The 144179-nt window shown below is 40.0% G+C and overlaps 4 protein-coding genes across 5 annotated transcripts; 2 read left to right on the forward strand and 2 right to left on the reverse strand.

Annotated features, from left to right (window-relative positions):
* Positions 1-22963: 22963 nt before the first annotated feature.
* On the reverse strand, positions 22964-30574 carry LOC104084856 (ATP-dependent Clp protease proteolytic subunit 2, mitochondrial). Of its 2 annotated transcripts, XR_683700.4 has the most exons (4): positions 30190-30574; positions 29161-29587; positions 27726-27821; positions 22964-23258 (listed from the first exon to the last, which is right to left on the reverse strand). XR_683700.4 is itself a non-coding variant. In XM_009588811.4 (3 exons), exons 1-2 carry the CDS (start codon positions 30482-30484, stop codon positions 29169-29171), a joined length of 714 nt encoding a protein of 237 aa, XP_009587106.1. In that variant the 5' UTR covers positions 30485-30573; the 3' UTR covers positions 22964-23258; positions 29161-29168. The 2 variants fall into 2 exon arrangements, 1 of the variants encoding a protein (XP_009587106.1); XM_009588811.4 differs by lacking the exon at positions 27726-27821 and having other exon boundaries at positions 30190-30573.
* A 20400-nt stretch (positions 30575-50974) lies between these two features.
* Positions 50975-51397, forward strand: LOC138909797 (uncharacterized). The gene has a single exon (XM_070201012.1). The coding sequence runs from the start codon at positions 50975-50977 to the stop codon at positions 51395-51397; it is 423 nt and encodes a 140-aa protein (XP_070057113.1).
* A 6144-nt stretch (positions 51398-57541) lies between these two features.
* LOC138909798 (uncharacterized) lies at positions 57542-83953 on the reverse strand. Its single transcript, XM_070201013.1, has 3 exons — positions 83348-83953; positions 82871-82982; positions 57542-57900 (listed from the first exon to the last, which is right to left on the reverse strand). Exons 1-3 carry the CDS (start codon positions 83951-83953, stop codon positions 57542-57544), a joined length of 1077 nt encoding a protein of 358 aa, XP_070057114.1.
* A 16768-nt stretch (positions 83954-100721) lies between these two features.
* On the forward strand, positions 100722-101708 carry LOC138909799 (uncharacterized). The gene has a single exon (XM_070201014.1). It carries the CDS (start codon positions 100722-100724, stop codon positions 101706-101708), a length of 987 nt encoding a protein of 328 aa, XP_070057115.1.
* The last annotated feature ends 42471 nt before the right edge of the window (positions 101709-144179 follow it).

Genomic DNA, 144179 nt, shown 5'->3' on the forward strand with positions numbered 1-144179 from the left:
AAAATATAGGGTGTAACAATTTCATTCTACCCAAACTCATTCATGAAATAAAAGTAGATGTACTCCATTAATCAAACACTTAGAAGATTTCATTAACAACTTCCATTTTATTCCTATTAGCAGCTTCATTCATAATTTCTAAAATATTACGAGTTTATAGAATTAATGAAAAACATGATTTTCAAATACTAACATTTCTAATTCAATTCCACACATCAAATACTACCCACAACCTGTCTACGGAGCCTCTAAGTACAACTGAAGAGTAATATGGAAATACCGGCAACAAGGCCCCAGCTATACCTAAAAACACAGTACATGAGAAACAAAAAGATACATGACCCCGAAATAAAGGGGGCTCACCAAGTCAGCTGAAGAGAGTGTAACGCTATCACAGATTAATGTCGCCTGCTGTGGAACAACCTGCATCAATTAAAGATGCAGCGCCCCCGGCAAAAGGGACGTTAGTACTGTCGAATAGTACTAGTATGTAAATCTAAAAGTCCTCTTTCAAAATAGAATGACCATATAAGAAAAGAAAAACCATAGAAACAGCAAGTCACAATCAACTATATCCAAATGCCCAATTGAAACATAACAATTTTCAAAATACAAAAATAATATATATTTTTGGTTTGGAGATGATTAGCACCGATGTACCACCGTCTTTGTTAGCACGGAGTCCGATCACCCCCGATCAGCTAGGCCATCTCCCCACGAACAATGTGGTTTGACATGTGATGCGAAAAAAGTTGTTACCAAGAGTAGTACCATTATGTGCGCAACATGGCGTCCGATCTCCACCCGATCAGCTAGGCTGCCTTCCCACATATTCCATATGGGTTGACTTTTCCAATTCACAACTATTACCAGTTTCGTCCCAATTAAGGGGAATAATCACAATTTCACCAATATTTCAATTTCATCCCAAATAAGGAGAATAAGCACAATTCACCCCTACACCAGCACGTGTAGTTTCAGGTGTGGGCCTTATGACCCACCCTTCCACGATTTTTCTAATGATACTCCCAAAAATACTTTTATTATTTGATTTGCACACAAAGGTAACATAAATACAATTGTACTCACATCAACCTCTTTCACATTGTATAAATCCTCATTAGTATTTTGAGTCACTCATAATAACAATATTTCCTTGGCTCATTTTGCCATTCACGAGATTCTTTATTCCTGGCACGGTGGCCGTATTTCATGTTCCACACTTTCACCTCTTTTATTTTCAAGGACCACCATCAAATATCAACATACAGAATATTTCAGAAATTATATACTTCAAATCCATTTGTAATGGGAACTTTAAACACAAAAGGTTTCTTCCCAAATAATGGGGCATAACAACCAACAATAGAAACACATATCAAAATCATAAACAATCAATACACCATTTATTCTTGCAATACTCTTCCCTAGAAATGACAATGTACAATTTCAACACCTGAGTATGTAAGAACTCGAAACACACTGGATATATATTTATAAAGCAAAGCATTAGTTAAAGCAGCTACTTATGGGCATGAATTGAGTACAAAAGCTTTTAGGCAATTCTATTTTCGAAATCATTTTTAAACAATTGAGTCGAGGCTTATTTCATATTCTTTATCGCATCCTCTCATTTTATTTGCACTACTAGCCACAATCATAACTTAAATTCTTGGCACGTTGGCCACACTCTATATCCCGAATTCACTTATTTCATTTTCAAGCATCTTTATAGATTATCAACGACAAGATATTTTCAATCAACACTTTAGGTACACATATGAGCAATTTAGGGTCTTAAGAAAATCGAGTTTTTCTCACCCAATTGGTATACTAGTTTTCATTTAAAACACGACTCAAAGTCATAATATTTTAATACGTAAACCATACTTTAAACATATATCTTTCGACATAAGGCTCATTCGGAATAGTCAAGTTTATAGGAGATAACCCGGAATATAGAAATTAAAAATCTTGAGCCAACCATACTTGAACTTACGGGAACATTATGGAATTCGATTCTAAGAGAGAAAGTTTAGCCAACATATCTTGTCCGAGCTTTCCTTAAGTTACTACAACTCCCCAACACTTTGAGCAATAACAATTTGTAGGAAGATAGTGAAAATCGGTTAATAATTAGTAGGATTTCCATGATGTAACTCTCTTAGGAATTTTGTCAAACACCTAACATGCGAAATAGACCACAAGGCTCTACAATGAAGATCCTTTCATCCCTCAACCAATTTCAACAAGAAACTACCCAAAATGGTTCATTAACCTCACATACTACAACTTTGTGCCACATGCATGGCCTATTTCCAACCCCACAATATATTTGAACTCATAACCTCTTGTATGAAAGCTTAGAAGTAGGACTTACACGGATGAAGGATAATCTAGTGATTGGCTTCCTTGATTCTTGAATATTGGTGCAAGATTGGATGATTAGAATATTAGGTTTCCTCCCTCTCTCTAAAATGCTCTTACCTCTCTCTAAAATCACCAGAAAATAGTCCCAAATTAAGCCCCAAAGGCTATTTAACAAAATGGGTTCGGGTTATAAAAAAACCCAGAAATTGCACAGTCGCGCCACGGGGCACGGTGAGGCAATGACAAATGTGCCCAGAAATGATTTTGCGAAGTGTTCTGGAAATCCCCATAGGCGCGCCGCATGGAGCGGCCCGGTAGTGGCACATTCTGCCAGCTTTTGGTAATTTGGTCATAACTTCTGGTAGGAGTGTCCAAATGATGAACGGTTTAAAGCGTTAGAAACTAGAAACAAAGATATTTAATTTGATAGGTTGTTCATCACATAAATCCTTATATTTATGTATATATGCTCGTCCAAATTTATTCTTGTGCGTACTCATTTGGAACTTTAGTATATCATGTAATTTTCCAACTTGGCTAAGACTTAGGCCTCTCCTTAGACCCCACATCACTTATAATATTCCTCGTACACTTATTATCATATCCAATTGACATCCATCATATTAATAGCCCTCGTCTGCATATAAAATAATATAATTAGCACCCATCAACTTCCTTAATAGCGCTACTTCGAAATTTCCTAGGGTGCTACATTCTCCCCCACTCAGGATCATTCGTCCTCGAATGAGGAGTAGAGTTGACCCCAACACTTAACATAACTTAACTCTTTTCTCACACACCTTAAGTTCCCAAAATTTTGACTAACTCCCAAATTTTCCAGAAATATCGGCAGAGTTTCCTTTGTAATTGGGCTTATCCACCTACCAGAGAATCACCAAAATAATCCTAGCAACATATCCGCAACTTGACAAAGCATCACAAAGTATATCAACAACACTAATCTCAACACTACAAGCATTATATTATCAAAATTGATATCTGGACATGAGTTGCACCTATTTAAATCATAACACATAGAAAATACCTTTCGACCCACAATTATTTGACTATACAACCAAGTGGGAATATTTTCTTTCCTTAACAATTTCGGCCTTCGAGGTGGGCCCCTCGACTCACAGACTTCGTCATAACGCATTCACGGAGGCAATCTCAACTCCCAGACTTATCTAACAAGGATGACAATTAAGTACCTTTCATAGGCCAATTATCCATTTACTTTACCTCCACTAGCTTTCACCAGAACGGTAGACCAAGAATTCTAACTACCTTCTTAGACACAGTCACATGAAACACCAGGTACATGGAGAACAATAATAGGGAAACATCATACTCATAGTTTGGCATATTTCCTTCAGGATTTCATAAGGCCTAATGTGACTACACATACTTTACCCTTATTAGAAGTTCACATAACATCCTCATGGAGAAAATATTGAGAATAACCCGTTCACTTTCTTCAACTCTAAATCTCTACGCCGAACACCCAAACTAAACCTTCGGCGACCTACAACAATTACTCTAAGATGTGCTAGCATGAATATGACGATAAAATTTCTTATCCCATATATTTGATCGCGGGATGATGCTTCTTCTTTGACATGTTTCAACCTTCAACCCCCATAGATTTAATACAAGGAGGAACAACGGGGTTCGAGGTTTGGCTGGAATTATTCAAGAATCCATCAATGTGCTGAGCAGAGTATTTCATGAGGTTATATATCCAAAGAAACATGACGCTTACTATTGATAATGCTGACAAGATTAATCATAGTGATGACATCATTGATTGTATAAATGAGGCATAGAGTTAACTAGTATATCGGCAATAGAAATCCTTAAGGAGGAATAGTCAAGTACGTGACACCAGTTACCTACTTGAGTGTAGGGAATAATTATTTAATTCGAAATGAGAATATTATGGCACCCTGAATGTGAAATGGGTTTCAAAATACATGAAGTTGCATTATGCTCTTAACAGTAACTAGCACAAAGAATCTATGACACAAGCCTACGAGGATGAAAAAGAAGTTGAACACTTGTGAGATTATTATCATTCTGACAGCTTAACCCCTTTCAGATAGTTAATCCTATATGAGAGAACTAGAGATGCGACAAACTTGTCTTTCAAATCAATATACTCATGATATGTGCCAAAATCTGGAAGCATCTAATTTCAACCTTTCACGAGTGAAACCACATAGCTGGGACATCTAAATATTTGGAATGAAATCATGTATTGGTTAGAGAAAATGAACACTTTTCTATGAGATGGACATGTTTCTGCCATAATAACTCTCAGGCTGCAATACCAGGCCACTTCATGGAAGACTACAATACTAGGTACAAAGTGAGCTACTTACTGTGAGACAATTTAAGTGGACACGAAAGTCATACTGAGATGGGCAAACAACAAGATCTTCCTGTGACGAATTTGTGATAAATCTCAAATTTCTCGTAAACTTTATGCAGACAAGTGGCCCCTTTTTCAATTGACATGTACACATATGATAGGTGCTGAGATATGCTCCCATGTTACTAGACAGTGAAAACACTTCATGATATTATTCACAAAGGAGTAAAGTGACTGTTCAAACCATATGAGTCACATACACCGAAGAGAGAAAGAGTGGCTTAAAAAGGATCTCAACACTAGGCTGTCTTACATTGGATTTGATACCACATAAGTAAACTTTACGATGGTGCATGCATAAGCACAAGTTAGCAGATGTTATCCATTTGATTGGAAAGGTTCTGTAAGAAATTCATCAGGTATAGTTCCTTGTTGATAATTTAGGAAAGCAAGTAGGAAGTATTACCTTAGGATTATAACTCAATTCAAAGAAGTCATTATAGAATCCAATGCCTCAAGAGTTTGTAAGTAAGATAATTATGATAAAGAGGTTTCACGAATGATACGTTCATTTTAAAGAGTAGATACAGAAAATGGTTCATAAGGTTGTTCCGGCTTTATCCCAAATTCCATAGCAACGTAAGGATTTGACATATGACAAAGTGGAACCGGGATCAACAAAAGCATATACATCATGAGATTGGACAGTCAATATACATGTAACCACATCTGAAGAAGCTTCCAACTTTTGACGCCTTCTCATAGCATAAAACCTGATGGGTCCTCCCGAGCTCTGAATACCACCCCTAGCTGCTCCAAGCCCTGCGGGCGTTATAGTGCCTCGAGCTGGGGGAGGCGTTGTGGATGTAGTAGCTATAGAACTGGCTGGCACACCCCTTCCCATGCTCTGGCGAGATGAATACAATCTCTTTGAAAGTGACATGTCATACCACACTTGTAGCATACATTGGTACCATAGTGACATACTCCCAAATGACATCTCCCACACTTCACACAACGGGGATGAGGTCTACTAAACTGACTTGCCTCACCGACCTCATATTTACCCTTTTTGCATACATCATAAGCATCCACCTTATCCTTCCTCCAAGCTTATAATGCGGGAGTAACAATTCCAGTACCGGTTTGTTGTGTGGGCCTTTGAAATTCCCTAAGTCTGCCACCCCTAACACTCTCCTGAGCATACTTACAACACGACACCAAATGATCCTTCATGCACCTCGCGCATACCGTGATGGGTGTACCCAACCTAGGTCCTTTGTTCATTTTGTTCCCCCTCTTTCCAAAACCATAACATATTTCAAGAATCATTCAACACGTCCCAAAATGGCGTTTCTTACAAATAAAACATCCCAACTTATTGGTACAAACAACCCTTTTTTCACTTTTTAGGTGCTCATACCAAATGATCTAGTGGCATGATAACATTAATAGGGACAAGGACACTTCCCTTAGCAACTGGTTCTTTCATTCCCTCCTCGCTGACTCGAACCCGTGGGTTACTCATATGGAAAATTAGATATGGCGAGAAAATTAGCTCTTTATCTTGAGTTCTATCGCACGATCTGGAGTATCAAAGAAATGTGAAATTCCAAAATGACCAACTAGCCTTCTCATTATAGATGTGGTCGACAACACAGCAATAAGAAGGACTCTACTAGACATGGCTCCGAGACATCCTAGGACACTTTAAAACCTTAGGCTCTGATACCAAGTTTGTCACGCCCCAAACTAGGGGAGCGCGATCGGCGCTCAACCGAGTAAACCCGGATGAGCAAGCCTGTTAGATTTCATTCTACCCAAACTCATTCATGAGAGGAGATGCACTTCATTAATCAAACACGGAGAAGATTTCATTAACAACTTCCATTTCATTCCCATTAGCAGCTTCATTCATAATTTCCAAAATATTATGAGTTTATATAATTAATGAAAAATATGATTTCTAAATACCAACATTTTTAATTCAATTCCCCACATCAAATACCACCCACAGCCTGTCTACGGAGCCTCTAAGTACAATTGAAGAGTAATACGGAAATACCAGCAACAAGGCCCCGGCTATACCTCAAAACACAATACATGAGAAATAAAAGATACATGACCCCGAAATGAATGGGGCTCACCAAGTCAGCTGAAGAAAGTGTACCACTATCACATATCAATGCTGCCTACTGTGGAACAACCTGCATCCATTAAAGATGCAGCGTCCCCGGCAAAAAAGACATTAGTACAGCTGAATAGTACTAGTATGTAAAGCTAAAAATCCTATTTCAAAATAGAATGACCATATAAGAAAAGGAAAACCATAGAAATAGCAAGTCACAATCAACTATATCCAAATGCCCAATTAAAGCATAACAATTTTCAAAATACGAAAATAATATATATTTTTGATTAGGAGATGATTAGCACTGATATACCACCGTCCTTGTTAGCACGGAGTCCGATCACGCCCGATCGGCTAGGCCATATCTCCACGAACAATGTGGTTTGACATGTGATGCGAAAAAAAATTGTTACCAAGAGTAGTACCACCATGTGCGCAACATAGCGTCTGATCTCCACCCGATCAACTAGGCCGCCTTCCCACATATGCCATATGGGTTGACTTTTCCAATTCACAGCTATTACCAGTTTCGTCCCAATTAAGGGGAATAATCACAATTTCACCAATATTTCAATTTCATCCCAAATAAGGGGAATAAGCACAATCCACCCCTAACCAGCACGTGTAGTTTCAGGTGTGAGCCTTATGACCCACCCTTCCTCGGTTTTACTAATGATACTCCCAAAAACATTTTTATTATTTGATTTGCACACAAAGGTAACATAAATTCAATTGTACTTACATCAACCTCTTTCACATTGTATAAATCCTCATTAGTATTTTGAGTCACTCACAACAACAATATTTCCTTGGCTCATGTTACACCCTATATTTTCGTACGTAAAAGTGCGTCGTAAGCAAACTAATGTAGGACCAAAAATGAGATCATCTTTGAAATTATATAAAGTAAGTTAATCATATTACCTCAGAGGTTACAAATATTGAAGATCATGAACAACAAGTACAAAGAGGGTTGGAAGGTTCAGAAGCTAAAGGAATTGAAGAAATAATATTTCGTCGAAAGTCGACAAGTTGGGAATGTTATAACATATACTTGGGGTGAGACTAGGGTGCTTAACATGATAATGAGGTTATGTTATGAGTTATATTAGTCATATGACAGTCGTGTGTTATGTTTTAAAGTCAAACGAGTTGTGGAACAAAAGTCGATGAAAGTCATCACAAGTTATGTTCAAAAGTTTTACTGAATTTTGGGAAAAATGTAACTACAATTTTCTCCCAATATACTTAGAGTTACGGGGTGTTCCACCCATAAAATTGAAGATATATGAGTCAGTTTTCTAACTCATTAAACCTTTTGTCAATACAACATAGGAGCAGATAGATATATACAATTTTGCGAGACTGCACAAGCTGTTAGGTGACAAGTAGGTGTGTCACCTACTTGCTTAAATGAGAGTCCGAAAATGGGTCAGTTTGGTTCGTACGAAGAGACATTTTAATGGCCTATTTCGTTCATAAAATACACTGATAAGAGGGCACAATAACCAGACCTAAACGCCTGCAAACATCCTCCCAAAAATTACACACAAACCCTAATTGAATTTCTTTCCTTTTCAAGTTCTAGTTGGAGGTAAATCCCAGAGTATGAAGAACCAAGATAGGAGCTGAGTTATTCAACAAATAAGGTAAGTTTACTGCTCTCTTTTATCCATTTTTTCTGCTGGAGATATATGGAAAATCTTTCTATAATTGTAAGAACTCACGGGACGGTGATAGGAAGCCGTGAGTTCGAGTTATTCACTTGTAGCGGACTATTTTGTGTTGCTGTTGGATTGCGTATTTTACTACTATTTTATGGATTTTTAGAGGAGGAAGGGTATGGAGAAACACCACATAAATTAAGGGTGGTGTGCTGGTCATTCGTCGTAATATTTTCGGTTTGTTTGACACTACTACGGTGGTCGTTTTTTGTATGAAGAGATTGGGGTGTGTTGGGCTGTTTTGTAGTATTTTGTGGTGTATATAAGGTTGGAAAATAATGTATATATGTTAATATTGTTGTGTTCTTGTGGTGTTGGTGTTATCTTGAATTTGGAGGAAGTAAGGATTATAGGGGAGATGCTGCTCGTTTTAATACAAAATAAGCTTGTAGTTCGTTGGGCGACAGTTGTACCATTCCTAACTTAATGATAGTATTATTCTCATTGTTGTAGATTAAGGTGCGAAGAGGCGAGTTCAACTTGGTGATTGTAAAGATTGTGATAAGGTATGTTAAGGCTAAACTTTTTCATCATTTTGGCATGATCCATAACTACATGAGTTTGATAACGAGACATAAAGAGAAGTTCGTTTTCCTGAATTTATGTATATTATCCTAATCTCATAAGTTACAATATTCTCCCTTATCAGGACTTTATATTTAGTTAAGTATTATTTTCTTCTAGTCAAGAGAGCAAAGGGTCTATATATATAGTATTACAGTACTTTCACCACCATCGAGCTATAATCGATGGGCAGGCCCCTATTGGGCAACCTCTGATTAGATGGTAAGTTATATATCGAGCCTACTGTGGTCGAGCACCTATGAGCGAGCCCAAAATGGCCGAGATACCTAGCCTAGTATGGCCGAGCACCTATGAGCGAGCCTACTATGGCCGAGTAGTTACACGTACCGAGCCTTATAGGGCCGGACATTTATTTTACTTACTATATTGAGAGAGTTGAGTCAGTATCAGCAGGTAAGTATATCTCCAGATCATCTTTGACTCCCAGTTACTTTCAGTTATTATATTATCAGTTCAGTTTCAGCTTTAAGTTATTTTATTGTCTTACATACTCGGTACATTATTTCGTACTGACGTCCCTTTGTTAGGGACGCTGCATTTCATGCGTATAGGTTCAGATAGACAGACGGATAGACCTCCTCAGTAGGTGTTGCCCGAGTTCAGCTTGATCGGTAAGCTCCACGTCCTTCAGAGTTGCCGGATCTAGGATTTTGTGCACATATTGTGTATATATGTATATATGTTATGGGTAGGTCGGGGCCCTATTCCGACCACAGTACATCTACCAGTAGAGACTTGTAGACTTATCCTGTCAGTTAGTGCAACATGTTGGGCTTGTAGGCTTTGTATGTATATTTTGGTTGTTTGTCAGCTATGATAGTTATGACGGCCTTGTCGGCCCAGATTTATATTGATGTTTAGTCAAAGCTAGTTTCCGTTATATTTTATATTTTTCTTCACAAATTGTCTTGCAATGTGGCCCCATGGCCAAAGTATGACAGTGTATGTTCGGAGTCCCTCAGTCGCAAGTTGGTACGCTATGTTAAGTGAGGCATCGGGTGCCGGTCTCGCCCCCAGGTTCGGGGTGTGACAAACTTGATATCAGAGCAGTTCTATCCTAGGGAGTCTACAAGTCGTGTCTAGTAGGGTCTTGTTTATAGATGTGGTGTGCACCACACTATATAAGTAGGGAACTATAGGGCATTTAGGAGTTGGTTACCCTTCTTTCAAATCTAAATTGCTGTGTAGAACCTAATTTAGGAAATTTGAGCTAAACTTACATGTTGGTGTTTGCACACACAGATGACGATGACTAGGAAGACTATGGCTAGTCAGAGGAGAGACACAGCAGTGGGTGATGGGACCAGCAGGGTACCCCCCAATAGATGGGGCCCAGTCTGAGGCCCAAGGCGAGACACCTACTCAGCCATTACCGGCTCCTCCACCACCTGAAAAGATTCCTAGGGATACCGCACATCCAGTTTCCCCTCCACTTCTATCAGATCCGGACTTGAGGAGTGCGGTGCATTTGCTGACACAGCTGATAGCTACCCAGTAACAGGCTAGGGCATTAGCTAGTGCAGGATCTTCTGAGGGGTCTGGGAGTTCAAGGGCCCGAGAGTTTATTGCTTTGAGTCCCCCAGAGTTCACGGGGATAGATCAGAGGGAGGACCCGCAAGATTTCATAGATCATCTTCACAGGATCTTTTGGGTTATGCATGCCACGGAGAAAGAGGCAGTTGAGCTAACAGCTTTTTGACTCCGAGATATAGCCATCCTTTGGTACGAGGGATGGGAGAGGTCCAGGGGACGTGATGTACCTCCAGCTGTTTGGGAGAATTTTTCAGATGCCTTCCTTGACCATTACTTACCGCGGGAGATCTGACAGGCTCAAGTCGATCAATTTGTAGTCCTCAAGCAGGGCAATATGGGTGTTCGATAGTATAGTCTCTGTTTTGACTCATTGGCCAGATATGCACCATCTATAGTTGCTACTATGTTGGACAGGATCCACAGGTTTATAGCAGGGTTGACCCCAGAGTTGACCGAGGCATGTGCCACCGCTGCATTGCAGGATAGTATGGATATCTCCCGGATTCAAGTATTCACCCAGAATATAGAAAGGGGTAGGCATCGGTAGCAGGGTACAGAGAGGATTGAGCAAGGGCAATATAAGAGGATGAGATTTGCCAGGTCTCAGGAGCAGTCTCAGGGTAATTATAGGCCCCAGTACTTCAGACCGCCACCTAGGCCTCCGCCACCTCAGTTACAGGGTTACAAGTATGACAGCTATACTCAGTCAAGACTAGGTGAGAGCTCACGGGCGTCGGGTTTGCAGTGACAGCGAGGTTCAGGGTAGACATGGTCATTTCTGCCACGGTGTGACATCTGTGGTAGAGGACACATGGGCCAATGCCGAGCAGGTTCCGATGCTTGTTATACATGTGTGCGTCCGGGGCATATGATGCGAGATTGCCCAAAGAGAGATTCTGGGGGTATGGCACAACTAGCGAGTTCAGCAACAGGATCATCTATGTCCATGCATCCTTTAGGGCACGAGTCTCAGTCTTCGGGTGGTAGAGGTCGAGATAGTGGTAGAGGTTCCAGTTCAGGTGGTAACCAGAATCGTATCTATGCTCTAGCAGGTCGACAGGACCAAGACTATTCACCAGACGTTGTGACAGGTATATTGACCATTTGCTCTCACGATGCTTATACCTTGATAGACCCAGGATCTACTTTATTGTATTTTACCCCATTTGTCGCGGGGAAGTTTGGTATAGTGCCTGAAATACTATGTGATCCTTTTGCGGTATCTACACCGGTCGAAGAACCGATTATTGCTAGACGGGTTTACCGAGGTTGTACGGTGACAGTTTGTAGTCGTCGGATCTCAGTCGACCTAGTTGAGCTAGAGATGATAGATTTTGATGCTATCATGGGCATGGACTAGTTAGCAACTTGCTATGCCACAGTTGATTGCCGAGCAAAGGCAGCAAGATTTCATTTTCCGGGTGAGCCAGTCCTTAAATGGGTAGGTAATACAGCGACACCCAGAGGTAGATTTTTTTTCCTATTTGAAGGTGAGGAAAATGATCGCAAAAGGGTGCATTTATCATATTATGTGATTTAGAGATGCAGATGATGAGATACCTACACTTCAGTCTATTCCAGTAGTCAAAGAGTACGCAGATGTATTTCCAGATGAGCTTCCAGGTATTCCTCCAAAGCGAGAGATTGATTTTAGCATCAATTTGCTTTTGGGAACTCAACCAATATCCATCCCTCCATATAGAATGGCACCTACCGAGTTGAAGGAGTTGAGGGAGCAGTTAAAAGATTTGCTGGAGAAAGGTTTCATCAGACCCAGTACCTCACCTTGGGGTGCACCAGTACTGTTTGTACGGAAGAAAGATGGCTCGCTTAGGATGTGTATCGATTATAGGCAGCTGAACAAGGTAACTATTAAGAATAAGTATCCACTTCCAAGGATCGATGACTTGTTTGATCAGTTGCAGGGGGCTAGATGTTTTTCAAAGATAAATTTGAGGTCGGGGTACCACCAGGTCAGAGTTCGGGAGAAAGATATTTTGAAGACAGCCTTCAGAACCCGATATGGCCACTTTAAGTTCCTTGTCATGTCCTTCGGGTTGAAGAATGCACCCGCCATATTTATGGACTTGATAAATAGCCTATTCCGGCCATTTTTAGATCTGTTCGTGATAGTATATATTGATGATATTATGGTTTATTCACGTTCAGAGGAGGAGCATGCGGACCACCTGCGAGCGATATTCCAAACCCTCCGTGATCATTAGTTGCATGCTAAGTTTTCTAAATATGAGTTCTGGTTGAAGTCTGTAGCATTCTTGGGGCATATTGTATCTGATTAAGGTATAAAGGTAGATACTCAGAAGATTGAGGCCGTGAAATCTTGGCCTCGACCTACCACTCCAATAGAGGTTCGTAGCTTTCTAGGCTTAGCAGGATACTACCGGAGGTTCGTAGAGGGTTTTTCTTCCCTTTCGGCACCATTGACGAAGCTGACTCAGAAAGCAGCTAAGTTTCTGTGGACAGAGGCTTGCGAGCGGAATTTCCAAGAGCTTAAGAATAGGTTGACCTCAGCGCCAGTTCTAACACTTCCAGAGGGTTATGCCGTGTATTGTGATGCCTCAGGTGTTGGGTTAGGATGTGTCCTGATGCAACATGGGAAGGTAATTGCATATGCTTCAAGGCAGTTGAGGAAGCACGAGAGGAACTATCCGACCCACGACCTCGAGTCAGCTGCGGTTGTCCATGCACTTAAGATATGGTGGCATTATTTATATGGTGTTCATGTTAATGTATTTACATATCATAAAAGCTTGCAATATATCTTCAAGCAAAAAGAGTTGAATTTGCGACAAAGGTGATGGCTAAAGTTATTGAAAGATTACGATGTTAACATTCTCTACCATCCAGGGAATGCTAATGTTGTAGCAGATGCGTTAAGTCGCCGATCTATGGGTAGCTTAGCACATGTAGAGGCTGAGAAAAGACAATTAGCTAGAGAGATTCATCAATTGGCTTGTTTGGGGGTTAGGTTAGTAGATTCTGACGATGTTGGAGTTATACTCCAAAATACTGCAAAATCATCTCTCACAGCTGAAGTCAAGGAAAGGCAGTACGAGGACCCAGAGTTGGTCGAGTTGAGAGAGCAAGTTCCGCAGCAGAAGAAGTTGTTGTTAGAGCTCAAGGAAGATGGGGTTCTCAGATATAGGGGTCGTCTGTGTGTTCCAGATGTAGCAGGGCTACGAGACAAGATTATGTCAGAGGCATATTATTCGTAGTACTCCATTCATCTAGGGTCGACGAAGATGTATCATGACATTAAGGATGTGTACTAGTGGAACGATATGAACAAGAACATTACTGAGTTTGTCGCCTAGTGTCCTAGTTGCCAGCAGGTGAAGGTAGAGCACCATAATCCTAGAGGGCTAATGTAGGCTATAGAGATCCCGACGTGGAAATGAAAGGCGATAAAATGGACTTTGTCACAGGTTTGCCTCGTTCTCATCGTAAGTTTGATTCTATATTGGCGATAGTCGATAGGCTCACGAAATCAGCCCATTTCCTACCGGTCAGATCTACATATATAGCCGAAGATTATGCGAAGTTATATATTAAGGAGATAGTGCGGCTACACGGAGTACCGGTGTCTATTATATCTGACCGTGGGGCCCAGTTTACAGCATATTTCTGGAGATTATTTCAGAGAGGTCTAGGGACTCGGGTGAATCTCAGCACAGCTTTTCATCCACAGACTGACGGACAAGCCGAGCGCACAATTCAGACCCTCGAGGATATGTTACGAGCATGTGTGTTGGATTTTAAAAGAAGTTAGGATGAACATCTACCTCTTATCGAGTTTGCATATAATAACAATTACCACTCCAGTATCCAGATGGCTCCATACGAGGCTTTGTAATGGGCGTAAGTGCAGATCTCCTATAGGGTGGTTTGATGTTGGAGAATTTGGGTTACATGGGCCAGACTTGATTAAGCAGGCCGTAGAGAAGGTAAAGCTTATCCAGGAGTGACTGTTGACATCCCAGAGTTGTCAGTAGTCATATTTTGACGTACGGCGATGAGACTTAGAGTTCAGGGTTGATGACTGGGTATTCTTAAAGGTGTCGCCTATGAAGGGCGTAATGAGGTTTGGCAAGAATGGCAAGCTTAGCCCACGGTATATTGGGCCTTATAGGATTATTCGGAGAGTGGGCCAAGTAACTTATGAGTTAGAAATGCCCTCGGAATTGGAGTCTGTCCATCCGATTTTTCACGTATCTATGCTATGGAAGTGCAATGGCGATCCTACCCGAGTGGTGCCCACTGATGATGTACAGATTACGGATGACTTGTCATACGAAGAAGTTCCAGTTGCCATCCTAGACCGACAAATCCACAAGCTATGAAATAAGGAGGTAGCCTCCGTGAAGGTTTTATGGAGAAGCAAGAGTGTGGAAGAGATGACGTGGGAAGCTGAGGAAGAAATGAAGTCTAAATACCCCCACCTATTTCAAACTGAAGATATGGCTCGAGATGGGATACATCAGCTCAGCTCTATTCAGGCCAGTAGGTCATTAGGTAAGCTCTTATTTTTGACTTTTAGTATTTATGATTGACGGTCGTGTGAGGCCAAGTGTTGCTATTTATAGACATTGGCCATATGTGGCATGTATAGTATATTTTCTGGTTCCGTGCAGGTTGGTTTTAGTCTAGTGTATGGAGGAGACTCTGGCAAAATTTTCCAAAGTCTCTAAGAGTAAACATTCGAGAACGAATATTCCCAAGGGGGGGAATGATGTTACACTCTATATTTTTGTACGTAAAAGTGCGTCGTAAGCAAATTAATGTAGGACCAAAAATGAGATCATCTTTGAAAGTATATAAAGTAAGTTAATCATGTTACCTCGGAGGTTACAAATATTTAAGATCATGAACAACAAGTACAAAGAGGGTTGGAAGGTTCAGAAACTAAAGGAATTGAAGAAATAATGTTTCGTTGAAAGTCGACAAGTTGGGAATGTTATAACATATACTTGGGGTGAGACTAGGGTGCTTAACATGATAATGAGGTTATGTTATGAGTTATATTAGTCATATGACAGTCGTGTGTTATTTTTTGAAGTCAAACGAGTTGTGGAACAAAAGTCGATGAAAGTCATCACAAGTTACGTTCAAAAGTTTTACTGAACTTTGGGTAAAATGTAACTGCAATTTTCTCCCAATATACTTAGAGTTACGGGGTGTTCCACCCATAAAATTGAATATATATGAGTCTATTTTCTAACTCATTAAACCTTTTGTCAATACAACATCGGAGCAGAGAGATATATACAATTTTGCAAGACTACGCAAACTGCTAGGTGACAAGTAGGTGTGTCACCTACTTGCTTAAATGAGAGTCCGAAAATGGGCTAGTTCGGGTCGTCCAAAGAGAAATTTTAAAGGCCTATTTCATTCATGTAATACACTGATAATAGGTCACAATAACCAGACCTAAACCCCTGCAAACATCCTCCTAAAATTTACACACAAACCCTAATTGAATTTCTCTCCTTTTCAAGTTCTAGTTGGAGGTAAATCCTAGAGTTTGAAGAACCAAGATAGGAGCTGAGTTATTCAACAAATAAGGTAAGTTTACTGCTCTCTTTTATCCATTATTTATGCTGGAGATGTATGGAAAATCATTCTATAATTGTAAGAACTCACGGGACGGTGATAGGAAGCCGTGAGTTCGAGTTATTCACTTGTAGCGGACTGTTTTGTGGACTATTTTTTGTTGCTGTTGGATTGCATGTTTTACTACTATTTTATGGAGTTTTGGAGGAGGAAGGGTGTGGATAAACACCACATAAATGAAGGGTGGTGGGTTGGTCATTCATCATAACATTTTCGGATTGTTTGACACTACTACGGTGGTCGTTTTGTGTATGAAGAGATTAGGTTGTGTTGGGCTGTTTTGTAGTATTTTGTGGTGTATATAAGGTTGGAAAATAATGTATATATGTTGATATTGTTGTGTTCTTGTGTTTTTTGTGTTATCTTAAATTTGGAGGAAGTGAGGATTATAGGGGAGATGCTGCATGTTTTAATACAAAATAAGCTTGTCGTTCGTTGTGCGATAGTTGTACCCTTCCTAACTTAATGATAGTATTATTATCGTTGTTGTAGATTAAGGTGCGAAGAGGCGAGTTCAACTTGGTGATCGTAAAGATTGTGATAAGGTATGTTAAGGCTAAACCTTTCCTTCATTTTAGCATGATCCCGTAACTACATGAGTTTGATAACGAGACATAAAGAGAAGTTTGTATTCCTGAACTTATGTACATTATCCTAGTCTCATAAGTTACAGTATTCTCCCTTATCGGGACTTTATATTCAGTTAAGTATTGTTTTCTTCCAGTCAAGAGAGCAGAGGGTCTATATATATACAGTATTACAGTACTTTCACCACCATCGAGCTATAATCGATGGGCAGGCCCCTATTGGGCAACCTCTGATCAGATGGTAAGTTATATACCGAGCCTACTGTGGCCGAGCGCCTATGAGCGATCCCAGAATGACCGAGATACCTAGCCTAGTATGGTCGAGTGCCTATGAGCGAGCCTACTATGGCCGAGCAGTTACACGTACCGAGCCTTATAGGGCCGGACATTTATTTTGCTTACTATATTGATAGAGTTGAGTCAGTATCAGCAGGTAAGTATATCTCCAGATCATCTTTGACTCCCAGTGACTTTTAGTTATTATATTATCAGTTCAGTTTCAACTTTAAGTTATTTTATTGTCTTACATACGCGGTACATTATTTCGTACTGACGTCCCTTTTCTGGGGACGTTGCATTTCATGCGTGCAGGTTCAGATAGACAGACGGGTAGACCTCCTCAGTAGGTGTTGCCCAAGTTCAGCTTGATCGGTAAGCTCCACGTCCTTCGGAGTTTTCGGATCTAGGATTTTGTGTACATATTGTGTGTATATATATATATTATGGGTATGTCGGGGCCCTGTTCTGATCACAGTACATCCACCAGTAGAGGCTTGTAGACATATCCTGTCAGTTAGTGCAGCATGTTGGGCTTGTAGGCTTTGTATGTATATTTTGTTGGTTTGTCAGTTGTGGTAATTATGACGCCTTTGTCGGCCCAGCTTTATATTGATGTTTAGTCAAAGCTAGTTTCCGTTGTGTTTTATATTTTTCTTCGCAAATTATCTTGCAATGTGGCCCCATGGCCAAAGTTATGACATTGTATGTTCATAGTCCCTCAGTCACAAGTTGGTACGCTATGTTAAGTGAGGCACCGGGTGCCGGTCTCGCCCCCAGGTTCGGGGCGTGACAGCTCATTTGGCCATTCACAAAATTCTTTATTCCTGGCACGGTGGCCGTATTTCATATTCCACACTTTCACCTCTTTTATTTTCAAGGACCACCATCAAATTTCAACATACAGAATATTTCAAAAATCATATACTTCAAATCCATTTGTAATGGGAACTTTAAACACAAAAGGTTTCTACCCAAAGAACGGGGCATACTAACCAGCAATAGAAACACACATCAAAATCATAAACAATCAATACACCATTTATTCTTGCAATACTCTTTCCCAGAAATGACAATGTACAATTTCAACACCTGAGTATATAAGAACTCGAATCACACTGGATATATTTATAAAGCAAAGCATTAGTTAAAGCAGCCACTTATGGGGTACAAAAGCTTTTAGGCAATTCTATTTTCAAAATTATTTTTAAACAATTGAGTCGCGGCTCATTTCATATTCTCTATCACATCCTCTCATTTCATTTGCACTACTAGCCACAATCATAACTTAAATTCTTGGCACGTTGGCCACACTCTATATCCCCAATTCACTTATTTCATTTTCAAGTATCTTTATAGATTATCAACAATAAGATATTTTCAATCAACACTTTAGGTACACTTATGAGATATTTAGAGTCTTAAGCATATCGAGTTTTTCTCACCCAGTTGGTATACTAGTTTTCATTTAAAACACGACTCCAAGTCATAACATTTTAATACGCAAACCATACTTTGAACATATATCTTTCGACATAAGGCTCATTCGGAATTGTCAAGTTTATAGGAGATAACCCGGAATATAGAAATTAGAAATCTTGATCCAACCATACTTGTCCGAGCTTTCCTTAAGTTACTACAACTCCCCAACACTTCTAGCAATAACAATCTATAGGAAGATAGTGAAAATCGGTTAATAATTAGAAGGATTTCCATGATGTAACTCTCTTAGAAATTTTGTCAAACACCTAACATGCGAAATAGACCACAAGGCTCTACAATGGAGATCCTTTCATCCCTCAACCAATTTTAACAAGAAACTACCCAAAATGGTTCATTAACCCCACATACTACAACTTTGTGTCACATGCATGGCCTATATCCAACCCCGCAATATATTAGAACTCATAACCTCTTGTATGAAATCTTAGAAGTAGGACTTACACGGATGAAGGATAATCTAGTGATTGACTTCCTTGATTCTTGAAGATTGGTGCAAGATTGGATGATTAGAATGTTAGGTTTCCTCCTTCTCTCTCTAAAATGCTCTTACCTCTCTCTAAAATCACCAGAAAATCGTCTCAAATTAAGCCCCAAAGGCTATTTTAACAAAATGGGGTCGGGTTATAAAAAAAACCCAAAAATTGCATAGCCGCGCCGCGAGGCACGGCGCGGAATTGACAAATATGCCCAGAAATGATTTTGCGAAGTGTTCTGGAAATCCCCACAGGCATGAGGCGGCGCGGTAGTGACACATTCTGCCAGCTTTTGATAATTTGGTCATAACTTCTTGTAAGAGTGTCCAAATGACGAACGGTTTGAAGCGTTAGAAACTTGACTCGAAGATATTTCATTTGATAGGTTGTTAATCAAATATCTCCTTATATATATATATATATATATATATAGGTATGCTCGTCTAAAGTTTGATCTTGTGCGTACTCATTTGAAACTTTAGTCTATCATGTAATTTTCCAACTTGGCTTATACTTAGGTCTCTCCTTAGATCCCACATCACTTATAATATGCCTCGTACACTTATTATCATATCCAATTGATATCCATCATATTAATAACCCTCGTCTGCACACAAAATAATATAATTAGTACCCATCAACTTCCTTAATAGCGCTTAAGTACTTCGAAATTTTCCGGGATGCTACACCCTTCCACAAAAGCGATCCAAGCTTCGCAATTGCGAAGCTGCCCTCAGACTCTCTGGTGCCGTAAATGCGACACATTTCTCGAAATTACGAAAAAAGCCCCCATCAAAGCTTCCAAATCTGAAGCTGCCCATCCCAATTCCAATTCGCAAATGCGAGGCTCGCATTTGCAAACAGAATCTCGCAAATGCGAGATCTGCAGCCCAGATACACCAGCAAATATTTGTTATGCCAAAATCATTCTGCAACCTATTCGGACACCAATTCGAACATTCACACAAGTATATTAACATCATACCAACTCGCTTGTAAGCTCAAATCATTAAAATAATATCAAAAATTAAGAATCTATCATCAAAACTCAAGAATTTTCAAAGTTCAACTCAATTTTTTCAACTTTCTACATAACGCAACCAAACGACCTCGGGTCATCCGGGACCCCAACCAAACATGTGTACAAGTCTAAAATCATCATACGAACCTACCGAAATCGTCAAAATACCGATCCGAGATCGTTTACTAAAAATGTTGATCGTGGTCAACTTTAGCTACTTTCAAAGTCAAATATCACATTTCCTTTAAATTTTTGCATTTAAACTTTTCGAAAATTGATACGGACCACGCACGCAAGTCATAAATTATCAAATTAAGCTATGAAAGATCTCGAAACAAAAAAGGAGAGTTAGTACTCAAAACATCCTATCGGATCTTCACACTACATCAAGGCCTTGGCTATCAATATATTACAGAGTTGAAGGCAAAGAAAGGTTCGAGCTTTTCTTAATTTCATAATCTTTCGAGATATCTTTCTAAAATTTATTACTACTTTTTTGTTGCAAATTTGTATTTTCAAATCAATCGTATTTGGGTCAGATATTTTCAAAGTATAAACTAAAATTACAAAACTTATTTTACAAATTATCATCCAGAGTATATATTAACCATCATTATACCAATTCACGTGGCAACTTGTGCTACACAGATGATGCATTATATAAAGTATCTAATACAAATATAAAAAGAGTACCAAGTAAAATAATGAAAGTAAATTGTGATGATCTATTTCAAAAAGGCATAAATAAGAGAAATTCTATAAATAAATAAAAAATACAGGGTAAAACTAGTTAAAGATTCTTAAAGATGAATGGAAATACTTTTAGGTTCAAAATGATAACATTACAATTTATAGATTAGTATTGAAAAATAATTTATTTGTGTTCTGGTTCCAAATTAAAAACAAAGATTGGGGTATCTTTGTTTTCTTACAAAAATAATTCGAGCTGGGCATATGCAAGGCATTGGACATAAAAATGCAATTGACTATTCTTCTCTCTTTCTACTCCCTTTTATTCTATTCATATTCATATGGCCAAAATATTAATGATTTTAATGTTTTTCAGTTATTCAAACTTGCTTCATCAGCAAATAAAGGCATTTAAATAGAATACGCTCAATTAAGATATTCGACTAACAAAATTAATGTTACATCAACATTCATAACATGATCTAAAATTTAAAAATATAAAAGAAACGCCAAATTTTTTTTTATTGGAAAACTACAAGAATTTTGGCATTAGAAAAGTTAGTGTGGATTGGAAGAATTATCTTTTCAAAATACTTTTTCCCATTATGTGTTACGCTTTGATTTTGAAAATAAAAAGTTCTCAAAGAATAAAGATAATATACCTTTAAAAACTAAATTACTCGTTCAAGCAGATAGATCTATGTCAAAAGAAGTAAAACATATAGGATTTTGTCCAAAAACTTGTTGGTTCCCCAAGTACACGCAAGTAAACGTAGCCGTCAAGTAATAAAGTGACTCGAAAGTCGGATGTCGAACCACAGAGACTTAGAGTAATTGTTAACTAAGCAAACTAAAATCAATTTACTGTCCAAGCTAATCAAGAGTGTTATTTTTCTACTAATCTACTATTGCGGAAATTAAACAAGTAACAACTAATTTATCAAGAATGCAAATGTGTATGATGAGATTTTACAAGTTTTTAGAAATAATAAATGTTAATTATGTATATTTAGGTTTGGATCCACTTTGATGATTCTTTCTCCGCAAGGACAAAAGTCTAACAATATCAAGCAAGTACATATTGAATAAATCACAATTCATTCAAATTTATATCAGACTCGTCTATCCAAAAAGTTTCTAGTGTGGACACAAGCCTTAGATATACATTCCACTCGAAATTGAGGTCTAAAACACTGATGTCATTCCACTGGAATGTATATCTAAGGCTTGTGTCCACACTAGAAACTTTTTGGATAGACGAGTCTGATATAAATTTGAATGAATTGTGATTTATTCAATATGTACTTGCTTGATATTGTTAGACTTTTGTCCTTGCGGAGAAAGAATCATCAAAGTGGATCCAAACCTAAGTATACATAATTAACATTTATTATTTCTAAAAACTTGTATTTGTTTTGTTAATTTTTAATTTATAACGCAAATATATCTTTTGAATATACTATTTATATTATTTTAAAAAGTTTGTTCTCATTGATATAGGGTATACGTACAATGTACCCTAAGACTAGTTTAAACAAATGGAGCAATTGTGGTCATAGCGTCTTTTTCTTGTACATTTATATCCCATGTCACTAGTTCAAATATATAAGTAGACAATGCACGCTGCGAACAGAATCTCATTCTAGGATTTCCATCATAATACCGTAATCCTAGGATTCGTTCAATATAATTGTCTGTCATATGGCTTTCAGATGCAACTGTTATAACCTTGCACACAAACTTGTAAGAATTAATCACTTGTCTCAGTTTATTTTAATCATTGTTCATCTGTAGGTGCTTCAATATCCTTCTTGTTGCCTTTAAAGACCTCCCCAAAAACTCATGCAATAGCTTCAATTCAAGTTTTCTAAGAATCCGAAGGGTTTAATCAATGTGCATCGACACACATTCATAGCACTTTTGTCCTGATTGATTGAAACCGGAGCTCCATATTGCTGCCTTCCTTTGATTAGCCCTTGCACTAGCAGGAATCACGACATCAGATATGCCATATAAACTTATCGACGCAGGAATCACGACATCAGATACTAGAAACGAGCCAAGCTAGTACACACCAAAGTTCTTTTTATGAAAAGAAGCGCTAAATAACATCTTGGCCGAGCATAAGAAAAATTTATCATGAGTAGCTGCAAATAATATCTATAGCATATAAGCTCAAAGTGAAAATCCTAAATCAGGAATTTTATGCAACAAGTCTTCCCCGCTTCTACACAAAAATGAACAATGATTTATGTTGCTGAAAATCATCCTTCTTATTACTACTTGAAGAAAACACTGATGTCATTCTCCATAAGCAAAATGTCCCATGAAAGTTCTCAAATACCAACCCAGGTTCTAGATCCCTACATCCAAATGAAAAAGATTGTGAGTTTCTCAGGCAACATATTCAGCTACAGAAGGCACTGGAACAGAACTACTTTCATGTTTCTAGTTGAATAATCGATAAAAGCAATGCAGCAAAAGGAGATCAAATACAAATTATCTTCTGCAGTCTATCTTTTTCTTTTCCGTGTCTGGGAGAGGGGGTGATACTTTGCAGCAGCTGAACTAAAAAGAAACGACTTTAAGTGAAGCAAGAATTTTCATGGACAGGTCAAGGAGAGATCCACTGCAAGGTTGAAATACTCAAAACATGACGCGCGAAATGAGATGTACTTTCAAATATAAGTTTGTTCCGTTAACATAAAACCTACTGAATACCAGTTTCCAGAATAATCATTTATCCTCACTTTAATCACACTAATACGACGGGATTGATTTTCCAAAATCAAGTGAAGAGAGGAAAGCAACCTCAGCCTTCACTAATACACACTGATCTGCTTACAATTCAAGCAGCTGAATCGAGGCCTGAGGAGGCTTTGAAGTGCCAGCAGCAGGCACTTATTTGTATAACTATTATCAGGCAAACAAATATATTAAAAAGAGAGTGAACTATCTTAAGTCTGCCTGCTAGTGCACAAATCTTATTATTATGAATCAAACATGAAGAAAATTTAGTTCAAGCTTTTCCAGCAAAAAGGATATAATGTAAAATTTGAAAAGATCAAGTCAAAATAATATGACACATAAGTGTTATTTAATTGATCAGAAAATCTCAGAGTGCATGACCAGTCTTCAATAATTAGAGAAGACTTTTGTGGCCCCAAAGACTTTCAAAGACAGAAAACTATCCAAGTCTATGAGATTATAAAGCCAAAACTTCGTACGCTAGACCCACTATTCAATATAAAGTGGACTTGTTATACACTCAAGTTTCATCACCCTAAAAGGTCAAACCGCAATTCACTGGAACTATCGACTACTCTACTCTGGCAGAAATATCAGTTTAACCTAAGATAGGTAATAGGTTTACAATATCACCAAGCAAATCCTGCACAGTTGCTTCCTTATCTTTTATACAATGGAATTTTCGGTTCCGCCTATTCAGCAACAACTATTTAGGTGGGGATTCAAAATTGGAGTTAAAAGATGCATCTAATTTACAACTCCCCAGGACAGCTCCCTTTCTGCTCCTTCCGATCGAGTGCACATTTTTCAAAAACTGAGTTGTACAGAAAATTTGAAAGAAATCAGAATTTTCACGAATATATCAATCAGTATACTTTCTTTAGGATTGGCAACAAGACACCTTATATATGACCTGGATTTGAACCAACCACATTGCGTAAAGCTCCTCATTCCACAAGAAACCTTAACACAAAATTGAGCATCAACATTTCGTATTCGTGCATCCACATATTCTATCTCCTCTCTTAAGACATTATTCTCAGAATTCAATTTCAAAACCTAGAGCTGGAATGCTTTCATACCTAAGATAAACTCCCGCGTCCATAAATGGAGCTTCGGCAGACTGAAAACCATTAACAATGAAGAAAATAATCTTTTCAGGGAAAGTCAACTCAAGGTATTAACCGATACCTGAAGTGTGCCTCTTAGTTTCCATATATCAATAAACAGTTACCAGTCTGCAAAAATGTGCTAAGAGAAATGGACCGCAAGTAAAATGGATATCACAGTGCTCAAGTTTCATCAATTTTCAAACACTGATGGAAAGAGTGATTTCTCGTCCCAATAGCCACTTATTAAAAGTGGAATCTGGGAGCTCAAATAATTAAAACCAAAATGTTCCCTGGGACGACTTCGATTTTCCCTTTCTCTTTTAGTTTGTGTATCCTTCTTTTTATAGGAGAGTTCCTTCTTTATTAAACAGCCGAGTAATCCCCGAGGGCAATTGACGCACGGTTCTAAAACTCGATGGTAATGGGTCTGCCCCTCTACCCTTCTCTCCACTTAAATTCCAGGATTTTTGTCTGTGACAGGTCCGCGCCTCTGACGTATGCCTAACTCACACATCACGTGTTGTGCTCTTACCACTAGACCAAAGCCCTTGGGCTGCTGCCACTGGATCCTTTCACAGGTCATCTTCACTTTTTTCTGTCAAAATAACTAGTACTTGCCTTTTACGTCCAATAAGACTATGAATGGCAGTAATTCCATGAAGAAACTAATTGATTTGCAATAACCAAGATAAACATCCTCAGTTGACAAATTAGAAATAAAACAAATAGAGCTCTAGAAACCAGAAGTGGACAGCAGTTCCTTTGGCATCTGTTGATGCTATCCCAGGAAACACCTTTCAGCTTTAAATAGTTGGAATAGTAAGACATGACAATGATTTTAATTACTTATCTCCAACCTTCCCCCCCCCCCCCCCCAACCGGAAAAAATAGCACAAAGGCTTTATCTTATTTGGAAGTTATCCTCATACATGTGCAGGACCAGCTTTCAACTAAAAGTATCATGTTAACGTCCCTAGCAATGTTTGTAAAAGCATTTATGAAAGTTGTGACTGTCTGGTGCATTTGAAACTGCCACAAGGGTGGAATGCTGAGGTATAAAACTCATGTTTTACTGGTAATAATTAAATTTTGGTGTCAAGATTGTCGGCAGCAAGGGGATACCTTCGCTGTTGTGAGAAAATAAGAAACAGAATAGATATTGATGTCTTCACATGATGAATACAGTGCATAACTATTTATAGGTGATAGATATTTTGTCAAATGTGAATAAATCTAAGACTTTAACTCTTCTAACTCCCTACTCTGACACTAACACGTCCATCAAAACGTGATTTTGTTTATTTCGAAAACAAAGTAAATATCGCCGGAAAACATGCTAGGAAGTCACCGGAAAAATTGATCCGGATACCAGAACCTTGTCAAAAGAATTGCTCCTAGACAGCGGCTGGGAATAAAGACAGCACCATCTGAACGATTATCAGAAAGAGGTTTACCGGCACCGAAACAGTCACCAAAAAAGAGACACGACCAAGAGATGTGACGCCATTAGAGTAGTCGCAGAAAAGAAGCATGATGCACAGGTCGCCATGAAGAAGTTAAGTGTTTCCGAAGCAGTCGCCTCAAAAAGGTACAGTGCTGCTAGAGCGATGACAAAAGAGGTGTGGTGCAACCATAAGATTGCAGCAAAGAGGCATGACAGTCTCGCCAAAGCAGTCATCGCAAACAAGGAAGAAAAAAATTGACCGAACAGGCAACATGAGGCCGATAGACGGAAGTTACTTGACTCACTACCAAAATCATAGAACTCTAATATGATGTGAGAAACTAATACGTAAGAAGAAATATACTGAGGATTTGATAATATGATGAATGCATGAGACACATATTATAGGTGTTAGACACGAGACATACATTGTCCAATGCGGGAAAGTATCACAATACATTCGATGTTTGTCCAAATATGAGAATATTAAACTCAAGAGCTCAATTCTTCCAACACTTCACTTCGACTCTAAAACTCAACATTCTAATGCATGTATAAATTGTTCAAATACAAAAAGGACTATGCAATGTAACATACCTATACAAACTGAGAAGCTATCTAACAATTTACAAGAAACCATACGATATTCCAGAAAAACGTCTAGTATCTATAAGTACAAAATTCAAAACCATTTTTTCCCATGAAGTCAACACTATTAAAAGTTTGATTATTGTTTCCACCCCCAGAGCACCAAACTGGACAAGAATGAATGATTTGGTAGGTCGATAAATGTTATGTTAAGATTGTGTATGACTTTGTATGATTTAGTAGATAGGAATTAAATGGGTTAGGTGCAACTGTAATTGTATTATAACACTATAAATTCTGATGATGCTCAAAGAACAAATCATAACCTCCAATTGATCTTCTTTCTCTCTTTTATATCTTTACACTCTTTTATTTCTTTACATGGTATCAGAGTCCTTGTGACTGTTCCGGCAGCTTTTCCAGCAAATATTCCGGGTCTTTTTTCCGGCAGCCACTATTCCAGTGACCGTTTAAGGAGGCGCACGTCTTTCACCTCTTTCTTTTCTATAACAATACTTTGAATCCTTGGCTTAGATAATTTTTAAGCAAACTAATGAGAGAGAAAGATGATCCCTCGATCACAGGTGACATCAAAACTCTTTTTCCATCTATCTCAAGTTCGCCAACTATTACCAATGTGAAACTGCAAGGTAGTAGTAATTATATGTCTTGGTCAGCCTCAGTCGAGTTATAGTTTATGGGCCAAGGCTACGATGATCACTTAGTTAAGCATGCAAGTGATATCGTTGCCACAAAGAGGGCTCATTGGAAGAAAATGGATGCACAGCTGTGCAGCATAACTTGTGGAATTCTTTTGACCCTAAATTGCTTAACTTATTTCAATATTGTAATACTTGTTGCAAGATTTGGACCATGCTAAAACTATACACATAAATGATTTGCAACATATGTATAAAGTAGTTTCAGATATTGCTCACCTGCAGCAGAACCATCAAGATATTGTAAGTTATTTAGCGCAAGAAATCCTAAAAGATGAGTTTGATGCTCTCATGCCATTATCCGGTAACACATCACTGCGCAAGAACAACAAGAAGATAAATTTTTAATGGTCTTGGCATTAATAGGGCTTCGATCTGATCTTGACTTTGTAAGGGATCAGATTCTAATAAGTTTGACCATTCATTCTCTGGAGGAAGCATCTGTCCTCTTATTGTGTGTTTCTTCAAAAACAACTAAACTAATGAAGTTGAAACATCTGCATTAGTGGTACAAATGGAAATGCACAGGGACAAAAAATTTCTTAAAAAGGGAGAGAGAAAGAACCTAGACCTCATTGCACCCACTGTAACAATAAAGAAAAGGAAAAGAAAAAAATAGAAAGAAAACAAAAATATATAAGAAGTGGATAAAAAGATAACAAGACACTTTAAAATATCAAAGAACAGGAATTTGGAAGATTTTTAACCCTTGCACGCACTTTTTTGGGTTGGTAACTTGTTTTTCCAATGAAAAATGATAGATGAGGTGTGTAAAAGGAGGCCTGCAGAGAAAATGTGTAATAGGGATTTTTCGTGTAAGTTGAAGTGGTAAAGTATTAATTAAGCCTTTTATTTTTTATAAGGAAATGCAGCTGTTAAAGCTACATACCTGTTCAACATTTACTGTTGCATAAGCACAAGAAGCGTTTTCTCATTTAACTTACAGAAAAAGAATGACAACTCAAACCTGATTCTTTCCATCAGACAAATCTGCGCAAGGAAAAGGATTCTAATGGAAGGAAAAAGAATTCACTTAAGCAAATTGCTAAGAATTTTCTATCGGGTGTCTTCAAAGGAACAATTTTTAACGTTTTCAGTATTATCTAAGACTTGTGCTCACAAGATTAGTCCAAAAGTAACTGAAGGACATAGGCAAAAATGCAGTAGCCCTCAGTACTGTTAGACTGAATACACAACAGTGATTTTAGGCTTAAAGAATGTACTTAAGAGAACCTTGTGTCTTATACCTATAATCATCATAGTATACATCTCATTTTTACTTGTCTATCTTATTTTGCATTTCATAAACTTACTAAAGTCAAAAAGTGAGAAAACAAAGAACTGAGACATTAACTCATAACACAAGTACTTACACCAGTAAGTAAACCTCAGAATTGCTAAGCGATTGTTACAAAGACAACATTATCTTTTCCTCATACATCAGTTATACACACAGCATAAACACAAAGATATACAAGCATAAAAGTACATAGCAGATGCATTGTTTTCCTTTTGGATAGGTGATTTTTATATGTTTTATCCAAATATTTCCTAGAAAACTGCAATCAACATTATAGGCTCTAGTCTTTTACTCTCTCTTGTTGCATGTGTGTTTGCGCGTTTACAAGTTTGGGAAGAAAAGCTTCAGTCTTACCACAAATTCTAACTTGAACCTTTATCTTTGGCCTCATTAGCGATAGCATCAGTTACCAGAGCCATTGGTCTTTGATCAATAACCTCATCAATTATCCCAAACTCCTTGGCTTCTTCAGCGGTCATGAAATAATCCCTATCCATATTCTTCTGAATTATTTCCACTGGTTGTCCCGTATGCTTGGAGTATAGTTGGTTCAGTGCATCCCATACCCGAACAATCTGTTTTGTGTGAATTGTCATATCTTTAGCTTGCCCACTATATCCGCCAGAAGGCTGATGAATCATGATTGTAGCATTAGGAAGAGATCGTCTCTCACCCTTGGCACCAGCAGCTAAGAGAAGGGATGCCATTGAAGCTGCTTGACCTAGACATATAGTATTAATTGGAGATCGAATGTACTGCATTGTATCGTAGATAGCAAGACCTATACAAAAGAACAGGAGAAAGTTACGACAGGGTTCCGATAGCACAACGACATGGTTCTGAGTTTACATTCAAACACAATCAGCCTACTCCAAGAATGAGCTACCAAATCTCATCATGAAAGGCAAATATAAAGGTTAACCGAAAGGTGAAAAACATAATCTTAACTTCTATCATAGATTTGAACTGAAAGCACCACACTCAGCCAAATGCAGACTGCCAAGCCTACTTATTATCATGTGAAGAAATAGAGACAAACAAAACCACCAAAATAAAAGTATTTGTCAAGCTTTATTCATAGAAACAGAGAGCTAGTTACTAATCATTTCACCCTTGATAATCACATTACCAAAATCCAAATAGGATAAAATGTAGGTGCATATATTGACACTATTACCTTTTCTTTTTCTCATCATATTGAAAATTGAACTCTATTTAAAGTTAGTCATTGGCCAGAGTATGTCACTCCAAAATTACATCCGACAACAGGGGCTATTTTAGCGAGTAGTTTTCAAATATGCAAAATATAATCAACTAAAACAAAAAAAAATTCCTGTCTTTAGATGAGAAATGGAAAAAAAGCGCACACACAGAAACACTAACCGGCAGTGACGGCGCCACCGGGAGAATTGAGGTACATGTGAATAGGCTTGGATGGATTCTCGGACTCAAGGAAAAGAAGCTGAGCAACGACAACATGGGAAGTATCATCGTTAATGGGTCCATTGATGCAAATGATGCGCTCTTTCAGCAGCCTTGAGAATATGTCATAAGCCCTCTCTCCACGGGAAGAGTGCTCTATCACCATCGGTATTAGCCCGTACCATCTCCTACTATTTGGATTCAAAGGCCTTCTGCTAATTCCATTCCAAAGTTTGTGAGCAATTAGGCTGCGCATCGCTCTTTTGCTGGGATTTTGGATTGAAACCTCAGTGGATTTTGGATTGTGATAGGAAGATTCAAGTGTGGGGTTTTAACGTAATTTAGAGGGTGGAAAGCTGAGCTTATAAGCTTGTTGATTTATTTTGACTGTTACTTGGAGCCTGTGTCAAAAGTAATTTTTTTTCTTCAAAAAGAACTTTTTTAAAAATTTAAGCTATTTGGTCGAGACGCAATTTTGTGTTTTTGGGATGAAGCACAAAATTTTAGCTTCTAAGCAGAAGCAGAAAATTAATTTATTCAAAATAAAACTATTCTCACTATAAATTTATATTTTCTAAATTATCCCTTACTACTTAAGCTTTTTCTTTTATTTTGTGTTTCTAGTTTCTACCATTCTTTTAAATTTAGAGATAATACATGAATATATTGTAACTTTCCAAAAAAAAATTGACTTTTCTTGTTTTTGATTTTTTTTTTTGTGTAATATCTTGTAACTTTCCAAATTGTCTTCTTCTTTTTTTCACACTAAAGCATATCTATATCCTTCTTTGAGTTATTAATTCTCTTCCTACAAATAATTATTTATAATTTCTTTTATTATAGGCCATTAATTCTCGAATCATTAAAATAGTTATCAAATCTAATTTGTGAAAATTACCTACAAATAGATAATAAATTTACAATTACATCACATAATCTATATATTATTAAAAGAAGAAGAAAAAACGTTCACATTAAGCCAAGTGACAGTCTCACAATTGGTCACTTGGCAATTTAGGAAAAAGTTAGATAGGTTATGTAATAATTAGTTTTTTTTTTAATTTAAATTTTAAAAAAATAAATGATGCATGATGTGTTGTTAATAATTAGTTACTCTTTTTGAATTTGAATTTAAACATACTTAACTAATTTTACGAAAATAATAATTATTTATATATTTAAAATTATCTATATTTTACGCTCAGTGCCATCTTTCAAGTTTGACACTCAGCCTAATCTTGTTACAATTAACATGGTTATACATAATTTTATCCGACGACATTCTTTCTACCTATAAGGAATTCAACTATTATGCTAATGAAGATATTACTGCAGAGATTGAGGAAGGAGATGGGCCTTCTGGTCCTTTAGAAATGCAAGGCAAGTCTTCTACTAATATGGAGGCATTTTGTGATAGAATTAGAAATGAAATTGTTGAGAAATATTATCATGTATGAGTGACTTTGCTTATTATTTCATGATGGATTATCAATATACAGTAATTTGTGGAATAGACTTCTAATTCATACTGAATTATGACAATAAGTAATTATACTAGATAATATTATATGCTTTGGTATAACTATATAGTATGTTATATTGATTTAAATCTTTAATATGTATGTTTACTTTATGTTTTATATTTTAATTAAATAAAATAAAAACATAATAAAAGTCTCTAACGATAAATATTTAAGTTTATTTTTCTTTTTAAAATAATTTTAAGACCTTGGTACTATCCTTTTTTGGTAATTTGACACTCAAAAGCACATTTTAGAAAGATTGGCCAAACACAATTTGTTTATCAAATATTACAAAAAGTACTTCTTAAACGAATTGGCCAAACACAAACTATTTTTTTTAAAAGTACTTTTGGAAAAAAGCACTTCTAAAAAAAAGTACTTTTCAAAATAAGCAGTTTCTGGCAGCTTGGCCAAACGGCTCTTAAGTTCTATGAAAAGTACCACTTTATATAACGTTCAATTTTTTCCTTTTTCTTATTAAATAATTTTATTTTATCCTTTATCCTACCTTTTTATATAATAATTCTATCTCGTACCTTACTTTTTATTTATAATATTATAGGTTTATTCTTTATATTATTAGTGCATGACATCATAAAACGATAGCAAACAATACAATCTATTCAAACATTGTATATATCAAAACGATACAATACAATACGATATATTATGAAACGATACATAACAACCATCCAAACAAATTATAACAGCTTGTTTGGTAAACACCCAAAGTGCTAATAAGTCAAGTGCTTATAAGCTAAAACAAGCCACAAGTCATAAGTTGGTCATCCCCTAATTTATGATTTTTCAGCTTATAAGCACTTTTAGTTTTACCAAGGCTTTTACTAGTTTATCCTTAATAATATTTTTAATTCACAAAATATATTTCCCAAAACAAATTTCCTAACTTTTCTTCATTCCATATTCTTTATTCATCCTTTTCTTTAAAAAGAAACTTTTTAATTTATAATATTTTGTAAAGTTTTAAAAGGTATTTTAGTTATTTTAACAAAAGAACAGCTTATCAGCTTTTTTTTATCATATATATCAACTGCTTATTATTAGTTTCAACACTTTTATCCAAACACGTAAATGTTTATTTTAAAAAAATTAATTTCAACACTTATAAATATTTTTCAACACTTCAAGCTTATCAACTATTTAGAATCACCTAATCCAAACAGGCTCTAACAATTTTTAGTTAGGGTTTAAATAAGTCACAATACTTTGGTCCTGAACTTAGTAATTTGATAGCCTCGTGCTTTGGATGTTGATGTGGTCGTGGGAGAAAAAAAATTAAAAATTAGTTTCCAAGTTGAGTATTTTTCAACTATTAATCCTGTCACGACCCGAAATCCAACTAGTCATGATGGCACCTAACCCGATCTGCTTGGTAAGCCAAATAAATGTAATGACCCGACCGGTTATTTCGAGCATTTGCACTTTGCTCCGTAGTTTGAGGGCATGAGTAGCTCCGTATGATATATTATGACTTATGTGAATTGTCGGTTTTGGTTTTCAGGTTATTCGGAATCGATTTGGAAGAATGAATTTCATGATTTAAGCTTTAAGTTGGAAGAGTTGACCAAGTTAGACTTTTGTGAATTTGACCCCGGAACAAAATTTTGAGGGCTCTGTTACGTCCGGGTGGTGATTTTGGACTTGGGCGTATGCTCAGATTTTTGCATTTGAATATTTCTAGAAAGATTCGGCGCTAATTGGCGAAAGTTAGAAATTTGAAGGTTTGGAAAGTTCATAAGTTTGATCGAGAGTTGACTTTGATAATATCGGATTCGAATTGTAGTTTCGGGAATTGAAATAGCTTCGTTATGTCATTTGGGACTTGTGTGCAAAATTTGAGTTCGTTCTGAGTTGATTTGATAAGGTTCGGCACGAGTTTTGAAAATTAAAAGATTTAAAGTTCATTAAGTTCGATTTGAGGTGCGATTCGTGGTTTTGATATTGTTATGCATGATTTGAGGCCTCGAGTAAGTCCGTGTTACGTTATGGGACTTGTTGGTATATTTGGACGGGGTCCCGAGGGGCTCAGGTGAGTTTCAGATAAGGTTCGGACCATTTTGTCGCATGTTGCATTTGGCTAAGGATGATGGTTCTAGTGTGGCTGCATCTGCGGACAATTGGTCACAAAAGCAACATCGCAGATGCGAGGACCTCTTCGCAGAAGCGAGGTGAGACCTGGGCAAGGAAGATCGCAGAAGCGGAACTAAGGGCGCATTTGCGCGTCTGCAGAAGCGTAAGTCTAGCCGCAGAAGCGGCGTGTGGCGTAGAAGCGGGAGTTGGTTGGCGCACCTGCGTGTGCGCAGAAGCGGGAAAACTCCGCAGGTGCGGAAGGGCTGGTGTTCATAGGTCTTTGTAGAAGCGAGATATTTTCGCAGAAGCGGAGGTTGCAGATGTGACAATTTGACCGCATATGCGGAAATGACTGGGCAAAAGCTTTTAAATCGAGGGTTTGGTCGTTTTATTCATATATGGAGCTATTGACCTCGGATTGAGACGATTCTTGAAGTAATTTTTTACCATGTGACTTGGGGTAAGCATTCTTGACTCAATTGTGATTATATTTCGTGATTTTATCTTCGTTTTTGGTAATTGGATTATGGATTTTAAAAAGAAATTGGGGGTTTTAGCCTAAAGTTTCATAGTGTGAGTTTTTGAGTTTTGAATATCGATTCGGAGTCGGATTTGAGTGAAACTAGTATGGTTGGACTCGAAATTGAATGGATTATCGGATTTTGTGAGTTTTGTCGGGTTCTGAGGTGCGAGCCCGAGGTTTGACTTTTGGATTGATTTTGGGCTTTTGATTAAAGATTAGGCCCTTATCGATTGGGTTTGTTTCCTTTGGCATTAACTGATGTATTTGAGTTTCTTTTGGCTAGTTTTCAGCTGTTCGGAGGTCAGTACGCGTGGGGTGGCATTTTTGGAGCATCGCTTGGCTTGCCCAACATTGGATTTGGCTTGTTCAAGGTAAGTAATACTTCTAAACTTGGTGCTGAGGGTATAAAATCCTGAATTACGTGTTATCTGTTTGGTGTTGAGGTGACGCACATGCTAGGTGACGGGCGTGTGGGCGTGTGGGCGTGCACCGTGTGAATTGTGACTCCGTTATTTCTATGGTACTGTGTAGTTACCTAATCGTATCTGTAACCATGAAATCTCTACGTACTAGAGCTTTGAGCTGTGATTCATGTTAGAAACCATGTCTAGACCACATGTTTATTCTATTGGGACCCACCAAGGTCATTTCTGCTGTTGAGTTATTTGCTTACATTGCAATTACATACTCAGTCATACGCATTCATTTGCATATCATATCTCAGTTTCTGTCACCATTTATTGATACATCACATCATTATTTTTGGACTGATTTTCATGATATTGTGAGCCCGAGAGACCGGAGAGATTGATGACTGGGCGATGGCTAAGGGCCTGATTTTGAGGATATTGATTTATGATGGGAGCAAGCTGCACGCCACAGCAGATGTTATTGATTCATGCCATGATTGGCTTATTATAGCGCTTCGGCTGAATGAGCCCCTCCGGAGTCTGTACACACCCCCAGTGAACGCAGGTACCTACTAAGTGCGAGTGCCGAGCGATTGGGAGGATTGAGTGATTGGGAGGACTGAGCGATTGTGAAGACTGAGTGACTGTGAGGACTGAGTGACTGGGAGGACTAAGTGAATTGATACTCTGAGAGTATGCATATGGTTTTATCACTGAGTTGCACTGCATTCGACGTGCACACTTGACATACATGCATAAAGATGCATTTTTCTCATGTTGTATGACATTGCGTCATTCATGACTTCACATATACATTGACATGTAGACATAGAGATGTACTTTCCTCGTGCCATTTGAAAATGAAACATTTATCTGTTGAAAGTTTTGGGCAAAATCACAGTTTTACAAACATACTCGTATTTTGGTGATTTCGGTAAAAGATTTGGATTTTCACTGACATTCTTAAAAAGCATGCCTATTTTTCGGAACTGTGAATGAGCTGGGCACTTTATCTCTGAGTTACTTCTTTTATCACTTTTATTATGTTGTTATGAACTGTTGTTGGCTATTAGTATTGGACTCTGACCTTTGTTCCAGCTCGTCACTACTTTCAACCTAAGGTTAGGTTTGTTACTTATTGAGTACATGGGGTCGGTTGTACTCATACTACACTTCTGCACCTTGCGTGCAGATGTTGAATGATGATGTTGTTGTGCACGACGGGAGCTGGATTTGAAGATGCACCTACGTTCCAGTTACAACTGCCTCTTGTTCATTGTAGCCCTAGACTTATAAAAATCTGTTTATATATGTTCGGACAGATGATGTATTTATTTCATACTAGCTTTGTAAACTCTAAATTTTAGAAGCTCGTGATTTATACTACCAGTCTTTGGGAATTCTTGTATAAAAGCAGTTTTATTATCATTTCTTTTCTTAATATATCTCATTTAAATTGGATAGTTTTTAATTGGCTGACCTGACAGGTTGGGTTAGGTGCCATCGCGACTAGGTAGATTTTGGGTCGTGACAATAAAATTCAATACAACACAAATGTGAATAATAAGAGTCAATGATTAAAATAACTGAACTTCTATACAAACTCCAATGGATTGGTAGTACAAGTCATGAGCTACTAAGACTTAGATTTACAAAGCTGGTATGAAAATAAATACAATATCTGTTTGGAATATACATAAGCATAATCCAAATCTAACCTCAGGTTGAAAGCAATGACGAGCTCGAATGAAGGTCAATGCCCAACATCAATAGCCAATAACAACTCGTAATAAGATAATGAGGACAACAAGGTAAATAACTCAATAGATATTATGTTCAACTCGTTCACAGTTATGGAAAAGTAGACATACTTTTCAAGTATAACAGTCAAAAACCAAATCTTACCACTGAAAATCAACTAAACATGAGTTTATCAAAAGAACTATGTTTCTCCAATTTCCCAAAATCAAATAAGAATTTTCATTTACCAGTAGCATGATGAAAAATTACGTCTCTATGCTTACATGTACATGTCAAGTCAATTATTCCCAGTGAAATCATCAGGTACACTCACTCTTAGCATACTAAAGGTGCCTGACTCAAATGTCCCTCACCATCACACACACAATCACTCAGCACTGTACGGGTGCCTGGCTAAAATGCCCCTCACCAAAGTACGTGTATATTGCACTGTACCTGCGCTCATTGCTGGCATGCCAGACTCCGGAGGGGCGGATCCTACCCAAGCGCTAATCAAAAGCCAATATGGCAAGTTGCGGCGTGCAACTCAATCCAAATAATAATCATTAGCCAATAAGGCATATTGCGGCGTGCAACCTTTTGCATATATCACTCAGTAGCCAATAAGGCTGGTTACTGCATGCAACCCGATCCATATATCACTCAATAGCCAATAAGGCATGTTGCGGCGTGCAACCCGATCCATATAACACTCACAACATGGCTCTATGACCCACATCAGTCAACAAACCTCTCAAGTCTTAAAGGCTCACAATTTCATAGAACTCAGCCCAAACAGTATCATATATGGAAGACAACAACATGTATGATGTAGCAAATAATTAATGTACAGAGATTGAGACATGACATGCAAATAAGGAATCATGACTGAGTAAATAACCGCAATTATAGTGTACATCTCAAAACAACAAGAATAGCCCCATTACATCTCAACCAAATAAGCACATAGCCTAAACATGATTTTTAACATGAATCATAGCTCAAATAATCAAGTGAGTAAAGAAAATACGGATATAATAAAACATGATTGTAAATCAAGTTCGGTAATAGTCTAGAGTCCACTCAGATCGTGAACATCCCGATGCACGCACACACGCCTATCACTAGCATGTGCGTCACCCAAAACACATCTCATATAACATAATTCTCAGGGTTAATTACCCTCAAATCCAAGTTTAGATATGTTACTTACCTCGAACAAGCCAAATCAAATACCGAGCAAGCCAAACAACACTCTAAAAATACCATCCCACGTGAATTAACCTTTGAACGGCTGAAAACTAGTCAAAAGCAACTCAAAAATTCAAATAATGCCATGGGAAACAAACCCAAGCGATAAAGATCGAATCTTTAATCAAATACTCAAAATCAACCAAAATGTTAACTCGGGCCCGTACCTCAGAACCTGATAAAACATATAAATTCTGATAACCCATTTGAATACGAGTCCGACTATACTAATTTTATCCAATTCCGACTCCGAATCGATGTTCAAAACCCAATTATTCACTTTAGAATTTGTTTTGATAAAAATCCTCAATTCTCCAATCAAAATATGGATTAATTCACAAATGAACTACTGTAATCATGTTAAAAATACAAAAATTGAGGTTAGATACTGACCCCCATGAAAAGACGAGAAGAACGCCGAGAAAATCACTTCAATCGGAGCTCTAGAACTCAAGATATGCTCAAAATATCAAAAGAATGGAGTCTGATTTTGTTATACACAGGGATTTCCACTTTTGCGCCCAAAAAGCCACACCTGCGGTTTTTCAACTATTATTTCCGCTTTTGCGGACCATTTTTCTCACCTGCGGGGTCGCAGATGCGGACCCAACTTCGCATCTGCGAAGCACAAGCACTGATTTTCTTCTCTGACACTAAAATGACCATAGCTCCCTCATACGATGTCCAAATTCGATGATTCTTTTTTATATGGCTCCGTAATTACGATATAGATCTAATACTTTAATTAAAACAGAATTTGGAGATCATTTACTTAATGTGGTACCATTTATGCTTGAAGAAAGGATATCGAAATATAAAAAAACGAGCGCAACGCAACCCAAATCTATCTAAAACTCACCCGAGCCCCTCGGGACCCCGTCCGAACATACCAATAAGTCCCAAAACATAATACGGACCTGCTCAAGGCCTTAAATCCTACATAACAATATCAAAACCATGAATCGCACCTCAAGTCAAGCTTAATGAACTATTTCTAATTTCCAAATTCCAAACTTACGCCGAACACGTCTAAACAACTCGGAATCACCTCAAATTTCGCACACAAGTTCTAAATGACATAACTAACCTATTCCAACTCCCAGAACTACAATCCGAACTCGATAATATCAAAGTCAACTCCTGGTCAAACCTATGAATTTTCTAAATCTTCAAATTGCCAACTTTCGGCAATTATAGAAAAACCTTCTAGAAACATCCAAATGCAAATCCGGGCATACGCCCAAGTCCAAAATAACCTTCTGGACCTACCGGTACCATCAAAACTCTGATTGAGGTCAAATACATAAAAGTCAAACTTGGTCAACTCTTCCAACTTAAAGCTTCCTATTTAAGAATCATTCTCCCGAATCAATTTCAAACCACTCGAAAACCATAACCGACGATACACGCAAGTCATAATGTACCATATGAAGCTACTCAAGACCTCAAATCACCAAACAAAGTGCAAATGCTCAAAATAATAGGTCGGGTCGTTACATTCTCCCCCGCTTAAATATACGTTCGTCCTCGGACGTACCAAGAGTCGTTCCAAAGCCATCAGACCATTGTATAAACTCACCATGCACATACACATGGGTGATCTCACGTCACCCCAATCTATATAAGCCTGACAACACAACCTAACTGAAGGTCCTTACTTTAACCTTAGCCTATAAACCTTAGAATCAAATCTCCAATATTCAGAATCCATTACAAGACTCAATTCTCATATCTATAAACTGTGCAAGTCTGAACAAGTTGTATCAAGTCATAACCATAACCCATTATATTATCACATGATACTCCACATAACTCAGATACTCATATCAAGAACTTCCGGCCACAATAGTTGCTCAATAACAAACTCGGTACCAGTAACAAACTTCATATCAAATAAAACCTTGTTCTAAACCTTCGTACACTGCCGATGACGAAGAAAAATCATAAACTCATAACCACCCATCAGATCAACAAGTCGTGGAGCTCTCTCGCCCGCCAAGAACCATTGCCCAAATTATAAACTCACTTATGATATTATTCTTCCAAACATACCTTAATTAAATCCGATAGCACTCATTCCAGTCCCAATAATCTCATCTTGTCCAGTACAAGCTGCTCGACTGACATGCCACACCAATACCATCAAGATCTACATACCATGCAATCCGTGCACCCAACAAGAAACAACTCAATGTAACCAATGATGAAAGAAGAATTAGATGAAAGAACCGTCCCGCAATCTCAATAGACATCACCACAAAGCGCAATGCTATGAACCCATCTCATAGAGGAAAAACAAAACATACGAAATAAACACAAGGATCGTACCCTAACATAACTCCCATGCAATGCGTGACCCAATCCAAACATCGGTCCATATGGATTACCTATTGCCCAAATCTCATACCCACCTAACACGTGTAATACAACAGCAAAGCATGCGAAATGCATGACTATAACAATGAAGAAACAGATAGCACACTATACCACAAATAGGAAGAGCATAACTAAGACGTAATCAACCATTCAACAACCCAAAAGCCATATCGCTCTAATTCCGCTGCAAGGCCCAAAAAAATTGTATCATCTGTAAATAGTCAATAGTCTCACAACCCATCGTAGCATAGAAGAGTAACTCATGGAACAAATCAGACACGAATAAGATCAACTCTAACCGATGACACACCCTTCAATAGTAGTTGTGTTGAGCAAACAAATCCGACCCAATGTTGAATTAGGCTTGCTAGTGTCCTCCAAATCGATCCCTATCCGCTAGAAATGAGTAGATAACCTTCCCAAAGATCTACTGAAACCTATCCATAGCATATACCGTCAGTTGTCTAACTTTAGCCACATCATCACAATACACAACCAAGGAATAGTCCACCTTTGAGACTCCCAGTCTTCAAATCACAAGAATATAAAAATATCCTTATCCGATCTAGACTCGACCACCCAAATGACTGACACGTCTCTTATGCACAATCATCTCACGAGAAATACTTCCATAATTCTTCTATGCTACATAGCAGAATCTAAACATCAGCAGTCGATCAATCAGGCGATTACCATAATACCAGCCAAGGATCCGCAAGTCAAAACACAATGAGCCTTTCTGAAATGCACACTCATCTCAGGTGATACCAAATAGTACCAGCATTTTCTAATCATCTGAAACTGTCTGTGCTGTGGAAAACTCATGACCTTCCCTTCGAAACTGAACTGCAACCTTGTACATGCAAATCTTAATCCCACACGTCACAAATCTCGCTACAAGAGATCCTAGAATGAAACCTCGTCGTCCTAAAGCCCATAAGCCATTGTATATCCTCTTAGGTACCTAAAAATACTGCATCCTAGATACCCACTCTGAAGACACCTTATGTGAATCTGATGTTGTTTCCTTAACCTCTCTGATACTGAAACGTAGAATCCATAATGATACAGAAATAATGCGAGTCTCGACACCATCCAATGTAAATCTCATATCTTAGCCATTCACAAATCCGAAAATTTCTCAAATACCACATATGAATCTTGAACCCATTAGAGCCTTCTCGAGAGTCATCCACCCTATTCTAATCTCAAATGCACCGCCCAAATGAACCAAACAACCTGTATTCCATTAGCACACAAATACCCCAAAGAAGTAACCCCACCTTAACGCAACCGAGTGAGTCCCTTTTCTTAGCACATTACATCCATCACGAATAGCAAACCCAAATCATTCAAGATTTCCATTTATAAATATAAAGTGTAATACATTATACATCCAACACTTTTCCTTGCTCAAGTCATCCTCAAAACCATCCTCTTTAAGTCATAACTGATCCACGGCATACCTCAGGCTGAAACTATTGTAGCACATAATCATGCAACCTGATCGTCGATAACAGATTCCCCCACTTGGCTCAAAGTCATAGAACACAACATCCAATAACCTACAAAACCTTTACTCCCTAACTGTCATAACCCCGCACTGTAATTCAGCCAAATCCTTCATGAATTCATGTAGCACTAATCATAAAGTACCTCAAATCATCTGCTAAACCCACATTCATCCCCGTGACAGTCAAGCCAACTTCCTCAAGCGATCCAAACTCAAATTGTAACATATATAATCCACTAGTAGAAAGAAACTCTCCACAAAACATCATAAGGATCACACATTCGTAGACTACCCTGCAGGTGATAACCCACCTACTTAGCCTCAAACTGGATCCCTCCATGACCCTCATCACGATCGCAACCACTATGCAATCGCTAAATCCTCCCGGGCTTGAACCCGTCAACAAGACATAAGAATCTACTTCACTCCACAAATGAGCAACTGAAAGATCCCTCAACACACTCATAACTTGAGACTGTACAACACATCAAGACATAAATCAAGCATCCATAATCCTCTTCACCTCTAAAGCAAACTCTTCTCATTCCATCCAAATCATCTAAGCATAGCCCTCAGTCATATAATACTCATCATATAGCCATCCAACCACTCATCGAGCCATAAATCTCACTCCTAGGGACACTACCAAACATATAAGTCCAAAAGCACATACTTATACAACTGAAACTATCGAGCCCAAGTTGCGGTCTAAACCTAGCCTTAAGTCCTCCAGACTGGCCCATCACCAAAACACAAATAACCCATCTCACACGTCATCCAGGAAAAACACAAGCGGTCGATGCGTAGCTGATACTAAGCGCTAACATAACATACGAGTGAGTGGAAGGAATTCAAGAGATACACTTCAAGCTAAATCAATGTCGCACGATAAGGAAAGAAAGATGGGAAATTTTCCTACATGCCATGTAGCCTCTCGAAGATAGGTATGGACGTCATCATACCGATCCGATAGACTCTGCTAGACACTTGCTCATGACTCATAGAACCTATGAACTTGGAGCTCTGATATTAACTTGTCACGGCACAAAATCCAACTAGCCATGATGGCACCTAACCCGACCCACTAGGTAAGCCAAATAACATTCAAAACAACCCAAATAAGAATAATAAGAGTCAATGATTAAAATAACTGAACATCTATACAAACTCCCATGGATTGGTCGTATAACTCATAAGCCACTAAGACTTAGATTTACAAAGCCGGTATGGAAATAAATACAACATCTATTTGGAATATACATAAATAGAATTTAAAATCTAAAACTACCAAGGACAAGTGGTAGCTATATCTAGAAAGCAGGTACACCTTCAATGCCGGCTTCCGCCATACATAACAGCATCAGCTCCAAGATCTGCATGTAAAGTGCAGAAGTATAGTATGAATACAACTAACCCCGTGTACTCAATGAGTAACAAATCTAACCTCAGGTTTAAAGTAGTAACGAGCTCGAAAGAAGGTCAATGCCCAATATCAATAGCCAATAACAACTCGTAATAAGATAATAAAGACAACAAGGTAAATAACTCAAGAGATATTATGTTCAGCTCGTTCATAGTTACGGGAAAGTAGACATGCTTTTCAAGTATAACATTCAAAATCCAAATATTACCACTGAAAATCAACTAAACATGAGTTTATCAAAAGAGTTGTGTTTCTCCAATTTCATAACATTAGATAAGAATTTTCATTTACCAGTAGCATGATGAAAATTACGTATCTATGCCTACATGTCAATATACATGTCAAGTCAATAATATCCTAGTGAAATCATCAGGTACACTCAATCTAAGCACACTCAAGGTGCCTGGCTCAAATACCCCGCACCATCACACACACAATCACTCAGCACTATACGGGTGCCTGGCTAAAAAGCCCCTTACCAAAGCACATGTATATATCACTGTGCTTGCGCTCACTGCTGGCATATAATACTTTGGAGGGCCAGATCCTGCCCAAGCACTAATCAAAAGTCAATATGGCCTGTTGCGGCATGCAACCTGATCCAAATAATAATCAATAGCTAATAAGGCCTGTTGCGGCGTGCAACCTGATCTATATATCACTCAACAACCAATAAGGCCTATTGCGACATGCAACCCGATCCATATATCATTCAATAGATAATAAGGTCCGTTGCGGTATGCAACCTGATCCATATAACACACACAACACGACTCTATGGCCCGCATCAATCAACAACCTCTCAAGTTTCAAGGGCTCACAATTACATAGAACTCAACCCAAACAGTATTACATATTGAAGACAACATCACGTATAATGTAGCAAATAATTATTGTACAGAGACTGAGACATGACATACAAATAAGGAATTAAGTAAATAATCGCAGTTACAATGTACAACTCAAAATAACAAGATTAGCCCCATTACGTCTCAATCAAATAAACACATAGCCTAAATATGATTTCTAACATGAATCATACCTCAGATAATCAAGTGAGTAAAGATAACATAGATATAATAAAGCATGATCGTAAATCAAGTTAGGTAATAGTCTAGAGTCCACTCAGATCATGAAAATCCCGGTGCACGCACACACGCCTGTCACCTAGCATGTGCGTCACTCCAACACATCTCATATAACATAATTCCCAAGGTTAATTACCCTCAAATCCAAGTTTAGATATGTTACTTACCCCGAACAAGCCAAATCAAATACCGAGCAAGCCAAACAACACTCTAAAAATACCATCCCGAGGGAATCAACCTCTGAACGGCTCAAAACTAGTCAAAAGCAACTCAAAAATATCAAATAATGCCATGGGAAAAAAACCCAAGGGATAAAGATCGAATCTTTAATCAAATACTCTAAGTCAACCAAAAGGTCAACCCGAGCCCGCACCTCAGAACCCAAAAAAAACTTATAAATTTCGACAACCCATTCGAATACGAGTCCAACTATACTAAATTTTATCCAATTCCGACTCCGAATCGATGTTCAAAACTCAATTATTCACTTTTAAAAAGTTTTTGATAAAAATCCCCAATTCTCCAATTAAAATATAGATTAATTCACAAATAAACTATTTTAATCATGTTAAAAATACAAAAATTGAGGTTAAATACTGACCCCCATGAAAAGACGAGAAGACGCCGCGAAAATCATCTTAATTAGAGCTCTAGAACTCAAGATATGCTCAAAATATCAAAAAAACACAGTCTGATTTTTTATACACATGGATTTCTACTTTTGCGCCAAAAAAGCCGCACCTGCGGTTTTCCAGCAGTCATTTCTGCTTTTACAAATAATTCTTTGCACCTGCGGGGTCGCAGATGCGAACCCAACTTCGCATCTGTGAAGCACCATCACCAGTTTTCTTCTTCGACACTAAAATGAGCATAACTCCCTCATACGATGTTCAAATTCGACGATTCCTTTTTATATGGATCTGTAATTACGATACGGATCCAATGCTTCAATAAAAAAAGAATTTGGAGCTCATTTTCTTAATATGTTACTATTTATGCTTGAATAAACGACGACAAAACATTAAAAAACAAGTGCAACACAACCTAAGCCTATCCGAAACTCACCCGAGCCCCTCGGGACCCTATCCGAAAATACCAATAAGTCACAAAATATAATACGGACATGCTCGAGGCCTTAAATCCCACATAAAAATATCAAAACCACGAATCGCACCTCATGTTAAGCTTAATGAACTATTTCCAATTTTCAAATTCCAAACATACGCCGAACACGTCTAAACAACTCAGAATCACATCAAATTTCGCACACAAGTTTCAAATGATGCAACAAACCTATTCCAGCTTCCGTAACAATAATCCGAACTCGATAATACTGAAGTCACTCCTGGTCAAACCTATGAACTTTTCAAACCTCCAAATTGCCATCTTTCGCCAATTATAGACAAAACCTTCTAGAAACATCCTAATGCAAATTCGGGCATATGCCCAAGTCCAAAATCACCATCCGGACCTACCAGAACCATCAAAACTCCGATATGAGGTCAAATACATAAAAGTCAAATTTGGTCAACTCTTCCAACTTAAAGCTTTGTAAGGAGATCTTCCAAAAAAAATTATTCCCTCAAAACTCGTAGTCCCAAAAGTAAATATGCAAGGAGATCTCCCGAGGTACCGCCTCGTAGTCTCAAAAATAAATGTGCAGGGAGATCTCCCGAGGTACCGTCTCGTAGTCTCAAAAGTAAATGTGCAGGGGGGATCTCCCGAGGTACTGCCTTGTAGTCCCAAAAGTAAACACACAGCTCAATCGATAAATACAATAATATACAGCAAGAATTCTACAATTAAGACTAATACAGATATAGGAAAAACATGAAATCAACTAAGCATGTTGCACAGAGTTCAAATAAGCATTTAATACACGTAGACATGCAATATTAGGCTAACATGATAACTACACATGCTGGTATAACTCAATTGAGATGAAACAGGTTATTACTCAGTGAAAACTGGATTTTACATGATAACTACACATGCGGATTTTACGCACTCGTCACCTCACGTACACGGCGCTCACATATCACAAAAGTATCACAACAGTACCAAATCCTAAGGGGATTTCCCCCACACAAGGTTAGACAAACCACTTAACTCGAACCAAGCTCAACCAATCAGTAAGAATACCTTTTCCACAATTTTTCGGCTCCAAATGGCCCAAATCTAGCCAAAAGCAATTACATACCATAAATATAACTATAAGAAACTAATCTAATTAATGAAATCAAGGCTTAAGCAAGAAATTAGAAAAATGCCCCAAAAGGTCAACCCGGGTCCACGTCTCAAAATCGGATAAAAGTCACAAAATATGAACACCCATTCACTCACGAGTTCACTCGTACCAAAATTATCCAAATCCGATATCAAAATCCGAATCAAAACCCAAAAATTTAGTTGAAGAACTTTCCAACTTTTTCCCCAAATTTCTCAACCAAATTCCTTAATTAAATGATGAAATCAACTATAGATTAGTGGAATATAACAATAAATGAGCTAAGAATCATTACCAAAAAGCTTCCTCTGAAAATCCCCCAAATTATCGCCCAAATCTGAGCTCTCAAAGTCTCAAAGTGTTAAATGAGATCAACCCCTCGAAATCCCTCTTTTCTGCCTAGCGATCTTCGCACCTACGGACATTTAGCCGCACCTGCAGAAACTCCATCGCAGGTGTGGACTTTGACTTAAGTCCTTTGGCCTGCTTCCGTGATCGGAAGGCCGCACCTGCGAGTGTGCATTTGTGAACTTTTGTCCACTTCTGCGGTCTTCCCTTCCAGTTCACTCTCCGCGCCTGCGGCCCTTAAGCGCATCTGCGGGCTCGCAGATGCGGCATTTCCCTCGCACTTGAGACCCCTGGCCACTCATTAAAAATCCGCTTCTGTGCTTGACCCCATGCACGTGCGTGCCCGCACCTGCGGCCACCCCACCGCAGGTGCGATTACACTAGAAGCTTGAATGCTTCAGCAATTTACACAAGTCCAATTTCGATCCGTTAAGCATCCGAAACTCACCCGAGGCCCCCGAGATTTCAACCACACATAACAAAAAGTCCTAAAACATCATACGAACTTATTCGAGCCTTCAAATAACATCAAACAACGCTAAAAACACGAATCACCCTTCAATTCAAACTTAATGAACTTCGAAACATCAAACTTCCACAACCGATGCCAAAACCTATCAAATCACGTCCGATTGACCTCAACTTTTGTACATAAGTCATAATTAACATTATGGACCTACTCCAACTTACGGAATCGGAATCTGACCTCGATATCAAAAAGTCCACTTCCGGTCAAACTTTCCAAAAATTTAACTTTCGCCATTTCAAGCCTAATTCAACTACAGACCTCCAAAACACAATCGGGACGCGCTCCTAAGTCCAAAATCTCCCAACGGAGCTAACAGAACCGATGAAACTCCATTCCGGAGTCGTCTTCACACAGTTCTGACTACGGTCAAAATCATAAAACTTAAGCTTCCATTTTAGGGACTAAGTGTCCCAAAACACTCCGAAACCAAAAACAGAACCTCCCGGCAAGTCACATAAGAAGAAAAATATACGGGAAAAGCAGTAAATAGGGGATCGGGGCTATAACTCTCAAAACGACCGGTCGGGTTGTTACATCCTCCCCCTCTTAAAATAATCGTTCATCCTCGAACAAGCATAGAAACATACCTGAAGTGGTGAAAAGATGAGGATAACGGCTGCGCATATCATGCTCGGTCTCCCAAGCCGCCTCCTCGACCGGCTGACCCCTCCACTGAACCTTCACTGAAGCAATGTTCTTTGACCTTAACTTTCAAACCTACCTATCCAAAATAGCCATCGACTTCTCAATATAAGATAGATCCTTATCCAACTGGACTGAGCTGAAATCCAACACATGAGACGGATCACCGTGATACTTCCGGAGCATAAAAACATGGAATACCAGATGAACTCCTGCTAGACTGGGAGGTAAGGCGAGCTCATAAGCAACCTCCCCAACTCGCCGCAGCACCTTGAATGGGCAATTAAACCTTGGGCTCAACTTGCCTTTCTTTCTGAACCTCATAACACCATGCATGGGCGAAACCCGGAGCAAGACCCACTCCCCAACCATGAATGCAACATCGCAAACCTTCCGATCCACATAACTCTTCTATCTGGACTGGGCTGTGCGAAGTCGATCCTGAATCACCTTACCTTCTCCAAAGCATCCTGAACCAAGTCTGTACCCAATAGCCTAGCCTCGCCCGGCTCGAACCAACCCACTAGAGACCGACATCGCCTACCATACAGAGCCTCATCCGGTGCCATCTGAATGCTCGACTAATAACTATTTTTGTAGGCAAACTCCGCAAGTGGAAAGAACTAATCCCAAGAACCTCCAAACTCTATCACACACACACAGAGCATATCCTCTAGTATCTGAATAGTGCGATCAGTCTGTCCGTCCGTCTGAGGGTGAAATGTTGTGCTCAATGCATGACTCACAATACTACGTGAAAAAGAGGCTCGGTTATGTTTCCTGAGCTGACACGACACATAATCTAATGTAGATAAACTAGACAAACTAGGCACCATATTCTAAAGTTTGGATAAACTCGGATATCCTAAACGTCTGTGAATTAGGTTTGGAGGATCTGTAACTAGAAATGTCGTGGAGGGATTGAGTGAGTTAAGGTAGTAAAGGCCTTCTGATTCATATCATGTGCCAATCGTCTGTCCCGTACTGTGGTCCTGTATAATAAAAGAATCATCAATAAAATATATACCATAATGAAGGGCACGAATCAGACGACTAACAAATGCTAGTATACTGAAAGTCTCAATGATATAAATCAAAGTGCGGATACACTAATATAAGTCTGACACATATCTGTAGTCATTATTGCTTAACATGAAAAGCATGTGACTCTGTCTAACTGTTACTCTGGTCTATGAAGCCTCTACTAAAGTACTGAAGACACTGACTGACATAAAGAACTGACTCTACGAGTGTTCAGACCCTTTCTAGATCTATTCGTGATTGTATTTATTGCTGATATATTGGTGTATTCTCGTTCAGAGACTGAGCATGCAAATCATTTGTGTACTGTGCTCAAAGTTCTACAAAAAGGGAAGTGGTACGCCAAACTCTCTAAATGTGAATTCTGGTTGAATTATGTAGCTTTCCTTGGGCATATTATTTCGGGTGAAGGTATCCGGGTTGATACACAAAAGATTGAGGCAGTAAAGACTTGGCCTAGACCTACGACACCGACGGAGGTTCGTAGTTTCCTCGGCTTGGCAGGTTATTATAGGAGATTCGTAGAAGAATTTTCTTCCCTTTCAGCACCATTGACAAAGTTCACTTAGAAGGGAGCTAAGTTTCAATGGACTGATGCTTGCGAGCAGAGTTTTCAAGCATTGAAGGATGGATTAACTTCAGCATCGGTTCTAATACTCCCAGCGGGAACCGATGGTTATACTATCTATTGTGAAGCTTCAGGCATTGGATTGGGTTGTGTACTGATGCAACATGGTAAGGTTGTAGCTTATGCTTCTAGAAAACTAAGAAAGCACGAGAAGAATTACCCGACCCATGATTTAAAGTTAGCCGCGGTGATTCATGCACTAAAGATATGGAGGCACTACTTGTATGGCATTCATGTTGATATCTATACAGATCATAAGAGTCTTCAGTATATCTTCAATCAGAAGGAATTGAATTTACGCCAAAGGAGATGGTTGGAGCTACTGAAAGACTATGACATTGATATTTTATACCATCTAGGGAAGGCGAATGTAGTAGTCGATGCCCTCAGCCATAGATCTATGGGTAGCATGTCATATTTACAACCCCTAAAAAGGAGAAGACACCATTTGAGATTACAGAAGATGGGGTGCTTAGGTATCGAGGACGATTATGTTTCCCTAATGTTGCAGGGCTGTGTCGGCAGGTTATGGGAGAAACTCACTACTCTCGTTATTCTATCCATCCAGGAGCAACAAAGATGTATCATGATATCAGGGAAATATATTAGTGAGATGGAATGAAAAATGATATAGCGGAGTTTGTTGCTCAGTGCCCTAACTATCAGTAGGTTACGATTGAGCATCAAAAACCCCGTGGATTATTGCAGGCTATAGAGATTCCAACTTGAAAATGGGAAGTAATCAATATGGATTTCATCGTAGGCTTACCTCGTACCCAGCGTAAGTTCGATTCTATATGGGTAATTGTTGATAGACTTACAAAATCAGCCCATTTTCTGCCCGTTAGGACTACATATTCCGCAGAAGATTATGCATATTAAGGAGATAGTATGACTTCATGGTGTCCCTATATCTATTATATCGGATAGAGATGCTCAGTTTACAACTAATTTTTGGAGGTCCTTCCAAAAAGGATTGGGGACTCAGGTAAGTCTTAGTACAATATTTCATCCCCGGACAGACGGACAGACTGAGCGTACTATTCAGACACTGGAGAATATGTTACGGATTTGTGTGATAGACTTCAAGGGTAGCTGGGATGATCATTTGTCGCTTATTGAGTTCGCGTATAATAATAACTATCATGCCAGTATTCAGATGGCTTCATACGAAGCTCTTTATGGACGGAAGTGTAGGTCGCCTATAGGATGGTTTGATGTTGGGGAAACTAAGTTAGTAGGACCAGAGTTGGTACAACAGGCAATCGAGAAGATTAAGCTTATATAGGAAAGGCTATTAGCAGCTCAAAGCCGTTAGAAGTCTTATGCGGATAATCGACGATGAGACTTGGAGTTTCAGGTTGATGACTGGGTATTCCTAAAGGTATCACTAATGAAAGGTGTTATGAGGTCCGGTAAGAAAGGAAAACTTAGTCTTCGGTACATTGGACGATATAAGATCATACGCAAGGTAGGCCAGGTAGCATATGAGTTAGACTTGCCTTCTGACTTGGAGTCTGTACATCCAGTCTTTCACGTATCTATGATTCGTAAATGTATCGGAGATCCTTCCAGAGTCGTGTCAGTTGATGATGTTCAGGTCACAGAGGAGCTATCATATGAGGAAACTCCCATTGCTATGCTAGATAGACAGGTTCGGGGATTGAGGGCTAAAGACGTAGCTTCGATGAAAGTACTTTGGAGAAACAATAATGTGGAAGAAATGACTTGGGAAGCCGAAGAAGACATGAAGTCTAGATATCCTCACTTGTTTCCTCTTCCAAAAAAGGATCCGACTGAGACATTACAGCCTTAAGGTACTAGTATGGATTCTTGTGTTAGTTATTGTCATTGGTCATGTGAGGACATTATCGTTATTGATAATTGTGGCAATATGTGGCATTGAATTATTGAGTTTTCTATAGGAAGGGTTTATAGTAGTACTGTTACAAAGGCGACTCTACCAAACTTTATATAGATCTCGGGGAGTTAAACATTTGAGGACGAATGTTTCTAAGGGGGGAAGGATGTTACATTTTGCATTTTCGTACGTTAAAGTTTCGTCGTAAGTTAATCGACCTAGACTCGAGGATGAGATTATTGTTAAGTTTATAAGCATTTATGCTATTTATAATAGGCGATAAGTAAGTGCCGTGAAGGTTAAAGGGTAAACGAATCAAAGAAAATGAGTTTCGTTGAAGGTTGTCAATTTGGGATAAAATATGGTCCGAGCTATAATACCCGGTATTTATGGACTAATGCCATACAAGGTACCCTATGACCATGATAGTAAGGTGCATAAAGTGTGTTAAAAGTGAGTAGTATTTTAAGTAATTTGAGATAATTCTTAATTATATGGATAATTGGATAATTATTGATTTGAGTGGGAGATTAGCTAATTAATTAAGATCTTTGGATAAGCCTAAAGAACATCAATGTGGCAGCCAAGGACCTTAGATAAATGTGACTCTTAAGTTCTTATAATAAGGTGTCACACTTAGAGGATTATGTGGCTAAATCATCAAAAACGTGGGGCCCACTAAAATTTTAAGACTTCCTACATATTTAAGGGGGGTGTATGTGCTAAGTAACGGATGAATTCCCAAATGAATTTATATGAAATTTCATAATGCTAAAACAGCGTGAGATTAAATTCTAAGAGAGCACGGTACAATCTTTCTCAAGAATATCATACGGATTTTTTCTTACTCCGATCCGCCGTTACGTGTTTTTCGCAAAAGATGTGTGTTAGAGGGATTGTTAAGGGAATCGGCTCAGGTATGTTAAGGCTATCCCTTCTTTCTTTTTGGCATGATTCATACGATACAATCGAAATGAGTAAACACTCAATGCCTCTATTCATAGAAGCACTAGGGGTACCTATGTTCTTGATTCACCATGTGTCTTATTATTACATCTCCTGTTCATGGGTCTCAGAAAAATACTTAGTTGATATAATTTATCCAAAGGCATATTGATGTTATGAAATACCGAGAAGTCTTATAAACTTACTTTTTATGCATTTCATTCATTTATACATGTACGTTGACACATAACCAGATGTCATTATATACGCGTATATTATATGTATATGGGATATGGGAAAAGGTTACGGCGTTATATATGCACCACCACCTGATCATTTGGTATACATGATGATTTCTCCCACAGAGGCCGAGATGATGTGACGGGATGCCCTCAGAGGCTGGATGATGTTATGAACACATATACCTATACATGATACGACATTTATATACACATGCATGATTTTATAAATATTTAAGGATTCACAAAGTTATTTAGACTTACAGTTGGATTCCTTTACTCCATGTTTCATTTATGTCTTTTATGGATTGATTTTCATGCCTTACATACTCAATACATTATTCGTACCGATGCCCCTTTTGCCTGGGGATGCTGCGTTTCATGCCCGCAGGTGCAGGTAGACAAGCTGACAGTCCCCTTTTTAGGATCCTTGATCAGCGAGAGTTGGTGAGCTCCACTTGATCTGGAGCTGTTATTAGTTTTGGTATGCTACTTTTGTATGTAGGTATGAGTCCGACGGGGCTCAGTCCCGTCCTTTATATAGTTGTACATTCTATTAGAGGTCTGTAGACAGTCATGTATAGTTCGATAGTATGTGGCCTTGTCGGCTTTTAATTTTGGAAATATAGTTGTCTAGAGTAGCCTTGTTGGCTCGCCCTACCGTATTCCGCATGTGTATGTATATATGTCTTTTGGACATGTATGTTTTCCTCACGTATGTTATTCACGTGATTCAGCAGTTTATTGCCAGATGTTATTCATGACCTACCCTAAATTCATGTTTATATCTTGACGCATGCTTAGGGGTGTTTGACAGGTAAGACTCGGGCACTCGTCATGGCCCATCAGTTTGGGTAGAGGTGGAGTATCTAGCTTTGGAGTATCTAGCTTGAGGACTAAAGACGTAGCTTCGATGAAAGTACTTTGGAGAAAAAATAATGTGGAAGAAATGACTTGGGAAGCCGAAGAAGACATGAAGTCTAGATATCCTCACTTGTTTTCTCTTCCAAAAAAGGATCCGACTGAGATATCACAGCCTTAAGGTACGAGTATGGATTCTTGTGTTAGTTATTGTCATTGGTCGTGTGAGGCCATTGTCGTTATTGATAATTGTGGCAATATGTGGCATTGAATTATTGAGTTTTCTACAGGAAGGGTTTATAGTAGTACTGTTACAAAGGCGACTCTGCCAAAAGTTATATAGATCTCGGGGAGTTAAACATTCGAGGACGAATGTTTCTAAGGGGGAAGGATGTTATATTTCGTGTTTTCGTACGTTAAAGTTTCATCGTAAGTTAATCGACGTAGACTCGGGGATGAGATTATTGTTAAGGTTATAAGCATTTATGCTATTTATAACAGGCGATAAGTAAGTGCCGTGAAGGTTAAAGGGTAAACGAATCAAAGAAAATGAGTTTCGTTGAAGGTTGTCAATTTGGGATAAAATATGGTTCGAGCTATAATATCCGGTATTTATGGACTAGTGCCATACTAGGTACCCCATGACCATGATAGCAAGGTGCATAAAGTGTGTTAAAAATGAGTAGTATTTTAAGTAATTTGAGATAATTCTTAATTATGTGAATAATTATTGATTTGAGTAGGAGATTAGCTAATTAATTAAGATCTTTGGATAAGCCTAAAGAACATCAATGTGGAAGCCAAGGACCTTAGATAAATGTGACTCTTAAGTTCTTATAATAAGGTGTCACACTTAGAGGATTATGTGGCTAAATCATCAAAAAAATGGGGCCCACTAAAATTTTAAGACATCTTCCTACATCTTTAAGGGGTGTATGTGCTAAGTAATGGATGAATTCACAAATGAATTCATATGAAATTTCATAACGCTACAGCAGCGTGAGATTCAATTCTAAGAGAGCACGGTACAATCTTTCTTAAGAATATCATACGGGTTTTTCCCTACTCCGATCCACCATTACGTGTTTTTCGCAAAAGATGTGTGTTAGAGGGATTGTTAAGGGAATTGGCTCAGGTATGTTAAGGCTATCCCTTCTTTCTTTTTGGCATGATTCATACGATACAAACGAAATGAGTAAACGCACAACTTTCATCAATGACTCTATTCATAGAAGCACTAGGGGTGCCTATGTTCTTGATTCTCCATGTGTCTTCTTATTACATCTTCTATTCATCGGACTTAGAAAAATACGTAGTAGATAAAATTTATCCGAAGGCATATTGATCTTATGACATACCGAGAAGTCTTATAAACTTACTTCTTATGCATTTCATTCATTTATACATGTACATTGACCCATGACCAGATGGCGTTATATACGTGTATATTATATGTATATGGGATATGGAAAAAGGTTACGGCATTATATACGCACCTCCACCTGATCAGCTGGTATACGTGATGATTTCTCCCACAGAGGCCGAGATGATATGACGGGATGCCCTCAGAGGCTGTATGATGTTATGAACACATATACCTATGCATGATACGACATTTATACGCACATGCATGACTTTATAAAGATTTCAGGATTTACAAAGTTATTTAGACTTACAGGTGGATTCCTTTACTCCATGTTTCATTTATGTCTTTTATGGACTGATTTTCATGCCTTACATACTCGGTACATTATTCGTACTGATGCCCCGTTTACTTGGGGACGCTGCGTTTCATTCCCGCAAGTGTAGGTAGACAAGATGAAGGTCACCATTTTTAGGATCCTTGATCAGCGAGAGTTGGTGTGCTCCACTTGATCCGGAGCTGTTATTAGTTTTGGTACGCTACTTTTGTATGTAGGTATGGGTATGACGGGGCCCAGTCCCGTCCTTTATACAGTTGTACACTCTATTAGAGGTCTGTAGACAGTCATGTATAGTTGGATAGTATGTGGCCTTGTCGGCTTTTAATTTTTGAAATATAGTTATCTAGAGTAGCCTTGTCGACTCGCCCTACCGTATTCTGCATATATATATGTATATGTGTATTTTAGACATGTATGTTTTCCTCAAGTATGTTATTTACGTGATTCAGCAGTTTATTTCCAGTTGTTATTCATGACCTACCCTAAATTCATGTTTATATCTTGACGCATGCTTAGGGGTGTTCGACAGGTAAGACTCAGGTACTCGTCATGGCCCATCGGTTTGGGTCGTTACAAGCACCACTTTGCAGTACCGTGTCCTTAAGGACAAGCAAATGGGGATCATCATATTGAAGAGCCTTAATATGCTCAAACAAGTATGATTGAGATACAACACAAGTAAGAACCCTGCTTGGCTCCGATATATCCAATCTCACGAACCTGTTGGCCAAAGCCTAAACATCCATACCTAAGGGCCTCTTCACAGCTGGAATGAATTCTAAACTCCCCATATTCTCTGCCTTTCTACTCAAGGTGTTTGCTACCATATTGGCTTTCCCTAGATAATAATGAATAGTGATATAATAGTCCATCAGTAGCTCCAACCACCTCCGCCGCCTCAAGTTCAGTTCCTTTTGCTTGAATAAGTGCTGAAGACTCCGATGATCCGTACACACCTCTCAAGATACGCCATATAAGTAATGCCTCCAAATCTTGAGTGTGTGTACAATTGCTGCTAACTCCAAATTATACACTGAATAGTTCTTCTTGTGGGGCTTCAACTGGTGTGACACGTAGGCAATCACTCTACCGTCTTGCATCAGCACACACCCAATGCCAACCCACGGAGCATCACAATAAACCATATATGATTTCGATCCTGAAGGCAAAACCAATACTGGAGCCGTGGTCAAAGCTGTCCTGAGCTTCTAAAAGATCTCCTCACACTCATCTGACCACTTGAACGGAGCGCCCTTCTGAGTCAACTTAGTCAATGAGGCGGCAATAGATGAAAATCCCTCCACAAAGAGACGGTAGTAACCAGTCAACCCATGGAACCTCCTGATCTCTGTAGCGGTAGAAGGTATGGGCCACTCTGAACTGCCTCAATCTTCTTAGGGTCCACTTTCATCCATCCCATCACTAGATACCACGACCCAAGAATGCCATCGAGTCCAACCAAAACTCACACTTGGAGAACCTAGCATATGGCTTCATTCCCCTCAAAGTCTAAAGCACGATCCTTAAATTCTACTCATGCTCCCCCTGCTACGAGAATACACCAATATATCACCAATGAACACAATGACAAACGAATCCAAATAAGGTTGGAACACTATTCATAAAGTGCATGAAAGCTGCTGGGGAATTAGTCAACCCAAACATCACCAAAAACTCATAATGCCCATAACGAGTCTGGAAAGCAGTCTTAGGGATATCCGAAGCCCTAATCTTCAACTGGTGATACCCCGATCTCAAGTCAACCTTCAAGAACATCCTAGCACCCTGAAGTTGATCAAATAAGTCACCAATGCGCGACATTAGATACATGTTCTTGATGGTCACCTTGTTTAATAGCCGATAATCAATATACATTCTTGTAGACCCATCCTTCTTCTTATCAAAAACACTGGCGCACCCCAAGGTTAAACACTAGTCCTGAAGAACCACTTATCCAGCAACTCTTGTAATTATTCCTTCAATCCTTCAACTCTGTTGGAGCCATATGATACAGAGGAATAGGGATAAGCTACGTGCGTAGCACCAAATTAATGCTGAAATCGATATTCTTATCGGGTGGCATACCGATAGGTCTGCTGGAATTACATCCGAAAACTCTCTCACTACTAGAACTGACTCAACAGTAGGAGTATCAGCACTAACATCTCTGACAAAGGCTAAGTATGCCAAACATCCCTACTCAACCATTCGTTGAGCCTTTAAAAATGAGATCACTCTACTAGGTGGAGCCAAGAGAACCCTTCCACTCCAACATTGCATCACCAACGTCATGGTTTTAAAGTGACAATCCAGAATAACATGGTACAGAGATAACCAATCCATACCCAAGATCACATAAAAATCCACCATTCTAACAATAGAAAGTCCACCCTCTTCTCAAAACCACAAATATTGACCATACATGACCAATAAACTCGATCCACCACAATAGAATTACCAATATGTGTAGATTCATGCCCGAGAGCATCAAGAGAACCACAGGGCATAACTTGACAAGAAGCAAAGTATGATGACACATATGAATAAGTAGAAACAGGATCAAACAATACCGAAGCGTCCTTGTGGAACACAGAATTAACACCTGTAATCACTATATCAGAAGAAACAGCCTCGGTCTTTTTACACCCCTTGTTTTCATACGTAAGGGTACATCGAAAGTCAATTAATGTAAGCTTAGAAATGATATCATCTTTGGAAGTACATAAAGTAAGTTAGTCATATTACCTTGGAGGTACAAATATTTAAGATCATGAAAATCAAGTACCAAGTGGATTGGAAGGCCTAGAAGCTAAACAAATCAAAAAAAATAAGTTTCACCAAAAGTCGTGTCACGCCCCGACCTCGGGAGAATGACCGGCGCTCAATAGAGTTACCCCGATCGAGCAAGCCTGCACAGTTTCGTCTACCCAACTCACCCATAAATAAAGACAAGCTCGCCGTGGCTCAGACTTTTTGGGTTAAACAATGCACTGAGGGATAAAGGAAACTTTTTGGCAGAAAAATATATTTTTGCAGTCCGCATAGTGACCGCAGACCCATAGTGACCGCAGACCCAAGCAGATTTTTGGCCATCTTTGGACACTAATTATGCGGCCGATATGCAGTTCGCATATCGATTATGCAATCGCAGACCTTTTTCCGTAGCTTCATTTTTGGGTTTCTTAAACCCGACCCTACTTCGTTAAATACACGCTTTGGCCATTTTTGAGCTAAAATATGATATTTTAGAGTGAGAGAGAGTGCCCTAGAGTCAGAAGGTATTCCTCAATAATTGTTCTTCAATTCTTGCTCAAAGTTTGGAAGATTAAGAAGGGAAACTCACTAAGTCTTCATCCTAGAGGTAAGATTCTACACCCTAACCCTCAATTTCGAATTTTGTCTAGAAATGGGTAATTAGCAAGATAATTTTTGGGCATGAGAATTGTTTATTTTACATGCATGTGTTATCAAAGGGTGTAGGAAGTTTGTTGAGCTACAAATGGTAGAGATTGGATTGTGGCATGATCGAATCCTCTATAAAAGGACCTTGAAACCTTAATGCACATCTAGTGTTTGATAAAATACTTAAATGAGCTAGAACCATGAGCATCTTCCTAATTTTTGTTCAATTTGTTATATTTTTAAAATAGATTGAAGTTGCTAAGAATTCCGAAACATTTTAGAGTTTAAGGAAGCTCCATTGAGGTATGTTGGCTAAACTCTTCTTTAAGAATTGGAACCCCAATATCCTTGTAAATTCCAAGATATTTATTACAAGTTGAGTATTCCGAATAAGTTTTGTGACAAAGATATATGTTTAATTTGCGTTTCAAATGCTCCTATGATATTGTATTATAAATTGAGAATGTGTTCCAAACTATGGATTGTGCATCTACGTGTTATGATTCCAAGTTGTGATTTATGTGGAAAACTATTATGCCAAATTGTGTAGAGAATGTGATTAGGGTTACACCTCCACCCGCATATATTGGGGTGAGGCGGCAAGGCCGTTTTGTGTATGATTTTGGTATTGTTGTTGCACCACCGTCCGTATATATATATATATATATATATATATATATATATATAGGCGGCAGGGCCGCCTTGTGTAAGTATTGGTATTGTTGATGTATTTCCACCCGCACATATATTGGGGTGAGGCGGCGGGGCCGCTTTGTGTGAAAATGGGTATTGTGTTTACACCTCCACCCGCATACATTAAGGTGAGGTGGCAATGCTGCTTGAGTAGAGTTATGGGTATTGTGTTTACACCTCCACCCACATACATTGGGGTGAGGCGGCAGACCGCTTTAGTAGAGTTTTGGTATTGTGTTTTGTGATGACCCAAAATATCATCTTTAAATTTAATTATTAATTCTATGTTCTAAGACCTCAAAAAATACTATTTATTATTTCTCGACTTGCGTGCACAGTCCGTATAATTTTCCAAAAAGTTTTTATGTGTAAAATAGATTAAAATGTGAAATAGAGCCTTAAAACTCAACTGAGTTGACTTTGGTCAACATTTTGAGTAAACAGACCTGAATCAGTATTTTGACAGTTTCGGTAGGTCCGTATCATGATTTGGGACTTGGGCATATGCCCGGAATTTAATTTGGAGGTCCATAGCTCAAGTTTTGACCATTTAACGAAAATTAGTAATTTAAAGGCTAAAGATTTCCAAAAGTTTGACCACGGGTTTGATATTTTGATATTGGGGTTGGAATCCGATTCTGAAAATTGGAATAGCTCCGTTATGTCGTTTATGACTTGTGTGTCAAATTTGATGTCTTTCCGGATTCATTTAACATGTTTCGGCACAAGTTTTGTAAATTTAAAAGTTTGAAACTCAAAATTTTGATCGAGGTGTGAATTGTAATTTCGATGTTATTTGATATGATTTGAGACCCCACATAAGTCCATGTTATGTTTTTGGACTTGTTGGTATATTTGGTTGAGGTCTCGGGGGCCTCGGGTGAGTTTCGGAGGGTTAACGGATCGAATTTGGACTTAGAACGAAATCTGAAGGTTTCTGCCATCTGATGTAATCGCACCTGCGGAAATTCCATCGCAGGTGCGAGCTCGCAGAAGCGAGCCATCCCTCGTAGAAGCGGCCTGGGCAAGCTGGGCAAAAGTCCGCAGGTGCGGAAACTTGAACGCACCCGCACGTCCGCAAAAGCGGACTCAACAATCGCAGAAGCGGAAGGCAGCGCAGGTGCGCATTTTTTCCTCCGCTGATGCGAGGCCTCGCCTTGCAGCCCCACTTCGCAAATGCGAGATTTTTCTCGCAAATGCGGGCTCGCAGGTGCGAAAACATGGTCCGCAGATGCGGAAAAGACTGGGCAGAGCCCATAAATTCGGAAGTCGCCATTTTTACTCATTTTTGAGTTTTAAGTCTCGAATTTGGGCGATTTCAAAGGGAATTTTCACGATTTTGAATTGGGTAAGTGTTCTATAACCAAAAGTTATTATATTTCATGAATACATGTCTATATTCATCCTTTATTTCGTATTTAGATGGAAGAAATTGGAACTTTTGTAAAACTTTCCAAAAATAAAAAATTTAGATTTGAAGGTCCATTTGACATCGGAATTCGATAATTTTTGTATGGTTGAACTCGTATCGGAACGAGTGTTCGAATTTCGTGAGTTTTTCCGAGATTCGAGACATGGGCTCCACTGATGAATTTTGGGATGAATTTTGGATTTTAATCAGAAAAATTTATAAATTCATATGGAATTAATTTCTACGATTTGTATTGAATATATTGAATTGTTTATGACTAGATTCGAGGATTTCGGACACTAATTCGCGAGGCAAGGGTGTATTGGAAACTTGAATTTGGTTGCGAAGCGAGGTAACTGTCGTGGTTAACCTTGACTTGAGGGAATAGAATCCTTAAATTATTTGTTATGTGAGATGCATGTGAATCATGTATAGGCAAGGTGACGAGTGTCTATACGTAGTCAAATTAATTATTTGCATAATTACTTGAAAAATTATAAATCATTTTAAATCATGAATGAATTATTATTTTAATTGTTTCACTCATATTCCTTGTCAAATATTATTTCTTGAATTCCTGCAATAATTGTTACATGCTTATTTGACTTATGTGTCTTAATTGCTATTTGACATTTAGCATATTAAATATTAAACTGCCTATTTTCTCTATGATTTTCAAAATTAATTGCTAATTGTCATTTTTTGTTCATAAATAAATTATAATTATTGTGTGCCTTGGTGCTTAATAGTTTCTCATCGAACGTGGTATTTATTGGAGTATTTTTATTACATTTATGAGTTGTTGAAATATATTGGGGGAACGGGTTGCACGCCGCAATGGAAATGAAAGTGTATATATATATATATATATATATATATATATATATATATATATATATATATATATATATATGGGGGATCGGATTGCACGCTGCAACAGACTTATAAAAAAGTCTATATTGGGGGATCGGATTGCACGCCGCAACAGAATTATTAAAAAGTCTATATTGGGGGATTGAATTGCACGCCGTAACAAACTAATTAAAAAGTCCATATTGGGGGATCGGGTTACTGACTTATTTAAAAGTATATATTTATACTTGATTAAAACAAATATATTGGAGGGTTGAAAATGAATATATTGTGGGAGCGGGTTGTATGCTGCAACGAAAATTGGTTGAAATAATAATTGGTTATGACTGCTGAGTTGGCTTCAACTATTAAAAATGAGTTATCTGATTTAATTCTATTATTGTGGTTACTACTATTATTGCGTACAGGTTAATGTAAGTGACTTACCTTAGCCTCGTCACTACTTTATCGAGGTTAGGCTCGGCACTTACCAGTACATGGGGTCGGTTGTACTGATACTACACTCTGCACTTCTTGTGCAGATTTCAGAGTTGGTCCCAGCGGCGTACATAAACTTGCTCGGATTTCAGCTACTTAGAGGAGACTTGAGGTATAACTGCACAGTGTCCGCAGTTCTGAAGTCCCCATCTATCTTATTTTAGCTGTGTATTTATTTTCAGACAACTTTATTTTATTCAGACCTTTATTTGTATTATTCTAGAAGCCCGTGCACTTGTGACACCAATTCTGAGATGGTATTTAGACATCGCTATTATTATGGATTATTCACTACATTTCAGACTTTACTTCCGCATTGGTTTCCTTGTTATTAATTAATTTAAAATTGTTTAAAAATGGCTAATATTATTCTAACATTGGCTTGCCTAGCAAGTGAAATGTTAGGCGCCATCACGGTCCCGAAAGTGGGAATTTCGAGTCGTGACATGTTTACACCTCCACCCGCATACATTGGGGTGAGGCGGCAAGGCCGCTTTGTGTGGGAACGGTTACAGAGGATCTCATCTTAAATTCTATAAATGTTAATGACAGCTCTTGATAAGCTTGCTTTGGTTTAAACGGTTAACTATGCTATTCTATTGTCGCCCTGGTTCATCATATTTATATTGTATTTCCGAATTCTTTAATTGGTGTTTGGTTTTCATACTAGTACTGTTCGACATGTACTAACGTCTCTTTTGCCGGGGGCACTGCATCTTTAATGGATACAGGTAGTTCCACAGCGGAGGATTTTGACCGGTGATAGAGGTGCTCATTCTTCCTAGCTGACTTGGTGAGCCCTATCTCATTCCGGGGTTGTGCATCTTTTGTTTCGTATGTGTTATCATATTTTGAGGTATAGCTGGAGCCTTATTGCTGGCACTATCATTGTACTCTTTAGAGGCTCTATAGACATATTGTGGGTTATGTATTGGTACTGGGAAGTATAAACTATGTTATGTTATGGTTATATTACTTGTTCTATTTAAGACATTAAAAATGACAGAACTATTGGTAATGAATTGGTATTGTGGACATGAACACCTTTTTGTCTAATTAATGAAAATATATATTATCTCCATTCATGGATGAGTTGGGTAGAAGGAAATCTAACAGGCTTGATCGGTCGGGTTCACTCGGTTGAGCGCAGGTCACGCTCCCCGGTTTTGGGGCGTGACAAACATGGTATCAAAGCCTAAGGTTTTAAAGTGTCCTAGGATGTCTCAGAGCCGTGTCTAGTAGAGTCCTTATTATCAGTGTGTTGTCGATCACATCTATAATTAGGATGATACTTGGGCACTTAGGAATAATACACTTCTTCTATGTCCTCGATCGTGCGATAAAGCTGATTGTAAGATTGTTCCTCCTTTAACTCGTGCGTTGCTCTAAATATTTAGTACATGGCGCCTAAGAAGAAGGCAAGAACTGGCCAAAGAGCCAATGTCACCCCGGGATTGGTAGTTGATCCTACATTTGATGATGCGGGTGAGCACCCGAGGGATGAGGATATTCCCCCAGTTACTACACTGCCTGATTCTACCATAGCTGATCAGACCGCACCTGTCCCTACACCTACTGAAGGTGCAACGGTTCCTCCAATTGATATTCCAGTTCCACCTCCAGCTCCAGCTTCCGATTCTGGTGTGTCTGATGTTGATCTTAAGAGAGCCATACAAATGTTGACATAGATAGTGGCTTCTCAGGCCCAGAGATCGAGTGTTAGGCCTACTTCTTCCAGTCAACCAGGGGAATCTGCTAGTTCCAGGGTGAATAAGTTTCTTCAGTTAGATCCTCCAGTGTTTACGGGTACTGATCCCGAGGAGGACCCCCAGGACTTCATTGATGAGATGCATAAGACTCTTCGGTTTATGCATTCTACATAGACGGAGGGAGTGGAGTTGGCCTCCTACCGCCTGAAAGGGGTGGCCTATTCTTGGTTTGATTTGTGGGAGGAATCCCGTGAGGAGGGAAGCCCTCCGGCAAGGTGGGGTGAGTTCACCGATGCCTTTATGGATCATTTCTTGCCTGCCGAAATTAAGGCAGCCCGTGCCGCTGAGTTTGAAAGCCTTAAGTAGGGTAGTATGAATGTGTGGGAGTATCATATGGAGTTTGCGCGCTTGTCCAAGTATACTATTCACATGTTGCCCACTATGGAGGCTAGAGTGCGCCGGTTTGTACAGGGCCTTAGCCCCTTGGTTATCAATGAGGCCTCTACAGCTGCCTTGAATTACGATATGAACTATGGTAAGATGGTGGCATTTACTCAAGCCACAGAGACCCGCAAATTGAAGAATAGAATGGAGCGTGAGAGTAGCAGTAAGGCCCGGTCCGCAGGCAACTTTGGTGGTTCTTCCGGTGGTGGTGGTGGTAGGTCGGCATTCAGGGGAGGGTTATCAGGACCATCTCAATCATTCACTCAGTCTTCGATGAGTGCACAGTTATCTAGACCCAGTCAGGGCAACATGGGACCCCACCAGTAGGGTCGGCCTGATAGAAGATTTCAGCAGCGGAGGCTTCCATGCCCTAAGTATGGGAGGATGCACTTTGGGTCCTGCTTCATGGACCTACCAGTATGCTATAGGTGTGGTGTGAGGGGCCACATTCATAGGGATTGCCGCTCGTCCCGCCGAAATATGGGCAGAGGTGTGGCACAGCCAGCTAATTCTGCCACTACTACATCCACAATACCTCCAGCTCGAGGCACCCCAGCACCAGCAGGGCGTGGTACAGCTAGGGGTGGTGTACAAAATTCGGGAGGACCCAACAGATTTTATGCTATGCAGAGGCATCACGATTCTGAGGCTTCTCCAGATGTTGTCACAGGTATATTATCTGTCCAATCCCATGATGTATATGCTCTTATTGATCCTGGTTCCACTTTGTCATATGTCACTCCTTATGTTGCCATGGAATTTGGGATAGAACCAGAACAGCTTCATGAGCCGTCCTCTGTATCTACTCCGGTTGGTGATTCTATTTTGGCCGCGCGGGTTTATAGGGATTGTGCTGTCACGTTGCGTGGTCGTGACACCGTGGCCGATCTTATTGAATTGAAAATGGTCGATTTTGATATGATAGTGGGGATGGATTGGCTTTATTCATGTTTCGCCAAGCTTGATTGCCAAACTAGAACTGTTAGGTTCGAATTTCCAAATGAGCCAGTTATTGAGTGGAAGGGTGATGATGTAGTGCCGAAGGGTAGGTTTATTTCTTACCTTAAGGCCACAAAAATGATCAACAAGCGGTGTATTTACCATTTGGTCTGGGTTACGTACACCAATGCTGAGGCACTACGCTTGAGTCCGTGCCTGTTGTGAATGAATTTGCGGGAGTCTTTCCAGATGAACTCCCTGGTATCCCTCCAGATAGGGAGATTGATTTTGGGATTGATGTGATGCCAGACACGCATCCTATATCTATTCCACCATACAGAATGGTACCAACAGAATTGAAGGAGCTAAAGGAACAATTGAGAGATTTGTTAGAAAAGGGTTTTATCCGGCCAAGTGTGTCGCCTTGGGGCGCACCGGTCCTTTTTGTAAGGAAGAAAAATGAGTCACTGAGAATGTGTATTGATTATCTGCAGCTTAATAAGGTCACGATCAAGAATAAGTACCCACTGCCAAGGATAAATGACTTGTTTGACCAATTGCAAGGTACTAAGTACTTATCCAAAATTGATTTACGATCCGGGTATCACCAATTGAAGATCAAGGAGCAGGATGTTTCGAAAATAACTTTTAGAACCCGGTATGGGCATTTTGAATTTCTGGTAATGTCTTTTGGGCTAACAAATGCCCCAGCAGCTTTCATGGATCTTATGAATCGGGTTTTCAAACCTTTCCTCGACTCCTTCGTGATAGTGTTTATTGACGATATTCTTGTTTATTCGCGGAGTCGGGAGGACCATGCTGATTATCTCAAGGTAGTTCTACAAACCCTATATCAGCACGAGTTATATGCAAAATTTTTGAAATGTGAATTTTGGCTTGAATCTGTTACATTATTGGGTCATGTAGTCTCTAGTGAAGGAATTATGGTTGATCCTCAAAAGATTGCGGCTGTGAGGAATTGATCGAGGCCTACAACTCCAACAGAGATTCACAGTTTCTTAGGCTTAGCTGGGTATTACAGAAGATTCGTGGAGGGGATTTCTACCCTTGCCTCTCCATTGACTAAATTGACTCAGAAGGCAGTTAAATTCTAATGGTCATATGCTTGTGAAAGGAGTTTCCAGGAATTGAAAGCAAGATTGACTACGACACCGGTGTTGACCTTACCAGAGGGTGCAGATGGATTTGTGGTATATTGTGATGCTTCAAGAATTGGGCATGGGTGCGTATTAATGCAACATGGCAAGGTGATAGCTTATGCTTCTAGGAAACTCAAGAATCATGAAAAGAACTATCCAACACATGACTTAGAACTTGCGGCGGTGGTATTTGCATTGAAAATTTGGCGTCATTATTTATAAAGGGTCCATGTTGATATATTCACGGACCATAAGAGCCTTCAATATATTTTCAAGCAGAAGGAAATGAATCTAAGGCAGAGGAGATGGCTTGAGTTACTCAAAGATTACTATATCGATATCCTGTATCACCCGGGAAAGGCCAATGTTGTGGCAGATGCTCTTAGCCGGAAATCTATGGGTAGTTTAGCTCACTTGGAGACATATCAAATGCCATTGGCCAAGGAAGTTCACCGATTGGCTAGTTTAGGAGTTCGTCTTGCGGACTCTAGTAAAGGAGGGGTGATTGTGCGAAATATGGCTGAATCATCACTTGTTGTGGAAGTCAAGGAGAAGCAATACAACGATCCATTGCTGGCACAATTGAAAGAGGGGATTCATAAACATAAGACCATGGCATTTTCTCTTGGCATGGGTGATGGTACACTAAGGTACCAAGGGCGTCTATGTGTTCCAACTGTAGATGGTCTCCGTGAAAGAATTATGACTGAAGCTCACACTTCTAGGTATTTCGTGCACCCGGGTTCTACGAAAATGTATCATGATCTTAAGGAAGTCTATTGGTGGAATGATATGAAGAGAAATGTAGCGAACTTTGTGGCGAGATGTCCAAATTGTCAGCAAGTGAAGGCCAAACACCAAAGGCCCGGTGGGTTGTCACAGAACATAGAAATTCCAATGTGGAAGTGGGAAATGATTAATATGGGATTTGTGTTAGGATTACCCCACACTCCTCGTAAGTTTGACTTAATTTGGGTGATTGTGGATCGACTCACGAAATCAGTACACTTTTTGCCGGTTAAGGCTACCGACACAGCGGAATATTATGTTCAGTTGTATATCAAATAAATAGTCAAGTTGCATGGCACTCCGGTTTCCATCATTTCTGATCGGGGAGCACAATTCACCGCAAAAATTTGGAAGAAATTTCAGCAAGGTCTGGGTACTCTAGTGAATCTTAGTACAACCTTTCACCCGCAGACTGACGGGCAGGCAGAGTAGACTATTCAGATGCTTGAGGATATATTACGTGCTTGCATTCTATTCTTAAAAGGTAGCTAGGATGACCATTTACCACTCATAGAATTTGCCTACCATAATAGTTATCATGCTAGCATTCAGATGGCACCGTTCGAGGCTTTATATGGAAGGAGATGCAGATCTCCCATTGGGTGGTTCGAAATTGGGGAAGTAGAGTTGATAGGGCTAGACCTCGTGCATCAGGCTATGGAAAAAGTTAAAATCATTAAGGAGCGGTTGAAGGCTGCTCAGAGTCATCAGAAATCCTATTAGGATATTCGTCGTAGGGATTTGGAGTTCAAAGAAGATGATTGGGTATTCTTGAAAGTTTGTCCCACGAAGGGTGTGATGCGGTTTGGTAAGAAAGGGAAATTGAGTCCGAGGTATGTCGGACTATACAGAATCATTCAGAGGATTGGTGAGGTGGCATACAAGCTTGAGCTATCACTTAAGATGTCATTAATGCAACCGGTGTTTCATGTATCTATGTTAAAGAAAGTAGTTGGAGACCTGACACGCATTATTCCAGTTGAGACCATTGAGGTTAATAAAGAACTATCGTATGAAGAAATTCCAGTTGCCATTCTTGATAGGCAAGTCTGAAAGTTGAGGAATAAAGAAATTGCCTCCGTGAAAGTGTTATGGCGAAACCAACAGGTTGAAGAGGCTACTTGGGAAGCCGAGGAAGAGATGAAAAAGAAGTATCCTTACTTGTTTGTATAAGCTATGTAACCTTTCTATAAAACTGTCGCCTATGGATTCTTGTATCACTTGTTCAGTAATGTAAAGGTGCTTCTTTCTAAATATATTGTATGTGAGGCCATAATTGGTGTTGTTATGATTTATGTTACGTTATTGGATTATATATATGTTTTGAGGGTGTGTTTCTGTGGCTCTCTGACAGGTGGATAGGCCCAGTTACAGGGGAAACTCTGGCGAAAATTTTGGAAATTTAGGGAGTTAGCCAAATTTGGTGCTGCTAGTGTGTGGTATGAAAACTGAGTTGCACAAGATGCTAATAATAGATTTTGACCCTTATTCGAGGACGAATGATCCTAAGTGGGGGTGAATGTAAGGCCCCATAAAATTTTGCAAAAGCAAATAATGTTTCGTGTTGCAAAAGAAAATTTTGCTCGAACTTTTTGAGTTGAACAATGCACTGAAGGATAAAGGAAAATGTTTGGCAGAAAAATGCATTTCTGTGGTCCATTATGCGACCGCAGAATCACTTTGCGGATCGCATAATGGTCGCAGAGTGAGGCAGGAGAGGGGCAATTTTGGATGCCATTCTGCGGTTCATTATGCGACCACAGAACAGGTTTGTGGGCCACATAGTGATCGCAGACCCAGCCAGATTTTTGGCCAGCTTTGGACACTAATTATGCGGCCGATATGCGGTCCGCATATCGATTATGCGATCGCAGACCTTGTTCCGGAGCTTCATTTTTGGATTTTTAAAGCCCGACCCTACTTCGTTAAATACACGCTTTGGGCCATTTTTGAGCTAAAATCTGACATTTTAGAGTGAGAGAGAGTGCCCTAGAGTGAGAAGGTGTTCCTCAATAATTGTTCTTCATTTCTTGCTCAAATTTTGGAAGATTGAGAAGGGAAACTCACTAGGTCTTCATCCTAGAGGTAAGATTCTACACCCTAACCCTCAATTTCGAATGTTGTCTAAAAATGGGTAATTAGCAAGATAATTTTTGGGCATGAGAGTTGTTTATTTTACATGCATGTGTTATCAAAGGGTGTAGGAAGTTTGTTGAGCTACAAATGGTAGAGATTGGATTGTGGCATGATCGAATCCTCTATAAAAGGACCTTGAAACCTTAATGCACATCTAGTGTTTGATAAAATACTTAAATGAGCTAGAACCATGAGCATCTTCCTAATTTTTGTTCAATTTGTTATATTTTTAAAATAGATTGAAGTTGCTAAGAATTCCGGAACATTTTAGAGTTTAAGGAAGCTCCATTGAGGTATGTTGGCTAAACTCTTCTTTAAGAATTGGAACCCCAGTATCCTTGTAAATTCCAAGATATTTATTACAAGTTGAGTATTCCGAATAAGTTTTGTGACAAAGATATATGTTTAATTTGCGTTTCAAATGCTCCCATGATATTGTATTATAAATTGAGGATGTGTTCCAAACTATGGATTGTGCATCTACGTGTTATGATTCCAAGTCGTGATTTATGTGGAAAACTATTATGCCAAATTGTGTAGAGAATGTGATTGGGGTTACACCTCCACCCGCATATATTGGGGTGAGGCGACAAGGCCGCTTTGTGTATGATTTTGGTATTGTTGTTTCACCACCACCCGTATATATATATATATATATATATATATTGGGGTGAGGCGGCAGGGCCACTTTGTGTAGATATTGGTATCATTGATGTATTTCCACCCGCACATATATTGGGGTGAGGCGGCGGGGCCGCTTTGTGTGAAAATGGATATTGTGTTTACACCTCCACCCACATACACTGGGGTGAGGCGGAAGGGCCGCTTGAGTAGAGTTATGGGTATTGTGTTTACACCTCTACCAGCATACATTGGGGTGAGGCGGCAAGGCCGCTTTAGTAGAGTTTTGGTATTGTGTTTACACCTCCACCCGCATACATTTGGGTAAGGCGGTGGGGCCGCTTTGTGTGGGAACGGTTACAGAGGATCTCATCTTAAATTCTATAAATGTTAACGACAGCTCTTGATAAGCTTGCTTTGGTTTAAATGGTTAACTGTGCTATTCTATTGTCGCCCCGGTTCATCATATTTATATTGTATTTCCGAATTCTTTAACTGGTGTTTGGTTATCATACTAGTACTATTCGACATGTACTAATATCCCTTTTGCTGGGGACGCTGCATCTTTAATGGATGCAAGTGGTTCCACGGCGGAGGATTTTGACCAGTGATAGTGGTGCTCATTCTTCCCAGCTAACTTGGTGAGCCCCATCTCATTCCGGGGTTGTGCATCTTTTATTTCGTATGTGTTATCATATTTTGAGGTATAGCCGGAGCCTTGTTTCCGGTACTGTCATTGTACTCTTTAGAGGCTCCGTAGACATATTGTGGGTTATGTATTGGCGTTGGGAAAGACAAACTATGTTATGTTATGGTTGTATTACTTGTTCTATTTAAGACATTAAAAATGATGGAACTATTGGTAATGAATTGGTATTGTGGACATGAACACCTTTTTGTCTAATTAATGCAAATATGTATTATCTCCATTAATGGATGAGTTCAGTAGAAAGAAATCTAACAGGCTTGCTCAGTCGGATTCACTCGGTTGAGCGGCGGTTGCGCTCTCCGATTTTGGGGCGTGACAAGAATGCCTTTCATTAATTAGTTAGTAAGAAGTCATGTGAACAACACTAGTTCTTTTCCATTAGTTACGTCATTAACAAGTCCACAAAACAGTACATTGTAAAATCATAATTAAAGTGAAACAGATGATACGATTACAACATTTTTAGTTTAACTTTCCCAAAAACAGAAACAACCCACACTCTGTCAACGGAGCCTCTAACATGAACAAAAGAGTGTTATGATAATGCCGACAATAAGGCCCCGGCTATACCTCAAAATTCTATGTACAAAGGATAAGAGATACAGGACTCCAAAATGAAGTGGGGCTCACCAAGTCAGCTGAGGAGAGGGTGTGCTGCTATCACTGATCAATACCACCTGCTGTGGAACCACCTGCATCCATTAAAGATGCAGCGCCCCCAGCAAAAGGGACGTTAGTACATATGGAACGGTACTAGTATTAAAACTAAGCACCCTCTCAATATAACGAATAACAATAAACAGAGAAGGAACCAAGAAATCAATAAAAGGATCAAATGGTAACAATGTGTCAAGTTAGGGAAAAGTAAATTTCAGTATTTTAAGTTGGGAGATCTTTTGAACCGATATACCACCGTGTTTTAGCACGGAGTTCGATCTCAGCCCGACCGGCTAAGCCATCTCACCCCGAGACATACACTCACAATACCACCATGTGTGCGGCATGGCGTCCGATCCCAGCCCGACTGGCTAAGTCGTCTCACCACAATGCCGTGTAGGTCGACATCACGTCACATCTCGCTGGCAATAATCTCATCCCATTTAAGGGGAAACAGCTCAACACATCAATCTCATCCCATATAAGGGGAAACAACCTTATCACATTGTCACGGGGATTTACCCCTTAATCACTCCTACACCGCCACGTGTAGTTTCGGGATTAGGTTATTTCGACCTACCCTTCCTCGGTGGCTAATAGATACTCCCAAGACATTTACTATTAAAAAGATTTACCACTTATTTCATAATCTTTTGTATATCATTCATTTCGTTGGCACCAATAGCCATGACGCAATATCGTTCTTGGCACGTTGGCCGCACATCATATTTCATGTTCTCTTCTTTCACTTTCAAATACCATTATGGATAATCGACAACAAGGCCTTTCAAATCAAGACTTTAAACATATATTTGAGCAATTTAGGGTCTTAGGCACATGTTATTTCTTTTACATAATTTGACATGATAACTTTCGTTAGAAAAACATTTTTAAATTATAACACAATAACACACAGCCCATACTTAAATCACATTCTCAAACGGTAACTCAACATAACAAGAATCTTTGGAATACATATTGAACACATATTTGTTTTGACACAAGGCTTATTTGGAATAATTCAATTTATAATAAGCATCACGGGACTTACAAGGGTATTTTAGGGTTTAATTCTAAGAGAAGAGTTTAGCCAACATACCTCGAAAGAGCTTTTCGTAATGCAACAATAATGTCCCAACACTCCTAACGATGCCAATCTGTAGAGGAAGGGAGAATTACAAGCACAATTAGAGAAATTCGTATGACAAGGGTTGTTACAACGATGAACCAACCTTTCCCTCAACCAATTTAACAACAAAACCACCCAAGATTGTTCAACAACTTCCCCACAAGCCCTATTAGCTCTTGCATGTCATATATCTACCCGTATCACCCATAATCAACCCCAAACCCGAAATTGAAGAATTTGGAGTAAGAAATTCTTACCTTTTTGAAACCCTAGCAAGTTCCTTTTGATGAAATCCCAAGGTTCGATCAAGGTAGAGTAATGAAATCCTTAACCCTCCCTTTCCTCTCTCTAGAATAGTTCTCTCCTCTCTCTAAAATGACAAGTGATCCCCCAGAAATGAACCCTTAGGCTAGATAAACGAAATGGGGGTCGGGTTATAAAATTATAAAAATGAAGCCCCGTCACAGATCTGCGGTCGCATATGCGACCGCATAATGCTTCTGCAGTCTGCAAAATAGGCCGCATAATGGCCCTCCAGAACTGGGCAATTCTGCCCCACTCTGCGACCAGTCTGCGGTCCGCAGACCTGTTCTGCGATCGCATAATGCGCCGCAGAACTTCTCTCCATAAATTTTGATGCTAGGTCTACGATGGGTTATGCGGCCGCATAATTGACCATATAATGGTCCGAAATTTTGCCCAGCTCTCTGCTTTAGTCTGCGGCCAATATGTGAATGTCCGTATACCAGTTCTGTGACCGTAGAATGGACCGCAGAAATGCCCTACACTTCTAAAATATTTCTTCAAAACCTCGGGTTTTAGATGAAATATTTACGGGGGCTTACATCCTCCCCACTTAGAATCATTCGTCCTCGAATGAGGGTCAAAATTCACCATTAGCGTCCAATGTGACTCAGTTTCTACAACATACACCAGCAGTTCCAATTTTTGACTAACTCCATAAATTTCCAAAATAGGTTTTGAGTTGCTGAACTTGTGGGACTATTATGGGGTCATTTTAAAGTTGTATTGTGGCTGAAAATTAGTAGGAATAATTGAATATGTGGTGGTTAATATTTTTGATAAATCTGGAAGGAATAAGGGGTTTAAAACTATAGTTGTTTAATCACAAACCGAGCTTGCCGCTTGGCTAGATTGTTAAATAGTTTTGAAAGGCTTATTATAAGTATTGTTGATGCTGTTAGGGCTATTGTTGGCTGTTGTAACTTTTGGGAATTCATATAAACAGGGGAGGTGATGTCCGTTTTATCGTAGAATAAAGTGTGTCGTTCAAATGGGATAAGTTATGGCATTAATATTGTGATAAAAGTATTGTTCAATGCTTGTAGACACAGGAGCTGCAGGTTAAGTTAGCTTGAGGATTGGACGAGATATTTTGAGGTATATAAGGTCTTCCATTCTTTTCTTCGGCATGATTCCGTAAGTTATGTTGCCCTTATAAGAAATTCAAGGGGACGAGCCTTTGTATACGTACTTTACCGATGATTAAGGTTTGTTCACGAGTATAGTCACATGAATGTTGAGATGGATTATGTTGATCACAGTTTCATGTATTCTTAAGGAGTAAATAGAGCCTTCTGAAAGGTCCTTGTCTTTTATATGTAACAAGGCGTCTAGATGTTAATTTAACATTACGTACGAATGGTCTGACGAATCAGAAGCAATTTAGTGTTCGTATAATGAGGGATAGTTATAAACGAATAGTTTAACAAGGTAGCATAATGTATAGTTGCAGAATGATAAGAATGTTTCGACCTAAATAATGGCAGAACTTCCAATACTTACACGTTTGTATTCACAAAACTAATAAAGACCCACGGAAATAGTTATGTTGCTCTCAAGTTAAATAAGGTTGATTATATATGAGGGTGATTTTAAGAGACGATATACATTTAGCAAGGATATGGAGTCATAAATTATAGAATATGATAAATTTAAGAGACGATATGGAGTCATAAATTATAGAATATGATAAGTTTAGCAATAAGAATATAAGTTGAAAGAGTGTAAATCCCGCAACTCTTGTTATGTATTGATGAATGGATATATATATTACATAGCTAAGAATATAACGAGTAGCCTCACAAGCTAAGAATATTACATAGCTATAAGTAGAAAGAATCATGTAATCCCCAAAAAAAAGACATGATGTGAAATAAGGATAGAAGTGCAATTTCAAAATATTTACAACGGTCTTTATGGCTAAATAATATAGAATACGAGGATGACATAGAAAGTGGCTAAGGAATAAGGATTGGTTATTGTAACGAGTTACTCATGAACTTGTATGTTTATGAATACTAGTTTATCTATTGATGAGTGAAAGATGTCTGCATGAGTGAAATGAAATGAATATGTATAAGACAAGATCCCTACGGACGGTCTACGAACTCATAAGTGTACAGTGAAGCCCTGTGGACGGTCTATGAATGCATAGGTGTATAATGAAGGTTGGTTATGGACGGTCTCAGTTGCACGCATAGCCAGACCCCAGTATTATGAGACGCTCGAATGGTCTACTATGTTACGCGTACGAGCCACTGGTTATTCATGTTTATGAGTGAGCCTTACAGACGGTCTCTTATGAAACGCGTAAGTGCCACTTTTATATTTCAGTGTAGCCTTAGAGATGTTTGATCTGTTTGAGGTTAGTATTTAGATATAAGGTATGATGGCTAGAAATATGTTATAGATGAAGTTCCATAATATGATGGTTTGCAGTACATATAGCATGTGGGAACAAGTTCAGGTGTATCATGACACAAATTAGATGTATATACTACATTAGATGTTCTTGGCCAACAGAGCCTTCCCTTTTCAGTCTACATCCTTTGTAAGGTAAGTTGGATAATTCAATACTTAGATATGTTACGAGTCAGAATAAGGTAAGTATGATTCCCAGATATCATTAACCCTCTAGATATCATTCAGTATATCATACATACATGTCAGTTCAGTTTCAATTAAGTTATTCATATGTTATTTGCCTTACATACTTAGTACATTTCTTTGTACTACTGTCCCATCGTCGGGGCACTGCATTCATTCCTGCAAGTTCATGTATATAGTTTGACGGGCTCTTATCATAGATGGAGTTGATATCCAGGTGAGGATTGGCAAAGCTCCATTTCATCTGGAGTACAGTCGAGTCTAGAGGTTATCAAATTGTCCTATGTATATATATATATATATATATATATATATATATATATATATATTTGGGTAGGTTCGAGCCCTGTCCCGACCATCATTTGATGTCAAATACTCTTAGAGGCTTTGTAGACACAGGTTTATTATGTATAATATGTTAGAGGCCTTGACGACTCACGTGTATGCATGTTTAGAGTATGATGGTTCGCTGATACATCGTTTGCCCACTTACAGTTGTACTTTATGAGTTTTCGTCATGTTGGCCTATGATAGTTACAGGAAGAATAAGTTCAGCCAAGTCAACCTACGTATGTTCTAGTTTTCATCAAACGATCATGAGTTACAGAGTGGTTCGCTTCGGCCAGTATGGCACCGGGTGCCAGCCACGCCTCCCCAGGTTAGGGCGTGACAAAGTGGTATTAGAGCAGTCGTGTCCTAGGGAGTCTACAAAGCCGTGTCTAGTAGAGTCTCACTTATGGGTGTGTTGTACGCCGCACTTACAATTAAGAGGCTACAGGGCATTTAGGAAATGTTACCCTTCTTTCATTTCCAGATCGTGTCATAGAGTTGAGTCATAAGAAGTCAGTTTGAAGCTCCCGCCGGATTGTGTATGCACCAGAGGTGCAAGTATTATAGTAGAGCTTCAAGGTATCGATATAAACTCCACCTATGTGGAAGGAAGGTTATGAAAGCGATAGAAGATGCGATGGGAGATTTAAAGTTAAGTAAGCAAAGGTGAAGATACGAGATACTCAAGTACGGAAGTTTGTGGATAGTCTAGACTTCAAATATGGGGCTAGAAGCATCGTGATTCATTATCCAGAACTGGTAGTGGTGTCATCAGTAGCATATCTTCCAACCTATGGTTTCCAGGTACAGAGAGGTCTAGTTACGAAAGTAAAGAAGAGCTGGAGGAGACATGATGTCTCACTTGCAATTCAATAATAACATAAGGAAATCTATGATACTAGCAAATTAAATGAAGGTCGCGAGTTGTATGGATAGATACATGTAGTTTGCAAGCTAAAGTATGGTAGAGAGACAAATTTTTAGGTAGACAAGAGTAAGTATAAGAAAAGGTGAGTAAGTAAATGTAAAGATACGAGATACTCAAGTATGGAAGTTTGTGGATAGTCCAGACTTCAAATATAGGGCTAGAAGCATCGTGATTCATTATCCAGCACTGATAGTGGTGTCGTCAGTAGCATATCTTCCATCCTATTATTTCCAGGTACCGAGAGGTTTAGTTACGAGAGTAAAGAAGAGTCGGAGGCGACATGATGTCTCACTTGGGGTTCAATAATAACATAAGGAAATCTATGATGCTAGCAAATTAAATGAAGGCCGCGAGTAGTATGGATAGATACATGTAAGTCGCAAGCTAAAGTATAGTAAAGCGACAAAGTTTTAGGTAGACAAGAGTAAGGATAAGAAAAGGTGAGTGAGAAGGTGATGAGAATAAGTAATACTCAGGATTAAGCCCATTAAAATGAGAGAGCTGATGGTTTTCGTAAGTTATAGAAAGCTCAGTATAGCTTGAATGAACTCGAGGGAGGTTAGGACTAAGAGCATTTAGAAGAGATGGAATGCTGCCCTTGTAGTAGAATAGGAGTGTGAGTGTGATAAACGATAAGAGGATGATGTCTAGGAATATAGCTTTCGGTTGAAGTAATGATTCAATGAGAAGGGATTTTATGAATTGCACAGGATTCGAATACCTCCCATAAGATGAATCACGTTGAGATGCTATGAAATACGGTTATTGAAGTATAGTATCGTCCCTAAGGTGGATCAAGCATATAACTTCATATGTTAGCCGACGAGACGTGATCCCTAGTGAAAATGTATTACGTAAGAAGTTTCAAGTTATCACTAGTGGATTATAGTCAACATTAAGGTGAATCAATAATAGTTGGATAAATGTTCCAAATAATGATATAAGATTAGGTTTCCATTCTTAAGATGACCAGTAATGAGGAAGCATTAAAGGACTTAGATTTATACATATAGGATAAGCAGCGAGAGAGTAACCTGAAGTTGGGTAGCAGACCTTGGTAATAATAAATAGAAGTAAGTGTTATGGTATAGTACGACCTACCTAGATGCAGTAAAGACATAAGTATAGATAACCGAGGCTATGAAACAGAATATAGAAATAGTCGTAAGTTCAAAAAAGTACTGAGCGAAGAACTTCAATACACCTATAGATTCCCAGAGGGACAACTTGTCATAGTTCTATATATGTTCACAAAGTGAGGCCTAGATATTGGCTAAAAGCTGGAGTAAAAAGGAGAGAAGAGTTGCGTAGGCATGCATAAAAGGACAGAGTCGTACAGGCTGCATGACAGAAGGTAGCAACAGTTAAGAGATTGAAAGAATTACGACCATAAATCGTGGTATGAGAAAAAGGCCTACAGGGGGAATGCCCTAGCATTTAGATTTATTCACAGAACAGTTGCCTTGATGGAAAAAATAGTATTAAAATATTCATAAGAGCTATAGGTTATGAGACTAATAAGCGCATTAGTCAACATTCGAGGACGAATGTTTCAAAGGGGGGAATAATGTTACGCCCCATATTTTCGTACATAAGGGTACGTCGAAAGCCAATTGATGTAAGCTTATAAATGATATCATCTTTGGAATTACATACAGTAAGTTAATCATGTAACCTTGGAGGTACAAATATTTAAGATCGTGAAAAGCAAGTACCAAGAGTATTAAAAAGTTTAGAAGCTAAACGAATGGAAGAAAATAAGTTTTGCCGAAAGTCGATAAGTTGGAAATGTTATAACATATTCTTTTGGGATGAGACTAGGGTGCTTAACATAATAATAATATGATGTTATGAGTTATGTTAGTCGTATGATAGTTGTGTGTTATGTTTTGAAGTCAAGCAAGTCGTGAAACGAAAGTTGTCACAAGTTATGTTCATAAATGCGCGGAAAATTAGGTCAAATGTAGAAGATCTTTGCTCCCAATATACATGGAATTACAGGATGATCCACCTACCAAATTGAAGATATATGAGTCTAGTTTCTAAAAAATTAAAATTTTCATCGATACGATGTCATAGTAGATAGATATTCACATTTTTGCAAGCCTGCACAGACTGGTAGGTGACAAGTAGGTGTGCCACCTACTTGTTTAAATGAAGGGACCAAATAAATCCCAGAAAATGGGCGTCAAAGGGGCATTTTAAGGGCTGAATTAGATCATTTATTTCACTCATATTTCAGACGAAGAACTTCAGATTGAGACCCTGCAACTCCTCCCCCAAAAATCCTACACAAGCCCTAGGTGATTTCGGGTGATATGACGTGATTCTAGTGCCGAAAAACCCGGACAACTTGCTAATTTCCTTCTTGTAGCTGGGTTGGGGGACTGGTTTTGGATTAGTAGGACTAGGTTTCGTGGGTTCTACTCAGTCCAAGGTAAGTTTATATTTCTCTTTCCCTTTTCTAACCTTCTATGAGTTGTAGTTCGATCATAAAGACTAAAACTTGCGAGTTTCGAAAGAGTAGTATGTTCTTTGTTGTGGCGTCACTGTTGGCTGGTTGAGAACTTACTTTTAAGTTGAATTCAAGGCTGTATTATGTAAGAATAGGCTTAATTATATACTGTTGGTTGTGTTGCTAGATTTGAAAGAAAAGACAAGTCGGAAAAGTGTTTTAGTAATCTGAAAAATAAGTTTTGAGTTGCTGAACTTGTGGGACTCTTATGGGGTCATTTTATAGTTGTATTTTGGCTGAAAATTAGTAGGAATATTTGAATATGTGGCGGTTAATGTTGTTGATAAATTCTGGAAGGAATAAAAGGTTTAAAACTATAGTTGTTTAGTCACAAACCGAGCTTGCCGCTCGTCGGGATTGTTAAACAGCTTTGAAAGGCTCATTATAAGTATTGTTGATGTTGTTTGGGCTATTGTTGTCTGTTGTAACTTGTGGGAAGTCATATAAACAAGGGAGGTGCTGTCTGATTTATCGTAGAATAAAGTGTGTCGTTCAAATGCGATAAGTAATGGCATTCTTATTGTGACAAAAGTATTGTTCATTGGTTGTAGACACAGGAGCTGCAGGCTAAGTTAGCTTGAGGATTGGACGATATATTTTGAGGTATGTAAGGTCTTGCATTCTTTTCTTTGGCATGATTCCGTAAGTTATGTTGCCCTTATAAGAAATTCAAGGGGACGGGCCTTAGTATACGTACTATACCGACGATTAAGGTCCGTTCACGAGTATAGTCATACGAATGTTGAGATTGATTGTGTTGATCATATTTTCATGTATTCTTAAGGAGTAAATATTGCCTTCCGAAAGGTATTTGTCTTTTATATGTAACAAGACGTCTAGATGTTAATTAAACATTACGTACAAATGGTCTGACGAATCATAAGCAATATATTGTTCGTATAATGAGGGATAGTTATAAATGAATAGTTCAACAAGGTAGCATAATGTATAATTGCAGAATGATAAGAATGTTTCGACCTAAATAATGGCACAACTTCCAATACTTACACGTTTGTGTTCACAAAATTGATAAAGAGCCACGAAGATAGTTATGTTGCTCTCAAGTTAAATAAGGTTGATTATATATGAGGGTGATGTTAAGAGATGATATACGTTATCTATGGAGTCATAAATTATAGAATATGATAAGTTTAGCAATAAGAATATAAGTTGATAGAGTGTAAATCCAGCAACTCTTGTTATATATATATATATATATATATATTACATAGCTAAGAATATAACGAGTAGCCTCACAAGCTAAGAATATTACATAGCTATAAGTAGAATGAATCATGTAATCCCCAAAAATGAGAGGTGATGTGAAATAAGGATAGAAGTGTTATTTCAAAATATTTACAACGTTCTTTATGGCTAAATAATATAGAATACGAAGGATGACGTAGAAAGTGGCTAAGGAATAAGGATTGGTTATTGTGATGAGTTACTCACAAACTTGTATGTTTATGATTACGAGTTTATCTATTTGTGAGTGAATGATGTCTGCATGAGTGATATGAAATGAATATGTATAAGACATGATCCCTACGGATGATCTATAAATGCGTAGGTGTATAGTGAAGCCCTATGGACGGTCTATGAACTCATAGGTGCATAATGAAGGTTGGTTATGGACGGTCTTAGTTGCACGCATAGTCAAACCTCAGTATTATGAGACATACGGACGGTCTACTATGTTACGCGTACGAGCCGCTGGTTATTCATGTTTATGAGTGAGCCTTACGGATGGTCTCTTATGAAACACGTAAGTGCCACTTTTATATTTCAGTGCAGCCCTAGAGATGTTTGATCTATTTGAGGTTAGTATTCAGATATAAGGTATGAGGGCTAGAAGAATGTTATAGATGAAGTTCCATAATATGATGGTTTGCAGTACATATAGCATGTGGGAACAAGTTCAGGTATATCTTGACACAAATTAGATGTATATACTACATTAGATGTTCTTGGCAACCAGAGCCTTCCCTTTTCAGTCTACATCCTTTGTAAGGTAAGTTGGATAATTCAATACTTAGATATGTTACGAGTCAGAATAAGGTAAGTATGATTCCCGGATCTCATTAACCCTCCAGATATCATTCAGTATATCATACATACATGTCAGTTCAATTTCAATTAAGTTATTCATATGTTATTTGCCTTACATTTCTTTGTACTAATGTCCCATCATCGGGGCACTACATTCATGCTTGCAGGTTCATGTATCCAGTTTGACGGGCTCTTATCATATACGGAGTCGATATCTAGGTGAGGATTGGCGAAGCTCCATTTTATCTGGAGTACAGCCGAGTTTAGAGGTTATCAGATTAGCCTATGTATATATATATATATATATATATATATATATACACACACACACACACACCCCTTTGGATAGGGTGGAGCCAGTTCCGATCATCTTTTGATGTCAAATACTCTTAGAGGCTTTGTAGACATAGGTTCATTATGTACAGTATGTTAGAGGCCTTGACGGTCCCCATGTATTCATGTTTTGAGTATGTCCTCCTTAGGAATGCATAACATCTTGCCTATCCTCCGCTAGACTGAGCTCCCCCTCTAGGACGACCCTGTCCTGGATGACCTCCATCCCAAACTGGCTGAGTGGGTGGTATAGCAACTGGTGCATGAACCATAGTCTGACCTCCCTAGTGTACTGTACTCTGTGAAGAGAGGGGCAATAATTCTTGAAATTCCCCAAATCTCTACACTCATGGTACCCTCTAACTGAAAATGACTGTGGGGCCTGAGTCAGACCTCTTGAACTAGAATAACCACTAGAAGAACCGGGTACTGATGAACCCTGAAAAGATGGAGTGCGATGAGAACTTTGTTCTAAAAGTGCACTGAATGAATACTGCACAGAAGATCCTCGACTGGGTGGTGGTGACTGATAAGTTGTCGTGCTAGAATGACCTCCCCCAAATCAACCTCGGCCTCTAGATGAGACACTACTGAATATCCCTGAACGTTGGGACCTTTTGTCCCTACACTGCATCATCTCTCTAGTCTCAATGTAAAATGTGCCCAATATGACATGCTATCTCCACAACCTATTCAAATGCAGTCTCGATCTCCACCTCTCTACAACAACAACAACATACCCAGTATTATCCCATACCATGGGGTCTGGGAGGGTAGTGTGTACGCAGACCTTACCCCTACCTTGTGAGAATAGAGAGGCTATTTTCCATAGCCCCTCGGCTCAAGAAAGCATAAGCACAACATTAATGAAAATATAGACAAGAAGGGACAATACCAAAAAGCCATATAAAAGCAGAATAAAAATAACAAGACAGTAAGGTGATCAACAATGAAAGAAAACAACGATTAGGCATAAAAACCTACTACCAACAGAAAGCGAAACTGCGTGCCAATACTACTGTTATGAACACTCTAGAATACCTACTCTACTACCCTAATCCTTGACCTACATACCTTCCTATCAAGGGTCATGTCCTCGATGAGCTGAAGTTGCGCCATATCTTGCCTAATCACCTCTTCCCACCTCTTCTTTGGCCTACCTCTACCTATTCGTAGGCCCTCCATTGTCAACCTCTCACACCTCCTCACCGGGGCGTCTGTGATCCTCCTTATCACATGACCAAACCACCTAAGTCGCGCTTCCCGCATCTTGTCCTCAATAGAGGCCACACCCACCTTGTCGTGAATAACCTCATTTCTGATCTTATCTAACCTGGTGTGCCCGCACATCCATCTCAACATCCTCATCTCCGCTACCTTCATCTTCTGGACATGAGCGATCTTGATTGGCCAACACTCAGCCCCATACAACATTGTTGGTCTGACTACCACTCTGTAGAACTTACCCTTAAGTTTCGGTGGCGCCTTCTTATCACACAAAACACCTGAAGTGAGTCTCAATTTCATCCATCCCGCCCCAATACGATGTGTGACATCTTCATCAATCTCCCCATCCCCCTGAATAATAGACCAAAGGTACTTAAAACTCCCTCTCCTAGGGGTGACCTGCGAGTCCAGCCTCACCTCTTCTTCCCCTCCTTGAGTCTCGCCACTGAACTTACACTCCAAGTATTCTGTCTTGGTCTTGCTCAACTTGAAACCTTTAGATTCCAGGGTCTGCCTTTATACCTCTAATTGCACGTTCATACTGTCTCGCGTCTCGTCAATCAAACAATATCATCTACAAATAGCATACACCTAGGAACCTCCCCTTGGATGTGGCGCGTCAGTACGTCCATCACCAGAGCAAACAAAAAAGGTCTGAGTGCCGACCCCTGATGCAACCCCATGATAACCGAAAAATGGTCTGAGTCCCCACCCACCGTCCTCACTCGGGTCTTTACTCCATCATACATGTCCTTAATCAACCTAACATAGGTAATATGTATACCTCTAGCCTCCAAACATCTCCACAAAACCACCCTCGGAACATTATCATACGCCTTTTTTAAGTCGATGAACACCATATGCAAGTCCTTCTTTCTCTCCCTATATTGCTCCATCAATCTCCTAACAAGGTGGATGGATTCTGTAGTCGAATGCCCTGGCATAAACCCAAACTTGTTCTCGGAAATAGACACACTCCTCCTCACCCTTAACTCTACCACTCTCTCCCAAACTTTCATAGTATGGCTAAGCAGCTTGATACCCCGATAGTTATTGTAATTTTGGATATCACCCTTATTCTTGCATACAGGAATCATCGTGCTCCACCTCCACTCTTCAGGCATCTTCTTCGTTCTAAAAATGGCATTAAATAACATAGTGAGCCACTTCAACCCTGCCTTGCCCACACTCTTCCAAAACTCCACCTCTCTAGACATAGTAGTATGAATACCATGGTGAAGACCATTAATGAATCTCCTCACTCTCTCCTCCTCTGAGGATATCAACACAGTAGCATAATGGGGCAACTCTGTGAACTCCATCTCATACTCGGTGACTGACATCGAACCCCGTTGAAGGTATTCAAACTATACCTCAGCTCCTATCTCCTAGTGCGGGGTATGAAATGCTCCAAATATCTTGGAGAACTAAGCCCAGGTAAGAGGAGGTGATCCTACTGGTCTGCCCATCTCATAAACCTGCCACCACCTCTTGGCTAAACCCTACATTTGGAAGGCGGTGAAATCAACTCCGTTGGACTCTACTAGTCCCAAATTTCCGGAATCTCTTGGCAATGATCCAAGAATCCCTGAGCATTCTTCGAAGGTGTACTACTAAAGTGAGGAGGATGCAACTTGGTAAACTTATCCAATCTCTTCAGCTCATCAGCTGACATTGCAAGCCTATCTTCATGCTGCATGGCAATAGTAGGTTGGACTCCCCCAACTAGTAACACTGCAAGGGTCTGATAACCATGGCCACCTGCTCTGGGGTACAGGTAGATGGAGTCAGTTCTTCTCCCTCTTCCTAGGAATTGGCTGGTATAGTAGAAAATGCCCCAGCATGAGCTAAACTCTCGAACAACCCAACCATACAGACCAAAGAATCCTGAATAGCTAGTGAAACAAATAGGCCTTGAGGAACCTGAGCTAGTACCTTCGGCTAATCATCATTGACATGAACCTGATCCTCAATAGAATCTACTAGCAGCTCCACAGTAGCTTCACGAACAGGGACTCTAGTTGCGATGCGTGCTCCGCCACTACCTCTGCCTCGACCTCAACCTCGACCTCTCACTGCCCGAGCTTGGTGTACCGGCACTTGCTCAATTGCACCCGATGATATCCTCACTATCTGTGAGAGAATGGAAAAACAACGATTCATACTTAGGGGTAAACAAATTCACACGATAGAAAATGAAAGAAAGAGAAGTTTCCTAACAGCTCTATAGCCTCTCTAAGATAAGTACAGACGTCTACGTACCGATCCCCAAGATTCTAGTAGACTTGCTCATGACTCCTAAGACCTAAGAACCTAATGCTCTGATACCAACTTGTCATGATCCCAAATCCCACCAAAGCCATGAAGACGCCTAACACTGCTTGCTAGGTAAGCCAACATTCAATATACAAAAATAAACTTCGATAACAATAAGTATAAGTCTCAAAAGTGGAATAGGATAAATAATTGTAATAATGGATACAACTGAAATACCATGCCAGAACCTTATGTCAATGAGTACATGAGCTCTATAGATTAAATAAGTACCCCGGTCTGAAAAATGATACAATAATGTCTGAAGTACGTAAACAGTAATAACAAAAGTAAAGGAAAAGACTCCAAGGCCTGCAGACAGAAACATCAGTGCTACCTTAAAACCACCAATGGGTACCAGTGCAACTCTCTATCAGTCAGCTCTACCAACAGTACTAGGATCTTCGCATAAGTGCAGAGTGTAGTATGAGTATAATCGACCACATGTACTCAATAAGTAGCAAGCCTAACCTCATATTGAAAATACTGACGAGATTGGCAAAGTCCGCTACCCACTTTCAATAATCAATAACAATAGTAACAACATAATATAATAATAAATAGGAAAACAAATCAAGAATAACAAGTTCAACTTATTCACATTAGCAGGAAACAAGCATACTTTCTAATCAAATCAGTTTAAGCATCAATTTCAAGATATAGAGTTTCAATTAGCATGAGGAAGATACGTCTATGTGCATGCATGACAAGTGACAATACCAAAGTAAACGAATTCACAACGAAATCATCAAATAAATACAATCTTTGCACTGTATGGGTGCCTGGCATAAAGACCCTCACTCGACATATACCACATGCTTGCACTAACAGGACCCAAAGACCATGGGTTATCACTCGACTCCGGCGGGGCAGATCCTAACCCAAGCACTGATCGGATCAAAGTCAATGATCATAACTGAGTCGTATGGTGTGGCGCACACATCACCTTAAAAATAATACCACTCAGCCCAATAATGGGCCCTGGCGTACGCGTCACCTCAATATCATTATCATCACGAATCTATGGCCCATATCAATATCATCACGACTCTATGGTCCTATTTCAGCTATCTTATCCGATAAAATCATAATTTACCAATATCTCACAGTATCAGAAATTAATATACCGCACAAATCATACGTATGTGCTACAAATCCACTCAAAGTTATAGTACTCAAGTAAGGAAGCCAACAACATGTGAGATAACAGGTAACAAGTATACATAAATGGTGACAACTCCCTACTAGTGGTGGGGACTGAATCGGGTCCCGAGAACTAGTATAACAGCTAGAAGGACCTGGCACAGATGAACCCTGAACCGATGGAGCACGGGATGAACTCTGAGCTGGGAGAGCACTAAGAGATGTCTGACCCGGACCAGCACTGTATGAACCATGTCTAGCTGATGCACCCCAGTGAACCGGACGAGCCATCTGAGCAGGCCTATAAGGATGACCCCTATTGTAGGACTGATCCCAGAAGGAACACCACTGAAACCACCTGAACCACGAGGCTTCTTGGCCTCCCTCTCCTCATGCTCCTAACTACGGACCAGCTCTAGCCATTAAGAAATATCAACTGCCTCATCAAACCTAGCACCTGATGCAATCTCCCGAGTCATAACAAAATGCAACCGATGGCTGAGGCCATCAATGAACCTCCTAATCCTCTCCCTCTCTGTGGGAACCAATCAGATCGTGTGATGAGCCAACTCTAAAAATCTCATCTCGTACTGGGTCACGGGCATACCCTTTTGGCGTAGCTGCTCAAACTTCCTACGTAACTCCTCCCTGCGGGTCGGTGGCACAAACTTCTCCAAGAAGAGAACGGAGAACTCATGCCATAAAAGTGGTGCAGCATTGGCAGGCTTGCCCCGCTCATAGGCCTCCCACCATCTAAAGTCTGCCCTCGTCAGCTGAAAAGTAGTAAATGAGACCCCACTAGTCTCTAAAATACCCGCCGTGCGAAGAATCCACTGGCACCTATCCAACAATTTCTGGGCATCCTCTGACTCAGCCACACTAAATATTGGAGGCTTGAGCCTCCCCCTCTCTAGTCTCTTCTACTCCTCATCACTCATAATGGGACCCACCTGGGCCTGAGCAATTGCAACCGGCTAGGCTTGTAGTACCCCCGGTGTCTAAAGTCCCTAAATGACCTACTCTAGAGTACGGGTGGCGGGAGACTGAGCACCTCCCTCGGCCTGAGAAGTGGCTGGCACGGCCGGAACTGAAACCGCCTGAGCAAGGCTAGTGCAAATAGTCAATATCTAGGCCAGAGCCTCCTGAAGGCCTGGAATCACAATGGGCATAGCTGGTGCCTAAGCTGGTCCCACCGGCTCAACCACATCTGGAATCTGCTCCTGAGCTGGAGCAACTAGTGGGTATGCATGTGCTGCTCTAGCTACTGTACGAGCTGCACCTCGGCCTCTACTACGGCCCCGGCCTCTTGTGGCCCTAGCTGGTGTTACTAGTGGCCGTCCGTCCGGTCTGATAGCACATATCCTCACCATCTATGAGAGAATAGTATAATAGAAGTTTAGTTCCCGGAATCAACAAATCCGCACGACAAGAACACAAGAAAGTGAAGTTTTTCCTAAGGGTTCGGCAGCCTCTCAAAGATAAGTACATACGCCTCCGTACCAATCCGCAAGACTCTACTAAACCTGCTCATGACTCGTGAGCCCTATGTAACCTAGGCTTTGATACCAACTTGTCACGACCCAAATCTCACATGTCGTGATGGCGCCTATCACAATACTAGGCAATCCGACAGCCACAATAAACCACGCATTCTTTAAGTTGAAAACATTATAAAATAAGCTTAAGAGTAAAATCTCATAAATACTGATACGAAAATATCCCGACTCAATACAATATTCCCCCAAAATCTGGATGTCACTGAGTACATGAGCATCTAAATAAACAACATAATCTGACTGCTAAATACACTGCCTAGGAAGGTAGAGAAGTATAAATAAAACTAAAAGATAAAGGAGGAGAGTCAAGGTCTACGGACGCTAAAGCAGCTACCTCGAAAATCTCTGAACTGATAAAGCTCCAAAATTAGCAACCACAGTACCAGGTAAGTACCTGGATCTGCACATGAAGTGCACAGTGTAGTATGAGTACAATCGACCCAATGTACTCAATAAGTAACAAGATTAACCTTAGGTTGAAAGTAGTGACAAGCTCAACAGGTACAGTCCAAATACATAATTTAACAGTACAGAAATTTAGACATGCTTTCAAATTCAACAGTTAAGCTCAAAACAGATATAATATTCCAAGTGTGACTGAAATGAGGAATGATACATCTCTATATCTACATGTCAATGATGCATGCCAAATATAATGCAACGCAATGACAAGAATCATATGCATACTCTCGGAGTATCAATTCACTCAGTCCTCCCATTCACTCAATCCTCATAGTCACTCCTTCCTTACAGCCACTCAGTCCTCACAGTCACTCAATCCTCCTAATCGCTCGGCACTTGCACTCGCACTCAGTAGGTACCTGCGCTCACTGCTGGTGAGTCAGACTCCGGAGGGGCGGATCATGCCCAAGCGCTATAATAAGCCAATCATGACATGAACCAATAAAGCATGTCGCGGCGTGTAGCTCGATCCCATAAACATCCTTACAATCAAGCCCTCAGCCTCACTCAGTCATCAGTCTCTCCAATCTCTCAGGCTCACAAGTATCATGATAATCAGCCCAAACAATGATGATATGATGTATCAATAAATGGCAACAAAGACTGAGGTATGATATGCAAATGATAGCTGTGACTGAGTGCATAATTGCAAATTAAACAAATAATTCAACAGCAACACGACCTCTATGGGTCCCAACAGTACCAACATATAGCCTAAGCATGATTTATAACATGAACCATAGCTCAATTTCTTTAACACATGGGGAATACGTGGAAAATAACAAGTTATATGACTACACAGTTCCACGAAATCGACCGAGTCACAATTCCTACGGTGCACGCCCACACGCCCGTCACCTAGCATGTGCGTCACCTCAACACCAATCATGTAACACGTAATTCATGGATTCATACAGTTGACGGCCAATTTTGACCCTCCCTTTTAAAATTTATTAATTTATACTTAATAATTTGCAATAAATATTTTCAAAGTATTTTCTAGTAATGAATACCTATTTCTTCAAATTAATTTCAGCATTATTTTCAAATTAATCATTTAACATTAGTATTATGTAATTATAAATATATTTACTATTTTAGGATTTGTAAAGAATAATTCCTATACGTAAGTTCTATAATCAATTTTGTAAATTACTTCTTAAAATAGTTAATTAGTTTACTATTTCAATAATTCAGATTAATGTCCTAATGAAATATTTTTATAATTAATTATAATAGTTAGTAGTATTTAACCATTATAATTTTCATTATATTTTATTGAAGATTATTAAGTCTATTTAACTTAATTTCAAAAGGGATCAAAGACTAAAGGGCTACAATTGCGATTCTCAACCAAATGCGAAATGGCCACCTTTTAAATCATCTTTGGCCCAAATGTGCAAGCCCAAACGAAAAATAACCCAGTCCAAATAACCCCATATCATCTATGTTGGCGATCCAAGTGATCTCGTTCGCACCGATCATAATGCGCCACATCACCCTCACTCTCAACTCACAGAACAAATACACCCACCTATGAGCCGTTGATCCATCTGATCAACGACTCACATTTATTCTCTAATTCCCGTTTTAATTCAAATATCCATCTCCAAAGACCCAATCTTAACCGTCCAAAATCTTTTAATCTAATGGCCACCAAAATTTCCCCTAAAAATCCTAATTGATCGAATTATCAGGGTTGTTGATCCTTAAATTCAACGTCCCAAATCCTATCTCCCACCCTTAAACCTAGAGACTACCTCCAATACCTTAAAACCCTATTTCATTCTCACATCACTCAGCCGCCTCACCTCCCTCTTTCCTCTTCTTCTCTCTTCTCACTCGAGCTTACAAACCCATCAATCACCTAAGCCTTGCACAAATTCGTGCAAGGCGATAAACCCATCAAGAAATCATCCATCATGTCTTCCTTATCCGCGATTCTCACTTAACATTCCCTTTTTAACTCACAAATTCAAACCACCCAAATTTTGAAACCCGAGACTCAAAGGTGAAAGCTCAAATCACCTGAGCTTTGTTACGATCCTTCAAATCAAAGCCTGAAATCATCTCTCTGTCCCTACTACACCATGATTCCTGCTGAAAATTCACTTTTCAATCATAAAATTCAAAACCCTTAGTCTGAAAACCCTAGCTTGAAGATGCAACTTCAAATCGTCTAAATTCTCTCTCGCTCCGTCAAATCGGAGCATGCATGAAGATTTTCGGAGGGTTCATCATGAGGATTATTTACCCAGAGGTCAAACACAGTGACCTCTGGGTTTAAGTTTAACCGATGGTCCTCTGCCTTCAACGATCAATCTCCCTTCACTCAGGTAAATTCAATGCTGATTTTCCCCTCTGTCTTCTGATTTTTATTCGATTTTTATCATCATTTCCATGATGTCACTCCCCACTATTCAGTTCAAACTCTATGAACCTTAGAGCCTCAATGGCTACTATAAATAGCAGTCTTAAATGCTCTCAAACACACCAACCAAAAACCTAACACTGAACACACATACAGTCACAAACATACTAAGCACAAAAACACTAAGGAAATTAGGGTTTCTGGTCTTAGGTCTCTTACTGTCTTCCTCTCTTTTGCTGAGTTCTTTGCTAGTTCAAGCTTGAAGGTTTCTGAGATCTTGAGCAACAAAAGAATTCATTTGGTCTGCAACCCTTAAGAAGGGCAGCACTTTTCTCTCCTTGAATGATTTAGATATCTCGATGTTAAGTTTTGTAGATTATAATTATGTTGTATGTGTTTGACATGTTTGATATTTATATTTTGTTAGTTTGATAACCCTTTATGATCAGCTTGTTCAGTTATGATTCTCTAAAGTAATAATCAAGTAGGTAAATGATAATGATTGATCTTTGTTCTGAGTTTTCCTACAGTCTCCATGCCTGAATTCTTACATATTTATGTTCAATACAAACTTCGTAGTTATCATTGACTTACAGTAAACTCATCTTTGTTTATTACACTTCTGTAATTTTGTGAGTTTTGGAATCTGAGTTTACTACCTGATAGTTATGACTGACATGAGACCTGAACTAAGATGACTTATATTCCTTGCTTCTTAACCTTAAGTTTGAACTTACAATGTCTAAATGCTTTCTTGTCTGCCTGTGTTTGTTAAACTGCCTCTGAGTTACCACTATGGTCCTTACTTTGTTTGATTATTATCATTGTTAAACCAATTATGTTCATGTTTTCCTTTCACCAATGATGTTGTTATGATGTTCACTTTTGCATATTATTCCCTGCATCCTATTTGTTTATGATCAAGTTCATTATTTGGTAATTTTAACTGATATACACTTGAAAATTCAATATGTCCATGTCACCTAACTAAGTTGAAAGAATTCACGTGTTTAGATGCTTCTCTTCATTGTATCTGCATCTTCTAACTCTAAGGGCAATTTCTGGGCTGTCACTATAATCTTCTCATGATCATACTCAATTGTTATATGCATTTATAGGAAGTTATCTTATTTGCATCAAACTATCCTTCTCCCCTTTGTTGTATATATTATGTTAAGGTTAAGCTATCTTCCCCTTAGTGTAAGTCATGATTTTGTTTGGATAAAGTCAACTAGTAGTTGCTGCATAACCAAGTTTATTTTTCCCATAATCAGTTTAGAACTTTATATACATGTGTAATTCAAAAATGATACAATACATCCTTGTCCTTATTTTTCCCACTGTTGAGTTTCTGTAAAGTTTGCGTGCATCTATCATTAACTTAGCTTCCATGAAAAATAGGATTTAGACATGCTGTTATAGTCAATCGATAGTTTTAGGAACGGAAGCATGGTCACTTCATACTTACATGCTAAACTAGACTTATGTTTGAATTAAACTTGTTTGATACAATGTTTCCATTTCCTTTCTTCATTTGCATGATCAATTTGGTTCGGTAATGTGTAAAGTTCCTTTACCTATATGAGATCACTATCTCATTTACTTTGCCTATGAACATTTAACTGAATATTGCTAGCCTCTTTGCTTAACTCTGTAACACCATATTCTGCTTTGAGTGATGCTTAGTCCTCCTCTTCATTGTTAACCTGAAGTTGACATTAACTCTCAAACTTTATGAATTTCATTTGTTGATATTATCTGAACACATTGATTTGCTAATACTGTTAGAAGCATGACCCTTTTTAGATCTTAGAGGTGCCATGTTTGAACCTGTGAATTTGTAGTCATGATGAGAGCTTAATTCCATGACCTTGATAACCTCTTTGTAACAATGGCTGACTATGACTGTTAGTTTAAATCTGCCTTGATGTCTTTAAGGTGCCAAGTAATGTTATCAATACCTGTCTAAATATGTTATGCCTTAATGATTCATTCTTGTAATGGTGTGATTATGAAACCTCTTTTTTTATCTATGTGTATTCTGAACGCAGCCCCTCCCCCTTTAGGTTTCCTTGATATGTGTTTCCCTATTTAGTATTAAAAGTAATATGTATTATCTTGTGTTATTTTCATTAAGAGGAAAGTGTATATTTTGTGGTAAGTAATACTTTAGTACTTACTTTGCATTGGAAGGGTCTCGTTGGCACTTAAACCCGTAAGGAAAATATGTCGTTAGTGATTAAGGGTATTTGGGAGCAGAGTTCGACTCTAGGTTGGGCTTCCCTCCCCAGCACAAGCATTGCCCTGGGCCTTGAGTCCCTGGGGACCTTTGAAGTGTTGGGGATCCAAAGGGAGCATCGACCTTAAGTGGGGCTCCCTCCTTAGCTCTTAATTCATTGACGCATCCAATTCTTTAAGGGTTTAGTGTTTAATGACAACGAAAGGTTTCTAGTGTGAATTATTTGCTAAGTAAAGCCACCACATTAATATATAATTCCCTCTACCATATGAATATTGTTTTTGCTTCAATTATCTATTGTGTATTTGTCATATGCATCAGAGTATGATTTGTGGTTGGAACATGCTGAATATATTTGATATATGTCTAATGACTTTCTTATTTTTTTGACATGTACATATATTTGGAACTCTGAGTTCTTGATGAACTCAGGCCCAATTCCAGCCTTATTGCATCTCGTCCAGTAGTCCAAAGTCAGCGGTGTTCGCATTTCTTTACTGCTGGGCCTACCTTCTTGTGGCCCAATCACAGAGTCCAGTCTTCTTTCCCTCAACTCCTTTATCATTATTACTGTCTCGTTAATTTAGTTTACTGCTTCTACTAGTTCAATGTTAGTTGTATTTGTTATGTCTTTATGGTTGTTTTATCTCTCATGTATATAACACTCATATATTAGAACACATGCTTTTCTTTCATGTTTTAGTATCATATGAACTTAGGCAAGCTTTAAACAATATAGGATTTAAAAGGGAGATTAGTTAGAAGTAGATCCTTAACTCACTAATTATAATCTGCTCGCAAATTATTATTTTTCACTCATCATTCTTTCCTTTAAAGATTTTGAAATCCAGAACTTAGCGAAACAACAGCTCTATTTCAAAAAGGGAAAATCAGATCTTAGCTTCATTTTCAAAAGAAAAATCAGAACTTCAAGAATCGTCGCCCTCAAGGGATTTTCGGCAAATAACCCCTTCTTTGAAAACACTCCGAATCTAAGGTAATTTTAGGCTCACTTTCTTACAAAACATCCTTTTAGCATTATGTAAATAACCATCTCCCAAATCAAAGAATTTTCATAACTCAATCCTTTTTAAACTTATAAATCTAGACCACTTATGTACCAATTTCAAGATTCTTTCAATATATCTTATGAACTTCCTCTTGAACTCGCATCCCTTTAGGACCTCACATTCTTTCTATGAATATCATACTTAGGTGTACAGTAAGCAGCATTCCTAATCACTAGTCAAAGCATTTTATAAATAATTGATTCCAAACTTAGTCTAAATCCTATGGAACTACCTTAGGTAGATTTTAAGGGGTGTCTAACACCTTCCCCTTAGAAGAATAAGAACCGTTACCCATAATCTCACCGGATCTCACCGATTAGTAGACTAATAATAAGAACATGAATTAGTAAACAAATAGGTACCCTAGTATACCTTTAAATATTAGGTGGCGACTCTCTTTCATCAACAACAGAGAAATCACAAGTTGAATCATGTCTTGACTAGTGCAAAATAGGGTGCAACAAAATGGCGACTCTGCTGGAGAATCACACTTAGGTTCTTACCTTAGCAGATTTACACTAATTTGGCTTCTAGATTTATTTGTACGTTGCTTTGATTGTGATCAAATTGCAATTGCATGCTTACATGCCTTATATGCTCTTTATAATTACCCGCTCTCTATGATCACCTTGCTTATTTTTGCTACACCCTTGTTTGTTACTGCTTTATAGACACTGTCATCACATCTCTTCCAATCGAGTCTTGGCCGTATACTATCATACACAGTGGCACGCATAGGTTGTCTTTTATACCCCTCCGAACCTTCTTGTCAAAACTCTTTAGTGTCAGAGAATGGCTTTGTTGGGTCTACTGACATAACTTCTCGTAGTTCTCAGTCCAATTCAAAGTAGGAACCACTTTACTCTAGTAAAATAGGTCATACTACATAAACCCTAGGTGAGTTGGTCCCAGGCACCAACACACAATTAGGAAAGCCACCCTGATGTCAACGGGTCATGCACCCAACGACATAATTTATGTGGAAAGACAAACAAACATGACAAGATACTTACAGATCCGAAGCAAACACTTACCCAAATATTTTTCTTCTACCTACCTCAGAAAATTGAAATCAACCAGAACATCCCTGAAATTAGCATGGTAATGGGAGCACTACATAAGCTAAAACATTGGTGGAAGAATATTCATCGGGAACACGAAGACAAAGTTCGGACACACCTAGGAGCATTAACCGCATTGATGAACATCCGAGCAGAGAGGATTCTCACTTGCCTGTTGATAGAATTTTGGGACCCAGCTAAAGTGGCGTTCAAATTTGTCGACTGTGAGCTGGTACTGATATTAGAGAAAGTCACGAGTTTTATGGAGTTGCCATTCAATGGAAGAAAGCCAGTGCTGCCAGTTACAATGCCCGATTATCAGTTCTTGGATGCTCAAGGTCTTACCAATAGCAAAAGTCTTAGAATTATTGAGGACGGGTGGGTGAGCCTCGACCAGATGTTAGACAGGTTTGGGCACCATGAAAGATACGATTGGTATTCAGGGAAGTTGCCACCGGTGGTCCCAGGATCCATTAACCATATGTTGCCATGAGATCCTGCCGCATTACCTTGTGACCACATCAATGCATCGTCAGGTGGTCCCAGGATCCATTAACCATATGTTGCCACCGGCTGAAGATCCGGTAGTAGAATGCATCCAGATAGAGTCAAGCACAGAACCAGAAGAAGATCCAGAAGAGGAGTCTGAATTCAACGATGATGAGGAAGAGTTTTAGCAAGACCCGAACGAGGATCCGGAAGAGGAGCCAGAAGAAAAGAAGGGCACAGGAAGCGACTCAGGGGATGGTTATTAGAATTGGTTGATTTCCCCTCTTTTCTCTACTTTGTACCTTTATCCCCAGCTCTCTCTTTTGTTTTCCAAAAGGGCAAACTGTCTAAGCCCATGCAACCCTATGATGTAATCCATGTTCCCGCTTGTATCAGTCCAAATTATCAATGAAAATAAATTGCTTCGGATCTAAATGTGTCATGTCTAAATGTCTGTCAAACATCCGCAAATTAGGCCTACCTCCGGCAATGAGAGGTCCCTGCCAATTTTAGGAATGTGTTAGCAATAATGCATGAATTATCTGCTCTATGTGATTTCCTGCTCGCATAAATGAAGAAACTGACTCTTGCTCTTTTTTCTTTTCTTTCTTCTTATTCTTCTTTTGCTTTATTATTACCCCCGAAAAGAAAAGAAAGTTGGTTTGCATCGACTAAAACTGGCGGAGCCACCATACAATCTAAGGTCCAAGAGAAAGATGTCAGCTGCAGAAGAACCAACTGAACATGCTCTGGTCGTAGCCGACAGCCTGGGGTGATCAGGGGAAAAGGACAGTACTAGGAATGATGAGCATGTGGCCAGGATGGCCCAGGAAATGGAATCCTTAAGAGAAGAGGTACAATATATCAAAGAATTGGCGCACCCGGCCATGACAACACTTACTCAACCACCTAGATTCTCTTCTTTGGATTCACTTCCAAATCATTTTCCTTCAACATCATGCCAATACAATAATACCACAACCTCAACCCCCACCACTCAAGTTATACCTCCAGTAACACCCGCTAACCCTCCAAACACCCCTATTCACACTCCCTACGTACCGCAATATCCTCAGACATCACAGAACCCGCCTATTACCACTAATGCAACTACCCATCCTCGTGACGGAGTCACTTTCACCACCAACCAGCACATATTTGTGGCACATGCCGCTACTCACGAGCGGTATGTTCCCCTTGTATATTCCATTACCTAACCTACCTTTACAGCACCCGTCACGGTCAGGGTGCCATATGAGATCGATCAGTACACCGAGATGGAGAGAGAGGCCAGGCATAAGGAAGAAGAGTTGGTATCTGAGCAGTTGCAAATATTAAGAAGGCAAATAAAGAGTCTCCAAGTTGCCCGAGGAAGTGAAAGCCTGGACTATGAGGACATGTGTATTCACCTAGATGTACCCCCAAAGTTCAACACCTTCAATGGGACAGGGGAGCCTCACACACATCTGAGGGCTTATTGCGACAAGTTGGTCGGGGTGGAGAGGAATGAGAAACTAAGGATGAAATTTTTTATAAGGAGTCTGATGGGAGAAGCACTCACCTGGTATACCCGACAGGATCCGCGAAATTGGAGAACTTGGAAAGATATGGCGGAGGACTTTATAAACCTTTTTCAATTTAATACAAAGATCACTCCTGACTGATTCGCGTTGGTGAACCTGTAGAAAAAACCATCTAAGTCGTTTCAAGAATATGCACGACAGTGGAGGACAGAGGCTGCCAGGGCACAACCACCGCTGGACAATAGTGAACTAACCAAGTACTTCATCCGAGCCTAAGAGGGAATATACTTTGAAAAGATGATGGGAATGATGGGTCAAAAGTTCCCCGAGCTGGTTAAGATGGGAGATTTCTTATAATAGGGCATAAAATCTAGTAAGGTGCAATCTATGGCAGCACTGCAAGCGGCCAGCAAGGCCATCCAGTCAGGATTGATCGGTAGCAGAAAGAAAAAGAAAGAGGAGGTCTCAGCAGTCGTCCCCTACTATCAAACTAACCCATCTCATTGAAGCACCTCGTACTCCCTAAACAACCACTCACCACCACCTACTTGTGTTCTAGTCTATAATACTCAACCATACTACCACCCTCAATCACAATACAACCCTCATCGAGCCAACAACAACCAAAACCCACAACGGCCATATTCTCTGTCCAAACCACCACTCACCAAAACCGACCTGTGTATGCACCACGTCCTCGTCCCAACTTTGAAGAAAGAGGTCCCACAACCTATACCCCGATTGCTGAGCCTCTGGCCTAATTATTTGAAGTACTGAGAAGAGCAGGATTGATACACTCAATCGAGGGAAGGGTTCCTGAACATCCCTCCAAATATTTTGTGCCACTAAGAGATGCGTGTATTATTCCAATGTGCCGGGGCATGATACTGAAGACTGTTTCAAGTTGAAAAATGAAATTGAAACCTTGATCAAGAACGGAGCTATCCAGTGCACTCCACCACCACCTAATGTGAATCGCAACCCATTGCCAAATCATCAAAACTAGGGAGCTAACATGATCACATTAGACGAAGAATATGACCTGAAAGGAACTATTGTCACTATCGGAAATGCAGAAGCCACATGAATCCCTTCTCAAAAGGCTCCCATCATTACGGTCCAACTAAAGCCTACAGTGACGGTTCAAACTTATCCGCAGCAACCTGCCGATGCTACTCAGGGTGAAGAAGATCGGTAATACAAAACCGTCTCATGGACCTATCAGCAAAACAGAAAGGCCAAAATGACAGACTCTGCCACAGCCCATGGTATGACTAGGTCTGAGAGAAGCTACGCCCCTAAAAAGGTCAATCGAGTAAATCCAGGGAGAGAACAAATTCCAAGGAGGAACATAACAAACCCAGAAGATGCTGAGTTCTGGAAGAGAATGTCAAGCAAAGAGTATTCCGTGGAAGAACATTTGAAGAAAACTCCAGCACAGATATCCATCATGGATCTATTAATGAGTTCGGATAGCCATAAGGATGCTTTGTTGAAAGTGGTAAGTGGGGTAAGTGTACCAAGTAACACCACTAGCGAGGCGTTAGCCGCGACAATTGGGAAAATGGTAGAAGCAAACATGATCACTTTCAGAAGAGACGAACTTCATGTCGAAGGCACAAGTCATAACAAGGCTCTTCACATCACTGTCAAATACGGGGACAAAGTGGTATCTTGACTGTTGGTCGATGGTGGATCAGGAGTCAACAATTGCCCGCTCTCCACCCTGTGGGAGTTGGGAATTCATTTGAGGGAGGTTAAGGAAAGTCATGTAAGGGTGAGAGCCTTTGACGATTCATAAAAGGACGTTATTGGAGAAATTTATTTAGCCTTGCAAATCGGGCCAGTCGACTTTCCAGTGCTATTTCAAGTGATGGACATCTCCTCTTCTTACCATTTACTGTTATGGCAGGGGCCATGCCCGTCTACCTTGCACCAATGCATAAAATTTGAGTGGGGATGCCAGGAGATCGTGGTCCACGGCGAGTGGGGTCCCTCCGCCTATTTGGGGTATGTTGTCCCATTCATTGAGGGGCTAGACGGAGTCGCCTTCCACATTATAGAAATCATGCATACTACTGAGGAGGAGAAGACTGAACAGAATCTTGGAATGCAATCGCCATACAGATCCAAGATGGCCATGAGGAAGATGATGAAATATGGATACAGGCCAGGAATAGGGTTGGGAGCCAAGTCAGATGGGATCATAGAGCCAATTGAACACAATGGGCAGAAAGAAAGGGCTGGCATAGGATATCAACCTCCAGAAAGGAAAACTCGCATTGTTAGCTCTGGGAAAAATGTTTTTTTGCCAGAGCATGTTGCAAGTTCGGGATAGAGTTCAACACCTGAAGATGATATCATCGAAGAGATGGGGAAGTTATTCGTGAATATGATTGAAGAATGTTGTGAAGGAACTGACATCAAGACACCGACTATCAGGAATGCTGAACCAGGGGAAGAGCTGCAGAATTGGACAGCCAGTCCATCTTTGGTTCGCTGAGAGTCTTGGTAGTATGGAACTGTAAAAGTTTTCTTTTGAAAGATCACGGTCAATTGAGGCATGTACCGTGTCTGTACCTTTTTGTTATTTGCCTCTTGTGAACGCTTAAGACGTTCCCCTTTTGATGAAATAAAAGAATTATTTTCATAAATAACGCAATTTATTTTACTGCTTTATTTATACCTAGCTTTTCTTTTCAGTAATCAAACCGATAAAAATCGCGTTTCGCGATTATGATATGTAACGAAACCGCTGAGCGCAACGATCCGGATTACGAGGAATATGATGAGAGTATGATGCCAGACAATCTCCCGCAGGAGATCGAACAACTAGAGAGTTATAAGAAGCCCAACCTCGAAGAAACAGAGGTAGTCAATCTTGGAAGCGAATAAGACGTGAAAGAAACCAGAATCAGCATTCACCTAGAAGCCGAGCAGAAGGAAAAAAATGATTAAGCTCCTCCGATAGTACGTTGACATGTTCGTGTGGTCCTATGATGACATGCCAAGATTAAGCACCGACATTGTTTCGCATCGACTACTCACTGACCCTACCAGACCGCCGGTCAAGCAGAAACCCAAAAAGTTCAAACCTGATTTAAGTCTAAGGATAAAGGAAGAGGTGACCAAATAAATAGAAGCAAATGTGGTGAGGGTCACCAACTATCCAAGATGGTTGACCAACATCGTCCCAGTTCCCAAGAAGGACGGGATGATCAGAATATGTGTGGATTATCGAGATCTAAACAAAGCTAGTCCAAAGGACAATTTCCCCTTACCAAAACATCTACATTCTCATCGACAACTGTGCGAAGCCTGAACTGCAGTCGTTTGTGGATTGTTTCACTGGATACCACCAAATCTTAATGCACGAGGAAGACGCAGAGAAGACAGCTTTCAACACTCCTTAGGGAGTCTACTATTATAGGGTTATGAGGTTTGGTCTCAAGAATACAGGCGCCACCTACATGAGGGCCATGACGACCCTCTTTCACGACATGATTCATAAGGAGATCGAAGTATATATGGATGATGTAATCATAAAATCTTGAAAGAGTTCAGAGCACTTGGACGACTTGAGGAAATTTTTCGAACACCTGTGAAGGTACAATTTGAGTTGAATCCAGCAAGTGCGCGTTCAAACTTCCCACTGGAAAACTATTGGGTTTTATTGTAAGCAGTAAAAGGATAGAACTGGACCCATCAAAAATCAAAGCCATCCAAGAATTACCACCACCAAAGAGCAAGAAAGATGTCATGAGTTTCTTGGAAAGATTGAATTATATCAGTCATTTCATAGCCCAGTCCACGGTAATCTGCGAACCCATTTTTAAGTTGCTAAAGAAGGATACTACCACGAAATGGACGGAGGAGTGTCAGAAAGCCTTCGACAGAATCAAAGAGTATTTTTCAAACCCGCCAGTGTTGTACCCCCTGAACCAGGGAAACCATTGTTGCTCTATTTGTCAGTCTTGGACAATGCCTTCGGCTGTGTGTTGGGGCAACACGACGAATCTGGGAGAAAGGAGCAGGCCATCTACTACTTAAGCAAGAAGTTCACACCGTGCGAGGCCAAGTACACTTTGATAGAATGCACTTGTTGTGCTCTGACTTGGATTGCTCAAAAGTTAAGGCATTACATGTCGGCATACACCACACATCTGATATCTCGGCTCGACCCACTCAAGTATATTTTTCAGAAGCCAATGCCTAGTGGAAAGCTAGCTAAATGGCAAATTCTCCTCAGCAAATTTGACATTGTGTACATAACTCAGAAGGTTATCAAAGGACAAGCTTTAGCCGACCACCTCTCCGAGAATCCAGTGGATGGGGATTACGAACCACTTACCACGTATTTCCCCAATGATGAAGTACTATTTGCCGGGGAAGATATTGCAGAATTATACCCTGGGTGGAGAATATTTTTCGATGGAGCAGCAAACTTCAAAGGAGTCGGGATTGGGGCAGTCCTGATTTCGGAATCGGGACAACACTATCCAGCATCGGCAAAGATAAGATTCCCTTGTACCAATAATATTGCTGAATACGAGGCATGCATCCTTGGAATCAGAATGGCAATCGACATGAATATCAAGGATCTTTTGGTCATAGGAGATTCCGATTTGCTGATCCACCAAGTCCAAGGAGAATGGTCAACCAAGAATGTCAAGATACTGCCGTACCTGCACTGCATGAAGGAGCTGTGCAAGAAGTTCACAAAGATTGAGTTCAAGCACGTCCCCAAAATTCAGTATGAGTTCGCCGACGCCCTTGCGACCTTATCATCCATGATTCAGCATCCAGAAAAGAACTATATCAACTGCATCGAGATAGAAATCAAGGATTAACACGCCTATTGCTTCCATGTGAATGAAGAACCGGATGGTAAACCTTGGTATCACGACATCAAGAAGTTCCTTGTGACCCAGGAGTACCCAGAAAATGCTACTAATAGTCAAAAGCGAGCCCTCAGAAGGTTGGCAAACCACTTTTTCCTCAACGGGGAAGTCTTGTATAGGAGGACCCTAGATTTAGGTTTGCTGAGATGTGTAGACGTCGCCGAAGCAACCGGACTGTTGGAAGAAATACACACGGAGACGTGCGGACCCCATATAAAAGGGTTCACATTAGCCAAGAAAGTTTTTGAGAGCTGGATACTTTTGGATGACTATGGAAAGCGACAATATCCGCTATGTGCAGAAGTGTCCCCAGTTCCAGATCCACGGAGACTTCATCCGAGTTCCGCCAAATGAGTTAAATGTAATGGGTTCACCCTGGCCTTTCGCCGCCTGGGGCATGGACGTGATAGGACCCATAGAGCATGTAGCATTAAACAGACATCGTTTCATTTTGGTAGCCATCGACTATTTCACCAAATGGGTCGAGACATCTACTTACTAGGCCGTCACAAAGAAGGTAGTGGCAGATTTTGTCCGGAACAACATCATTTGCGGATTTGGGAAACCAGAATCTATTATCACTAACAATGCCGCTAACCTCAATAGCGACCTCATGAGGGAAATCTGCGAGAATTTCATAATCGTCCACCACAATTCGACAGCCTACAGACCACAAATGAATGGGGCAGTCGAGGCAGCTAACAAGAATATCAAGAGGATTCTGTGAAAGATAATGAACAGTCACAGACAATAGCACGAGAATTTACCTTTCGCTTTATTAGTTTACCGGACTACCATGAGAATATCTACTGGGGCAACGCCATACATGTTGGTATATGACACCGAAGCAGTGATACCCGCACAGGTTGAAATACCATCTTTAAGAGTCATTCAAGAAGCAAAATTGGATGATGCAGAGTGGGTATGCGTCAGGCAAGAACAGCTCATGCTCATTGATAAGAAAAGAATGGATGCAGTATGTCATGGCCAGCTATACCATAATAGGATGGCTAGTGCATTTAACAAAAGAGTGAAGCCTCGTCGATTCACGCCGGGGCAGTTAGTTATGAAGAAAATCTTTTTCCATTAAGAAGAAGCTATAGGGAAGTTTGCACCGAACTGGCAAGTTCTTTACGTGGTCCACAGAGCACTGTCTGGTAGAGCCCTAATCATAGCAAAAATGGATGGAAGATTCAGCACGAAGCCAATCAACTCGGACACAATCAAGAGATATTATGTCTGAAGACAGATAGAGTTAGGATTTTTAATGTAACAAAACTACATTCAACCTGACTTCCCACGGAGGGATACGTAGGCAACCCACATAGGGTTCGGTTTCTCTCCCCCCTTTATCTTGTAATAGTAAAACCAAATGTCATTTTTTGTATGTTGTTCAGGAACTACGCCGACTTGATTTTCCCAGAAAGGAATACGTAGGCAACCCTCATCGAATTCAGTCATCTTTTATAATTGAACTACGTTCTGGCCGGATTCCACTTGGATACGTAGGTTGTCTGAGTCAGACTCGGCCATTTTCATTTCTTAATCTCATCATTTTGCATCTATTGTAATTGAACTACGCTCCGACTTAATTCCGTTTTGTATACGTAGGCGGCCTTGTTAGGCTCGGTCGTTTCATCACATTTCGTCATTGTCCCAAGAACTACGTTCAAACCTGATTCCATTTGGATACGTAGGCAACCTGAAAGGGTTCGGTCATAACCTTAAGAAACCTCTATAATGCATTAGTCTTAATCAGGGTCACAAAATAACAGAAGCGAGTCTCTATTTCATCCATCCTGCTCCAATAGGATGTGTTACATCTTCATAAATCTCCCAATCCCCCTAAATAATAGACCCAAGGTCCTTAAAACTTCCTCTCCTAGGTATGACTTGTGACTCCAGCCTCACCTCCCCTTCCTCTCTCCGAGTCTCACCACTGAACTTACACTCCAAGTATTTTGTCTTGGTCCTACTCAGCTTGAAACCTCTAGACTCTAGGGTCTGCCTCCACACCTCTAACCTCGCATTCACACCGCCTCGTGTCTCTTCAATCAATACAATATCATCTGCAAATAACATGCACCACGACACCTCCTCTTGGATGTGGCGCGTCAGAACATCCATCGTCAGAGCAAAAAAAAAGGGTTGACTGTCGACCCCCGGTGCAACCCCATCATGGCCGGAAAATGATCCGAGTCCCCTCCCACCATCCTCACTCGGGTCTTTGCTCCATCATACATGACCTTAATGACCCTAATGTAGGCAACATGTACACCTCTAGCCTCCAAACACCTCCACAAAACCTCACTCGGGACTTTATCATATTCCTTTTCTAAGTCGATGAACATCATATGCAAGTCCCTCTTCCTCTCCCTATACTGCTCCATCAAACTCCTAACAAGGTGAATGGACTCTGTAGTCGAGCGCCCCGACACAAACCTGAATTGGTTCTCGGAAATAGACACACTCCTCCTCACCCTTAGCTCCACCACTGTCTCCCAGACTTTCACAATATGACTTAACTAATCTCTCAACCAATGATCCAAAACACACCCGAACCTCTCAAAACTCTATCCAATCATACCAACAAGTACAAATATATTATCCAAACTTTTCCAAAGGCTCAAAACACCCACAGGAACATCACAACAAAGAATCAAGGCTCTAACCAAATAGAATTTCTCTTAAGTTGTTAAATCTTCATTCACTCAAAAGAGTATCTGAATCACATTTACACACTTCATATTACTTCCAAACTTTGCACACAAGTTCAATTCAACTATATAGACCTATCCTAATTCTCGGAACACCAGTTGAAGTCCAATAACATCAAAGTCAACTTTTGGTTAAACTTATAAACTCTTAAATTCTTTAAATTACCAACTTTCGACGAATAGTGTCGAATTCTTCTAGGAACCTCCAAAATCAAATTTGAACATACTTACAAGTCTAAAATCATCATATGAACCTATAAGAATAATCAAAACCCGATTCTGAGTCCGTTTACCCAAAAGTCAAACCTTGGTCAACTCTTCCAACTTAAAGCTTCCAAATCGAGAGCCATTCTTCCAAATCAATCCCGAACCAATTGAAACCAAAACCGACCATACACACAAGTCATAATGCATCATATGAAGTTACTCAAAACCTCAAACCACCGAACGGAATTCCAATCTCAAAATAACTGATCAGATCGTTATACTTTATAAATAATCTCACATATTTACTCAAACCATGCTTTTAGCAAAAATCCCTCAAGATAAGTAATTTTTAATCAACTTACCTCAAGCTTGAATCTCCAAAAAATACTACGATGCTCCAAATTATCAAACATCACCAACAATTCAATATCTACAATTAGATATCCCAAATACAGCAAAATATAATCCAAAGTATTTATTAATATCCATTTAAGACCCACAAGTTCACTACAAGGCTCCTACAACTCAAATTTTATGTGTTTTGAGGCTTCCAACAGGTCCGTATTATGTTTATGGACCTGTTGGTGCATTTAAATAGGGTCCCAGGTTGCTCGGGTGTATTTTGGACCACCCGGAGCTATGTCCAAAATTGCAAAAATGCTGGTTCTGGTTTCCTTCTTCGCGAACACGGAACTGGTATCGCATTCGTGATGAAGGAATTGGGGGCTGGGTATTTTTGTACGTTGCGTTCGTGAAGAATGGGTAGCATTCATGATGGCTTGGGACCAGCGGTCTCCACGTTTGTGATGACCTTACCGCATTCGCGATGACCTTACCACGTTCGTGTAGGAGAAACTAGGTCTGGGGGTCAGCTGGTCAATTGCCCTTCGCATTCGCGAGGGTGGGCTGCATTCGCGTAGCTTTGGCTGGGCAAGCCTTCACGATCGTGAGCCTACTATCGTGTTTGCGAAGACCATTTTCAGGGCAGTGTCAATGTTTTTCTTCACGATCGCGAGGCTTCATTCGCGATCAAGAAGAAGGGATACCTGGGCAGTAGGTTATTTTAAAAATGGGACTTAGGCCATTTTCTTTATTTCAAATATCTCTTGGCCGATTTTGGATCTTTTTAGAGAGGGATTTTCACCTTGCATCTTGAGATAAGTAATTCCTACATAATGAGAGTTTAATATATAGATTATGGATAGATTTTAACATAAAAATTATAGAAATTATGGGATTATGTTGAAAAACCTAGAGTTTTGATAAAAATAGGATTAGACCACAATAATAATTATGGAACTGAGTAAAAATTATATATATGAGTTCACAAGGTCATGGGTAACTTTATTCTAAAATATTTTTGGAATCCGGGCACGTGGGACCGTGGGTGACTTATAGAAATCTTCCAAATTGGGTTGGATAATTACTCTAATAGTTAAATTATGAACTTTTGAGCACATATTTATTAGTTTGTACGACCTTTGGCTAGTTTCGGATTGCTCGATACTGATTTAAGGTGATTAGTGTAGTTAAAGAGGTGAGTAGTGGAATTGAAAGCAAGGTAACTCTCTTGCCTAACCTTGTCATTTTCTAATAATTATGGGTGCCACGTATGCACAAAGTGACGAGAGTCCGTGCGTAGCTAAAATCATGCTTATGTCCGGGTAGACTTAAATTAGGACTTTACCATGCAATACTTGTAGTGTTTGAACCCAACTTGTTAGTTTAATTACTTGAATTTATAATTGAAATTGGATATGGGATTTTATGAGACCGAGCTTCATTATTTTGAGTTTTGGTGGAATACTTGATTGTAGGTGGAAATTATGCCTTCTTTGAGTGCTATTCCTGTGTTGTAGTCGTTGACCTTAGTTTGTAGAGTTTCTCTATTCCTGTAGATCGGGCCGAACGCCTCGATAGTATATTTAGATGCATCTATGGTTCGAGTCGGTCGACCTTCGGTATTGTACATGATTATTCTAGATCGGGTCGTACTACCTCGGCATAATTCATGTGTGATATCGCTAGGAGTCCGGTTGTACTTGGTATTTCCTTCATGACTTGAGATTTGATAATTACTTGATGGATCTTATTTGTTAAAAAATTGGCATATGATAATTGGAGATTTTAAATTGACATTTTGATAAGGGATCATTATTTATTGTTTTCTTATTCCATTGTTACTGTTGTGTTTCATGCCTATTTATAATTTCTGCACTTTATTTATTGATCTCTAGTAAGTGTCGATGTCGACCCCTCGTCACTACTACTTCGAGGTTAGACTAGATACTTACTGAGTATATATTGTTTACGTACTCATGCTACAGGTACTGAGGCAAGTACATCTGGTATCCGATCAGGCGCGCATCCCCACTACCCGGAGACTTAGTGGTGAGCTGCTCCTCCATGCTCCGATTAGCAGCACCCGAAGTCTCCTTCCTGTTGCACTTTGGTTTATATTTCTGTCTGTTTCATTTCGGACAGTAGTTATAGTGGTTTGTATATTCTACTAGATTGCTCGTGCACTTGTGACACCGGGTTTTGGGAATTTTTAGTAGATATTTATGATTTTTGTCTATTAATATCACTATTTCACTCTTACGTTTTATTTTATGCTTTATATCACCATGGCTATTTATTCTTGGTTTCTTTATTAAATAAAATTTATGACTTTAAAAATAATAAAATAAATAATTAAATGGATAGTTCACCATTGGCTTGCCTAACGGCGGCGTTGGGCACCATCCCGGCCTATAGTGGGAATTGGGTCGTGATAGCTTGGTATCAGAGCACTAGGTTCACATAGGTCTCACAAGTCATGAGCAGGCCTAATAAAGTCCTGCAGATCAGTGCGGAGGCGTTCGTACTTATCTTCGACGGGCTATGAGGTGTTAGGAAACTTCTCTTTCTTCATCTATGTCATGCCCCAAACCTGGGGAGGCGTGGCCAGCACCCGATGCCATACTTGGCCCGAGCGTACCACTCTATAACACTGACTCCGGAGGGGTAAATCTCAACTTAGGTTGACGAGGCCTAAATGTGAGCTGACAATACCAATCAAGGCCGACGAGGCCACCATGAATGTGTACAACAAGCAATACCAAACTAACATGTACACAGGGCAGCCATAATACTGATATACAAAATATACATGACTCATATACAAGCCTCTAGAGATAACTGAACTGTAACATGGTGACAGGGCCTCGACCTAACCATCAAACCGGTATATATAAAATTGACTCCAAGGTCTGGACCTTGTAACTCCGAGGAAGTGTAGCTTACCAACCAAGCTGATGTTTGACTCTGTCTACTGGGAAGGTCTATCCAGATGTCTATCAGGACCTGCAGGCACAACATGCAGTGTCCCCGACAAAAGGGACGTCAATACGAAATAATGTATCTAGTATGTAAGGCAACAAAATAACTGAAAGCTGAAACTGAACTGATAATATAATAACTGAAAGTAATTGGGAGTCATATATAATCTGAAGATATGCTTACCTATTGATACTGACTCAACTCTCCCAATATAGTAAGTTAAATAGTTGTCCGGCCCTATAAGGCTCGGTACGTGTAACTGCTCTACCGTAGTAGGCTTGCACATAGGTGCTCGGCCACACTAGGCTCGGTATATAACTTACCATCTGATCAGAGGTTGCCCAATAGGGGCCTGCCCAACGATTATAGCTCGATGGTGGTGAATATACTGTAATATTTCCCAATTGGGGCCTGCCCACCGATTATAGCTCGATGGTGGTGAAAATACTGTAATATTGTGCACACACACACACACACACACACACACACACACATATATATATATATATATATATATATATATATATATATATATAGACACTCTGCTCCTTGACTGAAAGAATACAATACTTAACTGAATATAAAGTCCCGATAAGGGAAAATACTGTAACTTATGAGACTAGGATAATGTACATAAATTCAGGAGTACGAACTTCTCTTTATGTCTCATTATTAAACACATGTAGTTATGAGATAATGCTAAAATGAAGAAAAGGTTTAGACTTAACATAGTTTAACCCCGTTGAGTCCTTAAACCTTCCAAGTAACTCTTCAAACAATGAGACTCAATCTACCAAGCAGAAGGAGATTCAAAATCAGTGCTGAGTAAAGACTAAGTCCGTAACTTAAGTTAGTAACTCGTTGACATAAATTTGGCAGCATCTCCCCTATAACAAGGGTCTCCTCCAATACCATATACCAAAAACAACAACTAGAGTAATCCGGCAATATATAAGTATCAATAACAAGACACCATATAACAATAACAAGTCACAACTACTTCATGACGAGCGGCAAGCTCCGATTGGAAATCATATACCCCATATGACCCCTTATAGACTTCTTACTTTAACTTAAAAGTATCATTAAAATGATAATGAAGTCATTCATCAATGATTCCAGCCTTATACCATATATTTATAACAAAGAAAATAATCCACAATTCCAACTATCCTCAATTAGCAACTTTATTCACTAGTTCATGTCTAGTCCATCTATTTAACTTAATCAACATCATGATAACCTTAAGAACATGAAAGAACACAATATATTAACTCCTACAATAGCTTCAAGTCGAAATCCAAGTTATATTTAGCTTACAACAACCCTCAATGGCAATACAACGCCATAGAAGTGACTTAAGCTAATCTTCACTTCCAATCTCAAGTTTCATATGTTTCTTTCATCAATTCACTTGATAAACATATAGACATGCATAACAACAGAAATCATATCATAATAAAGTAATTGTCCCCAATTTTCAGCCATAACAACATATATATATAGCCTTAAAACAACCCAACAAAAGATACCAATATCTCTTCTCCTTTCAAGTGTTATCTTGTAATCTTTCACTCCAACACCACAAACAATAGGCAGTAGATAAAATTTGAACCCTAAGCTTAACTTAGCTCACCATCATCCTTATTCACATCATAACACCATAGAGGGTTATTCTTCACCTTTGGCTAACTTTGATGTTGGATTATGGTGTATTTTTTGGAAATTTGGTTGGAGCCTTGGGGGAACTGTTTGGGAGGGTTTGTAGAGTGTGAGGATGGAAGGAGGTCTAAAAATGAGTAAAGCTCATCCCAAAAACGAGATAAAAATAGGTAAAGGTCGGCCACCAACCAAGTGGGTCCCATAGGGGCTGCTGCGCGGTCTCATGCAAATGCGAATATCTCTCTACTACAAGGTCGTATTGAAGAACGGTTAAATGCTTTAGAAACTAGACTCGTAGATATACAATTTTGTAGGTTGATCATCACATAATTCTAAGTATAGTTGGAGAAAAGCTCAGCTACAATTGACCTAATGTTCATCATATTTATGAATGTAACTTATGATAACCTTTGCCAACTTTTGTCCCACAACTCGCTTGACTTTAAAACATAACACACGACTAAAATACCTAATAATATCACCTTCTTATCCTTTTAATCACCCTAGTCTCACACAATAGTACAGGTTATAACATTCCCAACTCTGACTTTCGATGAAACTTATTTTATTCGATTTGTTTAGCTTCTAAACCTCCAACCCTCTTGGTACTTGCAGTTCATAATCTTAAATATTTGTAACCTCCAAGGTATCATGATTAACTTACTTTATGTAATTTCAAAGATGATCTCATTTCTGAGCTTACATCAATTGACTTACGACGTACTCTCACGTATAAAAACATGGGGTGTAACAATCTCCTATCATGCAGTTAATGTTTTGCTACGTATCTTTCTCTTATTCGATCACAGATGGTGAGAACGCGCGCGACAGTTGTACCTGGTGGTAGAGGAGCTGCTCCCCTTGTTGCTAGAGGCCGAGGTAGAGGGAGGGATCCAGCTCCCGTTAGAGGACAAGGGCGTCCTAGAGTTGCTCCCATTGTACCACCAGTGGATTCAGTGGAGGATCTTATTATTGAGTAGCAGGATGAGGTGCCTGCAGCTGAGCTGCCCCCGACGGATTTTATGAATGCAACGGGATTTCAGGAGGTCATGGGACGTATGCTGTGGTTCATGGATACTATGATTCAGGCATAACTATTTCCAGTAGACCCAGCCACATCTCAGGCTGATAGACTGACCAAGTCGGCAGACATTATTCCGGTTGGGACTACGTACTCTTCAGAGAGGTTGGCCTAGATTTATATTCAGGAGATTTTTCGGTTGCACAGAGTGCCTATTTCCATCATTTTAGATAGAGGCCCTCAGTTCACTTTGCATTTTTGGAGAGCAGTAAAGAGCGAGTTGGGTACCCAGGTAGAGCTCAGCACATCCTTTCATCTGTAGACCGACGGGTAGTCAGAGCGGATAATTCAGATTCTAGAGGACATGCTCAGAGCGTGTGTGATTGACTTCGGAGGGCAATGGTATCCATTCTTACCATTGACCAAATTTTCTTATAATAACAGTTATCAGTCCAGCATTGAGATGGCTCCATTTGAGGCTTTATTTGGTCAGCGATTTCGTTCCCCCCTTGGTTGGTTCGAGGCCGACGAGGCTAGGTTATACAGTACTGATTTGGTAAAGGATACCTTGGATAAGGTAAAGCTGATTCAAGAGTGACTTCGCATAGCACAGTCCAGACAGAAGAGTTATGCAGATCAGAAAGCACGTGATTTATCATTTATGGTGGGCGAGAAAGTTCTCTTGAATGTCTCGCCGATGAAAGGTATCATGAGGTTTGGAAAGAAGAGCAAGTTGAGTCCGAGGTTTATTGGCCCGTTTGAGGTGTTGAGGCGAGTTGGAGAGGTTGCTTATGAGCTTGCTTTGCCTCCCAGTCTATCAGGAGTTCATACGATTTTTCATGTGTCTATTCTTCGAAAGTACCATGCCGATAGGTCGCATGTGTTAGATTACAACATAGTTCATTTATATGAGAGCTTGGGTTATGAGGAGGTTCCAGTTGCCACTGTTGACAGGCAGATTCATCAGTTGAGGTCTAAGAACATTTCTGCGGTAAAGGTCTAGTGGAGGGGTCAACTAGTCGAGGAGGCGACTTGGGAGACCGACAAGCACATGCAGAGCAGATATCCACACTTATTCAGCACTCCAGGTATGATTCTAGAGCCTTTCGAGGACGAACGTTTTTTTAAGAGGTGAAGAATCTTACGACCCGACCGATCGTTTTGCTTTCTAGATCCCCGTTCCCCTTTTTGAGACTTCCTGTATGTGCTTTTACTGTTTTATGACTTGCAGGGATGGTTGGTTTTGTTTTTGGAAGTATTTAATGTCATATTCATAGAAATCTAGAAGTCAAAGAAGACATGAAACAAGAGTGTCACATAATTCTACAAAGCACAATAAATCGTATAATTTACCCCCGAGCATGATTAACCCTAGAACATGCATATATGCTCGTCACCTCATATATGCATCACCCCCGCATGTAACAAATAATGGAAATTAGTAGGAAAAATTCCCTCAACAAAGTTAGGCAAAACACTTACCTCAAACAAGCCAATTCTAATGTCGAGGAAGCTAAAAAATGCTCCAGAAATTCCATTCTGCGCGTATCAATTTCTGAACGGCTCGATTCTAGTCACAATTAATTTGATTCAGTCAACACAAATTATAGGAATTAATTCCATATTAAAATATTAATTTTCTCACAAAATCCAAAATTACACTCAAAAATCGCCAGTGGGGCCCACATCTCGGAACCCGACAAAAGTTACAAAATATGAACGCCCATTCAACCATGAGTCCAACCATACCAAATTTACCAAATTCCGATAACAACTCGACCTTCAAATCCCCAAATCTCATTTTCAAATCCCTAGGCCCAAATCCTCTAATTACACCTCAAAAACACGTAATCTAGTCATAATACTCAATGATAATTCAATATTATCGACTAACAATGATCACAAGTGACTTACCTCAAATTTTCTCATGAATTCTCTCTGAGAATCGCCCCAAAACCGTGGTTGGAATGTCAAAAATGACAAAAATGTTAGACTCTTATGTTTTTGTAGCCTGCCCAACGTTTCCGCTTCTGCAGAGTACTTAACCGCATCTGCGGTCTCGCATATGCGAGGTCCACCCTGCATCTGTAGCTTGTTTTGCTTCTGGGGACAAGAGGTCCGCTTCTGCGGCCACGCATTTACGGAACCCAAGTCGCTTCTGCGATGAGGCCCCTCCCCTCTCACATCCGTTTCTGCGATCAACTCGTCGCAGGTGAGAGTCTGCTTATGCAATCCTGCGTGTGCACCCATGACACCGGCCCTTCACAGGACAATTCCGCTTCTGTGCAGCCAAGCTCGCTTCTGCGAGCTCGCACCTGCGAGTTCATTTTCGCATGTGCGATTGCATCAGTAGGCAACAAAAAGTTTCAATTGTTCTAAGTCCAAATTTGATCTGTTAACCATCCGAAACTCACCCGAGGCCCCCCGGACCTTAACCAAATACACCAACAAGTCCTAAAACATCATACAAACTTAGTCAAACCTCTAAATCACATCAAACAACACTAAAATCACGAATCATACCCCAATTCAAGCTTAATGAAACAAAAAGAATTTTAACTTCTACATTCAATTCCTGACTATCAAATCAAGTCCGATTGACCTCAAATTTTGCACACAAGTCATAAATGACATAACCGACGTGTTCCAATTTCCAGAATCAGATTCCGACTCTGATATGAAAAAGTCAACTCCCCGTTCAAACTTCCAAACTTAAATTTCCATTTTAGCCAATTCAAGCCTAATTTAACTACGGACTTCCAAATAATTTTCCGGACATGCCCCTAAGTCCAAAATAACCATACATAGCTATTGGAATCATCAAAACTCTATTCCGGGGCTCGTTTACACATAAGTCAACATCCAATCAACTATTTCAACTTAAGCTTCAAATCTTGGAACTAAGTTCCAATTCATTCTGAAACCTCTCTGACGAGTCACATAATTTTAATAGAATACAGGATAAGCAGTAAATGGGGAAACGAGGCTGTAATACTCAAAACGACCGGTCGGGTCGTTATATTTAATATGCTCAAGAGTACTCAAAGAAATCCATTATAGGTGCATACAAGTAATGATAAAATCAACAGGCTAATACAGGAACTCAAAACAAGCAAGTCATATAGTTTGAGGGGTAGAGAAGATACATGTATATTAACCTTACTAGCCTCATTGGCAGATTCACACTTATGGGAATTTTTAACTACAGTCATATACTTTATCCATATCCACACTTAGTAAAAGTCTACACATAGATTAGCACTTCATTTTTCATTGAGTATAGGGATTAGTCCACTTTAGAATCCTTAAAGATAGGGATACTTAAGCAATCAAATTGGTCCTTAGTTAAACAAATGATATGATCTCTAAAAAAATCTCTCATTCATTCTAAGCTCAATAGAAGTTAATACACAATCTTACACTCAAACAAGGCAGATAAGCATCAGAGGATCTCTCCTAAGTTTGTAAGGGAATTACGATTGACTTATAAGAACTTAACAAGGTTATGTGATAACAGGGGCACAAACATGAGCATGTAAGACAAGTAGTGTTTGTTTAAGAACAAGATAAATGCAAGAAATCCTAAAGATAGCAATCAGACACATACATAGGACATTCTTAAAGGATTACAACATTACCAACATGGTTGAGTATCAAATATCATGGAATTAGACTAGCAGTATCATTTATAGAAGTTCAGGACAATGAACGCTTTTATTAAGAAGGCATGGATCTGTTATACAGGTTATGTGTATTAGCCTAGACTTAATAAAGATTAGCTTAATATAATGAATTCAAATACTACAACTCTTAACCTAGCTGTATCCTTTAATCAGGTTCTTGAAGACAATCTCAACATAATTTTATCTAAGTTAACAATAGCTGACATGATACTTACAAGATTAACTGCAGAGATTTAGTATAACCTAGCCTAATTACCTTAGGGCCTTACTTATGATTCATATGTGGAATCAAGCAGTTATGAAAGTGAAGAGAAAACAATTTACACTGATAATTCAAGTACTACAGAGTCACAGAAATACTTCAGAAGAAATGAAATTGATTCAATTGACATAAGCTGATGTACCCAAACTAAGATGACAGTCTTGTCTTCATTATTAAAGATCCATATCCATTTATGTAATGACCCGACCGGTCATTTTGAATAATTTGCACTTCGCTCGGTAGTTTAAGGGCATGAGTAGCTTTGTATGATGTATTATGACTTGTGTGAATCATCAGTTTTGGGTTTCAGGTTATTCGGAATCGATTTGGAAGAATGAATATCATGATTGAAGCTTTAAGTTAGAATAGCTGACCAAGTTTGACTTTTTGGTATTTGACCTTGGATTTGAGTTTTGATGGTTCCACTAGGTCCGGATGGTGATTTTGGACTCCGTCGTATGCCCAGATTTGCATTCAGTTGTTTATAGAAGGTTTCGACGCTAATTGGCGAAAGTTGAAAACTTGAAGGTTTGGAAAGTTTATAAGTTTGATCGAGAATTGACTTTGAGGATATCGGATTCGGATTGTGGCTCCGGAAATTGGAATAGCTTTGTTATGTCATTTCGGACTTGTGTGCAAAATTTGAGTTCATTCCGGGTTGATTTGATATGTTTCGACGCGAGTTTTGGAAGTTGAAAGTTCAAAGTTCATTTATGTTCGAATTGTGGTGCGATTCTTTGTTTCGATATTGTTATGTGTGATTTGAGGCCTCAAGTAGGTCCGTATTATGTTATGGGACTTATTAGTATATTCGGACGAGGTCCCGAGGGTCCCGGGTGAGTTACGGACGTGTTTCAAATCATCTTTCATTCATGTGTGATGGTTGGCCTTTGCTGGACCTAGTGTGACCGCACCTGCAGAATATTGGGCACAGGTGCGAAGCTGCAAAAGTGGTCATGTGAACGCAGATGCGAACTAAAGCTGGGAGCAGGATTTCCACCGAAGCGGGTAAGTGGACCGCATCTGCGGTAGCGTAGAAGCGAGTATGTGCGCAGAAGCGTGTTTTGTGTCGCACCTGCATTTTCCGCAGAAGCGGGAATTTTGTCGCAAAAGCGATGCTGCAGAAGCGGCCCTTTGTTCGCAAATGCAAAAATTGCTGGGCAGAAGTTATAAATCGAGGGCTTGGTCTTTTTATTCATATTTGGAGCTATGGAGCTCGGACGGAAGCGATTTTTGAGGCGATTTTCACCATATGGATTGGGGTAAGTGTTTTCTACTCGGTTTTGATTTTATTTCATAAATCTATCTTTATTTTTTGTAATTGGATTATGAATTTAAAGAGAAAATTGGGGGGTTTTGTCTAAATTTCATAGAGTGAATTTTTGAGTTTTGAAAATTGATTCGGAGTCGGATTTGATTGAAACTAGTATAGTTGGACTCGTAATTGAATGGGTTATCTTATTTTGTGAGTTTCGTTGGGTTCCGAGGTGCAGGCCCAGGGTTTGACTTTTGGTTGACTTTGGGATTTTGATTAAAGATTCGACCTTTATCATTTGGAATTGTTTCCTTAGGTGTTATTTGATGTTCTTGAGTTGCTTTTGGCTAGTTTCGAGCCGTTCGGAAGTCGGTATGTGCGGGATGACATTTTTGGAGTATCGTTTGGTTTGCTCAGTATTTGATTCGGCTTGTTCGAGGTAAGTAACACTTCTAAATGACGAGCGCAAAACACACTTAAATTCTGCTCGCTAATCAAATATAGTATAATATAATATCGTATCCATAAAGATTGGATTTAAACAATATTCTTGTAAGTTCTAGCTTGGTTGCTATCCAAGATGATCAACAGTTGATATTTATAAGATGTCTAACAAAAATTAACTAAGAATCTAAAGCTATTGACTAATGATAATCGAAACAAAGAATAAGCAAAAAAGGTTATCAATAGGAGAAGATGGGGTTTTGATAGGATAGGTTCAAGATAATTGTTCGAGATCTAACTCTAGATAATTCACTTCTAATGTTCAAGTGAGTCTCTTGAATTCACTCAATTATTAGTTCAACATTCAGCAAAAACTTCTCTCTCGATTAAGTCTTAACCTCACAAGATGAACCAATTTAAGCACGTGAAGATATGCAAGAATGCATAATGGATTGGTCTTTAGGAAAATCTCTTTCGGTTATTCTTCTAACTAGGTTTAATCAATGATTCAACTAGCCACTTTTGATTACTTAGAAGAATCTATGAACTCAACCAACAATATAATGCAAAGATATCACAAGTTATGCCTCTCTCGATTACATGAACAAATGACTATAGATGCAACAATTAATTCATCCAAAAATGATTCAATACATAAAACTAGAGTTATAATCCACAAATAATCATCAATACACCAAATCCATCAAACCCTAAATGGAACTACTCCATAGATATGGAGAAATTCATCACAAATTAAATTAAAGTATAGGAAAACATAAATTCAATCCAAACTCGGGTCTTGAGTGAGGAAGGAATGATGAAATTCTTGTGCTTGTGTTCTTCCAACTCCTCCTTAGCCTCCTCAGGTCCAAAGTATGTCAAAAGTCCAGAAAATAATATTTTTCCATGTATTTATACCAAGTAGGGTCGGGCCCAGATGAAATCACCCTTTCCTAGCCGAAATAGAATTTTCACTCTGTAAAAATTACACAGACATGCCGCATGGGGCGACGCGCTATGTGGGACATTTGTGAGGAAATACAAAGAGCTCAACATCTGTCAGGATGCAGGTTTTGCACTGCCACGGCGCCCCACGCGGTGCAGTAGTGCAAATTCTCAGAGTACGACTCCAAACTTGATTTTTGATGTCCAAACGTGGTCCTTGACCCCCGAACACGATCCCGGCTTAATCCCTTGGGCTTTTACTCAGACTTCAAAGCTCCAAATAGCTCAAATTAGCTCCACAACATCTACATAACTCGGAATCACTCCTACAAGGCATAAAACACACAATAAGTGCAAAACACTACCAATTAAAGCTCAAACACAAATAAAGTGTAGTGAATTAGAGTGCAATAAGCGACTAAAACACGAGATTATAGCCTACCATCACTAAACTTGGTGCTGAGGGTATGAACCCCTGAATATACATGATATGTATTTGGTGTTGAGGTGACGCACATGCTAGGTGCAATCAAACTTGATTTGATAGGTTTCGGCGTCGAATGTAGAAGTTGGAAGTTCATAAGTTCATTAGGCTTGAATCAATGTGCGATCCATAGTTTTAGCATTGTTTGATGTAATTTGAAGGCTCGACTAAGTTTGTATCATGTTTTAGGACTTGTTGGTATATTTGGTTGAGGTCTTGGGGGCCTCAGGTGAAGTTCGGATGATTATCGGATAAAGTTTGAAGTTAAAAGGTGTGCTGTAGCTGGAGTCTTCTGGTGCAATCGCACCTATGGAACTTTGGTCGCAGGTGTGAGCTGGAAAGCGCAGATGCGGCCAGGAGTGAGGGAGGCTGTGGTCGCAGGTGCGAAGGATTGTCCGCACCTATATGGTCGCAGATACGGAGAGGTTGAGCGCATAAGCGAGGGGTCAACGCAGGAGCGGGAAGATGGTCACACATGCGTTTGCGCAGAAGGAGAGTATTTTTCGCAGGTACGAAGGCTTGGTTCTAGTGGTTCACCACAGAAGCGGAAGGATTGTCACTTCTGCGACACCGCAGATGTGGTGTTAAGTTGCCGCAGGTGCGGAAAGCCTGGGCAGAGTATTAAAATCGAGGGTTCTGTGATTTTCTTCATTTTGAACATTCCAAGCTCGGGATAGGGCAATTTTTTGAGAGGGATTTCGAAGGGATTCTTGAGGTAATCCACTTGTGGTTAAATTTATTCAATAATTATGTTTCCCCATTGAATTTCCCACCTAGATTGTGTGGTTTTGAGGTGTAATTTTGGGAGTTGAGGCTAGGGATTTGGAGGGTTTAAATTGGGGATTATGGTAGCGAATTGGTGTCGGATTTTGATAAATTTGGTATGGTTAAACCCGTGGTTGGATGGGCTTTCGAATTTGGTGACTTTTATCAGATTTCTAGACGTGGGCCTGGGGGCTGACTTTTGAGTAGACTTTTTGATTTTTAAATAAGAACTTAGTATTTCCTTATGGAATTTATTCCTTTAGCTCGTGTTGATTGTATCGAATTGTTTGTGACTAGATTCGAGGCATTCAGAGGCCGTTTCGTGAGGAAAGAGAGTGTTTGAGTAGGGATTTGCACGGTTTGAGGTAAATAACACTTCTAAACTTGGTTCTGAGGGTACGAAACCCCGAATTATGTGTTATGTGATTGGTTTTGAGGTGATGCAGATGCTAGGTGACGGGCGTGTGGGCGTGCACCGTAAGAATTGTGACTTGGGCGATTCCATGGAACTACATAGCTGACTTATCATGTCGTTATTCGTATTTTCATCATGTGTTAAAGAACTTGAGTTGCCAGTCATGTTAGAAATCATGCTTAGGCTATGTGTTGGTACTGTAGGGACCCGCAGAGGTCATGTTATATGTTTAGTTATTTGCTAAACTGTCATTTTGTACTCATTCATAGATTTTAGTATATATTCTATCTCAGTCCCTGTTATCCTTTATTGATACATTACATCTTCATTGTTTGGTCTGATTATCATGATTCTTGAGAGCCCGAGAGACTGGAGAGATTGATGACTGAGTAAGGCCGAGGGCCTGATTGTGAGGATATTTATGGGAGCGGGCTACATGCCGCAGCATGTTATTTTGATTCATGCCATGATTGGCTTATTTTAGCGCTTGGGCTAGAAATACCGCTACGGAGTATGTACATCCACAATGAGCGCAGGTACCCACTGAGTGCGAGTGCGAGTGCCGAGCGACTGGGAGGATTGAGTGATTGTGAGGAATGAGTGACTGTGAGGTTGGAGTGAATATGAGGACTGAGTGACTGTTACTCTGAGAGTTTGCACCTGATTTCATTATTGTTGTACTTTTGCTGGCATATATAACTATCATGTAGTTACTGAGATGTGCAATATCCTGTTTCAATTGAACTTGACATGATTTAACTATTTTGGCTTTAACTGTCGAACTTGGAAGTATGCCTACTTTCCTATATTGTAATTATGTAATTGAACTGTATCGTGAAGCTCGTCATTACTTTCAGTCCAATAGTTAGTCTTGTTACTTACTGAGTTGGTTATACTCACGCTACACCCTGCACTTCGTGTGCAGATCCAGGTGTTTTCGGACATGGTGGGTGCTAATTATCTGAGTAGCTTAGTCATTCAGAGATTTTGAGGTAGCTGCCCGGCGTCCGCAAAACTTGACCCTCCTTCCCTATCTTTCAGCTTTATGCATTTAATTTTAGTTTTTCATAGACAGTATTTCAGACTTGTGATGTATAGACGCTCATGTGTACTCAATGACACCCTATTTTTGGGAACTTCCGTATTGAGTTTTGATCTTTTATCCAGTTTATGAGAGTTTTATTTATTTAAACCTATTTTAGTTCATTATTTTTAAAAGTGTTGTAAATGTTTTGAGGTGTCGGCTTGCCAAGTACCATGTTAGGCGCCATCACAACATGTTAAGTTTTGGGTCGTGACAAGTTGGTATCATAGCCTAGGTTACATAGGTCTCACGAGTCATGAGCAAGTTTAGTAGAGTCTTGAGGATCGGTACAGAGACGTCTGTACTTATCTTCGAGAAGTTGCCGAACCCTTAGAAAAACTTCACATTCTTGTATTCTTGTCGTGCGAATTTGTTGATTCCGAGAACTGAACTTATATTATTCTATTCTCTCACAGATGGTGAGGAGATGTGCTACCGAACATGACAGACAACCACCAGTACCACCAGCTAGGGCCACAAGAGGCCGAGGTCATGGTGGGTGCCGTGGTAGGTGCAGGGGTGCAGCTCGTACAATAGCTAGAGCAGCACTTGCATATCCACCAGTTGCTCCAGCTCAAGAGCAGGTACCAGATATGGTTGAGCCAGTGGGGCCAGCTCAGGCACCAGCTGTGCCCATTGTGATTCCAGGCCTTCAAGAGGCTTTGGCTCAGATTTTGACTATGTACACCAACCTTGATCAGGCGGTTTCTGTTCAAACCGCGCCAGCCATTTCTTAGGCTGGGGGAGGTAACTAGACTCCCGCCGCCCATACTCTAGAGTAGGTGATGCAGGGACTTCAGACACCAGGGGTACTATCAGCCTAGCCGGTTGTAGGTGCTTAGGCCCAGGTGGGTCCCACGATGGCTGATGATGAGCAGAGGAGACTGGAGAGCTTCAGGAGACTCGAACCTCCATCTTTCAGTGGGGCATAGTTAGAGGATGCCCAGGATTTCTTGGATAGGTGCCTGTGGGTTCTTCGCACGACGGGTATTCTGGAGACCAATGGGGTCTCATTCGCTACTTTTTATTCACTATGGCTATTTTTAGATTGGGGGGGGAAGGGCTATGAGAGGCGCAGGCCAATCGGTGCAGCACCACTTACATGGCATGAGTACTTCGTTCTCTTCTTGGAGAATTTCGTACCATAGACTCACATGGAGGAGTTGCGCAGATAGTTTGAGCAGCTACAACAGGATGACATGTTTGTGACCTAGTATGATATGAGGTTCTCAGAGTTGGCTCGTCACACAGTTTGTTTTGTTCCCACTGAGAGGTAAAGGATTAGGAGGTTCATTGATGGCCTCTACTACCAGTACTGTTTTGTTATGACTCGGGAGAGTGTATCAGGTGCTACCTTTGAAGAGTTGGTTGATATTGCTCGGCGGCTAGAGATGGTTCGCAGTTAGAAGCATGAGGAGAAGGAGGCTAAGAGGCCTCGTGGTTTGGGCGGTTTTAATGGTGCACCTTCTGGGGGGCAGTCTTACCACAATAGGGGTCGTCCTTATAGGCCTGCTCAGATGGATCGTCCAGTTCATCATGGCACATTATCTATCCATGGTTCATATAGTGCCCGTCCGGGCCAGTCATCTCTCAGTGCCCTTCCAGCTCAGAGTTTGTCTCGTGCTCCATCAGTTCATGGTTCATCTATGCCAGGTCCTTATAGTAGTTACTCTGGTACTCGGGGCACGATTCAGTCCCCACCACCACCATTATCGGGGAGTTGCTTGGAGACAATGTCCTCATCGCTCGGGAGGTCTAGTTTAGCAGAGGAGTCAGGCTGCGACTTTCGCACCAGTTACTTCACCACCCGCCCAGCCAACTCAAGGTGGGGCCCAGGAAGCTAGAGGTCGCCCTAGAGGGGGAGGCCGATCAGGTGGCAGTCAGGCCCAATTTTATGCTATTCCTACCAGGCCAGATGCCGTTGCTTCAGATGCAGTGATCACAGGTATTGTCTCAGTATGCCACATGGATGCTTTTGTATTATTTGACCTTGGATCCACTATTCGTATGTATCATTGTATTTTGCTCGTTATTTGGATATACCCCGTGAGTCCTTAGTTTCATCTGTTTATGTATCTATACTAGTGGGCGATACTATTATTGTGGAGCATGTATATCGGTCATGTCTAGTGACTATTAGGAGATTTGAGACTAGAGTTGATCTCTTATTGCTTAGTATGGTTGATTTCGACGTGATCTTGGGTATGGATTAGTTGTCTCCATGTCATGCTATGCTGGATTGTTACGCTAAGACCATGACGTTGGCGATGCCGGGGTTGCCAAGGATCGAGTGGAGAGGTTCTCTAGATTATGTTCCCAACAAAGTAATTTCATATTTGAAGGCCCATCGGATGTTTGGGAAGGGGTGTCTGTCTTATTTGGCCTTTGTGAGGGATGTTGGTGCTAATACTCCTACTATTGATTCTGTTCTGGTGGTGCGATATTTTCCGGATGTGTTTCCTACAGACTTGCCGGGCATGCTGCCCGACAGGGATATTGACTTTGGTATTGACTTTGTGCCAGACACTCAGCCCATTTCGATTCTTCCAAATCGTATGGCACCAGCTGAGTTGAAGGAATTGAAAGAGAAGCTTCATGAACTTCTTGATAAGGGGTTTATTAGGTCTAATGTGTCGCCTTGGAGTGCACTGGTTCTATTTGTGAAGAAGAAAGATGGTACTCTGGGGATGTGCTTCGACTATAGGCAGTTGAACAAAGTTACAATCAAGAACAAGTATCCTTTACCGCGTATTGATGATTTATTTAACCAGTTTCAGGGAGCGAGGGTGTTCTCTAAGATTGATTTTAGGTCTGGGTATCACCAGTTGAAGATTCGAGACTCGAATATTCTAAAGACAGCATTCGAGACCCGTTATGGTCATTATGAGTTCCTTGTGATGTCTTTTGGGCTGACCAACGCCCCAACAACATTCATGCATTTGATGAACATAGTATTTCAGTCTTTATCTCGACTCGTTTGTCATAGTATTCATTGATGATATCCTGGTGTACTCTCGTAGCCAGGAGGACAATGCCCAGCATCTAAGGATTGTGTTGCAGCGGCTGAGGGAGGAGAAACTCTATGCCAAGTTCTCTAAGTATGAGTTTTGGCTTAGTTCGGTGGCGTTCTTGGGGAACGTGGTGTCCGGTGAGGGGATTAAGGTGGATCCAAAGAAGATAGAGGTGGTTCAGAGTTGGCCCAGACCGTCCTTAGCTACAGAGATTCAAAACATTTTAGGCTTGGCGGTTATTATCGTTGCTTCGTGGAGGGTTTCTCGTCTATTGCATCGCCTTTGACCAAATTGACCCAAAGGGTGTTCTTTTCAGGTGGTCGGATGAGTGTGAGGAGAGCTTTCAGAAGCTCAAGACTACCTTGGCAACAACTCAAGTTCTAGTTCTACCTTCAGCTTCTGGCTCTTATACATTGTATTGTGATGCTTCCCGGATTGGTATTGGGTGTGTATTGATGCAGGGGGGTAGAGTAATTGCTTATGCTTCACGTCTATTGAAGCCCTACGAGAAGAACTACCCTGTCCATGTTTTGGAGTTGGCTGCCATCGTTCATGCATTGAAGATTTGGAGGCACTATCTCTATGGTGTGTCTTGTGAGGTATTTACAAATCATCAGAGTCTCCTGTTACACCCTATATTTTCGTATGTAAAAATGCGTCGTAAGCAAACTAATGTAGGACAAAAAAATGAGATAATATTTAAAAGTATATAAAGTAAGTTAATCATGTTACCTCTGAGGTTACAAATATTGAAGATCATGAACAACAAGTACAAAGAGGGTTGGACAGTTCAGAAGCTAAAGCAATTAAATAAAATAATGTTTCATCGAAAGTCGACAAGTTGGGAATGTTATAACATGTACCTTTGGGGTGAGACTAGGGTGATTAACATGATAAAGAGATTATGTTATGATTTATATTAGTCGTATTACATCCGTGTGTTATGTTTTTAAGTCAAGCGAGTTGTGGAACAAAAGTCGATGAAAGTCATCACAAGTTACATTCATAAGTTTTACTGAAACTTTGGGTCAACTGTAACTGCAATTTTCTCCCAATATACTTAGAGTTATGGTGTGTTCCACCCATAAAATTAAAGATCTATGAGTCTATTTTCCAACGCATTAAACCATTTGTCAATACGACATCGGAGTAGAGAGATATGTGCATTTTTGCGATACTGCGCAAGCTGCTAGGTGACAAGTAGGTGTGTCACCTACTTGCTTAAATGAAAGCCCAAAAATGGGCCATTTCGGGTCGTCCAAAGAGGCCTTTTAAGGGCCTATTTTCTTCATATATTAGACTCAAAATAGAGCATAATAACCAGACATAAGCTCTGCAAAGAATCCTCCCAAAAATTTCCCACAAACCCTAATTGATTTTCTCTCCCTTTCAAGTTCCAATTGGAGGTAAAACTTAGAGTTTGAAGAACCAAGATAGGAGCTGAGTTATCCAACAAATAAGGTGAGTTTACTGCTCTCTTTCATCCATTTTTTTCTTCTGTAAATTCATGGTAAGTCGTTCTATACTTGTAAGAACTCACGGGATGGTGATCGGAAGCCGTGAGTTCGAGTTATTCACTTGTAGCGGACTGTTTTGTGGACTGTTTTGTGTTGCTGTTGGGCTGCGTGTTTTATTACTATTTTGTGGAGTTTTGGAGGAGGAAGGGGGTTTATAAACACCATATAAATGTAGGGTGGTTGGCTGGTCGTTCGTCATAACATTTTCGGGTCGTTTGACACTACTACGGTGGTCGTTTTGTGTACGAAGAGATTGGGGTGTGTTGGGCTGTTTTGTAGTATTTGATGGTGTATATAGGGCTGGAAAATGATGTATATATGTTGTTATTGTTCTGTCCTTGTATTGTTGGTGTTATCTTGAAGTTGGAGGAAGGGCATATTATAGGGGAGATGCTGCCCGTTTTAATACAAAATAGGTTTGTCGTTCGTTGTGCGATAGTTGTACCTTTCGTAACTTAACAATAGTATTATTATCATTCTTGTAGATTAAGGTGCGAAGAGGTGAGTTCAACTTGGTGATTGAAAAGATTGTGATAAGGTATGTTAAGGCCTAAGCCTTCCTTCATTTTGGCATGATCTCGTAGCTACATGTGTTAGTAATGAGACAAAAAGAGAAGTTCATATTCATGAATTTATTCACACTATTCTAGTCTCATAAGTTACAATATTATTCCTTATCGAGACTCTATATTCAATTTTAGTATTGTCTTCTTCCAGTCAAGAGAGCAGCAAGCCTATATATACAGTATTACAGTATTTTCATTACCATCGAGCTATAATCGATGGGCAGGCCCCTATTGGGCAACCTCTGATCAGATGGAAAGTTATATACCGAGCCTACTGTGGCCGAGCGCCTATGAGCGAGCCCAGCATGGTCGAGATACATAGCCTAGTATGGCCGAGCGCCTATAAGCGAGCCTACTATGGCAGAGCAGTTATATATACCGAGCCTTATAAGGCCGTACAATTATTTTACTTACTATATTGAAGGAGTTGAGTCAGTATCAGCAGGTAAGTATATCTCCAGATCATCTTTGACTCCCAGTTAATTTCAGTTATCATATTATCAGTTCAGTTTCAGATTTCAGTTATTTTATTGCCTTACATACTCGGTACATTATTTTGTACTGACGTCCCTTTTTTGGGGGCGCTGCATTTCATGCGTGCAGGTTCAGACAGACAGACGGGTAGACCTCCTCAGTAGGTGTTTTCCGAGTTCCGCCTGATCGGTAAGCTCCACGTCTTTCGGAGTTGCCAGGACTAGAGTTTTGTGTACATCTTATGTATATCTGTATATATGTTATGGGTAGGTCGGGGCCCTGTTCCGATCACAGTACATCTATCAGTAGAGGCTTGTAGGCATATCCTGTTGGTTAGTGCAGTATGTTGGGTTTGTATAAATTGGTGGTTTGTCAGCTGTAGTAGCTATGACGGCCTTGTCGGCCTAGCTTTATATTGATATTTAGTTAGTGCTAGTTTCCATTCAGTTTTATATTTTGCTTCGCAAATTGTCTTGCAAGGTGGCCCAATGGCCAAAGTATGACATTATGTGTTCAGAGTCCCTTAGTCGCAATTTGGTACGCCAGGTTAGGTGAGGCACGGGGTGCTTGTCTCGCTCCTAGGTTCGGGGCGTGACAAACTTGGTATCAGAGCAGTTCTATCCTAGGGAGTCTACAAGCTGTGTCTAGTAGAGTCTTGTTTATAGATGTGTTGTGCACCACATTATATAAGCAGGGCACTACAGGGCATTTAGGAGTTAGTTACCCTTCTTTGAAATCTAAATCGTGCTATAGAACTGAGTTATAGGAAATTTGAATTAAACTTATGTGTTGGTGTTTGCATGCACAGATGACGGTGACTAGGAAGACTACGGCTAGCCAGAGGAGAGATACAGCAGCAGGTGAGGGGACCAGCAGGGTACCCCCAGTAGATGGGGCCCAGTCTGAGGCTCAAGGGGAGACCCCTACTCAGCCATTACCGGCTCCTCCACCAACTACGGAGATTCCTAGGGAAACCGCACATCCAGTTCCCCCTCCACTTCCATCAGATCAGGACTTAAGGAGTGCGGTGCATTTGTTGACACAGTTGGTAGCTACCCAGCAACATGCTAGGGCATCAGCTAGTGCAGGAACTTCTGAGGGGTCTGGGAGTTCAAGGGTCCGAGAGTTTATTGCTTTGAGTCCCCCAGAGTTCACGGGGACAGATCAGAGGGAGGACCCGCAGGATTTCATAGATCAGCTTCACAGGATCTTTCGTGTTATGCATGCCACGGAGAAAGAGGCAGTTGAGCTAGCAGCTTTTCGACTCCGAGATATAGCCATCCTTTGGTATGAGGGATGGGAGAGGTCCAGGGGACGTGATACACCTCCAGCTATTTGGGAGAATTTTTCAGATGCTTTCCTTGACCAGTACTTACCGCGGGAGATCCGATAGGCTCGAGTCGATCAGTTTCTAGCCCTCAAGCAGGGTAATATGAGTGTTCGAGAGTATAGTCTCCATTTTGACTCATTGGCCAGATATGCACCATCCATAGTTTCTACTATGCGGGACAGGATTCACAGGTTTATAGCAGGGTTAGCCCCAGAGTTAACCGAGGCATGTGCCACCGCTGCATTGCAGGATAGTATGGATATCTCCCGGATTCAGGCATTCGCCCAGAATATAGAAAGGGGTAGGCGTCGGCAGCAGGGTACAGAGAGGGCTGAGCAAGGGCAACGTAAGAGGATGAGATTTCCCAGGTCTCAGGAGCAATCTCAGGGTAGTTATAGGACCCAGTACTTCGGACGGCCACCTAGGCCTCCGCCACCTCAGTTATAGGGTTACGGGTATGACCGCTATACTCAGTCAGGACCAGGTGAGAGCTCACGGGCGTCGGGTTTGCAGCGACAACGAGGTTCTGCGCAGACATGGTCATTTCCTCCGCGGTGTGACATCTGTGGTAGAGGACACTTGGGTCAATGCCGAGCAGGTTCTGATGCTTGTTATACATGTGGGCGTCCGGGGCATATGATGCGAGATTGCCCAAATAGAGATTCTGGGGGAATGGCACAACCAGCGAGTTCAGCAACAGGATCGTCTATGTCCGTGCATCCTTCAAGGCGTGAGTCTCAGTCTTCGGCTGGTAGAGGTCGAGGCAGAGGTAGAGGTTCCAATTCAAGTGGTAATCAGAACCGTATCTATGCTTTAGCGGGTCGACAGGACCAGGAGTCTTCACCAGACGTTGTGACAGGTATATTAACCATTTGCTCTCACGATGCTTATGCTTTGATAGACCCAGGATCTACTTTATCGTATATTACCCCATTTGTCGCGAGGAAGTTTGGTATAGTGCCTGAAATACTAAGTGATCCTTTTGCGGTATCTACACCGATCGGAGAATCGATTATTGCTAGACGGGTTTACCGAGGTTGTACGGTGACAATTTGTAGTCGTCAGACCTCAGCTGACCTAGTTGAGCTAGAGATGATGGACTTTGATGCTATCATGGGCATGGACTGGTTGGCAGCTTGCTATGCCACAGTTGATTGCCGAGCAAATGTAGCCAAATTTCATTTTCCGGGTGAGCCAGTCCTTGAATGGGTAGGTAATACACCAACACCCAGAGGTAGGTTTATTTCCTATCTGAAGGCGAGGAAAATGATCGCAAAAGGGTGCATTTATCATATTGTGTGAGTTAGAGATGCAGATGCTGAGATACCTACACTTCAGTCTATTCCCATAGTCAAAGAGTATGCAGATGTGTTTCCAGATGAGCTTCCAGGTATTCCTCCAGAGCGAGAGATTGATTTTAGCATCGATTTGCATCCAGGAACTCAACCAATATCCGTCCCTCCGTATAGAATGGCACCTACCGAATTGAAGGAGTTGAAGGAGCAGTTAAAAGATTTGCTAGAGAAAGGTTACATTAGGCCCAGTACCTCACCTTGGGGTACACCGGTACTATTTGTGCGGAAGAAAGATGGCTCGCTGAGGATGTGTATCGATTATAGGCAGTTGAACAAGGTAACTATTAAGAATAAGTATCCACTTCCAAGGATCGATGACTTGTTTGATCAGTTGCAGGGAGCTAGATGCTTTTCCAAGATTGATTTGAGGTCGGGGTACCACCAGGTCAGAGTTCGGGAAAAAGATATTCCGAAGACAGCCTTCAGGACCCGATATGGCCACTTCGAGTTCCTTGTCATGTCCTTCGGGTTGACTAATGCACCCGCTGTATTTATGGACTTGATGAATAGCCTATTCCGGCCATTTTTAGATCTGTTCGTGATAGTATTTATTGATGATATTCTGGTTTATTCCCGTTCAGAGGATGAGCATGCGGACCACCTGCGAGCGGTACTCCAAACCCTCCGTGATCGTAAGTTGTATGCTAAGTTTTCTAAATGTGAGTTCTGGTTGAAGTCTGTAGCATTCTTGGGGCATATTGTATCAGATGAAGGGATAAAGGTGGACACTCAGAAGATTGAGGCCGTGAAATCTTGGCCTAGACCTACCACTCCGACAGAGGTTCGTAGCTTTCTAGGCTTAGCAGGATACTATCGGAGGTTCGTAGAGGGTTTTTCTTCCCTTTCGGCACCATTGACGAAGTTGACACAGAAAGAAACTAAGTTTCAATGGACAGAGGCTTGTGAGCGGAGTTTCCAAGAGCTTAAGAACAAGTTGACCTCAGCTCCAGTTCTAACACTTCCAGAGGGTCTAGAGGGTTATGCCGTGTATTGTGATGCATCAGGTGTCGGGTTAGGATGTGTCCTGATGCAACATGGGAAGGTAATTGCATATGCTTCAAGGCAGTTGAGGAAGCACGAGAGGAATTATCCGACCCACGACCTCGAGTTAGCTGCGGTTGTCCATGCACTTAAGATATGGCGGCATTATTTATATGGTGTTCATGTTGATATATTTACTGATCATAAAAGCCTACAATATATTTTCAAGCAGAAAGAGTTGAATTTGCGACAGAGGCGATGGCTTGAGTTATTGAAAGATTACGATGTTAACATTCTCTACCATCCAGGGAAAGCTAATGTTGTAGCAGATGCCTTAAGTCGCCGATCTATGGGTAGCTTAGCACATGTAGAGCCCGAGAAAAGACAATTAGCTAGAGAGATTCATCAATTGGCTTCGTTGGGGGTTCGGTTAGTAGATTCTGAGGATGGTGGAGTTGTAATCCAAAACACTGCAAAATCATCCCTCATAGCTGAAGTCAAGGAAAGGCAGTACGAGGACCCAGAGTTGGTCGAGTTGAGAGAGCAAGTTCCGCAGCAGAAGAAGCCATTGTTAGAGCTCAAGGGAGATGGGGTTCTCAGATACAAGGGTCATTTGTGTGTTCCAGATGTAGCAGGGCTACGAGACAGGATTATGTCAGAGGCACATTATTCATGGTATTCCATCCACCCTGGATCGACGAAGATGTATCATGACATTAAGGATATGTACTGGTGGAATGATATGAAGAAGAACATTGCTGAGTTTGTCACCCAATGTACTAGTTGCCAGCAAGTGAAGGTAGAACACCAGAAGCCCGGAGGGCTAATGCAGACTATAGAGATCCCGACATGGAAATGGGAGGCGATAAACATGGACTTTATCATGGGTTTACCTCGTTCTAATCGTAAGTTCGATTCCATATGGGTGATAGTCGATAGGCTCACGAAATCAGCTCACTTCCTACCGGTCAGATCTACATATACAGCAGAAGATTATGCAAAGTTATATATTAAGGAGATAGTGCGGCTACACGGAGTACCAGTTTCTATTATATCTGACCGTGGGGCTCAGTTTACAGCACATTTTTGGAGGTCATTTCAGAGAGGTCTAGGGACTCAGGTGAATCTCAGCACAGCTTTTCATCCACAGACTGATGGACAAGCCGAGCGCACAATTCAGACGCTCGAGGATATGTTACGAGTATGTGTGTTGGATTTTAAAAGAAGTTGGGATGAACATCTACCTCTTATCGAGTTTGCATATAATAACAGTTACCACTCCAGTATCCAGATGGCTCCGTACGAGGCTTTGTATGGGCGTAAGTGCAGATCTCCTATAGGGTGGTTTGATGTTGGAGAATCTGGGTTACATGGGCCAGACCTGGTTCAGCAGGCCATAGAGAAAGTAAAGGTTATCCGGGAGCGACTGTTGACAGCTCAGAGTCGTCAGAAGTCATATTTTGACGTGCGGCGACGAGACTTAGAGTTCAGGATTAATGACTGGGTATTCTTAAAGGTATCACCTATGAAGGGCGTGATGAGGTTTGGCAAGAAAGGAAAGCTTAGCCCACGGTATATTGGGCCTTATAGGATCATTCGGAGAGTGGGCCAACTAGCTTATGAGTTAGAGTTGCCCTCAGAATTGGAGTCTGTCCATCCGGTTTTTCACGTATCTATGCTACGGAAGTGCATTGGCGATCCTACCCGAGTGGTGCCCACGGATGATGTACAGATTACAGAGGACTTGTCATACGAGGAAATTCCAGTTGCCATCCTAGACCGACAAATCCGCAATCTACGAAATAAGGAGGTAGCTTCCGTAAAGGTTTTATGGAGGAGCAAGAATGTAGAAGAGATGACGTGGGAATCGGAGGAAGAAATGAAGTCTAAATACCCCCACCTATTTCAAAATGAAGATATGGTTCGAGATGGGACGCTACAACATAGCTCTATGTAGGCTAGCAGGTCATCAGGTAAGCTTTTATTTTTCACTTTCAATATTTATGATTTACGGTCGGTGAGGCAAATTGCTGCTATTTATAAAGATTGGCCATGTGTGGCATGCATAGTATGTTTCTGGCTACGTGCAGGTTGGTTTTAACCTAGTGTACGAAGGATACTCTGGAAAAAGTTTTCCAAAGTCTCCAAGAGTAAACATTCGAGGACGAATGTTCCCAAGGGGGGAGTGATGTTACACCCTATATTTTCGTATATAAAAATGCGTCGTAAGCAAACTAATGTAGGACAAAAAAATGAGATAATATTTAAAAGTATATAAAGTAAGTTAATCATGTTACCTCTGAGGTTACAAATATTGAAGATCATGAACAACAAGTACAAAGAGGGTTGGACAGTTCAGAAGCTAAAGCAATTAAATAAAATAATATTTCATCGAAAGTCGACAAGTTGGGAATGTTATAACATGTACCTTTGGGGTGAGACTAGGGTGATTAACATGATAAAGAGATTATGTTATGATTTATATTAGTCGTATTACATCCGTGTGTTATGTTTTTAAGTCAAGCGAGTTGTGGAACAAAAGTCGATGAAAGTCATCACAAGTTACATTCATAAGTTTTACTGAAACTTTGGGTCAACTGTAACTGCAATTTTCTCCCAATATACTTAGAGTTATGGTGTGTTCCACCCATAAAATTAAAGATCTATGAGTCTATTTTCCAACTCATTAAACCATTTGTCAATACGACATCGGAGTAGAGAGATATGTGCATTTTTGCGATACTGCGCAAGCTGCTAGGTGACAAGTAGGTGTGTCACCTACTTGCTTAAATGAAAGCCCAAAAATGGGCCATTTCGGGTCGTCCAAAGAGGCCTTTTAAGGGCCTATTTTCTTCATATATTAGACTCAAAATAGAGCATAATAACCAGACATAAGCTCTGCAAAGAATCCTCCCAAAAATTTCCCACAAACCCTAATTGATTTTCTCTCCCTTTCAAGTTCCAATTGGAGGTAAAACTTAGAGTTTGAAGAACCAAGATAGGAGCTGAGTTATCCAACAAATAAGGTGAGTTTACTGCTCTCTTTCATCCATTTTTTTCTTCTGTAAATTCATGGTAAGTCGTTCTATACTTGTAAGAACTCACGGGATGGTGATCGGAAGCCGTGAGTTCGAGTTATTCACTTGTAGCGGACTGTTTTGTGGACTATTTTGTGTTGCTGTTGGGCTGCGTGTTTTATTACTATTTTGTGGAGTTTTGGAGGAGGAAGGGGGTTTATAAACACCATATAAATGTAGGGTGGTTGGCTGGTCGTTCGTCATAACATTTTCGGGTCGTTTGACACTACTACGGTGGTCGTTTTGTGTACGAAGAGATTGGGGTGTGTTGGGCTGTTTTGTAGTATTTGATGGTGTATATAGGGCTGGAAAATGATGTATATATGTTGTTATTGTTCTGTCCTTGTATTGTTGGTGTTATCTTGAAGTTGGAGGAAGGGCATATTATAGGGGAGATGCTGCCCGTTTTAATACAAAATAGGTTTGTCGTTCGTTGTGCGATAGTTGTACCTTTCGTAACTTAACGATAGTATTATTATCATTCTTGTAGATTAAGGTGCGAAGAGGTGAGTTCAACTTGGTGATTGAAAAGATTGTGATAAGGTATGTTAAGGCTAAGCCTTCCTTCATTTTGGCATGATCTCGTAGCTACATGTGTTAGTAATGAGACAAAAAGAGAAGTTCATATTCATGAATTTATTCACACTATTCTAGTCTCATAAGTTACAATATTATTCCTTATCGAGACTCTATATTCAATTTTAGTATTGTCTTCTTCCAGTCAAGAGAGCAGCAAGCCTATATATACAGTATTACAGTATTTTCATTACCATCGAGCTATAATCGATGGGCAGGCCCCTATTGGGCAACCTCTGATCAGATGGAAAGTTATATACCGAGCCTACTGTGGCCGAGCGCCTATGAGCGAGCCCAGCATGGTCGAGATACATAGCCTAGTATGGCCGAGCGCCTATAAGCGAGCCTACTATGGCAGAGCAGTTATATATACCGAGCCTTATAAGGCCGTACAATTATTTTACTTACTATATTGAAGGAGTTGAGTCAGTATCAGCAGGTAAGTATATCTCCAGATCATCTTTGACTCCCAGTTAATTTCAGTTATCATATTATCAGTTCAGTTTCAGATTTCAGTTATTTTATTGCCTTACATACTCGGTACATTATTTTGTACTGACGTCCCTTTTTTGGGGGCGCTGCATTTCATGCGTGCAGGTTCAGACAGACAGACGGGTAGACCTCCTCAGTAGGTGTTTTCCGAGTTCCGCCTGATCGGTAAGCTCCACGTCTTTCGGAGTTGCCAGGACTAGAGTTTTGTGTACATCTTATGTATATCTGTATATATGTTATGGGTAGGTCGGGGCCCTATTCCGATCACAGTACATCTATCAGTAGAGGCTTGTAGGCATATCCTGTTGGTTAGTGCAGTATGTTGGGTTTGTATAAATTGGTGGTTTGTCAGCTGTAGTAGCTATGACGGCCTTGTCGGCCTAGCTTTATATTGATATTTAGTTAGTGCTAGTTTCCATTCAGTTTTATATTTTGCTTCGCAAATTGTCTTGCAAGGTGGCCCAATGGCCAAAGTATGACATTATGTGTTCAGAGTCCCTTAGTCGCAATTTGGTACGCCAGGTTAGGTGAGGCACGGGGTGCTTGTCTCGCTCCTAGGTTCGGGGCGTGACATCTCCAGCACTTGTTCAAACAAAAGGATCTAAATTTGAAACAACGAAGATGGTTGGATATGCTAAAGGACTATGCTATTACTATTCTGTATCATCCCGGGAAGGCCAATGTGGTGGCCGATGCCTTGAGTAGAAAGGTTGTGAGTACGGGTAGCCTTGCATTCATTCCTGTTGGTGAGAGATCGCTTGCAGTTGATGTTCAAACCTTGGCTAACTAGTTCATGAGATTAGATATTTCGGAGCCCATTCGAGTTCTAGCTTGTGTGGTTTCTTGATCTTCCTTATTTGATCGCATCAGAGAGCGCCAATATGATGATCCCCATTTGCTTGTCCTTAAGGGCATAGTTCAACACGGTGATGCCAGGGATGTTACTAATGGGGATGATGAGGTGTTGATGATGCAGGGTCGAATTTGTGTGCCTAATGTTGATGGGCTACATGAGTTGATTCTTAAGGAGGCCCACAGTTTGTGGTATTCCATTCATTCGGGTGCCGCGAAGATGTACCAGGACTTGAGGCATCATTATTGGTGGAGGAGAATGAAGAAGGATATAGTGGAGTTTGTAGCTTGGTGCCTAAACTGTCAGCAGGCGAAGTATGAGCATCAGAGAATGGGCGGATTGCTTTAGAGGCTTGAGATTTTAGAGTGGAAATTGGAGCATATCACCATGTATTTTGTAGTTAGGCTCCCACGGACTTCGAGGAAGTTTGATGCTATTTGGGTGATTGTGGATCGGCTAATCAAGTCCGCGCACTTCATTCCAGTTGGGACTACTTATTCTTCAGAGTGGTTGGCTGAGATTTACATCCGCGAGATTATTCGCCTTCACGGTATGCCGGTGTCCATCATTTCAGATCGGGGCACGCAGTTTACATTGTAGGTTCGGAGAGCCGTGCCATGAGAGTTGGGCACCTAGGTTGCGTTGAGCATAGAATTTCACCCTCAGACGTACATACAGTCTGAGCGCACTATTCAGATATTGGAGGATATGTTACGCGCTTGTGTCATAGATTTCAGGGGTTCTTGGGATCGGTTTCTGCCGCTCGCAGAGTTTGCCCACAACAATAACTACCAGTCAAACATTTAGATGGCTCCGTATGAGTCTTTGTATGGGAAACGGTGTTGGTGTCCGGTGGGTTGGTTTGAGCAGGTGAGGCTAGGCTATTGGGTATTGACTTGGTTCAGGATGCTTTGGATAAGGTTAAGTTGATTCAGGATCGACTTTGCACAACGCATTCTAGACAGAAGAGTTACGCCGATCGGAAGGTTCGCGATGTTGATACATAGTTGGGAAGAAGGTACTGCTCAAGGTTTCACCTATGAATGGTTTTATGAGGTTCGGGAAGAAGGGCAAGTTGAGCCCTCGATATATTGGGCCGTTTGAGGTGCTTCAGAGGATTGGAGAGGTGGCTTACAAGCTTGCCTTGCCACCTAGTCTGTCGAGTGTTCATCCAGTGTTCCACATATCTATGCTCTGGAAGTATGTTGGCGATTTGTCTCACATTTTGGATTTTAGCACGGTTCAGTTGGATGATGATTTGACTTATGATGTGGAGCCAGTGGCCATTTTGGGTCGACAGGTTTGAAAGTTGAGGTCAAAGGATATAGCTTTAGTGAAGGTGTAGTGGAGAGGTCAGCTAGTTGAGGAGGCTACTTGGGAGACCGAGTGGGAGATGCAGAGCAGATATCCATGCCTATTTGAGACTTTAGGTACGTTTCTAGACCCATTCGAGAAATGACGTTTGTTTAAGAGGGGGAGGATGTAAGGACCCGATCGGTCATTTTGAGAGTTGTAGCTACGTTCCCCCATTTACTGCTAATTTTATGCTTATTAGTTGCTATGTGACTTGCCGGGGTAGTTGGTTCGGGTCCGGAGAAGTTTCAGAATAAATTAGGACACTTAGTCTCAAGGTTAGAAGATTAAGTTGAAAAGGTTGACCGGATGGTGACTTGTGTGTAAATGGCTCCATAATGGAGTTTCGATGGTTCCATTAGCTCCGTTGGGTGATTTTGGACTTAGGAGTGTGTCCAGATTGTGAATTGGAGATTCGTAGTTGAATTAGGCTTGAAATGACGAAAAGTTGGAAATTTAGAAGTTTGACCGAGAGTAGACTTTGTGGTTACTGGGCTCGGATTGGTGTTCTGGGAGTTGGAGTAGGTCTATGGTATCATTTGTGACTTGTGTGCAAAATTTAAGGTCAATCGGACTTGATTTTATAGGTTTTGGCGTCGAATGTAGAAGTTGGAAGTTCATAAGTTCATTAGGCTTGAATCGATGTGTGATCCGTGGTTTTAGCGTTGTTTGATGTGATTTGAAGGCTCGACTAAGTTCGTATCGTGTTTTAAGACTTGTTGGTATATTTGGTTGAGGTCCCGGGGGCGCCTCGAGAGAAGTTCGGATGATTATCAGATCAAGTTTGGAGTTAAAAGGGGTACTGTAGATGGAGTCTTCTGGTGCAATCCCACCTGTGGAGATTTGGTCGCAAGTGCGAGCTCGTATGTGCGAGCTAGGAAGTGCAGATGGTCCAGGAGTGAGGGAGGCTGTAGTCACAGGTGCGAAGGATTGTCCGCACCTGCGTTGTCACAGATGCAGAGAGGTAGAGCGCAGAAGCGAGGGGTCAGCGAAGGAGCTGGAAGATGGTCGCACCTGTGTTTGCGCAGGAACAGAGTATTTTCCGCAGGTGCGAAGGCTTGGTTCCAGTGGTTCACCGCAGAAGCGGAAGGATTGTCGCTTCTGCGACACCGCATATGCAGTTAAGTTGTCGCAGGTGCCGAAAGCCTGGGCAGAGTATTAAAATCGAGGGTTCCGTGATTTTCTTCATTTTGAACATTCCAAGCTCGGGATAGGGCAATTTTGTGAGAGGGCTTTCGAAGGGATTCTTGAGGTAAGTCACTTGTGGTTAAATTTATTCAATAATTATGTTTCCCCATTGAATTTCCCACCTAGATTGTGTGGTATTGAGGTTTAATTTTGGGAGTTAAGGCTAGGGATTGGAGGGTTTAAATTGGGGATTTGGGTATCGAATTTTGACAAATTTGGTATGGTTAGACTCGTGGTTGGATGGGCTTTCGAATTTTGTGACTTTTATCGGATTTTGAGACGTGGGTCCGTGGGCCGACTTTTGAGTTGACTTTTTAACTTTTGATTAAGAACTTAGTATTTTCTTATGGAATTGATTCCTTTAGCTCGTGTTGATTGTCTCGAACTGTTTGCGGCTAGATTCGAGGCATTCGTAAGCCGTTTCTCTAGGAAAGGGCGTGTTGGAGTAGGGATTTACACGGTTTGAGGTAAGTAACACTTCTAAACTTAGTTCTAAGGGTACAAAATCCCAAATTATGTGTTATGTGATTGGTGTTGAGGTGACGCACATGCTAGGTGACGGGCGTGTGGGCGTGCACCGTAAGAATTGTGACCTGGGCAATTCCATGGAACTACATAGCTGATTTATTTTGTCGTTATTCGTATTTTCATCACGTGTTAAAGAAATTGAGCTGCCAGTCATGTTAGAAGTCATGCTTAGGCTATGTGTTGGTACTGTAAGGACCCACATAGGTCGTATTATATGTTGAGTTATTTGCTAAACTGTCATTTTATACTCAGTCATAGCTTTTACTGCATATTCTATCTCAGTCTCATTTGTCCTTTATTGATACATTATATCTTCATTGTTTGGGCTGGTTATCATGATTCTTGAGAGCCCGAGAGACTGGAGAGATTGATGACTTAGTGAGGCCGAGGGCCTGATTGTGAGGATATTTATGGGATCGGGATGCACGCCGCAACATGTTATTTTGATTCATGCCATGATAGGCTTATTATAGCTCTTGGGCTAGAAATGCCCCTCTGGAGTCTGCACATCCACAGTGAGTACCCACTGAGTGCGAGCGCGAGTGCTGTGCGACTAGGAGGATTGAGTGATTGTGAGGAATGAATAACTGTGAGGTTGGAGTGAATGGGAGGACTGAGTGACTGTTATTCTGAGAGTTTGCTCTTGATTTCATTATTGTTGTACTTCAGCTGGCATATATAACTGTCATGTAGTTACTGAGATGTGCAATAGCCTGTTTCAATTGAACTTGACATGATTTGACTATTTTGGCTTTATCTGTCGAACTTGGAAGCATGCACTTTCCTATACTGTAATTATGTAATTGAACTGTACCGTGAAGCTCGTCACTACTTTTAGTCCAATAGTTAGTCTTGTTACTTACTGAGTTGGTTGTACTCATGCTACACCCAGCACTTCGTGTGCAGATCCAGATATTTTCGGACACGGTATGTGCTGATTATCTGAGCAGCTTAGTCATTTGGAGATTTCGAGGTAGCTGCCCGGCGTCCACAGACCTTGACCCTCCTTCCCTATCTTTCATCTTTATGCATTTAATTTCAGTTTTTCATAGACAGTATTTTAGACTTGTGATATATAGACGCTCATGTACTCAGTGATACCCTGATTTTGGGAACTTCCGTATTGATTTTTGATCTTCTATACAGTTTATGAGAGCTTTAATTATTTAAACATGTTTTATTTCATTTTGTTTCATTTAAAAGTCTTGGAAATATTTTGAGGTGTCGGCTTGACTAGTACCATGTGAGGCGCCATCACGACGGGCTAAGTTTTGGGTCGTGACACTTTAGCTCATCATATAGTTTTCAACTTGACTAAGTCATAGGGCTCTTCTTAGACCATAAACCATTTATAATATACCTTGTATATATATATATATATATATATAAACATATTCAAGTAATATCCTTCATATCATTAACCCTTAATTATATGCGAATTTATGTAATTACCACACATACATCTTCAAAATGGCCTTTAAACACTTTGAAATTTTTCGGGGTGTTACATTCTCCCCCACTTAAGAACATTCGTCCTTGAATGTCTTATAAATCATTCTTAGGCATAGGGTATCCTCCATTCACCTTAACCGTCATCCTTAATCATCCTTGACTTCATCTGGAACTTAGACATTTTTCCAAAATTTCAACTTACTTAAGGCCCCAAAATTTGGCTAACTCTCCAAATTCTTAAAATATTTGGTAGAGTATCCCCTATAACTGGACTATCCAAAAATTTCAACATATTCGTAACAAGCCCCCACACGGGTACCAACATCAATATAGTTCAACAACTAAAGATTTATAATGCAATATAAAGTCCTCACATGGCCACACATACATCCTCAATGCATAACAACAAACTATCTAGGCCCCACACGGTGTCACATATACTGGAAGTGTATCAATATAAATTTTATAACTTTAAATAATTACATACCTGCACCTCGCTCGTTTTCAACACCAGTTACTCTATATAGCAACACATATCACTAACATGCGTATATGTCTTCTCTTTTCATCATGTATACACCAAGTCATAGATGAAAGAGCATTCCTTGCATACATTGAAATATTCCTTCATTCAAAGACTTTCACACTTACATAGAATTTACTTCTAAGCATTGTCATCCTCATAGGTCTTTTGATATTCCCTAATTGTCAAATTTATTCTTGAATGCTCTTTTATTACTTCCGAGACTAACAAGATATTTTCTTACTTAGATACATCCATCACATGGTACTTCCCACTTACCCTTGCAACTTTAGATCCCAACTTGATAGTCACCGTTGCTAACAGGTTTCCTAGGAAAAATATTCACCCCACTTCTTTTCATATTATGGCACTAATTTTTCACCCATTCTCGAAACCAACTCATTGATACCATCCAGTTCTTTGTAATATTTCTCTTATCAAAATTCGAGTTGCATTTACTTTCGTGCCTACCATGGAAATGTTACCATAGTCTGCAGGTTTTTCCACGCTCCAGCTCTAAGCTATCATGACGGTACTTTCCCTACCCTTTTTTGTACTCTTCTTTGACCCCATGCCTCTTATTGGAGAACTTTGTATTTGTTTGCAAAAATACTTCTCATTTGGGAATATGCATAGCATAATCCTTTCCTACCTCATTTCGAGCCAAATGTGCACTTATTTCATCCTCATTTGTTTTGGCCAATGTATTAGGAAAGCTACTAGAGAGGTATTAGGGGTCTCGTAGGGTTACTATGGTAGTCACAAAGGGGAGTGGTGGTGGAATGGAGATATTCAAGAAAAAGTGAAAGCCAAGAAAGCGGTATAATTGAAACTTGTGGAAAGCTTTGATAAGGTGGACAAGATGACGAATAGGGAGTGGTATAAGAAGGCTATAAAATAGGCGAAGTAAGCAGTTACGGCGGCTAAGACTGTGGTGTTTGGACATTTGTATGAAAAACTTGGGGTCGAAGGCGGGGACAAGATGGTGAGAGAACGGAAGGTCCATGACCTGGACCAAGTGAAGTGCATCAAGGATGAGGAAGGTAGAGTTTTGATGGAAGAGGCACTTATTAGACGAAGATAACAGGCATACTTCCATAAACTTTTGAACAAGGATGGGGAAAGGAGTGATTTGGAGCGCTCCGAGAGTCATCGAGATTTTGGATATTGCAAGCATATAAAAGTTGTAGAGGTCGAGGGGGCTATGCATAAGATGACCAGGAGAAGAGAAACTGGACCAGACAAAATTTTGGTAGAATATTTGAAGAACGTGGGCAGGGCAGGCTTGGAGTGGCTCACTAGGTTGTTTAATATTATTTTTAGGACGATGAAGATGCTTGAAGAATGGAGGTGGAGTACGATAATCACGTTGTACAAGAACAAGGTGATATCCAGAATTCCAATAACTACAGGGGTATCAAGCTGCTGAGCCATATTGTGAAAGTTTGGGAGATGGTAGTGGAAGTTAGGGTGAGAAAGAGTGTGTCTATTCCGAGAACCATTTTAGATTCATGCTGAGGTGTTCAATTACGGAAGCCATTCACCTTGTTAAGATATTGGTTGATCAATATAGGGAGATAAAGAGGGACTTGCATATGGTGTTCATTAACCTAGTAAAAACACACGACAAAGTCCCGAGGGAGGTCCTACGGAGATTTTTAGAGGATAAGGGTGTTCCCGTATCTTATACTAGAGTGATTAAGGACATGTATGATGGAGATAAGAACTGGGTGAGGACAATGGAAGGTGACTTAGAACACTTTCCAATTATGATAGGGTTACATTAGGGTTCAGCTCTTAGCCCGTTTTTATTTGCCTTGGTGATGGACGTACTGATGCATCACATTCAAGGGAAAATATGTATGTTATTTGCAGATGATATTATATTGATTGGTGTAACGCGAGGTTGTAGATTTCGAGACAAACCCTAGAGTCTAAAGACTTCAAGTTGAGCAGGACAAGAAATAATATTTGGAGTGCAAGTTTAGCGACATGACTCAGGAGCGGACGTGGAAGTGAGGCTTGATACAAAAGTCATCCCCAAGAGAGGAAATGTCAAGTATCTATGGTCAAACATCCAAGGGTATAGAGAGATTGATGAGGATATCACACATCATATTAGAGCGGGATGGATGAAATAGATACTCACATCCAGTGTTTTATGTGATAAGAATATTCCACCAAAACTTAAAGGTAAGTTCTATAGAGCAATGGTAAGACCGACTATGTTATATGGGGCAAAATATTGGCCAGTCAACAACTCCCATGTCCAGATGATAAAGGTATCAAAAATGAGGATATTGAGATGGATGTGCGAGAATACCATGATAGATAAGATTAGGAATAAAGATATTAGGAAAATATGGGTGTGGCCCCAGTGGAGGACAAGATGTAAGAAGCGAGACTTAGATGGTTTGTGCACGTAAAAAAGAGAGGCACAAATGCCTCAGTAAGGAGGTGTGAGAGGTTTTCCTTGGGGGGTTTGTGGAGGTAGGCCAAAGAAGTATCGAGGAGAGGTGACTATACACAACATGGCACTTCTCCAGCTTACCGAGGGCTTGACCCTTGATAGAAAAGTGTGAAGGTCAAAAATTAGGGTAGAAGGTGAGTAGGTAGCCATACGTATCCCTTGTCCTGACCAATAATATCTGTGTTAGGTTTTTGTACTTTCTTATTTTCAGATTGCTATCACTATCTGTTGGTTCTTTCACTTTGGTTATCTTGTTATCTTGCTGGTTTTGTTGCTTGTTTCTACTACTTCTTTTCATATTCCTTGAACCAAGGGTCTACCGAAAATAGCTTCTCTACATTCTCAAGGTAGGGGTAAGGTTTGTGTACACATTACCCTCCCTAGACCCCACTTGTGCGATTACACTGGGCTTGTTGTTGTTGTTGATTTTTTTGGACAATGCATGAATTTAATCCAAGTGACACATGTTCTCAAGTTGTAGGAATTTATCGAGTAACTCATTAAATATTTAACTATAAGACAGTACCTATAATAACCTCAATGTTAAACACTATAACTATTGCTCGTGATAAGCATGTGATCCCCATACCAACACTTTATGGTAATTATACTCATTTCATCTGAATCATAATGAAGGTTTTTCCTTCGTCTTGCTTTTGTGAATAACATTTCTCTTTTTCCTAACCATCACTTTTAAGCTAACTTTTACTTGCTCTGATGCTCCCTCACTTAGGTGTAAAAATCAAATCTAAAGCTCGAACCTGACACTCAAAAACTTTATTAAATTCTTACTTTGTAGGTAAACTTCCATCTGATCATATACATGCTCACATTCTACTATAAGTTGTTTATTCTCCAACCCAAAATGTCATTTCACCATATCAAATTTCCATTGAGCCTTGACTTCTATTTTGTCATTATACTTGTGTTTCTTATTGTTCTGAAAATAGGATAGAATGATTATGCCCATTAGAACTTTCCTTCCTCCTTATCGTACCCAAGTATCATGGTAATTCTATCCGCAACTCATGTTGTTAAGTGCCATCCGTTTCTGCCCTTACAACAACTATGTGGTTAGCACCACATCTTTCAAGTCCGTTTACCTTCAGAAATCTTTTTCTAGCATTTCACCCTTCAACCCATGCTCAATGCATTTCTAGCAAGTACAACCGCCTCGTACCTTGTAGTCCATACTTGAATATATCGCTAGCAAGTACGACTCCTTATGCTTCTCAGTCCAAGCTTATGTATTTGAACAAGTACGACGCCCTCGGGCTAAACCCGTATAATATTCGTACAACTTTCTACAACAAACACATACAATTCTAAATGTAAGAAATGTACAATCCATCTTCATGCCACAATCATAACATAAAGTTTTTTGGCTATAGTCAATATCACATTTTCACATCATCATGCCTCGTGCAATTAATTATTGTCACGACCCAATACCTACCATAGGCCGTGATGACGCCCAACACTACCGGCGGTCAAGCCAATAATAATTCAACACTATGACAACTCATAACACTTTTTAAAATAATTAGCGAGATAAATGAGCAGAATTTGTTCTAAAATCATAGAAAAATACAAGCATCATCATCAAGATTCAAAACACGATAAGGAGATAAGGCATAATATCATGATAGCGATACAATCGTGAATAACAGTCTAAATGTCACGACCCAAAAACCAACCGTCGTGATGGCGCCTATCGTGGTACTAGACAAGCCACTACTCAACTATCTTAACACAGTATAAGATTTGAAATTATAAACGGAAGCAATTAATATTTAAGAAAATCTTTTTGGAATAGAAATAAACCCGCTGCACAATACAATCCCAAAACCGGGGTGTCATCGAGTACATGAGCATCTATACCAGGAACAGTCCAATACAATGTCTAAGGAATAAGAACTGATATGTGATAAAGTTAATGAAGGAGAGCCAAGGCCTGCGAACGCCATGCAGCTACCTCGATAGTCTCCGAGATCAGCTGCTCAAATATCAATACCCGCTATGACCGGAAATACCTGGATATGCACATAAAGTGCAGGGTATAGATTGAGTACAACCAACTCAGTAAGTAATAATAATAAATAAGAAACTAAAAGATAGTAATGAGCTGCACAATTATAGTTCGTTTTCAGTAATCTCAGCAAGAAAGTAGATGTCACGACCCAAACCGATAGGCCATGACGAGTGCCCAAGTCCTACCTGTCAAATACCCCTAAGTATACGTCTAAGATATAAACAAGAATTAAGGGTAGGTCATGAATAACATCTGTCAATAAACTACTGAATTACGTAAATAACATACGTGAGAAAAACATGTCCAAAAGACATATATACATATACATGCATATTACGGTAGAGCGAGCCGAGAAGGCTGCTACAGACAACTATATA

The sequence above is a fragment of the Nicotiana tomentosiformis genome, chromosome 4 (genome assembly GCF_000390325.3).
Source record: "Nicotiana tomentosiformis chromosome 4, ASM39032v3, whole genome shotgun sequence".
NCBI lineage: Eukaryota > Viridiplantae > Streptophyta > Magnoliopsida > Solanales > Solanaceae > Nicotiana > Nicotiana tomentosiformis.

What these genes read in the sequence shown, in the direction of transcription:
- LOC104084856 (XM_009588811.4), bottom strand. Translation starts at nt 30,484, where the DNA reads ATGCGCAGCCTAATTGCTCACAAACTTTGGAATGGAATTAGCAGAAGG. An exon ending in CGGTGGCGCCGTCACTGCCG is followed by an intron (nt 29,588 to 30,189) that starts GTTAGTGTTTCT and finishes TCTTTTGTATAG; the next exon opens with GTCTTGCTATCTACGATACA.
- LOC138909797 (XM_070201012.1), top strand. Translation starts at nt 50,975, where the DNA reads ATGAAAGGTGTTATGAGGTCCGGTAAGAAAGGAAAACTTAGTCTTCGG.
- LOC138909798 (XM_070201013.1), bottom strand. Translation starts at nt 83,953, where the DNA reads ATGGAGTTCACAGAGTTGCCCCATTATGCTACTGTGTTGATATCCTCA. An exon ending in TAAAGACCCGAGTGAGGACG is followed by an intron (nt 82,983 to 83,347) that starts GTGGGTGGGGAC and finishes TCTATTATTCAG; the next exon opens with GGGGATGGGGAGATTGATGA. An exon ending in GGCGCCACCGAAACTTAAGG is followed by an intron (nt 57,901 to 82,870) that starts GTAAGTTCTACA and finishes GTACTTCCAAAG; the next exon opens with ATGATATCATTTCTAAGCTT.
- LOC138909799 (XM_070201014.1), top strand. Translation starts at nt 100,722, where the DNA reads ATGGACGGAGGAGTGTCAGAAAGCCTTCGACAGAATCAAAGAGTATTT.